General features: G+C 36.1%; 3 protein-coding genes and 2 pseudogenes across 3 annotated transcripts in view; 4 read left to right on the top strand and 1 right to left on the bottom strand.

The window, feature by feature from the left end:
* The window catches only part of LOC110583129, a 1,547-nt pseudogene extending 348 nt beyond the window's left edge, over window positions 1–1,199 (top strand).
* The window catches only part of NMBR (neuromedin B receptor), an 18,608-nt gene extending 9,326 nt beyond the window's left edge, over window positions 1–9,282 (bottom strand). Inside the window, exon 1 of the mRNA XM_021693191.1 lies at window positions 8,861–9,282. Within this exon, the coding sequence (XP_021548866.1) occupies window positions 8,861–9,282 (422 nt within the window). The remainder of the gene's footprint in view (window positions 1–8,860) is intronic.
* Window positions 9,283–14,444: 5,162 nt separating this feature from the next.
* Window positions 14,445–14,860, top strand: LOC110583511 (annotated as a pseudogene).
* Window positions 14,861–38,974: 24,114 nt separating this feature from the next.
* Window positions 38,975–40,820, top strand: GJE1 (gap junction protein epsilon 1). Its single transcript, XM_044917630.1, has 3 exons — window positions 38,975–39,013; window positions 39,705–39,887; window positions 40,425–40,820. Exons 1-3 carry the CDS (start codon window positions 38,975–38,977, stop codon window positions 40,818–40,820), a joined length of 618 nt encoding a protein of 205 aa, XP_044773565.1.
* Window positions 40,821–49,420: 8,600 nt separating this feature from the next.
* Window positions 49,421–113,714, top strand: VTA1 (vesicle trafficking 1). The gene is given in 9 exon segments (XM_021693188.1): window positions 49,421–49,450; window positions 49,452–49,533; window positions 69,865–69,959; window positions 72,934–73,061; window positions 73,893–73,968; window positions 89,998–90,106; window positions 101,571–101,744; window positions 107,255–107,335; window positions 113,143–113,714. Coding segments are annotated over 9 exon segments (921 nt in total). The 3' UTR covers window positions 113,289–113,714.
* The last annotated feature ends 30,465 nt before the right edge of the window (window positions 113,715–144,179 follow it).

Here is a 144,179-nt window from a genome sequence, read left to right as displayed (position 1 = left end):
ATTAAAGGATTAAATGATGTTGAAATGACTGCCAGTATGCAGATGATTGGGGATTCACACAAGACTATCTTGTGACTTCAGTCTATATTTTTTCAGTTTATGGCACATTGCGGAAGATGCAACTGAAAAATTAAATGCTTTATCTGTTCTACTCATTTTTAGACATTCGATCTCCTTGTCCTTTAAAAGTCAGTGGTATTTTTAAATGGAAAGACTTGACGTATGTCTGTAATCACATTTTCTCAATTTAATGATCATTTTTATGGGAGTAACTGAGCCTCAATACTACTAGCAAGTAATATTTCATATTTTTTTAAAGATTTTATTTATTTATTTATTTGACAGAGAGAGAGAGCACAAGCAGGTGGAGCAGCAGAGGGAGAGGGTGAGGGAGAAGCAGACTCCCTACCGAGCAGGGAGCCCAACAATGTGGGGCTCGATCCCAGGACCCTGGGATCATGACCTGAGCCAAAGGCAGACGCTTAACCATCTGAGCCACCCAGGTGCCCCATTTCATATTTTTTAAGTCATCTCTAAAAACTGCATTTTCATCAAATCAATGTAAATACCTACAGTCACCTCCAGGTCATGCTCTCATAATCTAAAACTGGCTTCTCATGAGATGTTTAATGCTTGGTTGTCTCTTAAGATGTGATTCTCTCGATCTCGGACTTGTAGACGCCGAGCTGCTCTGCAAGTCGCCCTGCCGCGTGGAAGCTGGAGCCGCACCTCCCGCATTGCCCCTCCGGCCAGCCGGGCACCTCAGATGAGAGCGGCCCCTAGACCAGCGCCGGCAGCTCAGCCTCCAGCAGCGGCTCCACCAGCTGCTGTCGGCTCACCTGCTGCTGCGCCCCGGCAGCCAGTCTCAATGGCCCAGATGGCAACCACTGCAGCTGGCGTGGCTGTGGGCTCTGCTGTCGGGCACACCATTGGTCATGCCATCACTGGGGGCTTCAGTGGAGGAGGCAATGCTGAGCCTTCAAGGCCTGACATCACTTATCAGGAGCCTCAGGGAACCCGGCCAGCACACCAGCAGCAGCAGCAGTTGGCCCATGCCACTACGAGATGAAACAGTTTCTGGAGTGTGCCCAGAACCAGGGTGACCTGAAGCTTTGTGAAGGTTTCAGCGAGGTGCTGAAACAGTGCAGATTTGCAAATGGATTAGGCTAATCAAGAAGTTCAAATTGAAGATATGGAAAATCATCTCTCATAACCAAGTTAATTTAGCATAAAAATATAATTGAAGGTGAATATATAAGGTGTAAAACCACCAGTTAAGCTTCTCCTTCATCATTAAATACAGCTTTCTTCGGAATTGGAATGAAAAATGTTGTTCTTACTGTATAGAAGTTCATTGAGATGGTTTGAATTTGGGGTTGGGCAGATGTTTGTGTGCCTCCTTAAATCACCTTTTGTGATGTTCTCATTTGTGAATTAATTGGAATAAAGTGATTTTTCTCCCCCCAAAAATGTGATTCTCTCCCCCAAATTAATTTAAATTAAATCACAATTATTAAAATTTTCATTTTCAAAATATTCCCCCCAAACTTCCACAAACAATAAAAGTAAAGAAGGCCTAGACTGAAAGTTGAAAGAATATTCTTTTTTAAAAAAAAAGATTTTATTTATTTATTCATGAGAGAGAGAGAGAGAGGCAGAGGCAGAGGGAGAAGCAGGCTCCCCACAGAGCAGGGAGCCTGATGTGGGACTCGATCCCAGGACCCTGGGATCATGACCTGAGTCGAAGGCAGACGCTTAACCATCTGAGCCACCCAGGTGCCCTGAAAGAATATTCTTAATGAAAATCTGCAGAAGACAAAAATCAAAACCTAATGGCAAATAGAAGAATCAAGGGAAGGGCTAGGGATAAATAAATGGTTAGCATTTATTCTTGTTCCCCTTGAAGTTCCATGAGTAACTGGAAATAGAAAATACTGCCCAGAACCTCAATAAATCAGTGGTGTTCACAAAGACAGGCTATTAACCTAATAACAATGAGTATTTTGTATCAATAATTAAAACAATAAGTTAAGAGACAGCTCATTAAGTTTGAACCTAGCAATATTAAGCTGGTTCATCACTTGGAGCCTGGACTGAAACTGAAAATAACATTGATCATACAAAAACAAATAAGAATACAGGAACAAAAACAATTTAAAAAAAGGAAATGTAATGAAGACATGTATCTTTTTGTATAGAAAATAAACAAATGAACTTTCCAGTTACCAGTTGTCAGTATATTTGGAATGTGGGTGGACTTAAAATAATCTACTGGCTACATAAATATTATCTAAAATCTATACAATGATTCAAAAGTAAACATAATAATGGCAAGTAAATACACAAATATAGCATATAACTATCTTGTACTGAATATTCAATCAATTGCTTCCAGAAGAGAATCATATACACCTCATATCAACATCAACTTTTCCAGAAATACAATAAATAAACAAGTCAGGACTAACTAAAAAACTTTAAGTATGAACTTATTGAATGGAATATTATACAACCACAATAAAGGATGAGATCATGTCATTTGTGACAACATGGATGGACATAGAGGGTATTATGCTAAGAGAAATAAGTCAGATTAAGAAAGACAAATACCATATGATTTCTTTCATGTGTGGATCCTGAAAAACAAAACAAATGAATAAAAAAATCAAAAAGCAGAATCAGATCCACAAATACAGAGAATGAGCTAATAGTTGCCAGAGGGAAGGGAGGTGAGGGGATGAGCAAAATGGGTGAAGGAGAGTGGGAGATATAGGTTTCCAGTTATGCAATGAATGTCACGAGAATCAAAGGAACAGAGAATACTCCCCACTTGCCCTTTTACCAGAGTGAGGACTTTTTTATTGTCAACTTGTCCCAAAAAAATTTAAGGGAGCTTAAAAATAAAGATACAAACAACATACAACGACAAGAGGGAGAGGGTGAGGGAATATAATCAATGTTATTGTAATAAGGTTGCATTGTGACAGACGGTAGCTACACTTGTGGTGAGCAATAGAATAATATATAGAGAAGTTGACTCTACATTACACACCTGAAACTAATATAACATTGTATATCAACTATACTCAAGTTTTAATTTTTTTTAAAAAAAGAACTTGTTGAGAATGAGAAAATAAAAATGCAATTAAAAATTTTAAAAGACCTTGGAGACTGGTCAACCCTCCTGAGGAATCAGCAACTGGAAGAACAAAAGTAAATTGTTATTTTCATTCCTGGAACACACACAGAACTGTACTGCTGGGACAACAATAAGGAAGGTGTTGTTGAACTTCACTGTCTCACCTCCTGGCTCAACCAGAGCAGATGGACCCTATTTAAATGTAGCACCACAGGCAGAAGACTGACAGATACATCTTAGAGTGTCTTTGTTTCCACTAAGAAGTGGGCCAAATAGATCAGCATAAATTATTAACTGAAAGACTTGTCTGAGATGTTGCAACATGGAGTAGAGTGATAGGTAGAGCCCCAGAGACAGAACTCACCATCCAGCTGCCTTACCAATACTAATGTCCCTTCTCCTCTTTTGGTCTTTCTCCATTCAATACCCAGGTAGGGAAATAATAGGATCCTGGCTATAGTCCCTCAGCTCTACAGTTGAAGACATCATTCTTAATTTGCAAATGAAGAAAATAACCACCTTAAGAGCATGTGTTTTGCATTATTTTATCATCTTCTCCAACTAGAACATCTGACCTTAACAAAGGCAGGACTAGCACCCACATTCCTGGTGCATTCCTTCTTATTTATAGTGTGTCCCAAAAGTTTCAGATCAAGGTGAGTGAATAATCTTCAAAAACTATAAAGTTTTCTCAAAAGCTAGAAGCATTTGAGACCAATGAATAAAAGATATCTGACCTATTGGAGTTAAATATAGCAACTTTTGTTTAACAAAAAAAAATACAAATTAAAATTAAAAACTAATAAATTAAGTGCAGGTTATAATTTATCCTGTTTTATGACTATATAAAAGTAACACCAAGCACTTCTTACAGAAAAAAATGCCCTTTTTGCATCTGCAGATAGAATGCTTGCAGACAAACATGTGACTCACATTTTGTGATAGTATAAGTCAACTTATAGTCTTCAACTTTTATTTTTCCTCTACCTGGGTTTCCTCCCTTTTTTATTTCATTGTATGTTGTTTGTATCTTTATTTTTAAGCTCCCTTAAATTCTTTTGGAACAAGTTGACAATAAAAAAGTCCTCACTCTGGTAAAAGGACAAGTGGGGAGTATTCTCTTAGGAGGTACTGCCAGTCTGAACTCTCCAGAAGAGTTGAGAAATACACTCAAAGTGCTAATGTCAGCACAGAGAAGCAAGGGTTTCTCACATACTACCCAGGGCTCCAGACCAAAGAAGAAATCATCTGCAGTCCGGGCCAGCTGGTTAATCAGTATCTGAGCTTCAGTCAGGAGTTTCGGTGAAAACCCAGCAAACAGATTATGGCATGCCCCCCCCCGCCACCGCCCCATTACTGGACTGAGACTGATAAAAACGCTTCTGACAGCCTAGGAAGTATAGATCCAGGGCCTACATTTGATCTATTTCACTATTTTAACAAATAATTATACTGAAGAGAGTATCTGTTTGCATTGGTATAATATCCAAATAATGTTAATGATTCAAGGTTCATACCTGATAGAACTAACTCAGTTATGGAATTAAATCTGATTATCTTAACTAGCAAACAAAAGCTTGAAACCATTCATATTTTAGCACTTCAGTCAGATTTGGTGCAAAATTATTTTTACATTCAATCCAACATTGGCTATTTAATATCAGAAAAACAACTTGGTCTGATACATTAAATTAATATTAATTTCACTTTTATTTTTATGCATTTTTAATATTTAATTTATAATTGCATTTTAGTTAACACATAAAAAAGAATAAGATATCTAGTTTTACATTTGTAAATATATAAAATTATAAAGTTTACAGTTCAGCACTAGGAATCTGAGAAATTTTTCCTATAAAAGAAAAAGAACTCATTCTTAAAAGTTAGTTGCATTCTAATTAGAGGCTTTTAGAGGCCAAAATGTCTTCAAGAATCAAAGAAATTGTATTCTAAACTTGGAAATGAAGCTACTATAATAGATAGTGAAGGAGAGATCTATAATGCCAGCCATAAACAAAGTATGTTTATGGGACCCCACCTACTCAGTATCACAGCATATAGGTGAGTGTGTGAGTGTGTGTGTGTGTGTGTGTATGTGTAGAACTGTTATGTGTTTTAACCACAGAGAATACGCAAGTGCCTGTAATTCGCTATTTAATGTGAGCAAGCAAACAAGTACATTTTCAAAATACAAAAAAATTCATCAAGATAAAAGTAGAAAACAAACTGAGGTCACCATTCCCACCATCTCAGACCATGCTATGTATCCCCCCCACCCCCCGCCCACTCTGGCTGTGATATGTCTCTGAGGCACATCTACAGTGGACACAAATGACCTTTACTAAAGATTCATCAGTTGAAACTTCTCGAAAAAGTTTGGAAAGCCAAGGATCAATAATCCCGAGTACCAAAAGTGTCACCCACCCAACCCTTTGGCCCCATCAACAAGGTGATTTAGGCCCTCGAGGTAGATTCATAAGTATTATATTTCTTATTTCAGTCTCTGCTCTCTATGACATTGAACTCCACATCACATTTGGATATGCTTTCTGAAATAGAATTATCTTCCTGTTCCTTTTTCTGCATCACTGTGATCTCTACTTCTAAATTCTCTATCTTTATTTTCTTAAGCAAAGACATTTAAGCCATCTCATGAAAATAGGGGATTTGGTTTAACAATTTAAAAACTCTAACAACAGGGTTTTGCAGGGTTGTGTGTGTGTGTGTGTTTTGTTTTGTTTTAGTTTTCCTGTTGCTACAACTACTCCTTAATCTTGACTTTGAGATGTTTCTTTTATTTTACAATCACATTTTTATGATGTTCTTTGCTTTTGTTGAATCTAATGAATCAGCTTTTGCAATCATTTTTCCTTTTTTACTCTTGGGTGCTTTGTTTCAAACTGAACTTTTCAGTCTACCATTAGTAGGAAAGATCATTAATAAAATCTTATGATTAGAAAAGCAATAATGTGGCTTAATGTGAAGAGTATGGTCTTTGAACTGAGCTAAAAGGCTAGCTCCATCATTGTAAGATCATGAAAATGCTGCTTAATTTCAAGAGTTAGTTTTCTCCACTTCAAAATGGTAATAATATTAATACCTACTTCATAGAGTTGTGAGGGTAATAAACTCACACACAAATAAGCACAGTGCTAAGGGAGATTAGTCTTCTACTTGTTATCAAATTGACAGGAAATCAAAATATTTGCTTAAATAAAATGTGAGGAGATCAAGTACTTATCAACAGTTGATTACTATGTTCTGGAAGAAAAGTAGACGTGTAGACAATATAGAGCAAAACATTTCCAAAGCATTTTAATTGAATATTGGGATATATTGGGTCATTTCATCACCAGGGATTCCAGTTCCCTAATTTATGTCTCCAAAACATGCACTAATAGGCAAATCTGGACCAAGTAGAAAAGGCAACCCAGCTTTTTTTATCCTTAGTAAGTTATCTGTGCTGCATTTACAGAGTACTTGACCCACATAACAAACCAAAAAGTCAGTAAGTACATGAGGAATAGCATGTTCTCTCAGCTTGGTCAGAGCCAATTTACCTGTGGGTCTCCATGATAATAGGTTGAGAAAAATGGCATGAAATAAACTCAAGCCTTGGATCTTGCTACTCGTGGAATTAAAGCACAACAATAGTAATTTTAACTAGTGTAGTGATAGCTATTCATTAAGTTTTATTCTAATCATTAAGTAGAATTCTTTTAACTTTCTAATTAAAATAGGTCCTATAAGGAAGGGCAGCTAAACTAAATAGTCACATTTTAATTATAGGAGTCAAAGAAAACTTCATAAAAGGTAATAGAAATGGTGTCATATTAGCAAGATGAGGTACATAATTTACCCGAAGTCACCTATTTTTTTAGGAACGTGGTTTTAGAAAGAATATGACACAAACCAAAATGTCAATAATATTTGGTTTAAAAGGACAGAAGCTCTCAACTCCCCAGTTATTACTGTCTTTCCTTCAACGAAGAACAGCTCTTCAATGCCAGAGTGAGGGAAGGGTATTATTGCAAATACCAGGAAATTTAGATGGACTCATTTTCCATTAATAACAACATGTAAATTGAAGAAGAGAGTGACCACCACCTTAATCATCCAAGTCCAATTGTTTGTCTAAATAGCTTACGTCCATACCCCATCCCCAAGGGAATTAGACCAGGGTTCCATGCACAGTTGCCTAATTGGACATTTTGTCCCCAACCCCATTCAGACATCCCTCCTGCTTAAAGGCCTGAAAGCATGATCATAAACAGACTGAGGTAGGGGCACTGGACCAGGAGTCAGCAGGCCTGGATTCTTCTCTCTGCTCTGCCAAGGGAACTTAACATTCCCTGGGCCTCAGTATCTTCACCTGGAGAATGACATAGTTGAACTTAGCTGATCTGCAAGGTAGAACAGTGGACACTTCCCCATGTTTAAAATATGTGAAAAGCAGATTTGATATCAAAAAAATCAGAGGGGGAGATGAACCATGAGAGACTATGGACTCTGAGAAACAAACTGAGGGTTCTAGAGGGGAGGGTGGTGGGGGGATGGGTTAGCCTGGTGATGGGTATTAAAGAGGACACTTACTGAATGGAGCACTGGGTGTTATATGCAAACAATGAATCATGGAACACTACATCAAAAACTAATTTTGTAATGTATGGTGATTAACATAACATAATAATAAAAAAAACAACTAATGATGTAATGTATGGTGATTAACATAACATAATAAAAAAAAAAAAAAGAAGCCTCCATAAAACTCCAAAAGGATGGGGTTTGGAGAGCTTCCAAGCTGGTGAACACATGGAGGTGTTGGCTGAGTGGTGTACCTAGAGAGAGCATGTGCATGGAGGCACTGTGCCCCTTCCCATGTACCTTGCCCTATGTATTCATCATCTGGCTGTTCATCGGTATCCTTTATAATATCCTTTATAATAAACTGGTAAGCATAAGTAAATGTTTCTCTAAAAAAAAAAAGATACTGTTTTAAAGAAAACTAAATATAATCAATATGAATTTGTCTTGATTTACGAAATAAAATGTATTTTAAATGTCAAAAAATGTATTTTTACAGCACCATTTTAAGACACTAAAATTGGGTACCTACCTGTTGGGGGCGTCACTTGACTTGAGGTATTAAAACAAGAATGTATAGTCATCTGTCTGAAGAGCATTTACTATTGTAGTTGTTTGACTCCAAATAGATAACAGAATTTAGTTAATAAGTGTAAACAATGTTTCCCCATATTTGAAAAAACCTCAAAATCAAATATTTCCCTAATATTAAGTCAGACTTTCTTACCTATCAGGTTACTAAGGTACTGAATAAGGAAAGTGCACTTCTAAAATTTGGGCACACGAGAAAAGTTTCTACATGATAGTTGCACCGCTGCCCAATTTTTCTATAACTTTTCTATGAAATAGATAATAAAGATTTCCAATGTGCAGGGGAGGAGGAAGACTGGGATATGCAATTTTAAAACTGCTTTCAAACTAAGGCAATATTAATTATTTTAAAAGTAATAATTTTCTTATATATATTTTCAAGCTTCACATCTCAGTCGTTTTAACTCCTTTTACTCTAATTCCCAGATACATTCTCTCTCCCTCTCTCCTTGCCCATCCCCAGCCTTTCCAAACTACCCCCGCCCCCGCACTCCTACGCCTTTCCACCTCTTTTCCAGACCACACCACCACTTCCTGCGCCCCTACCTGTCGGCGCTGAGGGCTGTGAGAGTGAACACGGAAACCCCCACGGAGGTGAGCTGGATGACCGGGATCAGTTTGCAGCCCACCTTCCCGAACATCCACCCGTCAAAGAAGTAGCGCAAGGCATCCACCGGGACGCAGGTGAGCAGCAGGAGCAAGTCCCCAGCGGCTAGGTTAGAGATGAAGATGTTGGGGACGCTCCTCATGGCGCTGTTGGTGATGAAGATCTTCACCAGCATGATGTTGCCCAGCAAGCCCACCGTGATGATGAGCAGGTAGAGGGACGGGATCACGCAGCGGATCGCGAACTTGGCGCTGGTCCCATCCGAGGCGGGCAGGAAGTCCCTCTCCGACACCCCGGGAACGAAGCCGCTTGGATTCTCGTCAGCGGTCTGGGAGAGGTTGCAAAGAGACTTGGGGGGCATGTTCTCCTTTCCAAAAGAGTCCACTGGAGTTTTCATGCGCCCAGGTGCCCTGAAAAGTGCGACACACACTGGGGCTTAAACCATTTCCCTGTCACAGGCACAAGTTTACTGCCTGGGGCGAGCTAGTCACACTGCCGCGTCCCAAAGAGGGAGTCTGTCCACGCTCCTATGCTTCACTTCTGGAAGGGGCACATTGGCGCCTGCTGGCTCCAAATTTAAAAAAAAAAAAAAAAAAAGGCAGAGCAGTTGCGTCTTTGTTCTAATCCTCAGTGGTTTATTTTCCTTTATAGCTAGCGGAGAACAGTCCTTTTGTGAACAAAGATTTATCCCTCCGGAATTAATAAAAGTACCTGCCCCACAGTTCGCGGGGAGGGGAGGAAGTCATCCTGCCGCTGACCAGCGAACCGCAGGTGAAACCTTGGGCGGGCACTTTGCTCTTTCCACAGCTTTGCTCTTGTTTCTGCAGTTCCTGCTGGCATGTGCGGAATTGGAGGGGATCTGAGTCCTCTCTCTCACTCTGCGCCCCTACACAGTTCCATCCTCACCCGCCTCCGAGCGGGAGGAGCTCCAGACAGTTTTGGAACCTCCGAATTCAGGGGCTGAGCTGGCAAGGCCCTGACACTGGAAAACAATTTAGGAAAGAGAAAGTGACAAGGATGGAGCAAATGAATGGAATTCCCTCCCCATTCTTCTTCCTTGACCCGATTTTTTTCACCCCAAATAGGGAAACTCTTTCCAAAAGCTGGCGTATTAGCTTTAAACATATTTTATTGAACTAGAGTATGCACACGGTACACAATTCTTAAATGTACAGCTTAATCTAACCACCATTCAGAGCCTACAATCTAACCACTATCCCTTGAAGTGACCACTATTTATTCTGCCTTTTATCATCTGAGATTAGTTTGCTGCTTTTGAGCGTCTTATAATTGGAACCATAAAGTATTTAATCTTGTGTCCAGTTTCTTTCACTCAACATTATGTCTGTGAAACCCACTTGTGATTTTGTGTGTACCATTTTTCATTGCCACAGAGTATTCTAGTATAAACATACCACTGTATTTATCAGTTCTAATGTTGACGTTTGGATTCTTTATAGTTTTAGCTAATTTGGACAATGCTTCCATAAATATTCTTTGCCTGTCTTCTGGTGCACATTTGAATCCCAGGTGTAGATTTTTTAGATCACAATGATTGAATATGTTCAACTTTAGTAGAAATGGAGAATTTTCCAAAGTGAATTCCAACTTTTTTTCTTTTGGAAACTTGCTGGACAATATCTACTAAGGCTGAACATATGATTGCCTATGACTGAGCAATGCTACCCCTAAATATACACTCAATACGTATAGAATGCACGATTTTTTTAGTTTCAGCTGTACAAGAGAGTGATTCAGCAATTCCATACATAACTCAGTGCTCATCATAAGTGTACTCTTTAATCCCCATCACCTGATAACACTATTTTAAATAGGATGTTCCCAAAACCAAAACGACTTTCCAAATTAACACCATCTGATTTTAATGTAAACTTCTCAGAAGTGGCACAGTTCTGAAGTTAGCCAAATAACACTCTTCATTAGAAATGACATTAGGCTGGTTCTTGTTTACTAAAGAATAAAATTGTGTGATCAAAAGAAAATTAGTCAAGAACTACTTACAATGATCTAGCCATAAGCTGATGAAATGTGCCAACCCATTTCTAAAACGTAAGCAATTTTTAAATATTTCGGGCCAATAACAGCATTTAAACATCATAGTTTCATTAGACAAGATAAACATTTGCACTGTAGTCAATTTTATGTTTTCTAACTTGATTACAAATCCTTATCATATTCTTCTTGGATCTCATTACTTAATTTGTTATTAGGTTAAGGTTGGCTAAATAAAATAAGTTTGAATATATGTATATAAATCACTTTTATATATCATATATATCAAGGCAATTAATATTACATATAAGTTGAGAATGTCTCTAGGAATTTTATCTTCAAAGTTATTATTTACATTTTATCTTTTAACATCCAATCTTATTATGCAAAATAAATTAACTACCAAAGCAATCTTCTATATTATGAAATCTCTCACTTTCAAACTGCAACTATCCCATTCTAACCTTTTTTATGTGAAAACATATTGTAGTCTAGATTGCTGTATGAATATCTGTATTCTCCTGTGACTATGTCTGATGATGCTAAGCATTTAGATGAGAAAAATGTTTAGTCTAAAAACTGGATTAATAAATATCCAATTGTTGGCATTATAGAAATGAAGCATCTAGATTATTGAATTTTTGCATTTTAAGTGAATCCATATGTATTTACTCGAAGTCTTAGGTTCATGAGATTGGAGAGTGTAATGAATGCTTTAATAATAATAACCTTACTGAGGGCGCCTGGGTGGCTCAGTTGGTTAAGCGACTGCCTTCGGCTCAGGTCATGATCCTGGAGTCCCTGGATTGAGTCCCGCATCGGGCTCCCTGCTCGGCAGGGAGTCTGCTTCTCCCTCTGACCCTTCTCCCTCTCATGCTCTCTGTCTCTCATTCTCTCTCTCTCAAATAAATAAATAAAATCTTAAAAAATAATAATAATAATAACCTTACTGATATTTTATTAAAATATTATAAAATTATTATAATTATGTATGTACCATTTAGATATATCATCATATTACATATAGGTGCATGGGTATTGTCTCATTTGTATAGAATCAGTACACATCAGAATAAACATCTACCAAATGGACAATTTTTTTTTATTATAGTCTATGTTCTATACATCACATTAAGTTCCTTAGAGTCATATCTAACTTAATGTTTGTAAGTGTTCTATGAGATATATATTTGAGTCTTAATTTTGCATATGAGATGATCAAAACTCATAGAGGTAAGGTAACTTCCTTAATTTCCTAAAGACTTTAGTAAAACTGTATTTTGAAGTTTATTATATTTGACTTCAAAGTCCACTGTATCTCATTGTTCCAAGAGAATAAAATTACATGAAAAAATGTGGTTTCTATATAATTGAAGGACACATTTTAATACTGAAGTATTCAATGTTTATAAAATATATATTATACATTTCATTGCCCTAAACTGAACAAAACCTATTCAGAAGTATATATATAAACATTCTTTGTTGTTTAAAATTCATGAAATAAGCTGGAAATCACAACCAAAAAAAAAAAGAAAAAGAAAAAAAGAAAAAAAATCAGTCAATGGAAACTAAACCAATAATTATACACATGACACAATAAATAGATAAAGATATTAAAAATGTAACTAAACCTTATACCATGTGTTTGAGAAGGAAGAAGAAAACATTAGCATTAACATAGAGAAATGGTGAATATAAAAAGACATATTCAATTTCTACAGAGGAAAAAACAATGTCTGTGATGGGAAATAAATTTTATAGGATTAAGAGCAGATCAAACACTGCATAAGAGATCAGTGAATTTGAAATATAGTAATAAAAATTATCCAAATTAAAATACTGAGAGAAAAAAACCTGAAAAAAAAAAAAACAGTGTATCAGTGCACTGTGGGAAGCATTCAGTGACCTAATCTTTCTGTAATTAGGTCCCTGAAGGACAGGAGAGAAAGAAAAAATCAAAATAGTGACCCAGTGTTTTTTCAAATTTGATGAAAGCAAATCCCAGGCAGAAGAAACATGAAGAAAATTCTACCAAGAAGAAAAACCGGAGGCCTTCCCACTAAGATTGGGAACAAAGAAAGGATGATCTCTTTCACCACTTTTATTCCACATTGTACTGGAAGTCTTAGCAATGCAATAGGACAAGAAAAGGAAATGAAAGTTATACTGATTAGGAAGGAGGAAATAAAACTGTCATTGTTCAAAAATGGCATGATTATGTAGACAACCCAAAAAATTCAACAAAAATCTCCTGCAACTAAAGAGCAATTTTAGCAAGGTTGCAGGATACAAGGTTAATATATAAAAGTCAATTGCTTTTTTATATACCAGCAGTGAATAAGTGGAATTTGAAATTAAAAACGCAATACCATTTACACCAGCACCCCCAAAATAAAATACTTGTACCAATCTGAAAAAATATATACAAGATCTATATAAGGAAAGCTATAAAACTCTGATAAAATAAATCACATAAATAAAGGAATGAAATAAATGGAGAGATAATCCATATTCATTGATAGGAAGACTCAATATTTTTAAGATATCACTTTTTCCCAACTTGATCTACAATGCAATATCAATCAAAATCTTAATTTGTGGATATTGACAAAGTGAATCTAAAGTTTATATGGTAAATCAAAAGACCCAGAATATCCAACACAATATTGAAAAAGAACAACATCAGAGAACTTATACTACCTGATTTCAAGATTTACTATAGAGCTACAGTGATCAAGACAGTATGGTATTGGCAAAAGAATAAACAAATCAATGGGACAGAATAAAGAGTGCAGAAATAGATTCACATAAATATAGTAAACTAGTCTCTGACAAAGAAGCAAAGGTAATACTATGGAGCAGAGTGTCTTCCAGCAAATTGTGCTAGAAAAACATATCCACATGCAAAAAAAAAAAAAAAAAAGGAATCAAGATGCAGATCTTACACCCTACACAAAATTAACCATCACACCCCCTTCACAAAATTAACCATCAACCTAAGTGTAAAACATAAAACAATAAAACTCCTAGAAGATAACATAGGAGAAAGCCTAGTGACCTTGGATGGCAATGTTTTTTTAGATACAATATTGAAAGCCCAATGCATAATCGATAAGCTTGACTAAATTAGTGACTTGAAATTATACTTCTGCTCTGCAAAAATACAGTCAAGAAATTGAGAAGACAAGCCACAAACTGGGAAAAAAATATTTCTAAGACACATAGCTGGTAAATGACTGTTATCCAAAAATAAAAATACTTAATACTCAACAATAAAAAAAACAAAAAACTCCAATTAAAAAATAGGCAAAAAATCTGAACAGATAGCTTTTCCACCCACTAACTCCTCCCCCAGCATGCCTTCTGGCAGCATACCATTTACTTCCAGCTCTGGGCTCCTACTAGGCTAGCACTACCAATGACTCTCTCTAGCCATTGTCATGATCATCTATTGGGACCTCATCAGTCCCATGATAAGCTGGGTAGTTCCTGTGGGTGGAGAGGAATATGGCCAGTAAGACAGAGTTAACACTGTTGAGTCGCTTATTGGTGAAAATGTCTTCGTTGAAAGCCCCAAGGGCAAAGGTACCCAAATCACAGTGATCACTGGAGTTGATACTGTCATGAACCATCACTTGCAAGAAACCAGATTCACAAAAGAAACCCACAAGAAGTACATCAAAGATTATATGAAATCAGTCAAAGGAAAACTTAAAGAACAAAGACCAGAAAGAGTGAAACCTTTTATGACCGGGGCTACAGAACAAATCAAGCACATCTTCGCTAATTTCAAAAACAACCAGTTCTTTATTGATAAAACCATGAATCCAGACGACATGGTTGTTATCCTGGACTACCACGAGGATGGTGTGACCCCATATGTGATTTACTTTAAGGCTGGTTTAGATGTGAAAAAATGTTAACACATTTGGCTACACTTTGGATGTTATCATGTGTTATCATAACTGACCGCTATTTTTCATCCACACAACACCAGGACTTAGACAAAGGGACTGTTGTCATCTTGAGCTCTTCATTTATTTTGACCTTGATTTATTTGGAGCAGAGGCATTGTTTTTAAGAAAGAAAGAAAAAAAAAACATGTCATGTAGGTTGTCAAAAAATAAAAAGCACTTAAATTCAAAACAACAATGAGATACAACTACACACCTATTAAAAAAACCAAAAAACTGATAACAGCAAATGCTAATGAGGATGTGAAATAATAGGCACTCTCATTTATTGCTGCTGGAAATGCAAAATGATACAGCCACTTTGGAATAGTTTGGACTTTCTTACAAAACTAAATATGTTCTTATGATAAAATGTATCAGTCATGCTTCTTAGTATTTACTCAGATGAATTGAAAACTTAATGTCCACACAAAATCCTGTGTATGGAAGTTTATAGCAACTTAATTCATAATTGCCAAAACTTGGAAGTAACCAAGATGTCCTTCAGTAGGTGGACATATAAACGATGGTATATACAGACAATGGAATATTATTCAACACTAAAAAATGAGCTATTGGGGTGCCTGGGTGGCTCAGTCAGTTAAGCATCTGCCTTCGGCTAAGGTCATGATCTCAGGGTCCTGCGATCGGCCCCGCATAAAGCCCCCTGCTCAGCAAGGAGTCTGCTTCTCCCTCTGCCCCTCACCCTGCTCATGCTCTCTTGCTCTCTCTCAAATAAATAAATAAATATTTAAAAAGTGCTATCAAGCAAGGAAAAGATACGGAGGAAATTTAAATGCATCTTACAAAGTGAAAGAAACCAACCTGAAGAGGCTACATATTGTATGATTCCAAATGTATGATATTCTGGAATACACAACTATGGAGACAGTAGAAGGATCAGCAGTTGCCAGAATTCACATTATGGAGGAAGCAGAGGAAAAGAGACAGTGCACAGAGACTTTTTAGGACAGTGAAACTACTCTGTATGATATCATAATGGCGGATGCATGCCATCATACATTGGTCAAAAGCCATAGAAAATACAACACCAAGAGTGAACTCTAATGTAAATTATGAACTCGGGGTGATAATGATCTGTCAATATAGGTTTATTAATTATAACAAATATATGAACACATGCAGGATGTTGATAGTGAGGTTGTGTACCTATGAGGGGAGGGGATGTAGAGAAAATCTCTGTAACTTTCCATTTTTTGTGTGAACCTAAAGCCACTTTAAAAATTGCTCTAAAGGGGGCTCCTGTGTGGCTCAGTCAGTTGAGTGACCGGCTGTGGATTTCAGCTCAGGTGGTGATCTCATGGGTCGTTAGATGGAGCCCCACCTGGGGCTCCACACTCAGTGGGAAGTCTGCTTGCGATTCTCTCTCTCCCTCTGCCCATCTTTCCCCACACTCTCACTCTCTCTAAAATAAAGAAAATAAATCTTTTAAAAAATTGTTCTAAAAAATAAAGTCTTTTTTTAAAAAAGATAAATAGAATAAAATCATATTTAGTTATAAGGTGCTGCATTTAACCTAGATATTTGTATCTATAAGAACTCCTTGATAGAATTATCTGTTCTATATTTTAATGTCAAAAGAAGTCTTGTTTGGGATTGTTTTTGTTTTTTTAAATAAACTCAATAAACTCTACCTGTGGCTTAAAAAAATTGTACCAAGGTACATCATAATCAAATCAGCATTCAATGAGAAAGAGATTTTGCACAAGGAAGAGATAAGCTATGAAAGCAGAGAACTCCAAAACTCTCCCTAAGGAAACTTACTGTATCAGGAACAGAGTATGAGCAAGTTCAAGATGAAAGACACTCTGAAAGACAATCAAACAAAGAAAGTGACTCTCACAGTAGTTCAAATCCACATGAAAATCAAAGAATGTGGGTAAATTTAGTTAGAAAGGACAGCATGTGCATATTTCTTCCTTTTTCTTCTTTTAACTTATTTTAAAAAACAATTGTATAAAACAATATGTATAAAATTATATTGCTGGGCCTATAATATATAAAATATAATAGTATTTGACAATTAATGCACAGAGTAGGTGGGTGGGAACAGAATTATATAGGAGTAAGAAAAGACACTAGATGAATCCATAAGAACAAATAAAAAGAATCCACAAGAATAAATGAAAAGAACCAGGAATTGTAAACAGGAAAGTTACTATAACAAACAATAAATACATACTTGGTCTTTCTTCTTCTCCCAGCATCTTTAAAAGGAATAATTATATAAAGTAAAAATTATAACAATGTACTGTTGGGCTTTTACTACACATAAACTAGTATTAATTTAGTATAAATCTGAAGTAGATTCTGATAAGATATATATGATAAGGCCTAGAGCAACCACTAAGAAAATAACACAAAACATACAGTAAAAAAATTATTGAGTAAGGGACAGGTGAGGCTGGGTAGGGAGAGATAGATAGGGGGCTATGTAATCAGGCTCACAGAAATCCCAAAAATGTGGAGGTGTGGGGAAACCAGAGATAAGGGAACAAACCAGAACACCCTGCCCCAGGCATGTGGGATGGCTGTCTTTTTTATAATAATCACCTGCGTCCAACAAAGAATAACCAGACCCTAAAAAGGAAGTAAGGCATTGAAGGTGTTATCACTAGTCCTTGCTCAATGGTGATATCAATAGAGATGTTAAAAGGATTTAAGTTCCCTGGTTAGCTTTCTATAAAAGACCAACCCTAAAGGCCCTCAGTGGCAACCCTGTCAGGACCCCTCTCACTCTCGAGAGCTTTTTCTGTATCTTCACTTAATAAAGTTCTATTTACTCACTCTCCTTTGTCCACAAGATTCATTCTTCGACTCCATGAGACAAGAACCTAGCTCTCCTGCATCATTATTTAAAGAATTAAAATGTTAAACTAGAAAATATTTACTTTATACAAAAGAGAGCAATAAAAGAGGAACAGAACAAAAAAGTATGAGATGCAAAAAAACAAAAAGAAAAATGTCACACAAGATCCAACTACATCAATAATAACATAAAGGGTGAGTGGATTAAACAATCCAAACAAAAAGCAATGGTTGGCAGACTGTGAATCACAGACCTGTACCTCTGAAACAAATAATACATTATATGTTAAAAAAAAAGAGAGAGTAGGAAGGGAAAAATGAAGGGGGAGGAAATCGGAGGGGGAGACGAACCATGAGAGACTATGGACTCTGAGAAACAAAATGAGGGTTCTAGAGGGGAGGGGGGTGGGGGGATGGGTTAGCCTGGTGATGGGTATTAAAGAGGGCACGTTCTGCATGGAGCACTGGGTGTTATACGCAAACAATGAATCATGGAACACTACATCAAAAACTAATGATGTAATGTATGGTGACTAACATAACATAAAAAATAAAATAAAAAATAAAAAAAACAAGATCGGGGGCATCTGAGTGGCTCGGTCAGTTAAGCATCTGTCTCGCTCAGGTCATGAACTCGGGGTCCTGGGATGGAGCCCCACGTCAGGCTCCCTGCTCAGTGGGGAGTCTACTTCTCCTTCTCCTTCTGCCCCTCTCCCTCTCTCGTACTCTTTCTCTCTCTCTCTCTCTCTCAAATAAATAAATGAAATCTTAAAAAAAAATAAAAGACCTAACTCAGCATGAGACAGGCACACTTTAGATTCAAAGATACACATAGGTTTAAAGGAAAAGAATGGAAAAAGGATATGCAAACAGGAGCCATGACAGAGCTGGAGTTCTATACCAGCATCAGACAAAATAGCCTTTGAAACAAAGGGGTTACTAGAGATAAAGAAGGATATTTCATAATGACAAAAGGGTCAGTTCATCAAGGATATTTAAGAATTCTAAACACATTTGTACATAACAACCAAATCTCAAAATACATGAAGCAAATATTGACAGAACTTAAGGGGAAAACTGACAATTCATTAGTAAGAGTTGAAGATATTAATATCTCACTTTCAATAATGCCTAGAACAACTAGACAAAGGGGTAATGAGGAACTGGAAGACTTAACACTATAAACCAACTAGACCTAACACACATCATTAGAACAATCCACTCAGCAACTGAAAAATACATATTCTTCTGAAGTACATATGAAACATTCTCCAGGATAGATCACAGGTTAGGCCAAAGAACAACCTTCAATGGATGTAAAATTATTAAAATCATTAAAAACATTAAAATGTTTTCTGACCACAATGGAATAAAATTCTAAATCAATAATGAATAAATTTAGAAAATTCACAAATATGTGGAAATTAAATAACATATTCCTTAGTATCCAATGTGTCAAATGAGAAATCACAATGGAAATTAGAAAATATTTTAAGATGAAAATAAAGATACAACAAACCAAAATTACAAGAATGCAACCAAATCAGTGTTTAGAAAGAAATTTATAGCTCTAAACACCTATATTAAAAAAGAAGAAAAATCTTGATTTAATATCTTATTCTTTCATCTTAAAGCAATGAAAAGAACAACCTAATCTAATCAAGCAGATGGGAGGAATTACAAAAATTAGAGCAGCATTAGTGGAATAAAGAATAGAAAAATGAGAGCAAACTTCATTCTTTGAAGAGATCAAAAAACTTGATAAAACTTTAGCTAGACCGATCAGAACAAGAGAGAAGACTCAAGTTGTTAAAATCAAGTATGAAAGAAAGGCTTCATTTCTGTGCTTTCCAGAACACCATCAAGAAATGATACACAGAATAGAATTTATAAATCATATATCTATTAAGGGACTTTTATCTAGAATATACAAAGGGCACTTGCAACTCCATGACAAAAAGACAACTCAATATAGAAATGCACAAATGATCTAAATAAATCCAAAGAAGATACATAAATCCAGAGATCTCCAAAGAAGATATATAAATGGCCAATCAGCACATGAAATGAAGCACAATATTATTAGCCAGTGGGAAAATGCAAATCAAAACACAATGAGATACCACTTGGTACCTACTAGGAGAGCAATAATCAAAAAGACTGACAAAAACAAATGTTGGCAAGGATGTGGAGAAATTCAAATGCTTATACATTGTTTGTAGAAATGAAAAATGATACAGTCACTGTGGAAAACAGTCAGGCTGTTCCTCAAAAGGGTACAAAAAGAAGTGCCATATTACCAAGCAATCCACTCCTAAGTATTTACCCAACCAAATCATATATTACACAAAACCTTTATGATCACAGCATTATTCATAATAGCCAAAATATGGAAACAACTTAAATGTCCCTCAACTGATAAATGGATAAATAAAATCTAATCTATCCATACAATAGAATATTGTTTGGTATTAAAAAGGAATCAAGTACTGATACATGCCACAGTATGGATAAACCTTGAAAATATTATGGTAAGTAAAGAAGCCAATCACAAAAGACCACATACCGTATGATTCCATTTATATGAAATGAAATGTATAAAATTTAAATGTAATGTCCAGAATGGACAAATCTATAGGGATAGAAAATACTTTAGTGGTTGCCTAGGACTGAGGAGTTAGAGGGAAGGGGCTGGGAGAAAATGTGGGGAAAGTTTAACGGGCTTGGGGTATGTATGAGGGTGACGAGATATTTTCAAATTGATTGTGGTGATGGTTACCCAACTGTGAATATATTAATAACTTAATTGTACACTGTAAATGGATGAATGATATGGTGAGAATTATATATCAATAAAAGTGTTGAGAAGATGAAGAAAGAAGAGGAGAAAGAAGAGGAGGTGGCTCAGTAGCTTATCATGCTTAATGCTTAACTATGTATAGAAAATCTATGGACCCCCTAAATTATGGAAGTTTCTAACTAGGGCATGTAATTCACATCAGTCTTCTTGACAACAGCTTCCATGGATAGATCAAAATAAGTCATATTCAATTAGGGAACTTGTGGGGACAAGAAATATATTAAATTTTTCTCAGATAATCCTACTAAAAGTTGATTGGCTATCTCAGCAGACTCTTCCCATTGTGAAACCATTTCAACTTGATCCTGTAACATGATCAAAGATCCTGGCTATGCCCACAAAATACTTGAATTCACTGATGCATGGTCTTTGGTTTATATCACTGTTGATTTATATCACAACAAAATCTGGTACCTGAGAAGAGGTCATTTTTGTTGAGAAAGGGCAATGAATACAACAGTCATAATCTCTGATTTGTTGGTAAAAACCAAAGTTAGATACTTTTCTTAATGAGAAGAAAAAAATGCTCTGGTTATATAATAATGTGATTTCTATGAGTTTCCAATCATTAATGTTACTTATAAAAAAATTAACTCAGTTGTCCCTTATGTAACAGTCTCTTAAACCTTAGCCATCTAGAGGAAAGTTTTTTGAAGTAGTTTTATGCATCTCTAGTTCCAAGTAGGATTCACAAAAATGTGAAATTGATCACTTTATTCAAATTAGAACACAGAATTGGGATGGGAATGGTTTTTATTGGAAGGAAATTGAGCTTTGAAAAACTGAGGATACCAGAAATGTCAATGACCACATAATCTGTGTAGAAATGTGACTTCAGAGAACATGCATTAGTATGTTCTTAGTAAACTCTGCTGAATTCCCCATTTAAAACGCAACTCTTTCTTCCTTGGTGAGATACCTCTCAAATAACTTGCTCAGAAGCCACCGAGTCACTTCCTAACACATGAGCAGATGTTATTTGTGAAGCTTAATTGCTAAATTGACAAAATAAGCAAACAGCTCCATCCTTTCTAATTAAATAGCCTTTTCTTATTCTGAAAAATTAATTTTTCATTTAATGCCACAGTATATCTGGTTCCCATTCTGAATGTTTAGTGGAGCTACAAAACAAAAGAACTCTTCCACCTTTGAACACTGGGCCTAAATGTTGATCTGGTAAACAGTCTGCTAGGTATCCCTCAAAGATAAATAGGATTATAATTTCTTGGGAGTTAGTAGCTCCTAAGAATCTCTTTTGAATTCCATATTTTGTGCTTAAAGGAATAACCACAATGTCATTCATTTTCCCCCCTCTTCCAGCATATGAATGGAAGGAAGTTCATACAGGCAAATGACTAGGCTTAGTTTTCAAGTGAAAGAAGATACTCTATTTTTTTTTTTTAAGATTTTATTTATTTATTTGTCTCTCCAGAGACAGCGAGGGAGGGAACACAAATGGGGAGTGGGAGAGGGAGAACCAGGCTTCCCGCTGAGCAGGGAGCCCGATGCGGGGCTCGATTCCAGGACCCTGGCATCATGACCTGAGCCGAAGGCAGACGCTTAACGACTGAGCCACCCAGGCGCCCGAAGATACTCTATTTTTTTTAAATATTATGAAGTAGACAAGAAAGAATATTATCTTCAAACTCAGTATAAAGAAGGGATTGGATAAATCTCTAAAATTATTTGATGTGGCATCACTACTCCTCAAATGAGAAACAATGCAATCAGGCGGTTCTTATCCTCCAACATCCTTATTAACTACCAAATCTCCGGCCTTAGGAGTTGACGACTCAATATTTTGTGTCTCATTAGCGCCACCTGCTGAGTGCTGCTCACACTTCGTAAATCTCAGTTATGAATCAACTGCTTGTAAACACATAAAGAACAAAATCAAAATAACAAAAGAATGACAAGAGAATTATTATATCTCCAGCAGTTTCTTTTCATCTGTGCTGTTTGAGTATAGGTGCAATAACCAGAGCCGTGACTGTCAGGTCAGAAAAAGAATTAGCTTTGAATTTTATTTATATAACTATGATACTTAATTTGATTAATAGGAGTTTTGCCTTGGCAAAAGCAAATATTATTAAGCTAAAGATGCCTTACCCATGTCATGAATTTATAAGTTATATAAAATAATGCATGCAAAAAATCTTGGCAAACCACAAGATATTAACAATGTAAAACATTCTATACAATTTAACCCATAATGGAATGGCATTTTCAGTTTTATTTTAATTTTTTTCAAAAATTTTTAAAATGCCATAGCTGAATTTATGATCCAAGCTAGGCTACTACTTTAGGTTCAGTTGATTTAAGCATTTGGAAAAGCTGAAATATTTCATTTCGCTGAAAAGAGATTTCCTACATTTGATGGTTTGGAAGCCATTTCTTCTATCTTGTCACTTCTAAAAACAAAAGTAAAGGGGTTAGTCTTATAGCCTAAAGTCGTATTTATTTTTCAGTTCTGAAAATGCATTGAATCTCTGAGATTCTGTATGCATAAGAAGACTTCATTAAAAATGCATAAGAAGACTTCATTATTGGGGCGCCTGGGTGGCTCAGTCGTTAAGCGTCTGCCTTCAGCTCAGGTCATGATCCCAGGGTCCTGGGATCGAGCCCCACGTCGGGCTCCCTGCTCAGCGGGAAGCCTGCTTCTCCCTCTCCCACTCCCTCTGCTTGTGTTCCTTCTTTCGCTGTGTCTCTCTCTGTCAAATAAATAAAATCTTAAAAAAAAAAAAGAAGACTTCATTATCAAAAATGGAGTTGGTAATTCAAACTTCCGATTTTGCTGCAACTACTGAGTCATGAAGCACATGAAGAACTTACTGAGTTCATTGACTTTTGACTGTTGGTGAGTTTTATGAAACAGAATGATTTCTTGCAAGAAAAGTTCCTCTCACAAACTTTAGTTGTTTTACAATCTACCTGTGGATCATGTCTGAAGTAATAAAATAATAATAAAAAACAAAACAATATAAAATAGTAATTAATAAAATAAAAATGAAATAATCCCATATATTTTATTAAATGCATTCATTACACTCATTTTTTTCAACTATATACATAGTACAGGTAGAACACCAGGACTGAGGAATCAAACAATGCTAATGTTGCTTATTTTCTTATCCAGAGTATCCAATTATATAACAAGCAGCCAACAGAATCTGGAAGCATCTAAATATCTCTAAACATTCAAATATTTGTCATTTTTGCCTGAATTGTCAATTTTTACTTGAATGTTTCCTTTTCACATGGAGGTTTTCATATTTCATAAATATAAACATAGCCCAAATATTGAAGTCACTTACACTCTCCAAATGCAAATATATGAATGCTTAACAGATACCTTCCTTTGGCCCGATTCCCTCCAACATTCACATCTTCCTGGCTGTCCCTCTGGATCCCCCAGAGGTTTCTCAGCATGAAGAGCCCAATTACGAAGTAGGAAAGTTTCACTCAAAGCCAATACACGCAGTTACAAAGAGCTCTGGAGAGGTTAAAAGACTGATATGAATTTGGTCCACCGAATATAACCTGCAGCAATATTGCCAGAGAAGACAAGAATTTGAATGAGCCTAGGTTAGAAAAATAAATTACTTTGTCGCCTTGAAGGCAATCTCCATGGGTCAAGGTTAAGGTCTTTTTCTTTGGTGTTGTATGGAGAATCATCTCTATTGCTGTTTTTTCCAGATAACTGGGTGGTTTTGACATTTTTGTGGTCAGTAATCTGATATTTTTTCACAAATTGACTTTCAGAAAATGGAAAGTGTTCTCATTAGTTGAGTGGGAATGTTTGATCATACTAACAAATGTCTTTCTCAAAATTTATCATAACTTTAAATCGAGGTCAGGGTATTAATAAGACTACTACCTTCCTCATATATATTTTCTGTGTCTGGTCTTGTATTTCTGTATGTATTGAGCTAATGTCAGCAGCAGGAGAAAATAACATCTTGGTTCAAGAAATGTAGTCTTGTTAATATTTATTTAGGAAGTACTGATCTGATAAAGATCATCAGTAAACATTCCAGTCAAAAAAACAAAAATGCATTTGTGTCTACAAATATATTTAATTTCCATACCTGAAACTTGAATTCAAGGAGAAAAACAGACTAGCCCTGAAACTAAGGATGGTAGCATAAAACATAATAGTTATAAAGGTCATTACAATTTACTGATTAGGGTTTATATGCCAAATATCCAGCTAGACAATCTACGTTCATTATCTCACATATTAGTCTTAGCAATGGTATGAATTTCATATTATTATCTCCATTTTCCAGGGAAGAAAACTAAATCTAGAGAGGTAAAATACTATACCCGAGGTCAGCCAGCTAGACAGTGACAGAAAAGATAACTGAAGTCTGGTGAATCTGTTCATTAAGCCCCGCATTTTGGCAAAGAGCTCCATCTGCATGGATTAAGAGGTACTTTTCCCTACTTCACTTAGAGTCATAGTCTGCTCACCCGTTTTTCTAATTTGTTCAAAGATGTTAAGTGGCCTAGTATTAGCCCTGTGCATTGCCAAATGTTTTGAAAATTCAGAGAGAAAATTTGCTGTTAGTTCAGTTGATCAGGGATGGAATCATTGACATAAGAAATGTAAATTTAGCCCCCTAAATGGGTAGGACTTTAGTGGGGAAAATAAACAGTATGGTGGGAAGATAAAATAGGGCGTTTTGGAAAATGCAAAGGATCTACATATGGAAAAGAAATAAGGCACATTTGAGGTGTAGGAGATAGTCTGAAGTGGCTGAAGCATAGATTTTTCTAGAAGAATGGGAGGACAGAGTGAAAAAGGCCAACTTATGGAATACTCAAAATGCTAAATTAAGGTGTGTAGTCTATGGTCCTTAAAATTTGGGAAGCAAAGATGATTTTGGAGGGAAACAACAAAACCATATATAGAACAATTACTCCAGCTTTGGGTGTAGAAGCGTTTGAGCAGGTAATAGAGCAAGAAGAAGACAGTCTCTAACTATTAATACCAGACCTGAACTGCACTAGTAGAAGTAGAGGAACAGGAGGGGAGAGATATTCAATCACTAGAAAGGCATTATTGTTCTTTCTTTCTATGAATGCTTTTTTTTTTTAAGTTCTTAGTTCTAATATTTGGCATCAAATTAAAACACTGAGCTCTTTTGGAATTTGACATATGGGTAATGGTTGTGAAAAATTATCCAAAGACCTTGAATTATGATTTCACAGAAATGTTAAATCAAAGAAAGAATTTCAATACCCATTGCTCTCTGCAGTATCTTAATCTCACAAAAAAAATACACTTATCTAAGCACATATGCCCACATCTACACAAAAATTTATCTTCAGCCTAAAATTATTATAAGAAGCTGTACATAGAATATTTGGCTCCAAGGGGGTATGAAGAACTATTAAAATCTTTTTGGATACCAAGAAATTCAAGGATTTCTATACTTAGAGCCTTTTATAAAGGACTCAAGGATAAATTACTGGAACCATACATTCACTAACAGTCTTGAAACGCTCATAGGTTGTTGATGCTTCTGCTTCTGACAAATCAGCAATCAATGGAAGGTCTCTATAGCACATCTGTGATACCATTCAATTCCAAATTGCTCTGTCTACTGACTCCAGGGAATACACCCCAGCAAGGTCCTGCTTTTTCACAAGATCTTTTGTGTCATTTGATAACTGATGAACAATTTTCCGCTGGGTACTATTGAGACATTCTTTTATTTTCTTATCCATTTAAGTCTCTATTCATAATTCAGTGTTACATATTTTTAACAGATCTGTTGGCACAAAATCATCTTTCAGCTTATTGTTACTGTAAATTTTAACTGTTGTTAGCCAAATAACCCCATAATTATTTTCTTTGTCCTTAATACCTTAATATAATTGCTTTTAATAAATTAACTTCTAACATTATCATGATTAATATAATTAGAAACCTGCTACCTCACCCAAAATAAGAAGTCCCATATTAATTTTACAGATAAAAAGTGCTATTAGAAATTTGCAGCACACAACTCATCTTAAGCTATTTGTATCTCAATAACAAACAATAAAAAATGGGATTGGTTTCCATTCACTGGAGTGCCTAAAAATGCTTGTGATGACAAGTTCATTAGATACTCACAGGGCCTTTTAATACCTTGAAAAGTTTATACCCCTAACATATAAAGCTGGAAAAATCACTCCTTCTGAAACCATCAGAGAATATGCGATGGTTTTAGTTCATATGACTCATAAAACTGAAATAATTATAGTTAGTAGCATATTAATAATGTCATCTCACATATGGTTTCATATTTTACTAGCTCCAGTACATTTCCATCCCAAGATCTATATTAACATTTTAAAGATAAATTAGCACATTCCAATACTTAATAAGTAGGAATTCATAGAAAAATAGCCATTAAATTTTCTTTACAAAAAGAAGCAAAGGTGGTTTATATATTAGGTGTTCAAAACAGAGAAAGGCATTAATCAGCTTTCAAAAGCTAAATTTGTCTCAAGCTCATTATTATTCAAAGCAATGAATTTTCCCTGGTAACATGTCACAAAGGGAATAAGGAATGGAAATTCTAATGATAGCCCAGCAATTTAGCACAGGGTTTTAATTCAGTAATCTGGAATTTGTGCACATAAGACTGAATATATGCGTTGAAGTTTGATTCTATAAGCGTTTCATAAATTAAAGGAATGCTATGTATTTCAAAAATACAAAATATGATTCAACATATACTAAAGTTAAGCAGCAATTACAGTACACCTTACCAAACATAGAATCATTAATTTTTCCCACACTAAAGTTTATGACGAAAGTACTGACAATTTCTCAGTATGTCCAACGTTGAAAAATTACAACAAATTGATGACTTATGGAACTTACGTTGATGAAAATTGGAGTGAAATCAGGGACAAGCTTCAACAAAGAGTAGCACTAAGCATGAGTTTTTTGAGTTTGACTCTATAGCAAATGACTTTACAAAAACCATTTGATGTCAGGCATGTACCTCCCTACAGATACCTGGTTCACAAAAAACAAAAAAATAAAATTTGGCATGTACAAATTTAATAATTCCATATTTTTTCAGAAAGATGAAAATAACCCTCCAACTAATAAATCTAGAGCATCCAGCTACAGTGCCGTAATGCTCACTAACTCTTTTACCATTTAAATAATTTGAAATCACATGAAAACTTGAACATGTTGAAAGGCTATGCTAATACACCCATATCTGTAGTCATCACTAAGTTACTACTAAGAATATTAATCATGCGCACATAGGGGGCGCCTGGGTGGCTCAGTTGGTTAAGCGACTGCCTTCAGCTCAGGTCATGATCCTGGAGTCCCGGGATCAAGTCCCGCATCGGGCTCCCTGCTCAGCAGGGGGTCTGCTTCTCCCTCTGACCCTCTTCCCTCTCGTGCTCTCTGTCTCTCATTCTCTCTCTCTCAAATAAATAAATAAAATCTTAAAAAAAAAAAAAATCATGCGCACATAGCCAATCCTGATGCCAAAGTTTTTCATTTGTCAATGGCAATTTGTGGTAACTTCAAGATAAGAGCCCTCCAAAATCACGTTTATAAGATGCAGGTTATTTCATAATGAAGAAGCTATTCATTGAGAAATTACCATAATATCCCTTAAGGTTTATCTAGGAATCACTCTTAGGAGAAATGCCTATGTTCTAAAGATCTTTTGGGATATAATGACTATTTTAAAAGTGTCAGGGGGCCTAGAAGTCTTTGGGAAGTTAATGCGAATCTGACAGCCAAAAAATATTCCATCTTCTGGCACAGCTGAGGGACAAACACCTAGGCTGCCTCCAGGGCTTTTTTTTTTTTTTTTTTATGTCAGGGGACTAATTGGTCTAACTACTGCCCCCTCTTCTACATTTCCTCCATATATTTCCTTCCTTTTTAAGGTCAGGTGCATTAGGCTTGAGATGTATTCAGGAACACATGCTTGGTTTAAAAAGATAAACATTTCCATGTTCATTTGGGTGGCAGAATGTTGTAGTTAAGACTCACAGGGAAGGGAGGCATAGGAAACCATCTGAGCAGTTATACAGTAACGCTTGCTGTCAATACACCCAATTCAGACGCCTATGTCCGGTCTCAGAGAGCACCAGAGCAATGGGTTTTTCTGCACTGAGAATACAACATCCTCTCATTTGTGTGTGTTTCACACTCATGTTCCCCAAGCATCTTAGGAACAAATTATGAGAAGACAATGTGTATGCAGGAGGTTTATTGAAGAATGCTTTTAAGAATTGACCCCAGAAAGAAATGAGGAAGGCAGGACTGAGCAGATGAAGAAACTCCTGCAAAGCAGTTGCACCTGAAGGTTCCATCATCCCAAAAGCTGGGATGCCCTTCAGAGTTGTTCTGAAATAGAATGGGAGCAGGCTTTTTAGCTCTTCATCAGCCAGTTTCTAGCTACGTGTCACCCTCTGGGAAGGAATACTTGCTCAGGTGAGACATTTCCCTGCAGCAGAGGGCTATGCTCAGCGAAGGTTGTAACTGGGCCCCGTCAGCAGCCAATATTCCTAGCAGTGGCGGATGGTATGTAGGAAAAGCACCATAGCCTTTATCACACCAGAAAAGGAGATGTGACTCATCTAAATAAGAAGACCTCATCAGGCTTAGCCTTCTGAATCAAGCCAATTCATGGATAGCTTTGGCTGGTGCCCTAAGAGCTGCTCCAGTCAGTTGCAACCAAGTTAATTGGTCTGCTTTCATCCAAATGGTAAAGCGCCAAGAATTTCCAAGGACTCTAGCATGGGTGGGTCCTTAAAGGCCTGCAGACTCATCTTCAGTACAACAAATGAACAACTTCTCAAAAAGAATCATATCAACAACAACACAATAATGTTTTATGTTAATTTGGTACTTACAGTGCTAGATACTATGTTAAATACATAATCTATCACCCTATGAGGTGGGTATTATTATTTTTTGTTATAGATGGAAAAATTGAAACCCAGGGAAAAAGCAGAAATGTATCCAATATAACACAACCAATCAGTCACAGAGATTGTAATGAAGCATTTCAGACTCCCTCATGCTAAGCAACTGTACTAAATTATCAACACAGCCTGACTTACTGCTGACCCTAAACTACTTGACCCTTGGATAGAATTCTGTTGACTTCTTAATTTTAAGTGTAAAGTAAGATCTACTGTATTACAAATACTGCAAAATTGAAATTATATTTGCTCAGAGATCCCATGATCTTTACCCTTCAGAACATTATTGAGAATGATGAAACTAGTTTTAAAGGCTTTTGTGTTATAGCAGAAATAGAATAATACAAATTGGATGGGAAAACTAGAAAACTGGACCAAAAAAAGTAGCAATCATTGTAAAATTTGGGGCAGCCATTGGAAAACAAGCAGCACAGTACTGAAGTCACTGAGAAGAGAGAAATAAACCAGGCAAGCTCAGACTGCATGAGCTTATTCCCTAGGGGCAGCTCAGCACCCCTCCCCCCAGTTCAGGAAGTGGAAACCCTAACATTGCTCAGTGGCCTCACTGAATCGAGGAATCAGAAGTCAGTGTTTGAAGAGACAAAATGGCTAGAATTTAGAGGGCAGAGTATTACAGAGCCAGGAGCTAAACAGAGAACTCTAGAGATCAGAGGGGTCCATTTGAGGCTTTGACTGAGTACAGATCTGCTCATGAATAGAAGAAACTTCTCAAGGTCAGAGAAAACCACCCATAAAGAGTTGAAGTGCAAACTGGGTTGAGAATAGTTTGTGTTTCCTCAGCCAGCGTGGAAAGACTTTGTAATGCAATGTGTACCCTATAGAATACACAGGATACATACACACTTCTTTAGTTATGAGCCTAGATTTGCCTGACTACAAGCTAATCTAAACCCATCTTAACACGCTGAAATCAAGCCTAAAGGTATCCAACTGACTCGAGTAGTCTACCTGGGTACCAGGACAAATTCTAATACCAGTGAAAGGAAATCAACAAAATACAGCAACCAACAAAATGTCAGCAATTCAGTTAAAAATTACTAGGCATACAAAAAACAGGAACATATCATTCATAATGAGGAAAAAATTGATCATTAGAATAGACAAAAAAGAAAACAAAACAATTATTAAAATATACCCCATCTACCTTTAAAATGGTAGAGAAAAATATTACATGATGATTGAGAAATGGAAGATTAAAAAAAAAAATCCACATTCAACTTGTAGAGCAGGATTGGCCCTAGAAAAGTCGGCAAACTTTTTTTCTTAAACGGCCAGATGGTAAATATTTTAGGTTTATGGGCCGTATGACCTCCGTTGCAACTACTCTGACCTTGTAGCACAGACAATACATAAATGAATGGGCATGGCTATGTTGCAGTAAAACCTTATTTTACAAAAGGGGTGGCTGATCCATGGGCTACAGTTCACTGACTTTTGTCCTAGAGATAAATATACAATATCACAGATGAAAAATGCCCTGAGTAGGACTAACTTCAGATGAGACCCTGCAGAAGAAAATATCAGTGACATTAACATAAGAACTATTCACAATGAGAAGAAACATTTAGAGAGAGGATCAGGTACCATATAAAGCACTCTAGCACCTATGTAATTGGAGTTTCAGAATAAAAGGGGAAAAGGACAGAAAGATATTTGAAGAAATAATGGCTGATTTTTCCCCCAAATTTGTTGAAAACAAATCCACAGACCCAGAGAGCTCAACAAATCCCAGCAGTTGTGGAAAATGAGCCTTTGTGTTGTTAGCTAATTTTCCTGAGGTATTTTCATCACAAGCTGTGATTCAAATCTATGTTTGCTGATTCAAGAACCCACATTTTGACCTATTTGGTGTACTTCCTCTCAAGTTTGATACAATGAGTCTAGTCTCCGTAATAAGAGCAAAAGTAGTATTTATTGAGAAATCAACTAACTAGTGTCAGGCATTGTGCTAGATATTACCTCATATATTCTCTCATTTAATTACAGCAGCTACTGGGTAAGAGTTATTTTCCCCACTTTACAATTAGAAAAACTAAAACTTGCAGAGTTAACACAGAATGTTTAAATAACAACCCTAATGGTAGAAAAAGACACAAATTCAGGTCTTCTCGATTTATAGACTGTATTCCCCATGGGGCTTGATTGTATGGATGAAACATCTGAAAAAGAAATAAGGCATATGTGTTATATAACTAGAAACCATGCAATATAGGCATATTGGAAATAGGAAATGCACAAACTCATTGATGAAGATGAAAAATGAGGCCTTCAATTTAACCATTAGGTCAAGCAATTATGGTAACATACAAATTACTCACAGTAAATCTCACAGCAAGTATAATAGCTCCAACTATGATTATAAGACTTAGAATCATAAAACCATAGAATTGTGAAATTATTGATTGCGGAATCCAGCCTATTCCTTTTGGAGAAATGGAAATGCAACCCAGGAAGTTAAATCATTTGCCTAAAATAACATGATTGGTTATTGACCCTTTCTGCTAAGGCATCCCCAGTTCCATTCCAGAGAATATAAATTATTCATGCAGAAAGACAAGCCCAATTTTGGCAGGTCAGAGATTTCAGTGAGATGCGAATTGGTTAAGGATTGTGATTTATGAATTGAGGCACCTGTCCAGATTGCCTTATCTCAGCTGTCCTTCTGCGAAATCTACTACTGGGAGTACCTAAATTGATCTCTATTTCATCCCACTCAACAGTCATTGGATATCTCATGAGGAGGAGAGTAAATTACTGTAACACAATACAAAACTCTGAGAATCAAAGGAGGAAACTTATAAAGATTATTTCTCCTTGTTTGCCAGATGTAAAATAAGCCAAGATAGTTTGTGACCATACTCTGAAGGATTAACTATAAATCATGCTTTATTTCAAACAAATTATCAGCATGATAAATGTCACATATATTTATACATTCATACACACATGCTCTGCTATAAACCCAGTGAAGGCAGGAGCTATATTATTCTCACACATTTCCAACAATGTACATAGCAGCTAATATTTTAGGTACTCAATATTCACTGGGTGAATGAAAAAAATGAAGGTGAATAAGCACAAACATGTAAAAAAACATAGCTCTAAAACAATACCTATGACTAGGTTTAAAGTATTAATTTAGAACAGATTGCAAATAGTAATAATGAAAAAATATTTATGGGTTGATATGTGTTAGCCATCCTGACTAGTGCTTTTCTACACTGTTATTTCATTTGATCCTATCTTGAGTTCTGTGCAAAATTAGAGGTTTATCCCCTTTCCGGGCTAGACCACACAGGTCTTAAATGTTTTTAATCTCAGAAATTTTAGGACTCCAAGAATATCTGGCAAAAGATTATACATGACTCCCGTAGTTTATTTTTTTTTATTTTATTATTATTATTTTTTTAAGATTTTATTTATTTATTTGAGACAGAGAGAATGAGATACAGAGAGCATGAGAGGGAGGAGGGTCAGAGGGAGAAGCAGACTCCCTGCCGAGCAGGGAGCCCGATGTGGGACTCGATCCAGGGACTCCAGGATCATGACCTGAGCCGAAGGCAGTCGCTTAACCAACTGAGCCACCCAGGCGCCCCATGACTCCCGTAGTTTAGAGCAGGACCGGAAAATAGTAGTAATCAATAAATGTCAGCAATTTGTGTATGCGTTTGTGTGCGTGTGTGTGTGTGTGAAAGCAGTAGTAGTAATAGTAGTAACAGTAGTAGTAGAAAAAGATCTGAACCTGTTTTTACTCCTCTGCTGAAGTTAAAAGCTTTAAGCAAGTTTGAGCAAGCGAGCCTCAAATTTTGGGCCATTTACTCAGGAAATTGATGGAGGTGACTGGGTCATTTTAAAATCTTTGGAGCTGGGACAGCAGAGTTATGTTTTAGTGATTAAATTTACTCAAAGCTTCCCTGGGCTTCAATCCCACTAGTCTTGGCATCTTAGTAGACTTTAAAGGAAGAGAAACTCCTTCCCAGAAAAGATTAAACAGAGACAGAGGAGAAACATTGAAAATAGACATGCATATTTCAAAGTTACTGAAAGAATAAATCTTAAAAGTTCTTATCACAAGAAAAAAATTTTTGTAACTATGGATGGCAACAAATGTTAACTAGATTTACCATGGTGATCATATTGCAATATAGACAAATATCAAATCATTACATTGTACACCTGAAACCAACATAATGTTATATGTCAATTAAACATCAACAAATTTTTTTTTTAAAAAGTGGGATTTCCATGTTATTCATTCTTCCCAAAAATGTTCTTCATGGCCAATACAAATGTTCTTTATGTTGAAGAAAGCAGTGACTCTTACTTGCTTAAAGTGGATTATTAATTGAATATTCTGTAGTCTGCATAACTAAGAAAAATTAATAGAAAATAACAGATGATTTGGGGTCTCATTAAGCACAGGAAGAATGTTTTCCCAAATACTTTAATAATCCTCATACAACAACTCTGTGAGGTAAATACTGCCATCATCCCCAGTTGGAGAAACTGAGATTCGGAGATGGTAAATAATTTTCCCGAGATCTCAGATCTAACCAAGTGGTAAAACTGGTGTTCAAACATAGGTTTTTTGATTCCACAGCCCATATGGTCTGCCCTCCTCACATGGATACCAAATGAGAAAGAAATTTAGCTGACTTCATTTCTGTGGAGTCCTTCACATTTCTCAAGTACTCCCCTGGCACGTATTATACTGGGTTAGTTCTCTGCTTGGTTTTTCCTCTTCACATTGAGATCAGGCCAGGAGCATGGAAAAATGGCCAGCCTCCACAGCACCAATAACCTCTGAGCTTTTTGCAGGAGAAAATAAGAAAGTCTGGACTTACTCTCCCCTAATTCCTCATGTTTCAGGGTCCTAACAATCAGCCTAATAATATTCTCATGTGCCTACAGCTCACCAGTTAACAACAAGCAATTCATTCACTATCTTTCACTACCTGGTTTTGCCATCTACGAACTGTAACTTAAATTCTCTAGGCTTTGTCTGTAAAATAGACCTATAAGAGAACATATATTACAGAGTTGTAAGAATTCAGGGAGATAATTTGTTTAAAATACTTAATAGCAAATAGAAACCATTCCATAGGCTAATATATTATTATTGGATTTTTATTATAGGAGAGTTTTTTCCCATTTGCTCTCGTTCTTCTCACATCCTTTTCATATCAGGAAAGAAAGGCTCAGTGGACAGCATACAAGCAGGCCCCAAACTTTAGTTTTAATTAACTGATTCTCTAGGAAGAATGCACATATCCTTGATCTCCAAATTGCATTATGAAGCAAGCAAGATTCTTGAATATTAGATTTCCTCACTTAATTACCCCAGTCATGGGGTTGATTGTAAAATCACTACACATTCTTCACATTTCCACGTCCCTGCCATTGGAATGTAACTTCAGATCTTCCTACCAAGAGCTGGAATCCACCCAAGGTTGCCATGAGACTTGCTTTGGCTAGTTGGACCTTAGCAACTCTGAAGCAAGCAGAGGCTTGAAAAGCTCTTGCACTTTTGGCTTTTTCAACTCTCTGTTTTGGAAATTCTGTAATTCCCACCACAAGCAGAAGTTGGGGCCAGTCTCCAGAATGACAAGAGACATGTGCCTTAGTCACCCCGATCACTCTGGCCCAAGTCTGCCAACCTCCAGACATGTGAGTTAAGTCATCCTGGATAATCCACCTGGCAGCTGACCTGTTGACTAACCACATATGCACTCAAGAACCCAACAGAGATCACTAAGCCAGTCCAGACAAGGAGAAATAACCTCCTAAACCATGAGCAAAATAAATGCTTTCTACTTTGGCCATTAAATTTGAGAGTGGCTTGCTATGAAAAAATTCTTAACTGATACAGATGTTGGTACCAAGGATCAGGCACTACTAGAACAAAACCCTAAAAATGTGGCATCATCTTTGGAACAAGGCAGTAGGCAGAAGGTGAAAAGGTAACAAAGAAACTATTACCAAAGGCAGGAAAAGCAATGTGAAACTATTAGTGGAAGCTGGAAAAGCATTGAGAAAACAACTGTAGCAGGTTGGAAATATGGTGACTCATATGATATAATACGAAGACAATCAGCACAATAGTCACCTGAAATAACATGAAAGATAAAAAACATACTAATGAAAATTTGACTCTGGCTAAGAAGCAATTCAGAAAGAACTCTAGAAGTTAACAGCTTGGTACTCCTAGCCACATTTGATAAGGTATAAGAAGAGAGTGATGACCTAGTGAAGGGACCTAGAGATGAGATTGCAGGCAAAATTTGGGGAAAATACAGAGGAATCAGGACTTGCAACATGGGAATTCTTTTTGGCTTGTTTGTTTGTTTTTCATTTCTAGTGTCCCTGGCATGTAAAAATTCCTAAAGCAAATCAATAGTATGACTATAACATCCTTCGATAAAACTCAAAATATTTAAGACATGACTAATGACCATCCCAATTAGACCAAAGCTATTAAAAATCTTTAAAAGCATGGTCTCAGAGAAGCTTAATCCTTTCTTTAAAACAATTGTGGGTATAACTTTTTTCAAACTAAGTGCATTAAAACTGATATATTGGAAACTAAAAAAGTGATTAAGAGAGTTGTACCAGCAAACAAAACAAACAAAAGCAAAACAACTACTAGTTCGAATCAAATGGATATTAGTCAAACTAAAAAAAAGACTTCTGGCCCTCCAAATTTCTGCAGGGAGCAGTCTGAGGAAAATATTCAGCTTCAAATGCAACCATTTTTTGATGAAAGTGGTCATATATTTTCAGCAAAGAACACAGAGGATGGAGCCACAGACTATTGACAACAATGCACCAAGAAACCACTTCGATTAAGAAGTACAGTACAGTAGACTGGGAAGCATCTTTCAAGGAGTAGCACTATGCCTTAATCATGGGATATTCTCTGCCTTCAGAATAGGGAGAACTGGCATCACGTCCTATGCAAAATTTCAGAATTGCTATGGGCCAGTGACAGCAGCGTGCCTCCTGCTCTTCCACTTTGGAAGTGGAGGTGTCTGTTAGAGTCATCCTATCCCTGTATCACTACTGTGCATTAACGTTGTGTGGAAGATAACTTTTCCTTTTGTTTCATTAGATTCTAGATCACAAGGAGCCACATATCAACCACATCCAGATTTGCACATGAAGCAAATCACAAAACCTTGAACTTCAACCCTAATTAGAGCATTTGATAAGACTTTCACCATTCTGGAATGAGGGTGAAAACATGTGCAAGAGATATGAATATATGTGATCAGAGGGCATATTGTGATAGAATATAAAATTAGTCACAAATTTTTCCTATTTCTGTACCTATACCTCTGCAATGTGACTGCAGATCAGTCAAGAGGTAGTAGCTATTTCTCGAATCTGGGTTGGCGGTATAACTTACTTTGTCTAATGTAACATTAGCAAACACGAAGCAAGCAGAGGATTAAATAATGCTTGCATATTGGGGATTGTCCTCTTTTGCTGCTTCTGGTACCCTCAGCTGTTAGCATGTAAAGAAAGTCAGGTTGTCATCCTAATTAACAGCTCTACCAATTGCTAAACATGTGAGGCCCGAGTCACTATAGCCACTGTCTTAGCTGGTGACTTTACCTTACGTTTGGAAGGCAAAACTGGGCATTCATCATTTACTTCTTAGCATTTTCCCCTTGGAAGCCAGTTGTCCACAGAGATCAGCAGGTCTACTCTGCTCTTCTCATGCAAAAATCTTAAAGAGGCAGGGAGGCACTCCATGTGGGAAAGGCAGCCGTGATACAGCATTGACGAGGCCTGCAGCTGTGTCTGCCTAAGAATCACACTTTCCCAAAGAGATAAACCACATCCCTCTTCCAACATAATCTTTAGGGTAATAAGAGTATAATAAGGGTGATATTTTGGCCTCCATGTGCTTTATCCTTTTGTCTTATGACTTGATTGGATCATAACCTATAAAGGGAAGAGCAGTATTATTTATCTGGTCCCTTATAGATCCCAACAATGAAAATGATACTGTGTTTCTCCCATCTACACATGCAATTAAGGTTCAAGCTAATTTTGTTCATCTCTGAAAAAACACAGGAAGACTTTGATGATTTTTACATGTCTCACCATAGTATATAATGGTCTAAACAAACACATTCATTTTTGCACATGGTAGAAGTCAAAGCAAGATTCCTGCCATGCAAAAGATAGTTTGGCTTTTGGATACCCCTTCATAGAAACTGATACATAGCAAACCTGGAATTCTGTTTCTGAGAAGATGAGAATATACAGCAATTTCTCTCATCCAACAGCTCTGAGAGAACATTACATTGTTTATTTTCCCTATCCAGTACAACACTCTTATTCAACAAGGCCACTGCCCCATGCCCATTGGCTATAATTGCATGTGTTATACAATCACTTCTCTGCTTGCTAAGCAGTGAAGTTGTCAAGAGTTACAACTTTCCCAGATCACAAACAAAACTAAGATGAGGAAAGCAGGTGAAGAAGCAGATTTGATCCACCATTGGCTGTATGGAAGTATAGTGGGTAGAAGATATTATACAGATGTATCATTTGGAAGGCATCTCCTTGTCTGTTCTGGTCCCTGCTGATCCCAGCACTCATAACAATGTCTAGCACTTGATGTATTTATTGAAGGACAAAAGAAAGGGAAGGCAGGATTGTTCACATGATTTGTGCTGATCCTGGTCTCATCTTGGTTGGCAGGACACTATCTTTTCACTCAGAATAGAGATCTAACTGCAGATTTTTCCACGTCCACAGTAAGCATTCAGCAAAAAGACAAATATAGCAACATATCCATAATATTCGATGCTGTAATAGCTGTCATAACCTGTGTTACAGTTTCTTAAATGTCCCAGAAATTAGTCCTATTCCATAAAAGTAAACAAGAAAGAGTCAGGAATATTTCCCATGTAATTATCTTTTCAGACATACCTAAATGGTGGGGGGCGGGGGGGGAAGATCACTGGAAATTTTGGAGAAAACTCTAAGCTTAAGAATCCACTGATTTACATATAGGCAATTCTCAGGTAGTTGAGAGGCACTGAGTGCTCAGAGCCCTTGTTGGACTGGCCTCTTGCTTTGCTGGCACTCCTGTCTGTCTGGCTGGCTCTGCTGACGGTGTAAGTAAAGGGATTATTACATTGACCACATGCCCTCTGCTTTTCTTTGTTTTTGTTTTGTTTTGTTTTGGGACAGAGATAGGAAAGTTGACTGGGGCCCCAGAGATCTATGAAAAAAAAAAAAAAAAAAAAGAAAAGGAGGAGGGGAGAGAAATTTGCAGGGATAAGTGTTTTCTGCTGTAAGAGTCATGAGAGAATATGAGTTTTATTCTGGCAGAAGCGAAGTGGCAATGTGGGTCAAGAATTAACCCGCAGGGATGCCAGGATAACAGCTCCTGAGACATGTCTCTAAATTACATCAAAAACGTCTATGAAGGATGTGTAAGTATTATACAAACAAACAAACAAAAAACAATTGTTTGAGTCTTGTCTTGTATTTTAACCTGATTTCATAAGTGTTGATGAATAAGAACCTCTACATATATGGAGAATAATATAAATATCAACCGTATACTTCAGAATATTCTGAATTTAAAACTATAACTAGAATAATTCAGGAAGTACTTTTAGCTGTTAGTGTTTTAAAGTAGCTCACTCTCTTGTCAATCTGATAATTAAGAAGTGGAAAATAAGCTGTAATGACAATTAAATAAACATCATTTGGTTGTTAAGATACTGTGCATACCAATGAATTTAATATTAGATTTGTTATCTAATTTTCTAAAAGAGGTCCTAGATATTTTAAGATTTTCTTGATTTTATTGCAAAAGGATTACGGGGGTAGGAAGGATAGTCATTGAATTCAGAGCTTTTTAAATATTTCCAAGATTATACATTTGATTAGCAACATGTCCCTATTTGACTGTTGCATTTCATATTTTCGGAGTGCAAAGTGGTGAGCAATCTCATGATGCAGAATTTGCATTGGGCTTAATGAGGTCTAAAGTTCTATCTTGCTTCAAAAATTCATGAATCTTAAATATTTGAAAATGTGAAAATGAAAACATCCTTTAAAATGTACTTCTTTAATGTTTGTTTTCAAAACACCTTTTTCTCCTAAAACCATTAACAGGTGAAGCCTCCAACCGTGATCGGTCAATTCCACACCCTTTTCTTTGGATCAGTAAGAATGTTCTTCCTTGGGGTGTTAGGTTTTGCAGTCTATGGGAATGAGGCTTTGCACTTCAGTTGTGATCCAGACAAAAGAGAAATAAATCTCTTCTGTTACAATCAGTTTAGGCCAATCACTCCACAAGTAAGTTTTTCTGTGTGCACGTAAACCTTCCCCTATGCCAGATAAAAATTGTTTTCTTTTTAAATGTAAAATAATGTCATAATAAGATGAAGAATACCCTAACAGGTATTATTTCTAGAATTATTACTTGTTCTCTAACTGGCTATATATTTCACGTAAATTAATTTTAGTTGGTCAAGAGTTTCTTCCATCTCCACAATTCTGTTATCTATTAATGTTAGTATTATACTCTAGGCCTGTAATTAGAAAATGGAAATTGGGTAGCTACTAAAATAAAATACTTCATTATTATTCATAATTGGTAAGTGAGGACAGCAAAATAGGAATACATTTTTACAGTTACTAAAATTTAAAATTTTAAACATCTCAGTAATTAAATATGCTCAACATTACTATCTTCATTATATTATTTTTATTGCTCATAAGACTTACGGAACTTAGAATTGTTAAGTTTGCCTCTGTTGAGAGTCAGTCTCTTTCATGTGTTTTTGGTAATATGTTGGCTGATTTGACTAAGATATTTCTGACATGCTTTAGGTGTTCTGGGCCTTACAACTAGTGATTGTCCTGGTTCCTGGAGCTATTTTCCATCTTTATGCTGCATGTAAAAGCATCAATCAAGAATGCATTCTTCAAAAGCCTATCTACACTGTGATTTATATCCTCTCTGTTTTATTAAGAATTAGTCTAGAGGTGATAGCATTTTGGCTTCAGATTCACCTCTTTGGTTTCCAAGTTAAACCCCTCTACCTGTGTGATGCTGGATCTCTCGGGAAAAAATTTACTGTTATAAAATGCATGGTGCCAGAACACTTTGAGAAGACCATTTTTCTCATTGCGATGTATACATTTACTGTGATTACAGTAATATTATGTGTTGCTGAAGTTTTTGAGATCATATTTAGAAGATTTTGCTTTCTAATCAGGCAATGACCAAAAGGGTAATTACCTACTGTCATGCCACAATTCTTTATCAATCATTTTTTTTAGTTTCATCTTATTCAGTGAGTATCTCAATTTCAAACATAAATATCTGTTCTTTAAACTTACTTCAGTGTGTCTGAACTTCATGTCTAATATAAAATATTATACTAAGTTCTAAGGCAGGTATTCTCGAACAAACATCACATTCTATTTTAATTTTGTCATGTAGTAGAAAATATATACAGAACTAATGTTAACTCTTTTTTAAATAGTACTTTTACAGAGTTCTCTCACACAAAACATCTTAAATAATCACAGTATTTTGTGGCCAGAGAAACTTTTATTATCTCTTTTACACAGAGTGGAAAATTGAGTCTCAGGGAGGTTAATATATATGCCCAAAGTCATATAACCACATTAGAATTCAGATCTCCTAAATGTAAAGGCTGAACCCTTTTGGCTACACTTTGAGGGTGTAATTATACTTGCATTCATATAAAATGTAACTTAAGCACAAAAGTTGTAAATTAATTATTAAGAGTCATTCTATAGTTTGATCACTAACTTAAAGAAATGAAATAATTACATTTTTAGCATTATACTGTTTTCTTGACATTTTTAACATTAAATGATATGGTAATATAGCCACCAAATAAATTTAAAATGCTATGGCAAATATTGTGAATGGTTTCCTTGTTTCTTGTTGAAAAAAAAAAAAAAACACCTCTCACAGATATCCTAACAACTATAGCTTTTATGTTCAAGATTATTGAACTGAAAAACTATATATTAAATTATACTTCCTGAAGAGCTATGAAATTATTTCAGAAAAACTTTTATCAGTTCAGTGTATTCTTTTTATCTGCCTGTCTCACCAATAATCACCTTTATTTGGTATCATTTAAAATCTTTATGACTGCCTTGTACCGATGCCTTATTAGTAGAGTATAGTCAGTCAAATACTGAGATTTTCAATTTTTTCTTAAGCATTATTCAGCCTATGTTTAATATTATGAATTTCTAGATTTAGGATTTTAAATCATTGAGGCTTTCTCCACATAGAAAGCACAGGAAAAGGGCCAACTTATTTTCGTTCAACAAAGAGCTGTTAAGTATCTGTTATTGAATATACACTGTACTAAGAGTTCATAGACAAAGATAACTAAGATTTAGTACCTTTATGAGATATTGAGTGAGTAGTCCAGTGGCAACTTAAAGAGTGGAGGCTGTGGGGATAGCCCACCCTGAAAGGAAGGAGTATTTATTCAGTCCTTGTTTAGAATCACTGGCCCTATGTGCTAAGAAACAGCAACAATGTTTAGTCCACTTTATTATTATTTTTAAATTCTCTATAGATAGCCCACCTTTTATTGCCTGCACCCAGGGTGGATTGCTTTCATCAATCCTCGCACAAACACAAGCATGTTTATCTTGGATCTATTCTCCTGCACCTTCGGAAGTAATTTTTTTTTTTTTTAAAGATTTTATTTATTTATTTGAGACAGAGAGAATGAGAGACAGAGAGCACGAGAGGGAAGAGGGCAGAGGGAGAAGCAGACCCCCCCGCCGAGCAGGGAGCCCGATGCGGGACTCGATCCCGGGACTCCAGGATCATGACCCGAGCCGAAGGCAGTCGCTTAACCGACTGAGCCACCCAGGCGCCCCGGAAGTAAATTTTTTATTCGATGCCAGACATTGTGTGTTTTACCTTGTTGGATGAGGGATATTTTTTTCTTCTCATGAATATTCTTAAACTTTATTCTGGGGCACAGTTAAGTTACTTGGAAATGGTTGATCCTCTGTGCTTCCTTTTAAGTTTTGTTAAATGGAACCAGTGTAGTTCTTACTGAAGGATTAATTTTGCCACCTTACCAAGGCAAATCCTTTCTGAGGACTCTATCAGATAATCCTTTGGTATTTTGGAAATGTTATCTTTCCACCACTCTCAAAATTCTACCCACAAGCTGGTTGACTCCTCTCAGGCCATTTGGAGTGTTATAACAAGGTACCATAGGGCGCCTGGGTGGCTCAGTCGTTGAGCGTCTGCCTTCGGCTCCGGTCATGATCCCAGGGTTCTGGGATCGAGCCCCGCATCGGGCTCCCTGCTCTGCGGGAAGCCTGCTTCTCCCTCTCCCGCTCCCCCTGCTTGTGTTCCCTTTCTCGCTATGTCTCTCTCTGTCAAATAAATAAATAAAATCTTAAAAAAAAAAAAAAAAACAAGGTACCATAGATTGGGTGGCTTATAAACAACAGAAATTTATTTCTCACCATTCTAGAGGCTGGAAGTCTGAGACCAGGGTGCCAGTACAGTCAAGTTCTGAGATCCCTCTTTGAGCTACAGACTTGTCCTGGATCCTCTCATGGTAGAAAGAAAGTGAGGGAACTCTCTGGAGTTCATTTTATCAGGGCACTAATCCCATTCATGAGGGCTCTACCCACATGACCTAATCACTTCCCAAAGGTCTGACCTCCTAATACCATCACATTAGGTGTTGGGATTCTAAAACATGAATTTGGGACGCCTGGGAGGCTCAGTTGTTAAGCGTCCGTCTTCGGCTCAGGTCAGGATCCCGGGGTCCTGGGATCCAGCCCCGCATTGGGCTCCCTGCTCAGCGGGTAGCCTGCTTCTCCCTCTCCCACTCTCCCTGCTTGTGTTCCCTCTCTTGCTGTGTCTCTCTCTGTCAAATAAATAAAATCTTTAAAAAAATAAAAATAAAAAAATAAAATATGAATTTGAGGGGGGACACAAATACTCAGTTTATTGCGCTCATGGTTGCTACATAAATTGTTGTAGCTACAGGAAATAGGTCTCTATTTTCCAAAGAAAGAAGGGAAATAGGTCTCTATTTCCCAAAGAAAGAAGGGAGAAGTAGCACAGACATTGTCTTGGTTTGTCTCTTAGGATTTTTCTCAGGGAAGACCTTTTTTTCTCCCTGCCCCCCCAAAAAAACCCAACAGGCTTCCTCTTAATATCATTGCCCACTCACAGATGAGCACTGATTTATTCTTATTCTGATTTATCCTCTAGTACATTGTCAAAGTATGACTCTTTGTAGAGAGATTTTTTACCTTGGCTGTTGGGAAAAGCAACTAGTCTCAATCTTGTCTGAATTTTGGATAATGTTTCTTTCAATCTTTTCCTTGAAAGATATTTAAAGATGTTACACTGAGCAGAACTCAGTTGGAGACACTTTACAGGTCTCTGAAGCTCTCTTGTTTGCAATTCTCCCCTCCAAGGTATTCTGCCCTCCAAAATCTAGCCTCCTTGGCCCCCCCGGACTCTATCTCCTTGCTGGACAGGCGATGGCATTTCTAAGCCACCATAGAAACCCTGCTTACCCCTGTAAACAGTACCGGTTGTTATGTATAAGGATACAGATCCAGTGAGAGAGTTGGTTTGGATAATCTTTTTAATTCCTTACTGATCTACTACTTTATGAATTCATTTTGTTGGTAACTATATCAGGATTGTAAGCACACAGTTATATACACCTGAATAATAAATGATATATATAAATATGACATTTATACAGTGTAAATATAAAATATTTATAAAAACTGACTGTTCTAACCAAAATGCAAATGTAGTAAAAATTAATAAGACTATCAATATTTCATAAAAAGCCCATGGATCAAACAAGGTATTTAAACTAGTTTTTCTGTATTTATAAATGAATAGCAGTCAGAATACTACTTATTAAAACCCATGGGATAGGGCCAAGTCTGTAGTACACAGAAAATTGAGAGCTGAAAATACATTTATTATTAAAAAGAAATAGTAAATGTAATTTAAAAAGTAAAAATAAGAACTTCAAAATAAAACTAAAAAATACTAAAATAATCTAATAAGGATAAAGGCAGAGAATACAGTAATAAATTAGAAAACAAACATAAAAAAACAACAAAATATAAATACAAAATGGTAAAGGAAAATAATAAAATAGACAAATTTGGTGAATCAAATTAAGTATGCAAATATACTATTATAAGATTCTTATATGTGAAGTTTTATATTATCACCTGAAGTATACTGTGATAATTTAAAGATGTATACCGTAACATATAAGATAACTGGTAAAGCAAAACAACAAAATTTGGGCTAAAAAGCTAATGAAGTTAAATAAAATCATAAAATTAGTTAATTAACATTCAATTAATCCAGAAGATGGCAAAAAAGAGAAAAAGGAAACAAAAAATGATGGGGCAAATTGAAAGCAATGACAAGGCAGTAGACCTAAATCTAAAAATACCAATAGTAACAATAAATATAAAATGTCTTAGCACCCTAAACAAAAGCAAAGATTGTCCAGATGTGTTTTTTTTTTTTAGAAGCTAGACCAAACCATTAACAAGAACACCACCTTAAATATTTTTGAATATTTAAAGATTTAGTATTTAAACCATTCAAATATTTTTACAACTAGATAATGAGAAAAAAAATGGAAAAAAATAGATCATGCAAAAGCATAAGAGAGCTGAAGTGGCTATAATATGAGAAAACTCAAGTAGGTTTCAGGGCAAGGGAGATGACAGGGATAAAAGAGACATTTAATAATGATTAAAGGATAATTTCATCAGGAAGCATAACAGTTCTAAATGTGTATGTTTCCAGTTACAGAGTAGCAAAATATATGAAGCAAAACCTAACAAAATTCAAAAGAGAAATAAATTCAGTTACAATTAGAGATTTCAACACCCCTCTCTCACTAATCAATTGACAAAGTAGAAAGAACATCAGAAAAGAGATGGAGTACTTACACGTTACTAATAACTGACTTGCACTGATTGATATTTAGAGAACCCTTCACCTAACCAGCAGATTATACATTTTTTTTTCATGTACATGTGGAACATTCACCAAGAGGGACTCTTTGCTAGGTCATAAGAAAGTCTGAATAATGAAATCATATGGTGTATGTTAACTGGTCACAATGGAATTAAACTAGAAGTTAATAAAAATAAGATATCAGGAATATGCCCAAGTATTTGAAAAACTAGCAATAGCATCTATTAACCTATAGATAAAGGAAGAAATTGTGTGGAAAATTGAAAACTACTATAAACAAATACTAATGCACACAGTTTCTCAAAATTTGTGGAAAGCAGCTAGAAGAGTAATCGACAGAATATTAGAAGTTATAAATATTCTGTTAGAAAAATTAAGTTATAAAGTGATTTAAACCTCTCACCTTAGGAAATTATAAAAAGAACAGTTTAAATATAAATTAAATAGGAGAGAGATAAAAAACACAAAACCTTGAAGTAGAAAACTGAAAGACAATAGAAAAAAATCAATGAAACAAAAAGTGGTTCTTTGCAAAGATTAGCAAAACTGTTTTCTCACTAGACAGGTGGGGATAATAAAAGAGAAAATGAAAATGACCCAGATCATAAATGGAAAAAACAGGGATATCACAACAGAATATTTAAATGATCATAAGGAAACATCATGCATGAACAATGTTATGTCAATAAGTTTGATACTTACATAAAATGAATACATTCCTTGAAAGGCACATATTACTAAAAACTTAACAATTAAACAGAAAATATGAATATCTTTATACTTATTAAAGAAATAACATTTAAAATAAAAAGCTTTCCCACGAAGAAAATGCCAGGCCCAGGTAGCTTCACTGGTAAATTCCATCTATGTCCTCCCCTAACTTGCCAAGATTTAAGCCCCAACCTGGAGGGTGATGTGAGATCCTTCAGCAACTGTTCAGAGCTGGATGGAGGAGAGTTTAGGTCTTTCTTCATAGTAAGTTCTTCATTATAAAACATCAACAAGAAGAAACAACCTCATGTTATTAATATTTATTTTCTTTCACACCATAATTTTAATGTGCTGTTATGCTAACAGTCTCTGTTACTTTTCTTCCTCATATCAATACTCCTCTCATGATGGGAGTACAGTACTTGGAAAGAAGAGAACATGTGTTGGCAGATGGCATAAAATCCATTTCACTTACCTGCTTATTTTGCCCCTTTCCTCCTTTAGAACACATGCAAATGAGAAAGGGACCTGAGCAACCTCCGGTCTCAAAGGGAGAGATCAGGAGAATAACAGGAAGGTACAGCTTTCACTAGGAATAGAACACATGATTTTTCAGACACAGGATCATTCAATAGGAAAAACTTAAAGTACAAGGATATATTGGTATAGAGAGACATTAAAGTCAATAGTGGTTAGATTCACAGGCTCTGAAACCAAAGGACATGGATTGTAATATCAAACACTCATATTTACTGGCTTTGATCTGCTGCAAGTTACATAATTTCTAAGTGCCTCACTTATCTATAAAATAATGAAAATGATAATACCTTCTTCATAGGGTGTGGTAAGGATTAAATGAATTGATGTTAAGTCCCTAGAAACATACATGATTCATAATAGATGCTCAGCAAATGCTAGCTCGTTATTACTACTCTGTCGTGCCAGAGGAGAGGTAAAACAATTCATATCTCATGACCTTAATCTCAATAGCAGGAATTGCAGCTTCTGATCAAGGCAATCAGGGCAGAGAGTCTAGCTTAAAGAGACTGGAGAAACATCAGCTACATATTGATGATTCATTGGGGCATTGGTCCTGAACCCTGGGTATACCATTAAAATTTCCTGAAGCCCTTTTAAAAACGCTGATATTTAGGCTCCAACCCAGAACTATTACATTGGGGTGGCTTGGGGGTGAGACCTAGATAGGTCTTTGGAAAAAACAAAAAAAACAAAAAAACAACTTCTTAGGTGAACTTTAAGAACAACCAGAGTTGACAATCAAGAATAGGAAAAGAATAAATGAGAATTCATAAGGACAGAGAGATGACATTTATGGTTATCACACTTTGCTTTAGTTCCTCTACCAATCCAACTATGCTGACTGGAAGATCCAGGTTCCAGTATGGTCAGGTTCTAGTGAGCCCGCTCTTCTAGGCTGCAGAATGTTGCTTTCTTATTGTATCCTCACATGGGGGAAGGGCCAGCTAGCTCTCTGGGGTCTCTTTTATAAAGGCATTAATCCCATTTATAAAGGCTCTGCCCTCATCACCTCTCAAGGACTCCACCTCCTAATACCATCACATTGGGCATTAAGTTTCAACATATGAATGTTAAGAAGACCCAAATATTCAGTCTGTAGCATATACATTATCAAGTGGTAGTGAATGTTACTGAGATTGGGGAGAATACAGGTCTCAATTTCTCCTCGGGTAAAAAAAAAGGCAGACCCAGAGTAAGGTAATGTATTCTGCAAGCAGAAATAGACAAAGGATGTGGAGTAGGGGTAATCACAAGGACACAGAGCAGTTTCTGCGGGGGGGTGGGGGGGGGTAGATGTTTTGGTGATTAGAGAAGAGCAGGCAGGACAAATTTCAGAGGTTGAGATCTTTTTCCTTGGAGATAGTGTGATTTCAATGAAAACTAGTTTTTGTTTTGTTTTGTTTTTTTAAAGATTTTATTTATTTATTTGACAGAGAGAGACACAGCGAGAGAGGGAACACAAGCAGGGGGAGTGTGAGAGGGAGAAGCAGGCCTCCTGCGGAGCAGGGAGCCTGATGCGGGGCTCGATCCGAGGACCCTGGGATCACGACCTGAGCCCAAGGCAAACGCTTAACCGACTGAGCCACCCAGGCGCCCCAATGAAAACTAGTTTTAAGATGAACCCTCAAAACTGGGAACTGAGAAAATAAAGCAGTACAGATGGTTATTGGAGGAGGCAAATAAAGTGTAAAGTCCTGGAAAATGACAGAATGGCATGGAAAAGAGAGAAAAAGAAGTCACTAATGGTGGAAGGAAAAGCTGATGCCTACAATGGTATGAGTCAAAATACTTGACAAATTATTGATCATTCTCCAGAAATAAATGATCTTCAGATTCTTCATGCACCAGTTCGGAACAAAAATTCAATTTTCTTTAAGCTTAATGTGCTTAGTATTTAAGTTGAAAAGAGTCTGGTTATTTTATCCAATATGTCAATACAGAAGAATTCAATATAAAAAAAATCAATATAAAAAATTAAACACATCATCTCTCATCTTCCACAATAAGCGAATTTAAAGTTTCCAAAATCAGAAAAGGACGCTATTAAGATAATCTGAGAAACTGGAAGTGATAATTTCTGAATGATATTAAAGGCAATTCACGCCTTTACCCTTTCTCGCAATCAACAAACATTATTCTCTTCTTGCTTTTCCCTTTCTACCTTCCGTTTTGCGGAAAGAAACAGGAAGGAAGGAAGGAGGGAAGAGAGGGAGGGAGGGAGGAAGGAAGGAAGGGAGGAAGGAAGGGAGGGAGGGAGGGAGGAAAAAAGGCATGGGGGACACAAGAAGGTAAAACAAAACAAAAACTCTTTTCCCTCCCACCCGCAGCCAGCAGAGAGCGCTGGTGCCACAAGCGGCACAACCGCGGAGCCGCTTAGCCTTCTCTGGGTTCTAACTGCCAAGAGCGAGGTACATTGAGGCTGTCCCTGTTGGGAGCCCGTAGTTGACTTGCTGTCGCTGAGCAACAGGAGAGTGGGCGGGATTTGCCATTCGCGTTCGTGCGCGCGACCTACCAGACGGAAGCGGATGTGTCGGTGGCGCGCGAGTAGGAAGTGGTGATTCCTGGAATAGAGATGGCCGAGCTTGCTCCGCTGCCCCCACTACCCCCCCCAGTTTAAGAGCATACAGCATCATCTGAGGACGGCTCAGGAACATGACAAGCGGGACCCTGTGGTGGCTTATTACTGTGAGTCTTTCCGAGTCGCCGTGCCCCTCTTTACCCTCCAGGGCCCACACACCACCCCTTGGTTTTTAAGGCAGGCCCCGCCCCTTCAGCTTTAGACCTGAGCTTTGACCTCTGGCCTGCCCTGGGAACCCAGTGGAGCCCCGCCCTTTTCAGGGTTTACCCCACCTCACCAGCTCTCCGCCCCCTCGCAGGCCCGAGAGAGGCAAAACGTAAAAAGCACGGTTGGTGTTCGCCGCCTCTCTGGTCTTGTGCTTAAATATTCTTAAACTGGCTACATGGGTTCATGAGCTAACACGCTGTCTTGAGGTTTTCTGTGTGTACTCAAGAGAGTTTCCTGTCTCGAAAATAACCTGGATGGTTAAGTAATTGTGCTGAGGCTAAAACGAATCTGAGTGTCCCAAAGACAGTAATGATGTGTACAGAAGGAAGGTAGACTAACTGAAAACATAGTAATAAGTGCAGGTTAAGTAGGACAACATGCAAGCTCATTAAAAAACTCATAAATGGTGAAATGGAGAGTAGTTGCTACAAAACTAGCACTTGAATTTGACCATTTTCCCACCAATGAGAATTTTTTGTCTTGACTTCTTTGAATAATACTTGGGTTTGAGACATTTGGTAGTAATACTATGACTTTGGTTGGTTATGAAAAATACAGTCTACAGTTGGAGAACAGATTAGGTTGTTCAAACTTTTTCCTTTGCAGTAAGTCTAGTAGTTTTATGTAAACTTTAAACTGACTGCAAATAAAACAAGTGACCAAGCAACTGTAATCTTCTGTAAAGGGTTTTTAGCATTGAAAAGCTCAATATAATGTGTCCTCTGCTGTGAACATTGTAAGGTTTGCTAAAATCTGGTCTATTGTCTTCCCTATCATACTCCCAGTACCCCATTTTCATTTCTCAAGTGTACAAGGCCCTTTTAAACCTCCATGTTCTTCAATACCTTGGAATGTCTGTCTGTTTTTTTTTTTTCCTTCACTTGGCAAACTCCTCATGATTCAAGATTTAACTCAAACGTAATCTCTTCTGTAGGCAGTAAGTTGATTATTCCCTAGGCTCTACTTCATTTTGTTCAAATCATGCAGTATTAGTTCCATTATATTTGTTCTTCCAGTTCCTCAAGTAGGGACTGGTAATCATTTATTCACCTTTTATTTATTGAGTTTTCTTCCTGTGTATCAAACATTACCAGGCACTGTGGCTATGGTTCCTGCATTCATGGAGCTGGTACACAAGTGGGGGAAAGGGGATTAAACAATAAAATGAAAATATTATATGGAATATTAGAAGATTTTGAAGAAAAATAAAGCAGGGAAAAAGAATAGGGAGTACTAGGATTAGGGTGGTAGGGGGTGAGAAGCGGATTTCACTTTAAAGGTACTCGTGGAATGCTTCATTGAGTTCACATCTGAGCAAAGACTTGAAAGGAGTGAAAGGCAGGCTTTGCATCATTGGAAAAGAGTATTCTCAATAGAGGGAATAACATATGCAAAAGTCATGAGGCAGAGGCTTGCTTGAAGGAGGATCAAGGAGCCCATTGTAACTGAAGTGGATGGAGGGAGGAGAAAAGTGATAAATGTCAGAGAGGTAATTGTAACAATGAAGTAGGAACCCTTATTCCTGTCTAAAACTAACTGCTATTCATGAGCTCTGTATTATATACCTTTGTGATAGCCAGGGGCTTTTATTTTCTGTGTCATCATCTTCTCCCTTTTGCTATATCTTTCTAAATTTGCCCCAGTTTCCTTTATTTAAAAAATAAAATAAAATTTTAAAAACCTCTCACTGTGACATTCTCCTAAAGTTACAGTTCTGTCTGCCTAACCTCAAAGTTAAGCTTAAAATAGTTGTCTGTGTGGGCGCCTGGGTGGCTCAGTTGGTTAAGCGACTGCCTTCAGCTCAGGTCATGATCCTGGAGTCCCGGGATCGAGTCCCGCATCGGGCTCCCTGCTCAGCAGGGAGTCTGCTTCTCCCTCTGACCCTCCCCCCTCTCATGCTCTCTCTATCTCATTCTCTCTCTCAAATAAATAAATAAAATCTTTAAAAAAAAATTTAAAAAAAAAAAAAAAAATAGTTGTCTGTGTTGTCTTTACTTTCCTATCTCATAGAGCCTTTCAGCTCATTGCAGCCTACTTTTCATGCCTTTTATTTCACTGAAACTGCTCTCCGCAGGGCCATAGACAAACATTTTCATTGCCAAATCCAAGTGGTACTTACAAAATATTTTTTGTTATAAAACATGCATATTAAAGAACACATACAATGTGTATACAGTTTAAGGAATAATAAAATGAACACCAAGGTACCCACTGTATTTGAAGTTATTAGACTTTTTAATTTTTGTCAATCTGGTGAGCATGAAATTCAAGCTAAATTTGCAATTCACTGAGTCTTAATGAGGTTGAGCATCTTTTCATATGTTAATTACCCTTTGTGATTCCCCTTTGAAATACCTATTTATTGCTTTTGTCCTTTTTTTTATTTCAGTGTTTGTCCTTTCTTAAATGTAGATATTACTCTTTTGTTACATGCATTGCAAATGTCTTCTCCAAGTTCATAGTTTGATTTTTCACTCTATTTATGAAGTCCTTTGATGTTCAAAAGTTCTTAATTTTAAAGTATAGCTAATTTATCACTCTCTTATAACTTATATTCTGATTTTCTAGGACTTGATTTCTTTTCGTCTACCTTCTTTGGGACTTTGGCTTCCTGGATTTACAGATGGGTATCATAAATTCTGGAGAATTCTCTGCTATTATCTGTTCAAGTATTCTCTACTGAAATTTTGATTAGACATGTGTTGCACTTTTCTCCTTTATTGGTCTCTTAATATTTTCATAGTTTGCATCCCTTTGTCTCTCTGTGCTACGTTCTATGTAATTTCTTTAGGTCTGTGTTCACCTCCATATATCCTATTGTATCACCCATTTATTGAGTGTCTATTTTCATTTTTTATTTCTGGATGTTCTCTTTTTTGTTGTTTTTAAATCAACCTAGCCATTTCTGATAGTCTTTTGTTACTATATTTTTAAAACACTTGTATTTCTTTAAATGCTTTAAAAATACTTGTTTATATTTGCAGTCTCGTAATTCCTGTAGCTGCCATATATATGGGTCTGATTTCTGTTGTGTAACAGAAGACTGCTTTTGGTGACTTATTGTGATTTGTGCTCTACACATACCAACCAGTGTTCTTCAAACTTCAGTATGCAAGAAATTCACAGGAATCATCTCCCCAATTCTCAGCTTGTTGCTTCTCTGACAAAGCTCCTTTGATCAGGGTAGCAAAGTAGTATGCTGCTTCTCTTTTCCCACATCCTGTTCAAATTGCTCTTCTCCTACTTTAAAGAAGAAAGGCAAGCTCTCATGTATCATGAGTATTTTTATGGTGTGTTGCCCTGGGAAGGAAGGTGGAAAACCTTCCACGGTGTCTAGAAAAAAGGGACAATTCAAATTACTGGTGTAGTGAAGTCTCTGTTAATTAAGGTATTAAGGAGAGCATCCTGTCTTTCCTGTTTTATATGGAAGAAGATCAGAGTAAAGAATAAGTATTTATTTGAAAATGCAGGGCATGAGAAAGGATGTCAAAAGCAACATTTTAATTTGGGGAATGAAGACAGAACATTTTATAAGGGGGAAGAGGAGGAATTATCCTTAGATATTAGTAGCCATTGTTTGATCATTTGGGATTTTATCTGGAAGGGCGGAGAGGAACAGTTTGGGACCAGAGTCATGTATGAGAGAGTGTGAAAAGATTTAGCTGTGGGGACGAGGACAAGGAAGGACCACAGTGGAAAAGTCTCTTTCATATGTTGCTTACATTTATAAGTATATCTGTTAAGGGTAAAGCCTCATGTTAAAACCAGGCCTGTGTTGCAGTGTTCTGAATTCCCAAAATGTAAGAGTTTTCATGAAATGACCTAACCTTTTCATTTTCTATTCATTATTTTAAAGAATATCATTCCTGATACAAGAGCCAAACAACAAAAGAGAAATGCTGAAGTGGGTAGTGCCTTGTTTCATCCAAGTGACTTAAAGATCTGTGGCTTACTGAAATTTTGGAATTAGAATTCAGATGAGATGAGGCGAATGCAGACGTGGCTTAACATATTTATTCGAATTGAAAAATTATGTCATATTTTTCTGAGAAAGTAAGCCTCCACTGGCTGGCTGGTTTGGCATTAACAACAGGTTTTACTCTTAATGTTATATGGCAGACATTCTCAAACTAAATGAGCCTAATCCTCAGCTCTGAGGTTTTTGGGTTTTTTTTTTTCAGAAATACATTAAAAACAAGTGATAAGAGAAAAACATTTAAATTGGTTTTGAGTTTTGTTTTGTTTTGTTTTGTTTTGTTTTCTTTGCCAAAGGATGTTGAACAGTATTTCAGTTTTCCCAATCCTGTTGGTGTCTTAGAATAATCCTGTCTCAGTGTCATGAAAGAAAATGATAAATCTTTGTAAGATTTTTTTGTATGCTTCACAGAATTGAGAAAGTGAATAACTCTAATGATGGGGTGACAAATCCTTTTCTAGTTTTAAAACAAATTTTGAAGCTGACCTATATGAAATGTCAGCTAAGAGATTATTAAAAATAGTATTTGATGAGAGGTGATTATATGCTTTTTAGCCTATAACCCAGAAGGAAAGGAATTAAAAGAATTCAGTGATTTTGCTGTGATAAAACTTCCATTCTTATCTGCTGCTTTATATGAATGAATTTTCTCTCATGTTAAATTTGTAAAAATGTAAGTGGGAACAGAACCAATTCTGGTTCTGTATGACAATAAATCATACTGATTCCTAGATACACAGTTTAGCTGTGTATAAGATGCATTTCCAATAAATTTTACCCTTTTTTAATGATTGAAATGTGTAGCATTGATACTGTTTTGATCAATTATGCATTACAATAATCACATAATTTTAACACTCAGGAAATCCAGAGGAAAAATTTTAACACTTAGCATCTTATCTCACAGGAAATTTTGATAAGTTTAAACTTCAATTTTTATACATTTTTTGTTGCAGAGAATTATGATAATCAAGTTAGGACTTTTGAGCATACAAATACATTCTTTTAATAAATTCTATAGGATAAGTAAATGGGAGTATAGGTTAAAAAGTTACAAAATGTATTATTTCTGATGTTTAAAGAAGGAGCTTTGTATGTTTTAAAATTATATCAAGTTGTTATGATACAGTTGAAAGAATGCTATAATTTTTAGATGTATATATCTGATGTACAGAAATTACATCTTTTATACTTAAACATCTGATGAAAAGTGGTAGGTACCAATTTAAAAATGTGTGAAGGGATGTATTTCTATAATCTTAGTGCAAACAATTTTCTAAATTTCTAGAGCAAAGAATTTTTGGTGAGAAAAAAATCAAGATTATTACACTGAAATACTTGCTGACTGGTAAAGCTCCATACTCTCTTTTACATGCTGCTCCTTACCTGGAATCACTGACTTCCCCTTAACCTGGCTAGCTTATTCTTACTGACTCAGTACAAATTACACTTTTTGAATCGCTTTCATTACCTCATAAGGATGGTCTGGAAGTTGTTCCAGTGTGCCTCTCATCTTACTTACATTGTATCATATACACTGATTTACCTTTTAATCTTCTGGATTCTCCTGGAGGACAGGGATTAATATCTTGTTTTCTCTTACCACCTGGCACATAACTGACATTCGTAAATATTTAATAAATGCCATCTCTCTGAATGTTATTAATATTTCACTAGAGTGTAAGCTCTATGAGAGTAAGAAGTATGTCTTATGTTGGTGATCTTTGAATCTCTAACTCCTAATAGAGTACCTAAGACACTGTGGATGTGTGTAAATTTTGTCGATTGAATAAATGAACTGTATAGTAACTATATTAATTTATGGCTTTTAACATGTTCTAATTACAGTGAGAAAATGCAATGGAAAGAATTCCAGTGCTCTGTATTTTATAACTTACTCTACTATATTTATAATGAGTTTTAGATTAAGTTATAGGTATGTTCTCAGGATGTACCCATTGTGCCTCCTCCATTTCAGTATTAAATGATTTCCAAAAATGATTTATCTCTGGCCTTAGTGTGAATACTCTAATGTTTTATCATTTTTTAATTGTTACCTTAATATTTCTATATTTCTTTGTTGTTTGGTCTTTTGTTTTCTTTTTAAATCAGGAATGTATATTAAAGTGCTGTGTATCAAATTACTTTTTTTACTATTTGTGCAAGTGCAGATATGCTTATACTTCTTTGAACTTATCAATGGAGTATGTAATAAAAAAAAATAGTAAATGTCCTTCTATTTGAAACACCCCTCCATCCCTGGAAAGAATTCCATTAGTTTTTTTTTTTTTAATTAAACTTTTTATTTTGAGGTAATTATAAATCCACATGCATTTGTCAGAAATAAGACAAAAAGATCCTATGCCCTTTACCCTGTGTCTTCCAGTGGTAATAACTTGCAAAACTATACCATAATATTATGACCAGAATATTGACATTGATAAAATCCACCAATCTTATTCATACCTCCCCAGTTTTATGTTTATTCCTCTGTGTGTATGTGTGTGTGTGTGTGTTGTTTAGTTCTAAACAGTTTGTCAGGAATAGGTTCCTCTATCACCATGGTCAAGATAGAGAACAGTTCCCTAAGAATCCCTCGTTACTCTTTTGTAGCTACACTCATCTTTGTAGCCACACCCATCCCTTCTCAACCCATTGCTGCCCGGTCCCTTAGCAGCCACTAACCTATTCTCCATTTCTAAAATTTTATCATTTAAAAAATATTATATAAATGGAGTCGGACGTTACATACCCTTGTGGAGTTGACTTTTTGTCCACTCAGCAAGTAGTAATTGCCTGGAAACTCATCTCAGTTCTTGCATGTACCAATACTTTGTTTCTTTTTTTAATGCTCAGTAGTATTCCATGGTATGTATGTACCAGAATTTAGCAGTTTAACCATTGAAGGACATTTGGGTTGTGCTGTGGTCTGAATGTTTGCCTCCCCTCTCCCCAATTCACGTTGAAATCCTAACGCCCCAAAATGATGGTATTAGTAAGTGAGGCCTTTGGGAGATGATTAAGTCATGGAGCCCTCATGAATGGGATTAGTACTATTAGGAAAGAGAGCCCACAGAGTTCCCTGCCTTCCTAGTGTTTTATTTTATAAGAAACCGGCAAGTTGTTTTCAAAAAGATTGACTGCACCATTGTACATTCCACTCAGCAACATGAGTGGTGAGTGAACCAGTTTCTCCACATTATCGCTGGCATTTTGTGTGTCACTATTTTTTATTTTAGTCGCTCTGATAGATATGTTGATATCATGGCTTTAATTTTTATTTACCTGATAGCTACTGAAATTAACATCTTTTCTTGTGCTTATTTACTATCTATATCACCTTCAGTAAAATGTCTGTTTTTGCCCCTCCCGCTTTTTAACTTTACTTGGTTTTTAGAGTTCTTAATATATTGTAGTTACAAGTCCTTGTTTTGCAAATATTTTCTCCCAGTCTGTAGCTTCTCTTTTGTCTTTATAACAGGGTGTCACAAAGTTTTGATTTTGGTAGTACCCAGTTTTATCAGTTTTTCTTATATCATGCTATTGGTGTCAACTCTGTGTTTTATCATGTATATTTCTTAATGTCCTAGTCTATTTTTTGTTTTTCTCCTGCAAGAAGAGTTCCTAAGTAATACTGATTGAGTCTTTTTTTTTTTTAAGTGTTGCCATTGTCAGATTTTTAGTAAAGATGTCATGCTAGCTTCCTAAATATTGTTAAGAAGGTTCTCATATCTGACCTGGATTAAAACACAGATTTCTCTTTTTTTAGATTAAAGAAAAGTAATTGATAAAGCAGAACTTTGTGCTTTTGCGGGGGGAATTAGTTTACATATTTATCAATTTCTTCAATTTGAAATATTTTTGGCCCAGTATTGATAAATTAAATAAAGTTTTCTGGAATATCTCCCATTTCTGTCAGATTTGAAAATTTATTAGCTAGAAATTACAAATTTTTTGAGATTCATTAGAGAGCACGAGCTGGGGGAGTGAGTGGCAGGGGGGGGAGAGAGAAGCAGACTCCCCACAACCCTGAGATCAGGACGTGAGCCAAAATCAAGAGTTGGATACATAACCGTCTGAGCCACCCGGGTGCCCCAAATTACAAATTTTGCCTTTTCTCGCTTCCCTCATATCTCTCACAATCAGTCAGTCATTAAATTTTTAAACTTTTACTTATCTCCTCAGTTTCTTTGGTATATCATGCCCTCATCTTACACCTAAACTACTGACAGGGCTTCCTAGGTTCTACTTCAAACAAGTAATCCCTTTAGCCACCAGAAAGATCTGCTTTAAGTGCTTAGTTTAAAAAGAAAAAAAAAGTAAAAGAATGATAGAGTTGACTGGAAACACTTAGAAATTCTGTATGACCCAAACAGTACAATTAATATGAAAAACATTGCAAAGGAAAAATATTTCCAGTAGATGAGACAGAGGCCCGGTATCCCGGATATATAAAATACTCATACAAAACTATTTTATAAAAACTAAGATCCCCATAGATAAATGGACAAAGAGCACGTATGTGTAACTACTAAAGGAGGGAATGCTAATTATTTACATTCAGTTTAATTAGTAATGTAAATTAAAATGTTAATTAGTAATGTAAATTAAAATTAAAATAAAATACAAAGAGCATGTATGTGTAACTACCAAAGGAGGGAATGCTAATTATTAACATTCAGTTTAATTAGTAATGTAAATTAAAATTTTTTTGGCTGTAAAATTGTAACTCAGTGCAAATGAATATATGGTGAAATCGCCATTGACAAGGTTGTGTGAATTGGTACAAAGTTTTGGAAACCATTTTGGCAAAATGAATGGAATTGTAAAAATATCTCTAATTCAGTAATTCTAGTTTTGGAAAGTTTGTGCTTAGGAAATAATCACAAATATACTGAGAGCATTATGTGGAGTCTTCTGGATGATTATTTATACATTTGTGAAAAAATGCAGAACAACCAAAATATATGTCAATGTGGAAATGGTTAATTAAGTTATCTTAATCTACTGGGTGGAAAGTAATATAATCAGTTAAGAATTACAAAGCATCTTTTGTAACATGGGAAGAAGTTTATATGAAAATGCAGGATATAAAATTATATAATATGAATTGAACTTTTTAATGTGTATATACTTGGAGAAAAAAATTGTGGCTTTTAGGTTCATGGATACTGTTTCTTTTGATTGTCTTTTTTGTTTATTTTCTGTTCTATAAGTGAACATGTTCCATTCCATAAAAAATTTAAAAACAAAAGCTTTATTAAGGACAGATTTCATTTTTAAAAGCCACCTATAATAGCTCCATATAAGTGCCCTTAGTGATTTGAACTCTGAATCATCTTTAGCAGTTCTGATCAAGCTGAATTTTACTCTGTTTCTGGAACCTCTCTCATTTTCTCTTGTCTTCAAGCCTTCCAACATTGTATTCCCTCTGCCTTGACAACTCTTTCCTTCTCCACCACCCCCACTCCACCTTATCCTTAGGCACCAGCTTGAATGTCACTTTTTCAGGGAGGCCTTCTCCTAAACTTCCAAAGGTGCTTCTTTTCTGTGTCCTCATTGTGTCTTGTAAGGCTACCTTAATTGCTTTTCATTCATCTATTATCTCTTCCAGAGTTTAAACTTCAGGCTTTTACCCTTCTGGGTGCTTTTTATTTATTTACTATGCCATGTAGTGCTAGGCCACTAGAGATATTTACATAATAAAGAAAAGGTGCTCAAAAAAAAGTTTGTTAAATTGATCTGTATTTTAAGGCAACAGTGGTCCCTAGAGGGAACTATGGCCACATAGTTGTCACTGAATAAAGAAACCAGACAACTAACATTCATGTAGTTCTTGGCATTTGTAACAACACTTTCTTTCAGGATATCTGATTTGAACCCCACAATCATCCTGGTTCTTCTCTTAGGAAGTGATGGAACCAGGAACTGAATGGTAAATGCTAGATGAGAAATAACTTATGGAAAATTGTTGATGGTAGGTAGTAATTAGAAAACCAATTGTGGAGTGAGTGAGGGTAAAGGGCCTAGTCAAACTGATGAAAAATGAAAGGGGGGCAGAAAGGCAGTGCAGTAATCTGGGAGATTTCTAATAAATGAAGAGTAGAAATGGAGGACAAGCTTGATGTTATTAACATAACTCTGAGCAGCACGTGTCTCTTTTTTTTCCTTTAATGAAGCCAGAAAATTTTTGAGTCTCTACTAAATGTGGACACTGTATGATACATATTTTGATTCTATCAGGTTTGGTGTTGTAGATAAAGCTAAACCCATAAAGATTCTGTCCTTTGAAATTTGGTTAAGTAACTAAACATAGTTTCAAGTGTGATTTTTCAAAGTTTCCTCTAGGGGGTGACAGTGTATAATTAACAGACTTTGAATGAAAGTGTGTAAGTGCTCTTTGAGAGTCATTTGTTTATATGATCACTGGAAAATTAAATACAGTCGTTCAGGAAGTTGCAAATAGGTATGGCCATTTCAATTCTGAGATGTTACAGGACCTACAGTGTAAAATTTTTAAATTTAATTTAAAGGCTAAATAATACTGGATTTTTTTAATTGCTGTGTTAAGTCAGATGGATTTTAGGATTAATAATCAGTTGCTTATTATTTTTTCTGTTGTTAATGACACTGAAATTGGATCTTTTAAAGGCAGTGAGACAAACTTAACTAAACCTATAAAAGATAAGCAGTTTTTCCCTGTTTTTACTGATTCCTGAATCTCTGTGATTAATTGAAGCCCATATTCCTGCTGTCTAAGTACTTATTTTTTATTATAGGCTGACTCAGGATACTTTACTATAGCAATGACAAGTTAATAATGAAAACACAAAGAGTTGGACACCTGATTTATCCATTAACATTCCATTTATTTACCTTATGTTTGTTTTTGCAGACGTGCTGCAAACATGAGTTTTACTTTGTAAAAAATGGTCATTTTAATAGTTACTCCTTTTTTTGAGTAAAGTAAATCAGTTTTTAGACTCTCAGCCTATCCCTAAGGTTGAAGGGACAGGGTCAGTGGTGTCAAGTAATTCGTCCTTCACTGTTACTGTCTTTCTTTGGCACCCATGCAAGTTTAAAGCATCTTTGGTAAGGTTCATTTTTTATGACAATTATGTTTGATGTTCAAAGTGAAAACTGACTTTTTAGCAGCACGTTATTATATAAGAGGTTTCATTGCTTAAGTTCCTGCTTTCATTCAATCCGTCATTTATTTTTCTGTAGCTTGTCAAGGTTTTTTGGTGGTTAGATATTTTTTAACCTTAGTTACTGCTTCTCTTTGGGAGCACTTTGGATTCTTTTGTGCCTCCACTATGGGCTTATTAGATACTCCTCTTTGTTTTTTTTTTTAGTAGTTGCTTTAGCATTCATGTTAATTTAGTCTATTACCATATAATATACCCCCTCACATTCAAGGTAAAAACTTTACTTTCTTTTCCCTTCCCCTGTCCTTTGGCTATTGTTGTCATACATTTTACTTATAAATCTGTCATAAGCCCTAACCTACATTTTAATTTCTTTAGTTGTCATTTTTTTGAAGAAATTTATAAAACAAGGAAATGAAATTTTGAAATACTTTCCCACATAATTACCATTCTCAGCACTCATTACTCCTTTCCCTATATCCAACTTTTAAATCTGGTATTATTTTCTTTCCTGTTGAAGAGCTTTACCATTTCTTACACAGGCTTGCTGCCAGTGAATTCTGTCAGTTTCTATTGTGTGAAACAAGCTTTTATTTCATATTTATTTTTGATAGTTTTGCTGGGTAAGGAATTTTAATTTTTCTGTTTATATTTTTCTTCAGCACTTTTTTCTTTTTCTTCTTCTTTTTCTTTTTTTTTGGCCACACCTGTCCACCTGTCCTCTTTGGGGAATCCAGTTACACATATTTTAGAACACTTGGTATTTTTTCCTAACTCACTGAGACTCTGATTTTCTATTTCTTTTTCTTTTCGATCCTTTTTCCCTGCTTTGAGTAGTTTCTGTTGCTACGTTCTGAAGTTCACTTAATCTTTCTTTTGTGGTGTCTAAACTGCTATTAATACTGTCCAGTAAATTTTTCATTTCAGATGTTTTTCATCTCCAGACATTCCATTTGTGTTCCTTTGTGCATGTTTTGTTTCTCTCCTCATTTTATTCATGGTTTCCATTAAATACTTCATCATGATTTCCCAGTAATTTAATGTCACTGCTGTTTCTGGTATTTTGTTATTGTTCAGTCTTAATTGGGCTATTCACATTCTCCTGCTTATTGCCATCTGTAGTAATTTTTGATTGGTGGCAGGACATAGTGAAGTTTAAGTTCTTGAATGTCTGGATATTATGGCCTTTGAACAGATTTGATCTGGCCAACAATTAAGTTAGTTGCAGTTAAGTGTGATATGTTTGTGTCTTATTTTGTTTGTTTTTTGTTTGGGGGCAAGTCTAAAGTAGCTCTAAGGACAGGATAATCCTACTAAAGCATACCATACCACTTGGGGTCTCCACTAAATATCTTGGGTAAGCATTTAGGACTCTTCACCCTGGTCGGACCTTGAATGCATCTCAGCTTTGGGGATGGTCCGGCTCACAGCTTCCACTCACTCTTCGTCTGACTTTGTGGAGTTCTCATCTACATGTGCATCTTGTAGTATTCAGTTTAGCCTCAAGTTTATCCCAGTACAGATTTCTGGGATTCTTTCCTGCGTGCTTCTCTTCTACAGAACTCTGTGCCCCTCCACTTATAGCTGCTTCAGGAGTCCTGAGCTTTAGTCTGTTTTCTCAACTCTACTAGAGTGTATTCTGCTTGAGGCTCCTCCTCCCCGTTCCTTAGTTTAGAATGTGCCTCCAGGAAGAATGCTGGACTGATCATTGGTGGAGTCATCTCATTTGTTTCCTTTCTCCAGGTGTCATGGTTTTCCCATCTATTTCTATTTGTGAAAAAGTGGTTCATATATTTTGTCTAGTTTTTTGTTGTTTATCGTTGAATGTCAAGTCTAGTTACTGCATCGTGGCCATCTGGTCTCATTTTAGTAATCAAGTAGTCACTTAGCTTTTGCTCTGTACCAGCACAATCTTTTAGTAAGAACTCAAGAGTAGCTCACTTTTTCTTAAAGCTACTATATTATGACAGGAGCTCCAAAAATCTTTGTTTAATGAAGGAATGAGCAAAGTAAATACCCTTTATTGAGTAGACCCTCATTCATACTGTCCTTTTTATCTTTGACTCAGTCCCTTCACAAAAGCTAATACTAACCATATAGCAGGTATTTACAATATATTTATGAATAGAGTAGTATATTCAGTTCTGTTTATTGGAATAAAATCTTTTAAACATCAGTATAAATCATAATGATTCCTATTTGAGTGCCATGTTTATTTAACCTGTCAAAGCATCACTCTTCATAATTGCTTTTATATATCTTTTTTTGTGTGTTTATATCATGCATTTCATAGTTTTATATTTCTTATGTATAAGCAAGGATGTGTTAGAATGTTAATGTTTAGATTTTATGGAACTTTGAATTACACATACCTTCAGGGTTAGTAAATGTTTATCTCTTAAATGCCTCACATTAAATTAAAGTTAGGTTGGAAAGTGTTTAATCCTTTTGCAAATGTGCCTCATTACTCATCTTCAAATAATATTTATTCATAAAAATAAACACATTTCTTTGATGAAATAAATCAAATATATTTTCTTATAGATGATTTTAGCTACATATTTATTCTGTTTTAGTAGGTAATTTTCCATGTTAGACATTAATTTTTCATCATCCTGCTGCTGCTACAATGAATTACTTGTCTTGAGCTCTATATGAAAGTGATTCCTTTTTCCATCCTTTATGGCAAAAAGATCTTCTGGTGTACTTATTAATTTTCACAAGTAGATTTAAGGTCTTTTTGCTTTTATTAATATTAAAAAATGTATCACAAGATAATTTTCTGCATTTAAGAAGTAAAGTGCATGAGATATTCAAAAATGTTAAAGCCAGGCCAGTTTTATCGTAAATATTTCCAATTCTGAGGTGATTCTTCCCAGTTCTTCAATTAAAGGTGTTATTATGTAATAATGTCCTTGTAATTGCAAAGACTTAAATATGCATGTAAACCAAGAAAGAAAGTGCATGCCTGTGAAACCAATTAACTATATCATCATTACATTGTATTTCAGATAACAACCATCTGTGTTAAGGTTAACCTTTAAAGGATAGGAGCTGATACTTGTTTTTATTTGTGTTGTGAGGGAGGATGATAATGGCTGTGGTGATATGAATTGGGAATAATTTGATTTTTTTTTGTAAACAACAGAAGTAGTTAAAAATAATAACAAACTAGAAACTGAGAATTGTACTTTTTACATATGAATAAATCACTTAAATCACTTTCTCATGGTAACAAGAGAACTGCCCAATTAATTTCTGCACGTTTGCTTAATGGTTAAGTCCTAGGTAGATGGCTGCCACTAAAGCCAATGTGAACCTAAAAATCAGCCTCATTTTTTCAACCTATCTATGCTGAATAGCCATTTATCCCCAAAGTTGGTTCACCAACTACACTCTACAACCTACACTTCATGGATTGTAGGATTCGTACAGTATTCACTACTCTGTTAGGAAGATAGGAGAAAGACCTCCTAGGAACATGAAACTGTACTGTATTTCCTCACATTATCATGATATCCTGTTGGCCAATAGTATATATATAGGTAGTGAATAATTAATTTTAACGTCTGTTAAGTTTTCTGTGCATGTTTTTGGGTGAGGTGGTTATTAAAATAGATTGACATGTGTTTGAAATAGTCATTTGGGAGGTTGGGAAGGCAAGTATTAAGCTCATTTGAGGTTGATATATTTATATTTATTTATATTTATACTGGTGCTCATCTGCCAGTGGTCGCTATTGCTCATAATATAGGCATAGAGAAAGAGGATAGTTGGGTTTAAATATGAGTGTCCTTTTGCCATAAGACTATAGTAAAAAAATTAAGGGGTGAAGGAGCTAGCGCAGTAAAGTTTTAGAAAAATACAAAATCAAAGCTGGTTGCAGACAGAAGTTAAAGGAGAAAAGACTGTAATTAAGAAATAGACACCAGTGAACTGGCCACCTGTTTTAACAGGCATAGTTTCAAGTTGGAAGAAATGGAAATTGTGTTTAGAGTTGGTGCTTAATATATTGATTTTGGAAGTATAGCAGTTTGAGATTGTAATTTAATTATGGAGTGAGTGGCTTGTATGGGAGAGTGCATATAATTATTAGAGTCAATAAGAATTGAGAACATAGTTCTGTGTATTAGGATTAGATTTGCTTTCTTATTGCTGAAAATCTAAAATAACAATAGCTAAGTTAGATAAGGACTCATTCCCTCATTTACAACAAAGTCTGATGTTGTCAGTACCCAACGTGTGTCAATTCCATGAAGTTAGCAGGGACCCAAACACTTTCCAATTTCACATCTACAAGCCAACACATGATTACCATTTCCAAGGTTGCCTTGTGGTCTAAGATGTCTACTAGTGTTTCAGTCATACCATTTCTGTTTTAGACAGCAGGAAGAAGAGGGAAAGGGTCAGTAAGATCTTTCCCCTCCTGTCATTTCCCCTTTAAGATTACTTCCAGAATTCTCTCCCAACAACTTCTGACAACATAGCATCAGTCTTAGTTGAATGTCCATATGTGGCTTTGAAGAATACTGGGAAATGTACTATTTGACTAGGTACATTACAACCCCCCCCCCTTAATAATGTAGGGGTCTCATTAGCAAAGAAGGTAGGAAGAAAGAATGTGGGCGGGCAGTTAGTAGTCTGCCACAAGTATTGATTATCCATGTGAACAGCCAAATTTTCAAGATGATGGAAGGACAAGGAAGGACCTTGAGGTCCTTGGTCAATTACAAGAATTAACAAGATCAAGTGGAAGAAAGGGGCTTGAGCTTTAGGTCAGACATTGAGAGAATACTGTAAGTAGCAGTGGGATGCAAAGAGAAAAACCAATCATACTTGCCAATCCTGACATAGGAAGAATTATGTAAGAGAATTTCTTCAAGTGACATCTAGGGTTTAGTTAAGACAAAGAGTGAGAGGAATCTGAGGAGATACAGGGGATATTGCTGATTATAAAGCAGTAATTTCATGTAATATGGTAAAAGAATGGGGCCCTGAGGAAGAGGTATGGGGTAGGTTGGGGTAAGAAAATATAGTTTATAGTTGAGGGGAGTAAGGATGTAATGAGTAATGATTCTTAACCTTATGATCTCCTATCCATATGAATTAAATTAATCTCTAATATATCATATAAATTATATATTATATATATTGATGCACAGATACTATATTCTAAAAATACTGCATGTATTTTGTTTTAAAGATTTTATTTGTTTGAGAGAGAGAGAATGAGAGAGAGAGAGAGCACATGAGAAGGGGGGAGGGTCAGAGGGAGAAGCAGACTCCCCGCTGAGCAGGGAGCCCGATGCAGGACTTGATCCAGGGACTCCAGGATCATGACCTGAGTCAAAGGCAGTCGCTTAACCAACTGAGCCACCCAGGCACCCAAAATACTGCATGTATTATTAAAGATACAGAAACATAGACATTTTTAAAGAATGATTAAAAATTATCAGTAGAAATGCTAAGATTTTCTTTCCTACACTCTAGCCAGTCCCTGGGATCATGTAGGTCCCAAGGGCGCAGTTTCAATATAGCATAGGGTAGGGACTCTGTTAGGGGAAATATGAGTAACCTGGCATGGAATTGATCCCTACTCTCAAGCAGAAGCCTTCCTCTTAAAAATAAGATCAAGAACGCATAAAATTCTTGGTAAAATTTTGGTAATACAGTAAGACATAGCAAGATTAAATTTGGAGGACGTTAAAGCATATTATCAGTGGAGATACTGTCATGTGCTAGAGATGGCATTTGATCTGTGATCTGAGCAAATCAAACAGCCAGGAAACATACGCAGGGGCACTGGGTGGCTCAGATGGTTAAGCATCGGACTCTTGATTTCAGCTCAGGTCATGATCTCAGGGTCTTGGGATGGAGCCCCGCATTGGGTTCCGCGCTCAGTGCATAGTTCGCTTGTCCCCCCCCCCCCGCTTCTTTCCCCACTTGCACGCGCGCATTCCCTCTTTTTCTCTCAAATAGTCTTTTTAAAAAGTAAAAATATATTAAAGAGGGAACCACAAAATCATTAGAGAAAGGAAGGATCATTTATTAAGTGTATTTGAGATAGGTGCCCGTAACTTGTGGAGGAGAGGAAATGCGAGTTAAAGAGTTAAATTTGAAAATTTAAAACCATAGGAAAAACTAGAAAAATCATGTAATTGAATATCTGGTCCCTTGGAGAAAGAACTTTCCCAAGCTTAGAATTTACGGGGGGGGGGGGGGGGGGAAGGAAATAATAACTTTGAGTACATAAATATTTCAAGTCTGTGTTTTAAAACAGATTCAGAAATTGAAAGATGGCATATTTGCAGCCAATGTTTGTTTTCCAAAGAGTTCATGTGATGCACTATAGAAGAAGAAATGCAACAAAAACCCTGGGAGAAGAAACCTGAACAGCTCACAAAGAGGAAGTGTTGGGGAGTTCAGTCACAGATCTAAGAAGAAAAGGACCTAAGACAGGCACAGATCTTGAACAGCTCAAAAGAGATGTGACTGGGTAAAAGGAGAGGGTGTTCAACCATGCTTTAAGAGGTGTGGGGGATGGGGAGGTGGGGAGAGATCATTAAAACCTTATAGACAAATGGGTAAAGGACCTAACCATGTTGCTAAAAAAAAAATATGACTGGTTAAAAAAAGAAAGAAAAAAAATTTGGTCACATTTGTTATCAAAGCAGGAGACATTTAAAATGAGCGGGTTTTTCTGTTTTTCAAATTAGAATTTGGTCTTGGGTCAAAGTGATACCTTGTGCTGGCTGGTATGCAGAGAAAAAAAAAGCACTATGCTTTTTATACTGTGTGGCAATGTAAATCTGTACAGTACTTTTGGAACTCCCATTTTTCTTCTCTTGTTAATGACTAGATGGATCAAACCCTGAAATTTGATATGTGAAAATAAATACATTAATAAATTAAACATCAAACTCTGTAATATGAGATAGTCCTAAAAGCCTGAGTATTAAAAAGTAGTATCTTCAGATAAAGCTTTTAAAATTAAAAACACAATAAATAACTGTGTATCATGTATATCTTAATACATTTTTAAAGAAGATATCATTGAGTAGGCATAATTGAATTGGAAATCTTGAGAGTAACTAGCAGATACCAAGCTATGTTATAAAGCTCTACTAAATAAAGCAGTGATAGGCCAGTAGACTAATGAAGCAGGATAGACAATATGCAGAATTGGGCCCTTTTATCCCGTGGAAGCTTAATATATGATAATGAATGATAAAAGTGGCATTTAAATCAGTGGGGCAGAATGAGCTATTCTTTCATCCATGTATTTATCTATTCAGAAAATGTTTATCGAAGGCCAAACACTATCCTACATGCCAAGGGTACATCAGCAAACCAAATAGACTAAAATCGCCATCATCACAGAATTTAAATTCAAGTTGGAGTAGAGATGGTGGATAAATAAGTAGAAGATGATTACTTGCTGAGAGAAAAGTAAAGCAGGGAAGGGGGATAGTGTTCACAAGATCTCATTTGAGGGGAAAAACATTATATCCCTCCTTTATACTGTGTAAAGAACTACCACAAGGCAGTTTGTTGAAAAGCAGACAACCCAATAGAAAATTTGGCAGATGGGACACCTGGGTGGCTCAGTCCTTAAGCATCTGCCTTTGGCTCAGGTCATGATTCCCAGAGTCCTGGGATCGAGCCCCGCATAGGGCTCCCTGCTCGGCGGGAAGCCTGCTTCTCCCTCTCCCATTCCCCCTGCTTGTGTTCCCTCTCTCACTGTGTCTCTCTCTGTCAAATACATAAATAAAATCTTTAAAAAAAAAAATTTTTAGCAGTTTTTTTTCTTTTATTTTCATAGCTACTCCTAATTCGTTAAGATGGATATAGAGCTATCCAGTAAATATGCAATACATTTTTAGTAGTGAAAATGAAGTACCATGTAAAATCTTGACACTGGTAAGTTTAATAATACCAGTTGTTTTTTTGTTTGTTTTGTGGGTTTGGAGAAATGGTGCTTGCATATGTTGGAGATGTAACTGCATATTGGTAATCTGTTTTGGAGGACAGTTTAAGAGTAGCTCTCAAAAGTGAAAAAGATACACATACTATGACCCGGGTATTACATTTCTTTCTTGGTATTTGCCTCCGGGAACTCTTGAATGTGTGCACAAGAAGGTATGGTAACACAACAAGATTTGTAGTAATGAACATCTGGGAACTACCTAAATGTGCTTTCATTAGAATGATGTGTCCATAGCGCTGTCACAGATTTCCAGGACATATTTGGAGAATGTAAGAGTAAATTACAGTGGTATGAACACACCAATGGTAACAATTACCACCAAACCTTTCACAGTTCCTATCACTGGAAAAGCTATTAGGATCATGGTGTCACAGAGGTTTTTTTAGGTTTAGCCTTCTCTCTAATGTTTTTTTTTTTTTTTATAAGTTTTTTTTTTTTAATTTTATTTATTTATCTGACAGATAGACAGCGAGAGAGGAAACACAAGCAGGAGGAGTGGGAGAGGGAGAAGCAGGCTTTTCCGCTGAGCATGGAGCCCGATGTGGGGCTCGATCCCATGACCCTGGGATCATGACCTGAGCCGAAGGCAGACGCTTAACGACTGAGCCACCCAGGCGCCCCTCTAATGTTTTTATTAACTTTTTTAAAAGGGTATATATATATATTTTGTATATATAAAAATAACTAAAATAGTTCTCCCTGTTAGCCTCAGCTCAAATTATGTTTCCCAGTCTTCTAGCTCATATTACATATTTTATCAGTATCACTTTCAGGCACTGGTAAGTGCTCTTGTACTTGTCATTTTTCTGATTGCCTTAACTTGCCAATTACAGGTCTTTTTGACAGCTTAGGTTCTGGTCTTTTCTTTTCTTTTCTTTCTGCCAAAAGAGAAGGCCTTACTTCTTGATTTTAAAAAAAAAAAAATTGCTATTATCATGAGTCTGTTTCATTCTTTGGATAATATCTGTGTGTTCTTTATTTTTGTAAATAAGATCCATAGTAAATCAAAGTTTTATTTTTAAATTCACTTAAATTTTAAGTTATGTATTAGAACATGTATTTTAAACATTCAGTAATGGAAATTGTTCAAGTCATCTCATTTTTCTTTTTTTTTTTTTAGGTCGTTTATATGCAATGCAAACTGGAATGAAGATTGATAGTAAAACTCCTGACTGTCGTAAATTTTTATCAAAGCTAATGGATCAATTAGAAGCTGTAAGTTAAACACTGATCATTTATTTTCTGATTAATGTTTTAAGTGGCACTTTATTATATTTGTGTATGTGTATTTTGCCATTTTAGTTTTTCCTCTTGGCAGCCATCAAGCCATGTCATTACAGCTGAGGAAAAACTAGACACAATTTTTTTCTAAGGATTTTATTCAGTTACTTGGCACAGAGAGAGAGAGAGCACAAGCAGGGGGAGTAGCAGGCAGAGAGAGAGGGAGAAGCAGGCACCCTGCCGAGCAGGGAGCCCGATGCGGGGCTCTCTGCCAGGGCCCTGGGATCATGACCTGAGCCGAAGGCAGATGCTCAACTGACTGAGCCACCCAGGTGCCCTGACACAATTTTTTCATTTACATCTTACTGCTAAGGGAGTTGTAAGAATAAGTTAAAGTAGATTTCAGTGTCTTTGCATATACCACTATATCTTGTTATCGTAGATGTTATTATAGATGACCTTTGAGTCATTCTTTCATAAGTGACAGACGCTTTCTAGTCTACTTCATACAGTCACATGGATGATTGATTTGGGAATTCTTAAATAGCTCTTACAATAATGAAATGGGCTACTTATTTAGTGAAAGGGACAACAAAGGAAATGGTATCAGTTGCCTATAGTCTCTTTGTCTCACTCTTGGTACCAGGACAAGATAATTTTATGGTCCAGGCATTCTTCCCTGCTAGCAGAAATGTGGTAGGTGATTAAAGTATGAGTCACCTTCTTGAACCATGATATAATTTCACAGGTTATATAGAGGCAGCAATCCAGAGAAAATTGAATGGGTTGGACTGGGTGTTAGTGCAGGCAGGCATGGGTAGCCATAGTAATACAACTTAATAATCAGGACTCCACCCTGTCCTCCCCTGCCCAGCTGTCCTGGTTTTTCTTTTAACAATGTCAGGGTCTACTCCTCATTAATGTATTTCTTTAGAGGCTGTTATATTAATAGCTGCAGCTTTTTATTTATTTAATTAGTATGTGACCTGCTCAAGAGAATTAGAAACCTAAATATTTGACTAGTTGAATAATTTTGTGTGGAGAGACAGAAGTTTAGATATATTAAAAATCAAAACATAATAGTCAGCCCAGAGGTTTTATAAATGTTGAAAATTACTCAGATCAAAACCTAGTTACATTAAACAGCCATGGGCAGTAGGGTTCTAACTTGGTATGGGTGTCTGGCCTTCTGACCCAGAGTCCCTGTCACTGCTACTATTAACCGTCCATTGGACCTAGTGGCACCGCTGATGGGAATCCAGCTCCCTTGAAGCCTGTCTGTCCTTCCACTTCTAACATGGTTTCTGTAGGTACAGGAAAAATTTGAGTATTCTTTTTTGGAAGGTGAGGTTAGGGGGTAAGACGAGGAATGTGTCTCACACATAGCAGTACATTTATAAAATCATGTTGCTAACAGACTTTGTATAGAATATATCTCTTTATTAATTTCACAATATAGCAGTAATAACTAAAATACCTTATGGATAAGACAGAACTCAGAATAGTTCTTTATAAAAAGCAAAGTGTAAAATCACATTTGTAAAGGGACTCAGCAGGAGTTTATTATTATCTAAATTAAATAACAGGTAAAATAAATCTATTCCATGGTGAGTCTATCCCATCTGCCTGTGCTTTAATATTTAGATTACAGTTGGAAAACTGAGTGTATTATGTTTTTGCTGCCAGATATTTCATGTTGAAGATGAAATGAGGTGACATATTTCCACTTTTTTCTAGAATTAAATCCACTTCTAGAATTAAATCTAGAATTAAAACATTTTATAGTGTGGAAATAGTAAACTAGTGTTACATGTGGAGTTTTTTCCTGCTTTTGTTCAGGATAAGTATAGCTAAAACATCCTTAAATTCCAACATTAAATCTCTTCTGGAACTTACATTATTCTGTTGTAATTATGAAAATATTTACTTTGCTGATTTTCTGAGGAATCCTGAAGCTTTTTTTAAATTTAATTTTTTAGTTTATAACGTTTTTGAGAAAAGCCATCTTTAAGCAGTAGTGTGGTACTCCGATCTAATATTCCAGAAAGCCCTTTCATTGTAGAACAACAGTCTGAGTAAGATGTAGGAACTTTGTTGTGTTTAAAATATTTTTTTTTTTTTAAAGATTTTATTTATTTATTTGACAGAGAGAGACACAGCGAGAGAGGGAACACAAGCAGGGGGAGTGGGAGAGGGAGAAGCAGGCCTCCCGCTGGGCAGGGAGCCCGATGCGGGGCTCGATCCCAGGACCCTGGGACCACGACCTGAGCTGAAGACAGACGCTTAACGACTGAGCCACCCAGGCGCCCGTGTTTAAAATATTTTGAATTATTATATGTGTAGGAAAAGGATATACTGACTGAAAATTTACAGTTGTGAATTGTGTTAACGAGGTATATATTTGTCTAAATTTTAAAAACTTCTGTAATCCTTTTCTGAGTTTGTGATCTCATACTGTAGAATTATATTTGTTTTTTTACACAGTATGCTCTGGGCGATACTCTTTTAGGATATAATGATTTCCATAATCATATTTTTTTATATTTGATAGAAGAAATTGAAATGAGAATAAATTAAAATTTTAAATTATGATTAGAGAATTTCCTGATTCCATTTTTAGGATACCTCATAGTATATTGGCTATTACTTTGAAATATTTGTCTGATGCTTTACATAGATTGTTGGATGTGTTATCTTTTTATTCTTGGTTATTTTGATTTTTAGAGTTAAATTATCCTTTCAGGTTATCATGGGTGTGTTTCTTCATAATTTTGTAAACATTGGTTTTTATTCTAAAAAACCTTGGACTGAGGCAGAGCAGTTTTTGTGAGATTTCATTCATACCTCTTTTACTGAAATGAATATAAAATAATTTTTAAAGTTTAAAATGATTCTTAGGATTATTTGTACTTAAGCATACATTTCTGTGAGTCCAAAGTCTTAAGCTTTGTATCTGATTTAATTTTAGCTTAAGAAACACTTGAGTGATAATGAAGCTATTACTCAAGAAATAGTTGGTTGTGCCCATTTGGAGAATTATGCTTTGAAAATGTTTTTGTATGCAGATAATGAAGACCGTGCTGGACGATTTCACAAGTAAGTAAAGCAAGAGAAAAATTAAAATTGTACGTTTTATTACTGTGTAACTGGAATTACCCGGTTTTCCATTGGACACTTTCAGACTTCTTAATTAATGATTTAGATTTTTTTTAATTGTAGAATGTCAAAATGATTTTGGGTACAAGAACAAGCCTGTCTTTTTAGGCTGACAGAAGAATAGCCAGGGCAGATTTATTTTTTCAGTAATTATACCTCAAGTAACAATTCTTTAACATTTAGTAAAATCTAAGAGTTGATTTTAGCCAGTGACAGCCTGGTGCAATGATACTGATTTTTTAAATTATCACAACCTGCTAATTCAAATGATTTGTCATTACTTAAATGCAAAGAAACGCACATGGCTTGATACAGGTTCAGATAATACTGTAATTGCTTTTTTTTTTTCCTCAGAGCGTGTGCATGTGTCGGTGGGGGTTGGGGGGCAGAGGGAGAGAGAGAATCTTAAGCAGACTCCATGCCCAGAGCAGGGCTCAATCTCACAACCCTGAGATCATGACCTGAGCCAAAATCAAGAGTCAGACAATGAACTGAGCCACCCAGCCACCCCTATAATTGCATTTTTTAATAAAAAGTATACTATAAAACCTTGCTATAGTATATTTATTTGTAATATGAATGTTGTTACTTTCTCCTAATAACAGATTACAGAAGGAGTTTCATTGTGTTCTTCAAATCTGATTTTATTTAAAACATTAATTTCAGAGTACTTTTGTAAACACTGGAATTTTTTTTTTCTTATAGTTACATGACTAATTCTGCAGCTTAATGTTTTTCATTTAACTAAACCAGCTTTCTCTTCTCTTTTAGAAACATGATCAAGTCCTTCTATACTGCAAGTCTTTTAATAGATGTCATAACAGTGTTTGGAGAACTCACTGATGAAGTGAGTGTACATTTTTTATTGTTTTGTTAGCCTAAGCTCAGTATTGTTGCTCTTTATGAGTTTTGTAATCGCATTGCTTCCTTAGAGCAGCATGCCTGTCAGAAATGTAGTAGAAGCAAAAAATGTTATTTTAAATTTTCTACTGGCCACACTTGTAAAGTAAGAAGATGAAATAATTCTTAATAATATTTTATTTTTTGTAGTAAGTTCTTTGAATCTAGCGTGAATTTTACAGCTTAGCAGATGCACAGCTATTGTGTTAGGCAGCACAAGTTTAGGGTTTGATTTTATTAAGTGCTTAAATATTACTAATCCTGTATGCTGTTAAATTACTGCACTGTTATCTGGTAAGTAGACTGGAGGCAGAGGCTTTTAGGACTTTTTTTTCTTAATTTCATTTTTAATCAGAAATATAATTATGATTTGTTTCATTGTAAAGTACAAACAGAACTTGATATTTTCTGAGATACTTCATATCCATTTTAGCATTTTGTTTTTCATAACCTCTAAAGTAAGTAGAGCATATATTCATTTTATACATGAGCAAATTGAGGCTAAGTGACAAACTGAGTTTATTGCTGTGAGTTCAGTGTTGTTTTCACCGTAGCACGCTTTACCATTGGCATGGAAAATGTGTTTTTTGAGAGAGATATTAATATAGAAATAGAGAAAAAGCTACAAATGAAACTGATAAAGGCATGTTATATTAATGATTTGATATTTATGAAGAGTATTGCTTTCTGTGACATGATTTTTTTCCCAAATGATGAGCAGCTCATAGTAAAGTTCCAAATAAAACAAAGTATAATCTATCTATGAGATGTTTACATTTTCATAAAACAATATAGCAAAACTATGCAAAAAAATTATTTATATTTAAAACAAAGTTAAGCTCTGGGCTTGATAATATAAGCTAGGTTTTTGCATTACTGCAAAAGAGATGTGCAGGACATTTCAAGGTTGTGCCCAATGAAGAACGATTTTTTATTATGTGAGACTGTCCCTTTTGTTTCAAAACATCAAGCATCCCCGGCCTTGCCTACACAGCATTTCCCAATCATTCCGCTAACCAGAAACCACCCCCAGATATTTCCAAAACACCCTCTAGGGTATGGGGCAATGCCCGTCGAAAAGTCATGTTTTCTAGTTGCCTTGAGACAGAGCAGTAAAAGAGAAAACTGAGACGTGCAGCATGAAACCTAAAATGCTTCCTAGTGGTTATACCTTTTTTGTATTCTGAAGGCTCTATGGATCCACTCTGTTTAGCTCCCTCTCTACTCCCGTCTTGTGTTATGGCTGATCTGGAGTTCTTTTTCCTCTGTTTTTCTGGTGTGCAGCACTATACTAGCTACTTGAGGATACAGAAGGGTTTAAACATGATGATGGGGTAGTCCTCTTTAAAGTTTTAGATAGTTAAGTATGGTTTTAGAAAGTACCAGGTAGGGTGAAGGAGAATAGAGTTCAGATTAAAAAATAAGTCATAAGACAGATCAGACAGACTATAAAAGGCCTGGAATCTTCAGTTGGTGGGTTTTTTGAATAAAGAACTATACTCTGGTGTGCTTTGTATGATAGGAATCTGTGGAATGAACTAGGCTGAGGAAGAACTACAAGTCATTTGACAAAAGAACTAGTTAATGATTATTGTGGAACTTTGTACAGGGTGGGTTTTTTATTTGAGGAAAAATAATATGGGCAGACAGATTATAAAATCTGAGGTGTAGATATGGCATCCAAGAATAAGTCAGCACAAGTCTCTTGGAAATAAGAGGACAAGAAATCTGCAAAGCAGAGATGGCAATTCAAGTTAGATTAGACACACCCTCATGTAAGAGGATAGTTTTGAAAGAGAAGATGGTCATGTAAACATCCTGGTAAACACTTAACATTGAAAATGCAAGAGGAAGACGTGCATACAGAAATAAAGAAGTGGAGACACTCAAGATATCAGAGAAGATCATGATACCGCAGAGCGGCAGAGTAGCAGATCCATTTGCCCAGTACTTCCAAGAGGGCTCTCCTTGCATCACCCACCTGCTCTTACTTAAGGAAAGTGCTCCCCCTATCTCAGAAGAAAGACCACGGTCCTTTGAACTTATAGATGCCAACCATGAGGACCCCAGATAATAGGTAAAGTAATAGATACAGGAAAAACAAAATATCTAGAAGTCTTAAGTGAGTAATGCAGGGTTTGCTTTAAAAAAAAAAAAAACTTAAAAGATACATACATAACATGCATGCATAATTAGTGTGAGGTTCATCTGCATTTCAGAAAAAAATCTAGGTTTATATTTAGGTATCCTTAACAAAGAACAATTTCGTTAGTTATTTGAACATAGTAACTAGGACAGGGACTCTGAATGGGGCAAATGATAGGGCTTCAAAAGGTGTGGGGGAGATTGTTTAGGGACTGAGGATGCTAAAGGATATATGTAGCAACAGAGTAAAGGGCCATGTTCCCAGAATGTTGGCACTCTTTTCTTTCCCTGTCTCACCACGCAACCTGCTACCCGAGCTCTTTTACCTTGCACTGGTACTAGACTAAAGTAGGAAATAGCATCTGTGTTGGTTAAAGGAGCCAGCTAGCTGGAAGGGTCTGAAATGGTACAGAGAAAAGAAGTTAGGCATTCTAAGGCCAGCCTGAAAGGGAAGTTCTTGTTGTTATTTGATTGGGGTGAGGTTATTCCTTGGGCCTTCATCATGTAAGATGCCATGTAAGTCGTACATACTTAAATCAAGAAATGTGTGTATGCACAATTAGTGTGTAATTATATGTAGGTGCTTTCCACGAACTTTTTTTGTTCCATTATTTTCCATGTCTGGAAATGGCATCTTCATTGTCATTACTGAGATTTCGGTTTTTCAGAATGATGGTGTGAAATGTCAAATAATTGTAAATAAAGTTCCACTGAGTGGAATAGGGAGAAATCCACTCTAGCTGTGGCTTTACCAGCTTGTCATCAGTATAGATGAGCAGGATGGTGATTGGCATCAACCGTTTCCCCTAAGTCATCATTGTCGTCTTAAGAAAATCTAGGGCTTGGGGCGCCTGGGTGGCTCAGTCGTTAAGCGTCTGCCTTCAGTTCAGGTCATGATCCCAGGGACCTGGGATCGAGCCCCGCATTGGGCTCCCTGCTCCGCGGGAAGCCTGCTTCTCCCTCTCCCATTCCCCCTGCTTGTATTCCCTCTCTTGCTGTGTCTCTCTCTGTCAGATAAATAAATAAAATCTTTAAAAAAAAAAAAAAGAAAGAAAATCTAGGGCTTGTACTTATTTACTTGTGATTTAAGCCCAATATGCCTAAAACAAGGCACAAGCTCTTACAACATTTCTTATCTGAAACTAACTATTAAAAAGATGAGCTGTTTTAAAAATTATGGGTATAAACTGGTTACTCAAAGCATTTAGCAGTTTTAACTCATTCCCTGCTTTCCACTTCCACTGTAGTTACAGCCTGTACTTGGAAAACACTAGCAGAGACACAGACAGGAAACAAAGGTGGGAAAAGAATGAGTTTAAGGATTTCAGGTAGGCAAGGTTTTGTTTTTTTTTTTTAATATATCCTCCTATAGGTATAGTTCAGGACTCTAACTTATTTGTTCATTTATAAGGTAAGTACAGTGCTGCATTTAACTAGAGAATATGCCATAGTTTTTAACAAAGCTAAAACTTTCCTCAAAAATAGTTGTTTTCCTTGCCTCTCAAAGAACGCTGTTTTGAGAAACACTAACATTTGTAACAACAGAAAATGGGGAGGGGAAAGGCATAATTGTCGCATAATTTTTATTTGTGTATTTTTAAATTCTTTTAATTTTATCATCTTAATATAAACAAGGGAATGGTGGTTTTTAAATTAATGTTTTCTAAAGTTTTTAATTACTACATTTTTTCACTATCAGCTCTGATAATTTATTTTAAAAGAAATAGTGGTTGTGAGAGGCAAGCCCCACTGAACTCAAAACCAAGAAGTCATTTTACTTCTTCGGACTTGGTTTTTCTTCTGTAAAATGGGAAGCCTGGATGAGCAGGTCTCTGCGGTCCTCTGCAGTTCCACCAGTCTCTAGGAGTATATGTTCCACATGTGGAAGAGGTGATGGGAAAGGAACAAAAAACAAAGACGAACAAGCAAAAAGAAAAAGAAAAGGGGAGAGGCAAAAACAGTTTTAGATTAGAAGCTACAAAAGGAGGGGTGAAAACTCTATAGGAGGTTATATAAATGAAAGTAAAAAGTAGACCCACTGAAAATATGATAACACAAAACAAATTTCTAGTAGGAGGGAGAAGAAAGCCTAGCATTGCAGCACGGGGAGTGGGCAAGCTAAACACCTGGGCCCTTCTGTATGACATTTGTATGTGAAGATTTTGAGTCTTCTAATTAAATTGTTTTTAGCTCATGTTTCAGTCATTTTTTTAGAAGTCCACTGGTTCACAAGCTACATGACTGCGATTTACCTAATTTATCTTCCTATTTGGGGTTCTTTTTCTCTACAACATATTTCCTCTGTTACTGTTTTATTGAAGGACCTAACAGGGACTGTTCACTTCCTGGCATTGCAAGTCCAGGCTCCGACCTGTGGTACTTCTTCCCAGTCCTCTTTTATGTTCGTCAGACCAGTCTCCTCACTGCCTGCTCGGTTTCTACCACTGATAACTGTTGTGTGTTTTGCCTGCTTGCGTACGCCTTACCTTCTCTTTGAGTCAGCTACATTACTCTCGCCCTTACATGAATTTCCCCATTCTGTCAACTTCCACCTTCAGAGTCTTAACTGAATGAATATTGCACTATACTGTATTGCTTTAAGTTTTATAGATTATATTTTGGAATAAATTATACTGCAAGTCCTTACAAGAGGGGACTTTGTCTCATTCTATTCTTACATCTTCTTTGGCATTAAGTGTAAATTTTCTCCCTGAGTAAAATCTCAGAATAAAAAACAGTGGCTGATAGTTGATATTTCGGATGTTACTCCAGTTCAGCTTTTCATTTTTCTGTCTGTAGATGGAGATAATGTTCAGACTTGTTTACACAGAACTTCTTTCCTAAGTCTTCTAAAATGGAATAGATCTCTTTTACTCACAGCATTTTTCTTGGTTATTTCCTAATATTTTTTCACATCATTATTCATAGATGCACAAAAATAAAGTCTACATTTTCTTTAGTCTACAACTGTTTTTTTAAAATATTTTATCTGCCACTATTCTGTTTTTTAATTCTCCTATCTCTGTTTTAGTTATACCTATTTAACTCTTTTAACTGTGCTTTGTATAAGTCCATCTCATTTAAATATGTTGTATAACTTCTAGCATTTCTATAGCTATATAGAAATCAGTGTCCCAGTTTAGGGATAGAATCACCAGAATATATATTAAAATTTTGTATTTTAAAGCAAGGGATTTTCAAAACATAAATATTTTGTTTTCCTCCTATACCATCTTGTGTAGTCTGTTCATGGCCAATGCTATTGATAGACTTTTATTGTATTTTAGATTTGTTTCACTTCTAGCATGTTGGGGAGCAGACAGCATTTTGCCTTTTTTCCTTCATAAGTCTTTTGTTTAGGTTTAATAGTGCTAATTTAGGAAGAATATAAAAATCTCAGATAAAAGATAATAATACTGTTCTTGTCTATTGAGTTTCTGCTAATTTGGGGGGAATCAAATGAATATGGTATGCTTTCCTGCCTTCACAGAACTTGTGTTCAAACGTGGGAAGAGAAGCAAAATAACTAATTATGAGGACCTATGGTATAGTGATGATAGAGTACAAGGAAGACATTTCACTCCTGCCATTTGCCTGGCACAGTGCCTAGACAGTTTAGATATACCTTATTTCACCTTTTACAACTCTGAACTACAGTAAGAAAACCAAGAGTCAGGAAAATATAAGTACCTTGTCCCCAGATGCTATGACCCAGAACAGTATTCTCAAACTCTGTGTGATGAACTTCCAGCTTTTTTTTCTTTGTAATTTCCATTCTGTTGCAGACTGATAGTTTTGTAAAATACAATTATTGAATTATTAGAAAAGTGAAATTTAAAAAAAGACCTATAAAACCCAAGCCTAATTTGTTTTAAGTTTCCTAAATACTCTCAGTGTCTGTACTGTCTTGTCACAAACTTGTAAACAGTTCGCACAGTGGGACTGGGACCACATTTTGATTGGCACTGATCTAGAGCCTTCTCTGGAAGCCCCCAGGGAATCCTGTTTTTATACCAGTCTGACTATCCCTGCTCAGAAAACAGTGGTTGCAACATCTCTGCAGTGATTATGTATAGGAATAGCAGGTTGGGAAGGAGGTAATCTGTTTAAAGTATCCATTTGCACTGAAAGGTTCTGAATTAAGCAGCATCTTATTGGTAACCTAGAAAGCCATGGTAGACCAGGAGAAATTCATCTGCTTACAAAAGCATGTGTTCAGGACATACACCATACCTTAGGTTTTCATGCTTTTATTGTATGTACATTGAAGGTCTCATTCTTAGCAGTTACAGTAACAGAAAAATATGAAGGTAGTATCTCTCTTACTAGAGTAGGAATTCCACATACTTTGAATTCATTTCTGTGTAATAATTGCCAAAAACAGTGTCTTGCACCTAATGCTTAATCGTGAATGAATGGTGTATGTTTGCATGCAGTGTTAGGATAATGTGACTAAGAATACTACAGGCATTGGCCTCAGAAGTCCATACACCACTTCATAACTGTGTGACTTTGGTAAGTTATTGGAATTATGTAAGCCTGTTCCATGTCTATAAGGTGAAGAAAATTGTAATATCAATTTTATCAAGTACTCCTAGACTTCAAATGAGAAATGTATGTAAAGCCTTTAGTAAATACCAAATGCTTAAAAAACATGAGTTCTTGCTTTTACTACTAGATGAATAATGTTCTAGTGTGCTATATTTACAAAGGGCATCAGCGAATGCATGAAAACTATAATGGAAACTATCCTAAACTGCTCAATTTTATGTACTTATGAATCTATTCAAAAATAGGCATTATATATTATTACTACTATATTTGGAGGTCCAACATGTGCAATTGGAGTCCAAAGAAAGAAGTAGAAAGAAAATGTAGAAGAAAAGGTATTTGAGGAAATAATGACCATAGATATTCTAAATTGGATCCAGCAAGTTCAGTGAACCCTAAGTAAAAGAAACCATACCTGAGAACATTATAGGCAAACCAGTGAAGTTGGCTGATGGAAGAGAAAATCTTGAACGAGCAGTCTTGGCAAACAATACATTATACACAAGGTAACAGTGCTTTGAAGGATGGTTGACATCTCATTTTTTTAAAAAGTGGTGGCAAAAAGATAATGAAATTGACATGTTTAAAGTACTGAAAGAAAAAAAATAAGCAAAAAACCCTGTGAATTCAGAATTCTATATAGAACAAAGCTATCCTTCAAAATATGAAGGTAAAATAAAAGACATTTTCAAACAAATTAATTCACTGCTAGCAAATCTGCTCTAAAGAACTAAAGAACAGCAGAAACAAAGTTTTTTAGGCTGAAGGAAATGATACCAGATGGCAACTTAGATTTATAGGGGGGAGTGAAGTACACTGGACATAGTATGTAGGTAGAAATATTTTTTAAAAAGCTATATATTTTCTCTTTTACTTAATTTCTTTAAAAGATAGATGCCTATTTAAGTAAAAATTATTATAACTATACATATTTGGTAAACCCAAAAGAAGGCAGAAAAAGAGAAGAGAGGGTAACAAAAACAGATGGGACTCATATAAAACGATCAGCAATTTTAGGCCTGAATACAGTTATATCAATACATACTATAAATGTAAATGGACTAACACTCTAAAAAAGAGACCTTCAGACTAGATTAAAAAGCAAGCTATAACTCTATATTGTTTACAAGAGATAACTTTTAAGTACGGAAACACAGATATTTTGAAAATGAAAGGGTAGAAAATATTCAGTGCAAATACTAAGTAAACAAAATTTCAAGTGAACACATTAATATTAGACAAAGTAAACTTTAAGAAGATGTGTTAGTAGAGGTAAAATGGGACATTTAATAGCAATAAAGGGTTCAGTTCATCAACAGGATATTACAATTATAGATGTGCACATAACAGTTTTAAGTTATATGAAACAAAAATTGATAGAAATAAAAATACAGAAAAATTCATAGTCATAGTTGAGATGTTAACACTTCCTCAGTCATCGTTAGAATAAGTAGTTTAAAAACAGTAAAGTTAATAAAGACTGGCCAAGTATTGGCTAGAATGTGGAAAAACAGGAGCTTTCATACATTGCTTGGTGAAAATGATAAATGTTATAACCACTTTGGGAAAAGATTTGGCAGATTTTTATGAAGTTAAATATACACCTACCCTTTTACCTAGCAATTCCTCCTTGGTGTTTATCTAAGAGAAATGAAACCTATGTCCAGAAAAAGACTTGTTCAGGAGAGCTCATAGGAACTTTATTCATAATAACCCAAAGCTGGAAACATCCCAGATACCTACCAGCAGAAGACTTGATAAATGAATTGCTCTGTACTGTGATCTAAAAAGGTGGTACTGATACCCTTACAACATGGATGAATCTTAAAGGGATTATGCTGAGCCAAAGAAGACTCACATAATACAAACGGATTCCCTTCATACAAAGTACTCCAATATACATATTTATTCTAGTGAAAAAGTTAGGATTTATATGGGGGGGCAAATTGATCTGAAAAGGAATATAAAGGAATCTTCTGGGGAACTAGAAGTATTGTATTTTGATAGGAATTTATTTTATACAGGTATATCTATTTGTCAGAACTACTTAAATTATACATAAGATTTATGCACCTCAAGGTATATCAGTATTACTGCAAAAAGTTAAATATTGATCTGTTGTTTGTAGGTTTGATTTTTCTTAATGCTATTGGGTTGGCAATTCTAAAACTGCTTACTCTGTATTCTAGGATTGAGCAAATGAGTAAGTATATTGAGAGAGCTAGGTTTCTCACTTCTGGGGAAAGAAGTTACAATAGGATGAGAAAAGACTAGATTGTATTATGGTGTTGGATTAGAATTGGAGGTGTCCATATTATTCATGCTTTTAAATATATTTGATAAATAGAGCAAAGTAGAAACACGTGGTAGTAGTAATCGTGTAGTATAGGTAGTATATATGTACACTATAACTGTGTATATTACAGTATGTATGTTTGTATATACACGTAAAGCCTACATACAGATGTGTATATACATGCACATGAAATTTAGTTCTTCTATCTCTGTATTGAAGGGACCTAGAAGCAATGATGGACCAATAGCAGTGAAAGTGTCTGATTTGGGGTTCTAAATAACATTCATCTCTAAAGGAACCAGGACTTTTACAGAAAAGGCTGAATTTAGGACTGGGTCAGGGAAGGTACTAGATGAATTGGACCTTCGTCTTGTGCCAGAAAGTAAAATCTTCATATGACCTTGGGGACATGTCAAAAGGATCCAGAAGCCAGCTGGAAAAGGTTTCCACTGTCCATGTCAGGGACAATTTGAGCATCAAAATAAGAATGATATTAGTGGATGAAAACTCATCGAATAAAATAAGCAGCAGTGGATCTATACTGAAACATACAGAGAAATATGTGAATGAATGAATGAATGAGTGAATGAATGAATAATGGAAAAACAGAGAAAGCCCTTTATAATAGGATTCTAACAAATACAGAAATAATGATGAAGGTAGAAATCATTAATGGGTTTTAAAACTAATAGGTGTGAAGTTTGATGAAGAGCAAGATATTTACTTTAGTCTCTAATGTCTTCCCTCAAATTGCTTATTAATTTTAAAGGGGGAAATAGTAAGTCTCTAATGGAGAAACCTGACACCACTTTACCAAATGTTAACACAAACGTTAATCAAACGTAACACAACCAAATAACTTCAGTATTTGAGTCATCATGGTAAATAAATTTGTTGAATATGTACTTTTCAATCATTTCTCATTGTATTTTGTCCGTTGTTCTGGGAGTTTAATAGAGCCCTTGTTGTTTGTATACTATATTTGGGAGAATTGAGGAACTAAGAATATAAAAGTATTATCTTTGATGTTACCACCACGTTGGAGATAATTCCTTTCTTTTGTATCATTAACTGCTTTGAAATGTTATGAAAACTATGGATTCTCTCCCGTGCATATATGTATTGCATTTTTCCATACAATTCAGGGGGTTTCACAGACACCCTCAACCCTAGCCACTGACCTTTCTTTTCTTTGTAAGCCTAAGTCAAACTGTGTACTCAAGTGTAATATTCACACTTATTGATTAGCAAAAATGTTTTACTCCAGGTTTGTGTTTTTCAAAGTGTGGTTCCAAGACAACCACCTTCAGAATCATTTGAGGTATTTGATTTAAAAAAAACATGGATTCCAGATCTGCTATCCTTTCCTTCATCATCAAATATTTATTAAGCTCTACTATACATCAAGCATGGTTCTAAGCACAAGTAATGCAGCAATGAATAAAATCCCTGCCCTCATGGGAATCCCATTCCTCTGGTGAAGACAGTGAACAAATTAATAAATTAATAAATAAAATGTATGTCAGATGGTAAGTGCCATGGAGAAAGTCAAGGTAGGGATAGGAAGGTTCATTTCACTAGGTGGTTGGGGATGCTTCACTGAGAAGCAACATTTTTAGCAACGTCTTGAAGAAGATAAGGAAATGAAATATAAAGATGTTCAGGAAGAGGCAAGACAAAGTGCAAACCTTTTGAGATTGTAAAGAGGGTCTGTCCAAATTTAAGAAGTATCAGTGAAGATAGTGTAGTTGAATCTGGAGTGAGAGGAAATAGGAGGTGAGGGTGAGGAGGAGTTCAACCAGAATTGATGGGATTTAAGTGCTGTTTTTTAAAGTATTTCATAAATAATTTATTAAAATAAAATAGAATATTTCTTTCTAATGGTCAAGAATGGAAGTAGGGAGACCCATTAGTTCATTTTTAAATAATCAAAGTGAGAAGTAATACTGGCTGAGACCAGAATTTGCAGTAGATGAGGTGGTGAGAAGTAGTTGTACACTGAATATATTTTGAATGGAGAGCTGACAGACTTTAAAGATTTGTTGGTAGATTTTAAGAGAAATAGAGGACTAAAAATGACTCCAGTGGTTTGGGCTTGAACAACGGCAAGAAAGGAGTTGCCATTTACTGACATGGAAGAACAAAATTAGTGGGAGAAGATCAGAAGTTGGTGTTGAACTTTGAATGCTTTGAACTATCAGGCGTACAAGTAAAATGTTGAGGTGAATTGAAAGTTCACAAGAGAAAACTGAGCAGAAGATATGAATTTGGGAGTTGGCAGCATAAGGTGATATTTAAAACCATTACACGGGGCTCCTGGGTGGCTCAGTCATTAAACGTCTGCCTTCTGCTTGGGTCATGATCCCGGGGTCCTGGGATCGAGCCCCACATCAGGCTCCCTGCTCGGCAGGAAGCCTGATCCTCCCTCCCCTGCTCCCCCTGCTTGTGTTCCCTCTCTCGCTATGTCTCTCTCTGTCAAATAAATAAAATCTTTAAAAAAAAATAAAACCATTACATTGGATGAGATTGCCCAGGTAAAGTGTTAGAAGAGGGGAAGTCCAAGAACTGAAGCTTGTGGCATGTTCCCCACCCTGTAGATAAAAAGAATCAGGAGCACCCAGCAAGGCAGAGAAAACTGGAAGACCCTGATAACCAGGAAACCCAGTGAAAGGACATTGCAAGGAGGACGAAGTGCTCACCTTTTCATGCTGATAGAGTCAAGTAGGGTGATCTCTAAGCTTTGGATTTTGCAAGAGAGAAGTAATCTGTAACCTTGACAAAAGCAATTGTAGTGGGATAGAAACTTGACTAGGTGGGTTCAAGACAGAAATCCAAGAGGAAGAATGGGAGCATTCTCTTTCATGGTGGCTTTTTGGCATTATAATAGAAAATGATTTTCATCAGATTTTCCATAGTTTGGGCTAAGAATTTATTTTTTTATTATATCCTCATGTGATCCTTGTATGTACCAGGTTTGAGAACCTCTGCTGTAGCCTGTGGTTGGCATTTGCTAACCAGTCATTCTTGCGTGTAGCAAGTGCACATGATTTAAAAATAAAATGAAAATCCTTACCACTGCTGACTCTCATGGCCAAAATTTGCGGTTGTCAGTGACTCTCATCAATCCAGTTACAAAACAGGAACTTAGAGGCCAGGGACAAAAGTAAAAGTTCTTTTTGTAATTCCTGTTTCCCAGAAAGGATGTCTAATCAGCCAAAAGGAGTTAAAAGATCTCAAAAATATTGACATCTTGAAATTTTCCTCTTCAAATATTCTTTGATATCTAGCATCCTTTATTTTAAAGAAAACAAAATTAAAAAACAAATTAATTTTGAGTTACAACTGCCAAAATCTTCTGTGAAGTAGTATAAGCTCCAGTTTGCAGGGTTGTCTTGAAATAATTGCGGAGTAAAAAATAAACGGTTGTATTGATTTATCTGCTCTGGGGAAATTTTGTAAAATGTATTTACTAAAATGAAACCATCTCAGGTTAGAGTAACGTTTTTAAACTTCACATACTAATGAAGGAACCCAACGTGGTTTAAACATCTTTTTTTTTTTTTTTTTTTTTTTGGAGAGAGAGAGAATGAGAGACAGAGAGCATGAGTGGGAGGAGGGTCAGAGGGAGAAGCAGACTCCCTACCGAGCAGGGAGCCCGATGCGGGACTCGATCCAGGGACTCCAGGATCATGACCTGAGCCGAAGGCAATGGCTTAACCAACTGAGCCACCCAGGCGCCCCTGGTTTAAACATCTTTACACTATTTTTTACTATGAAATTAGGAATGAAGGAACCTCCTAAAGTTATCACAATACAACTTAATCCAACTTAGTCTTTAGATGGTGTTAAATTATTTTGAGCGAAGAATAGTCTGTCCTATTTTAAAGATCCCAAAAGAAGGCAAATTAAACTTTCCTAAGCAATTTATACATTTTCTTTCAAAAGGGTCCTCTTAATATATACCAAGTTATAGCCTATGTTAATATGCATTAAGTAGCTGACGTTTTAAAGCCAGTTTTACCTTATTTCATATATTCTCATCTGAGTTGCAAATTGTAGTATGCTTATCAAGGTAGCCCTGAATTGAGTGGATTGCTTCACTGCAAAATAGTGTGACCTTGGGTAAGTCATTTACTTTTGTACTGCCATTTCCTCATATTTATAATAATGGGATTGCAGAATCCTAAGAAAAAAAGGTGAAGAAAATATCGTAGATTTCAGGTAATACAGATGCCACATTTAGTGATGGAAATTACTGCCTAGCTTTCACTTTAGATTCTGAAGTTCAGACCTACCTTGTTCATCCTGTTATCCCCAGCACTTACCATCTGTAACTGACTTGAATAAATGATTACTTCACTTGCTGGTAGTCAGGGAGGTTGATAAGAGAGTAAACATTTGAAAGTCTACGGAGACTTTTATCAGAAGAGGAAGCCATGTTAGATAGGAAGACTAGCATGAGAAAAGATTGCAGGTGAGACAGAATCTCATCTGGATTGAGGGGAGATACTAGGAAGTAGAGCAGACTGAAACAGTATCCACAATGTGGAAGGCCTTGAATGCCAGGTTAAACTGTATTTACATTGACCCAGTCTTTTAATGTCTCAGAGCCTTGGAGTAAAATGTGACCTGCCTAAATTTCAAGTTTATTGTGAGGACTGATTAAGAGAAAAATGTGTAAGTGCTTCAAAACCTATAGGGTACTATAAAGATGTTGGTCCACAGCTTTACTCTTGTCTTGGATTTTTCTTACTTATCCAACTAGTCCATAGTATGTATCTTCCACCAATGGCAAATTTACTTTTTTACCATCATTCTCTAAACACTTCATTTAATTCTGCCTTTCTGCCTTTGCTTATTCTTTTACTTCTCCCCAGGATAGTCTTACTGCTACTTTCCATCATACCCATCCTGTAAGACCAAGCTAAAAGTACCATTTATTTTATCATTTGTCCATTATTATGGACGTATTAAAGAAACAAGTTCAATACTTTCTACCTACTAAATTTTTATAGTAATATTCTTTTGTATTTTAGATCTATATCCATAATAAGATGATCAGCAGAAGTCACTGTATTGGCTTGTTTTATGTCTCCCATATTACCTATCTGAAGGCCTTAACTAATAGCAATTATTAAAGAAGCCTAAAAAATGTTGAGGTTATCTGTAGCTTAGGTTTTCCCAAAAATAGGGAAATTTTAAATCACTGGAAATTTGTAGTAATTCCCTTCATTAGTAAGTGACTTTCCTAGTACTTAAGTATGTAGAAACATAATTCATATTTAAAATTATATATGAATCCATTGATTGAGCCCACCCATTTACAGTATCTGCTAGGACAGGGTGTGTAAATTTATTTGGAGATGAGACAGAGGATTAGTACCCAAAGATAGGAGGGAAAGCAGGAGAACAAGAGTGTCACAAAAACCTGTAATAGAGAATGTTTCAGAGTTTGGAATGGTTCGATGTTTTGTATGCTGATGAAAGGTTTGGTAAGGTGATGCTTACAAGTGTCTGTTGGATTTGCCAGCGTGGAGAGGGCTGTTGGTGACACTGAGCAGATTCCTTAAGTGAACTAACAACTTAAGTGAGGTGGGGGCTGGCACACGTGGGCTCACTGCCATTAAAAGGCATGGCGCATTCAAATTCTCTGACCTTTTATGTGATGAAAATAAGAACCAAACGAAAGAAACTCTTTTCTCTCTAGAGTGAATTAGCTGGTGAGGAAGTGAAAATGTTAAATGTGGATGCTTCTTTTGAAAAGCTTCTTTGTGAAGTAGAATAAATTATAATCATACCTGGAAGAAAATGGAAATCAATGTAGAAAAGTTGTTTTTAGTGGAATATAGAAGAGGATTGTTTGATTAAAAAAAGGGAAATTAAATATGATACAAATTCAGTAATTTGGGCGTTACTTCTTTTAGGTTTCTATATACTTATCTGTAGTAGTATCTAGATAATTTTGCATAAAATGCTCAACTAAGTATCTGTGCTGTATGCTATGTTTGTACTTATCCCTGATGTAGTGGTTCTTTGCAAAAGGCACATTACAGTTGTTTTCAACATAATGAAAAGTGTCTTATCTCAACTCTAATGTGCATACAGATCACCTGGGGATCTTGTTATAGTGCAGATTCTGAGTTAGGTCTGGAATGTGTTTAAAGATTATGCCTTTCTAATAAGCTGCCAGTTGATACCAGTACCACTGGTCCATGAATGTCATAAAGGTCAATTGAAATATAAAGTAAAAATTAACCCATCCAAAATTCTAACAGATTATACTTTTTTTATATTTTTAAAGCAAATTTTTGTCTTAATTTTATAGTGTGTAGCATGAATTTTAAGGCAGAAAAGAAAAGGCAACTAGCAGGTTCTTTACTGATATTTTCAGTTCTTACAACAACCCCATGAGGTATTATTTTCCCCTTTTTGGAATTGAGGTAACTGAGATTCAGAGCTGGTAAGTAGCGTGCTATGGGTTAAAAGGTCAAGTTTGCTTAGCTGTCTGTCTAGTGTTTGTTTGTTTTAACCCCTGCATCATCTTAGTTTTCCTTTTGTTTTCACAAATGTGTTTTCACAGATTTGTACAGATCAATTTTTTCCTCTTTGGTGGAAATAGCTCAATCTACTGTTACTATCTTTTATATTTAATTTTAGAATTCCATTTAACCTAGTCCTCCCAGGTGCGTAAGAGTTACAAGTTTTGCTGAAGGACACTCCCATATTTCCATTGCAGACCTTTTCTGAAATACAGAATCATAAGAGAGGACTAGGCATGTGTTTTCAGGAAGATAGCTTTTTGTGGTCTGTTGAACCCTAGACAGTTGGTAGAATCCAGTGGTAGGGTGGGGAGGTTGCCAGATTGTTTCAGAGATATAACATGCAAAAATGGGTTTTATCTCAGAAATACCATATAGGTTATCATAAATACATATTTTTACTTCTTACTGAAATTTAATATTGATATAAAAATATTCCTTCTAGAATGTGAAACACAGGAAGTATGCAAGGTGGAAGGCAACATATATCCATAATTGTTTAAAGAATGGAGAGACTCCTCAAGCAGGGCCTGTTGGAATTGAAGAAGATAATGGTATGTATTTATTTATTTAAGTAAAATGATTTAGTAGAATCATAATCGTTCAGAATATTATCTAAGGTTTTGGGAAGAAACTATACATTTTCATTTGTCCCGTCAGGTCCAAAATCCATGAAAATTGTGTAAAATAAATTTAGGGACAGTGAGAGATTAAAGCCAGACTGCTCTAATATCTGTCTTTGTCAACAAAGATGGCCTGGCCATCTCCTACCTTAATCAGATTTCATTCTTACATAGAACAGGTAATCCATTTATAATTTATAAAATATTTCCAAACCACAAGGAACACTATTATTTTTTACATATCTATTTGAGGTGAGTTTTTTTTTGTCAGAGGAGTAGGTAGTACATTCACATGGCTCAAAATTTATAGAGGATATAAAAATATGAAATGAATTTCTCATTTCTACCACATCCCTCATTGGCCAGATTCTACCAAAACCCAAATAAGTAAATACGATTTTTTTTTTTTTGTTGTTTTTTGTGTCTCTTTACGGATGATTTTTTTTATGAATTTACAAATAAATAGGAATACACATCCTCCTTTTTTTAATACAGTTGGTATTAATAGACACTTCTGTACCTGAGTTTTGTTTTGTTTTGACTTAATAAATGCATGAAAGTTTCACCATTATGTAATAAGTAGTTTTATAAAATTAAATCATGAAAAAATAAGGGTCTTATTTCACTTCACCTTTCAGTTAATGTGTAATTGAAAAAAAAGGAAAGACATTTTTTACTTGTTTTTATTGATTAGACATACAGGAAATTGACTGTTAGGAGAACAATCACTGTACTCTGAATTAAAATTCTAGGTGATCCTTGCATTTTGTTATACAGATTTTAGGCATCTATAAAAATGATCATTGAATGCATGAGTTGGTGAACTTTTTCTTAAACGGTCAGTAAATATTTTAGGCTTCTAGGTCATAAGGTCTTTGTGGCAACATCTCAACTGCTCTTGTAGTGCAAAAGTAGCCATAGGCAATATGTAATCAAATGAGCAGGTCCCTGTTCCAATAAAACTTTACTTACAAAACAGGCAGCCAACCTATTGGCCAGAGTTGGCTGACACCAGCCTAGTCCATCTCCTTAGATGTTATTACACCGAATTCTATTAAAAGATTGCCTAATACTGAACCAGCTTTACATTGTGTAATAAACCTCACTTGGCTCTGTTTTTTGTTTTTTGTTTTATTATACTGATGGATTCAGTTCACTGCTACTGTATCATTTAGGATTTTTGCATTGACATTCATAAGTAAGATTGGTCTACAGTTTTACTTTTTGGTGTCAATATTCTGCTTATGTCATAAGTATAATCTGAAGATTTCTAGTTTTTTTTATGCTTTGTAATCACTTTAGAATTTCCTTTCCTTTAAATGTTTTCTAGAATTTTTTTCATGAAACCAGCTGGTCCAGGTTCTGGGATGGCTCTTCTATGGAAATTAATCCTCTTAAATTTTTTTTTTTAATTTTCTCAATGCCCAGTGAATGAATGTACATTGATGAAATGAATATTTTAGTTCTTGTAGGCCATTGTAGTTCTGCATATATGTGCTGTCCTCGCAGTTTTTCAGATGACAGTTAGATTGCAGTTCTGCATAGTGGTGTATTTATAAGTACATGCTGTATATGTATCCATAACAAAATATAACAGCTATGTTGAGTATTTCCATATATCAATTTAGAACAAATGGGTAGCAAATAAGCACATGAAAAGATGCTGAAATCTTTAGTCATTAGGGAAAAACAAATTAAGACTATAGTGAGATACATCATACCTACTAGAATCTAGGGCTAAAATTGAACAAACTGATAGTCCCAAGTGCTGACGAGAATGCCAGGTAGCCGGAACTCTCATACATTACTCATTGGAAAAGAAAAGGAAAACGGTCTGGCAGTTTTGTATAAAATTAAAAATATACTTGACACAATGTCTAGCAGCCCCACTTCTAGGTATTTTTTTACCCAAGAGAAATGCAAACATATGTCCATACAAAGGCCTGTTAACTGTTACTGCAGCTTTATTTGTAATTGCCCAAAACTAGAAATAATTCAGATGCCATAATCTGTTGATATTTGCAACAGTATGGTATGGACTAATTTCAGAAGCATTTTGCTAAGTGAAAGAAGCCAAACACAGAAGACTATATATACACTATATGATTGTATTTATATAACTTTCTAGAGAAGGCAGTGCTCTAGGGACACAAATCAGGTAAGTGAGTACCTGGGGTGAGGGAGGGATTTACTACAAAGGAACATGGGAAAGGTTTGGAGATTACCAGAAGTAGTGGTTATACATTATATAAGCTTTATGTCAAAACTGTATACCCAAGAGGTATGAATTTTACTGTATGTAAATTATACCTCAATAAACCTGCCTTTAAAAGAGCAAAGGAGATGGGAGGAGAGAACAAGTGGGGAAGACAAGAAAACCTTTTTGTTCTATTTATTTATTATACAAAGGACTACTTAGAATGTTATAATGCCATTTGGTGAAAAAGGTACACTGCAGTTTTATATATGAATACTCTGTAAATTATTTTGCAGTTTATCTTCTAGAGATGCAAGCTTTCATACAGCATTTCAAGTTAACTTTTTGCTATCTGTTCCTGAAGCACACTTCATATGTCCTTATCTAATGTTTTAACAGTCTTTTTCACATAGAATTCTTCTTACAGTCATTTTCTGTAATAAATACCTTGCATTCATATAGTGCCTTAAAGCTTACAAATCATTTTCACTTATCTCATACCCATAGAAATCCCTTGGGAATAGCTTATGTTATTACTCTTGTACACAGGAGGAGGTTGAGGTTCCACATGGAACCTGCCTAAGGACATAGAATCACAAAGAACTAGAACTTGAGTCCTGGCTCTCTTACTCTTGAGTCCTATGGGTGTTTGGGTTTTTTTGTTTGTTTTTTTATACCCAGTGCCTGTGTTTTTTACATACTTCCTTTCCTACTTTAATACTGACCATTATCAGGAATGTTTTATGTCTGTCCTACTGTTAACAAGTGTCCACAAGAAAATACCCAAGATCCTCAGGCTACCAAGCAAGAATCACCACAATGTGGCATCAACCTACTTTACCGGTTTTATTTTCTGTTCCTGTCTTGTATTTTCTTGAGTGGGTCAGGCTGCCATAACAAAACACCATGGACTGGGGTGGCATTTATTTTCTCAGGGGCCTAGAGGCTGGAAAGTCCAATATCAAAGTGGAGCAGGGTTCAGTTGCTGGTGAGTGCCCACTTCCTGGCTTTCAGACATCAGCCTTCTCTTTGTTCTCATATGAGAGAGAGAGAAACAGATTTTTCCTTCTTCTTCTAAGGCCACAGTTCTATTAGAATAGGACTCAACTCTTATGACTCATTTAACCTTAGTTACCTTCTGAAGAGCCTATCTCCAAATATAGTCACATTGATGAGTAGGGCTTGAGCATATGAATTTGGGCGGGGGCGGAGGGCACAGTTTATTTCATAGCACCTGTATATTATAGTCATAGATGTTAATAGCCAGAAAGTACCTTTGTCTCTTTAATTATAAAACCATTTCTGCCCCCTAAATTGCTCATCTTTTTTTACCTATCTGAATGCTGCATATCTGTGATGTTTTCTCCTTCATCTGAATTTCTGCAGAGCTATTTTATGTATGTATATAAAGTCTTATAAAATGTATAGCACTTAATAAAGTATCTTCATAATTTATGTTAATATTTATTATTTATGGAGCACTTGGTATTATTGGGCATTGTGCTAGATATTTTACATGTATTAGCTAATCTAGTTCTCATAGCTTCTGAAGGTAGCTGGGCATCCCTGTTCAAGCTCTAATAACTAGTTAATGAAACTCAAGATTTGAACCCAAATCTTCTAATTCTAAAGTCTGTGCTTTTATTCTACATTTAAGCAGATGCATTTTTTTCCTTCAACCAGTTTGATATTCGATATTAATACCTATGTCTTTCCCATTGAGTTTTATAAGAAAATTTCTCAGCCAGGAAACATAACTATTAATTTCACATTCTCTTGAGAACATAGTACCAATATTATGAGGAACATTTCTGTGCTTTAGACATGAGGTAGAGCCCTAAATTTGGAATGAACTCCCACTTCCCAGGACATATCCTTGTTCTTATATTTTTAAAATATAATTGTTTTTCATTCATTTTTAAAGAAACTTACTTTTTAATGTCATTTTGTCAGCGTTAGCTGGATACCGGGGATGAATAAAAGACATGATCCTTTACTTACAAGAGCTTACATCCTCATGGGGTACAACAGTTTTAATAAGCAGTTGTAATACATGGTAGTAAGAGACTGTGCCTGAGCTGAGTCTCAAAAGAGAAGTTGAATTAAGTCAGGTAAACAAAAAGGAAGGATGCCACAACTTTAAAAACAAAACAAAAACACTTCAAAAGCAGCAGGGAGGCAGGTTGAGAACTGGCTAAGACTGTAAGATCAGTGTGTGGGGGGCTGATTTTTGAGAGTGAATTGGAGAAAGATAATTCTGCAGATTGTGAGATGAATTCAGGGGCTATTAGTGACCTAAATTACAAATAACAAAAGCCTGGGTGAGATATAGACCATGGGGATAAAGAGAAGGAAATGTAATCAGTAGAACATAGAACACAGAACACTTTAATGAGGGAGGAAATGGAAGATGATCCCTAAGTTTCCAGCCTTTCAAAGAAATGACTAATACAAGATGAGCAGGTTTGGTGGGAAAAATTAAGAAAAGATACTGAGATGCTCATGTGATTACTACTTGCAGAACTCCCAACTGGCAATTAGATACTCTTCCAAAGATTGCAGGAGAAAATTCTGGGCTAAAAATAGAACTTTGGAGTTGTCAGCCTAAAAGCAAGAGATGAAGCCAAAGTAAAATGTTTCTTCACCCAGGGAGGATGGATAGTTTAAGAACTAAGGCCAAAGATGGAACCTTTCTTCACATTTAGTAATTAAATTGGAAACTGAAGCTGAACCACTTTTATTACCTGATTATATTTAAGGTACCTTTTACACGCACATATTTGTAGTAAATGTAATCATGTTGTATTTATCATTACCTTCAAACATGTGATTTGAAAGATACTTTATGTCTTGTATATGGTTATACATATATTAAATATACCATGAAAATACATTTTTTTGTTTTAAACATATTTTACTTTTCAGTAGCATTTCAGATGTGTCATTTTAGGTACATTGATATGCCTAATAAATAATCAGTGTTTTTTTTTTTTTTCCCTAGATATTCTTTCAGTATCAGTGACTTCATTTTGATTATTATCATGATCTCTTTTGTTGTGAAATGGTGGTTTTAGGCTCTTTATAATACTAACTTAGTAGATGATTAGATATATGTAATTTTTGTTATGTTTTCCAAAAATTAGCTTAAGTAGAGCTTGTAATTTCTATTCATTATTTTTATTCAGTTTTTATAGAGCCTCTAGGTAGTAGAAAATTGGGAGTTAAAGAATACCAATAATCCTTTAAAATATAAAGGAGAATATTTTCACTGTATGCTTTTTCAAAATAACTTAAAATGTAACCTGGTAACTTAATCAAGTGTTAATGTCATAATATCTAACAATATCTGCTCAGAAGTGGTTTATGGCTCTAAGAAGATGTTCTCAAATCTGAATATGTAAGAGAAAAGCCTTCTTTAAAACCTTGATTTTTCTTTTCTCAGTATACCATTATATTCTCTTATGTTCTTAAATTAATAAAAGGTATTATGTTTAACAAAAGTCTAATTCTCTGTTATTCTGGAATTGAATTTCTAGTAAAACCATTAAAAAATAATAGATATTACACCTTAGAGTAAGAAAAAAGAGAAAGATACTTACTTCTGAAAATACTGCTATGTGGAATTAAGTCATATTGTCAAAAAGTACATAAGGAAACCATATGATTAGTAAAAAAAAATAAAAAAAAAAAGTGTTCCAGGAAAAAAATAAGGCTCAACTGAAGGGAAGGAATTCTGTTAACATTCACACTCTAGGTTTCATGTCCGTTTCAATTCAGTATCTTCAAATTGGTATTATTTTTAAGTGGTCGTAATTAACCAATTATATTCAGTAAAAACTAAAGAAGGTAATTTCTTATATTTCTACTAATTTAAAATTTTCCTCTTTTGGGAAACCCTAAGATACAGTTAACTTCAACATTTTTTAGTCTCAATAAGTATTTCCTGCTAATTAAGACCTGTAGTTGGAGAACATAGGAGATATAAAGTAAGTCAATACATTGTTCATCTAAAATGTAATCTTAAAGTGCCCTAATCTAGTGTTAATGTCATAACTTTTAACAGTATCTCCTCAGAAATGGGTTATGGCTTTACAAAAGGATATAATTTTACATATATACATTTTTTGAAGTATTTGAAAATGAATTGGAGTTGCACTCTTTTGCTTCTAAGTACTTCATTCGAGTTTGATACAATTGATTCAGTAATCTCCTTTGTGGCTTTTTGTCCCTCGTCCAAGATACAGTCCAGGATCAACCACTGCATCTAACTTTCATGTCTCCTTAGTTCCTTTCATGTGGAATGGTTCTTCAGCCTTTCTAGGTGTTTCTTGGCCCAGTGTTTTTGAAGAATACAGGCTAGTTATAGACTGTCCCTCAATTTGGGTTTGCCTGATGTTGCCTCATAATTAGATTACAGTTATGCATGTTTAGCAGAAATCTGCCAGAATGAGATTGTGTCCCCTACCTTGCATTGGAAGTGTCTAATATTGGTGAAATATTGGTGATATTAACTGCTGCTCAGATAATGTGGTATTCTCTGAGTTATTACACTTTAAAATGATTTTCCTTTGTTATTAATAAGCTGTTTGTGTTAATAAGTTATTGTGGAATAAGTCCCTTTGAGACCATGTAAATACCCTATTTTTAATGAAACATTACCCCATTATCTTTAGCATCTACAGATACAAATTAAAGTTTATTGTTTGCTTAGTAGTATAATTCAGTGACTCAGTGACTTTTGACACACACACCCTCTAAATAAAGAACATTTCCATTATCCCCCAAAATTACCTCATACTCTTTCCCAGCCCATTCCCACCTTGAGAAACAACTGATTTAGTTGTTTGTTTAATCAAAAATTAGTTTTGTCTGATTTAGAACATTGTGTAAATGGAGTCCCACGATGTTGTTCTGCACCTAGCTTCTTTCAGCACGTCTGTGAGATTCATCTGTTTCTTGTGTCTTGTGTATCAGTAGTCCACTCTTTTTTACTGCTGAGTAGTATTTCATAGTGTGGATACCATAATTTGTTTATCAGTTCATCTGCTAATGAACATTATGGCTGTTTCTAGTTTGAGGTTATGATGAATTAAGCTTCTTGACATTTAAATACATATGGTTTTTAGACATACTTCACATTATATGTGAACAGGTGGATGTGTTTCATTGCTGTGGGTCAATAGCTAGAATAGAATTGTTGGGTTATATATAAAACTCCCAAAGCATTTTCTAAAGTCCTTGTACCATTTACAGTTTCATAAGCCATGTATTAGAGTTTCTGTCTCTCTCTATCCTTGCTAGCCCTTAGTAATTGTCAGTATTTTTAAATTTAGCCATTCTGATCCTTATATAGTGGTTCTTCATGTGTGGTTTAATTAGCCTTTTTTCCCCAATGGCTAAGCGATATTGAACTCTCTTCTATGTGTTTACTGGCTTTTCATATATCTTTATTTGTGAAGTGTCTGTTTAAATCTTTTGCCCATTCTTTTTTGTTGGGGTAAATTATACATAACAAAGTTTACCATTTTAATCATAACAAAGTTTACCATTTTAATCATTTAAATGTACGGCTCAGTGGCATTAAGCAGATTTGTATTATTCAGCCTGTCACCACCATCTATCTCCAGAACATTTTTCGTCTTCTCAAATTGAAACTCTGTACCCATTAAACTGTAAGTCCCCGTTACCCTATCCATTCCTAGCCCCTGGTCACTGACCACTGTTCTGTTTTCTGTCTTTGTGAATTTGACTATTCTAGGTACCTCATATACATGGAATCCTACAGTATCTGTCCTTTTGTGACTGGCTTATTTCATTTATTATAATGTCTTCAAGGTTCATCCATGTTACAGGATGTTTTAGAATTTCATTCCAAAGGCTGAATAATATTCCATTGTATGTCCCTACACATTGTATTTCTTCATCCATTGATGAACATTTTGGTTGTTTCTACCTTTTGGTTGTTGTGAATACTACTGTGGACATTAATATACCTGCCCATTTTTCATGGGTTGTCTGTTGTTTTATTATTGAATTATTTATAAATTATGACTAGAAGTCCTTTGTCAGATACCTGTTTTACAAATATTTACTCCCGGTCTGTTGTTTCCCTACTTGTTTTCTTAACTGTCTTTTAATTACCAAAAATCATTAATCCTGGTGAAGTCTAATTTATAATTTTAAAATTTTTAGGGCTACTTCTTATGCCCCATGAAATGTTTATCTACCTCTACCTTAAAAATTCTTTTATATTTTTAATCCTGAAGATTTATCATTTGAGCTGTTACTTTTAGGTTTGTGAAAGACCTTAAATCTTTTCATGCGTATAGTGGGAGGTAGGCTAGATTCAGGATTATTTCCCCCCTAAGGATAGCCTATTATTCCAGCACCATTTGTTATGCATTTTCCTTTCCTTGTTGAATTTCTTTGGTTCCTCTGTCAAAAATTCAATTAACCATGTAAGTGTGATTCTATTTCTGGATTCTGTTCAATTACATTGGTCTATTTTTCTGGTCTGTACCAACAGCACACTGCCTTCCACCTTTTTACAGTAAACCTTGGAGTCAGATGGCATAAGTTGTCCAACTCTTCTCTTCTTTCTCAAGATGTTCTTAGTTATTCTATGGCCTTTGAGTTTCACCATAAATTTGGAAGTAGGTTTTTCAGTGTCTATTAAAATAAAAAACAGCTGGCTGGAATTAGGATTGATATTGCATTGAATTGATAGATAAATTTAGGGAGAATTGATACCTTAACAAAACTGAGTCTTTCATTACATGAATATGGTGTATCTTTGCATTTATTAAGCCTTCATTAATTTCTATCGGCAATATTTTGTATTTTTCAGAATAGAGATTTTGTGCCTCTTTTGTTAAATTTATTTCCGAGTATTTGGTTTTTTTCATTCCCTTGTTACTTCTAATGTATGAAATACAATTGATTTTTGTATAATGATGTTATATTGCACAACCTTGCTAAATTTACCTATTCTGGTGGTTGCTTTATAGATTCCTTGGGAGTTTCTGTGTAGATAATCCTATTATCTGCAAAGAGAGGCAGTTTTGCTTCTTTCTTTCCAATCTTTATATCTTTTCTTTTTCTTGTCTGTTGCACCCGCAATATTCCTTGAAATGAATTCTGTTGTGCCTGTTACTGGATTTAGCTACTTCAGCTTTTGTCTGCCTGGTATTTACATAATTTATCTATGTTCATCCTTTTACTATAAATATATCTGAGTCTTAAAGCATATAGGTGTTTTTTGGTTTGGGTTTTGTTCATTTGTTTGTTTAGTCTGTCAACATCAGCCTTCAAAATTGTGTTTGGTCCACTTAATTTAATGTAATTATTGCTGTAGCTAGATTTAAGTCTATCGTTTTTATCATTTGTTTTCTGTTAGTCCCATCTGTTTTTGTCTCCTCTTAGTTTCTTTTCTCTGGTGAGTTTTTCCTCTTTCATTCATTATGACTACATTTGTCTCTATGGCGTTGAACATATTTATAGTACCTGCTTTAATGTTATTTATTTATTTATTTTTCACTAATTTTTTGCTAATATCTGGGTCATTTGGGTCTTCTTCTATAGACTCTCTTTTTCTCCTAACTCGGGTCACATTTTCTTCCTCCCACCCCCCTTTATTTCTGTTAATTTTCATTGTTGATAACGTCTTGTAGCTCCTCTGCATTTTCTCATCTTCTCTGCAAGTTCTTGATTCTTGTTCTAGCAGGCAGTTAACATGCCTGAACTCAAACACTGACTGTCCTTCTTTCAGCTTTAAGGCTATTGCTCTCACCAGGACACTCTAGAATCTTCCCAGAGTGTGCATGCATAGTTCAGGGTCATACAGTGTTTAGTTGGGGTTTATACACACATTTCAAGGCTCACTTCTCCGCAGCTCTTTCTTTTGCACAGACTGTTGAGTGCCTGCGGGTGAAAAGCCACATGAAAGCAAACCTTACCTGGTGAGATTTCCTCTCCAAAGGGCCACCTTCACTCTAGTTTCTGCCAGCTTTTAGTCACTTTCTAGTGCCTTTAAAAATTGGAGGGAGGGGCTCCTTCCCAGGATGTATAAATGTTATAGTTCTCAATAGAGAGAATTATTTTAGTGTATATAAAGTATGAATACATCTACAGGGTTACTTAGTAAAATGTGTATCTCAGAGTAGGTAGGATTTTTTTTTTTGGTTGTTTAAAATTATCCACATTGAATATGTAATATGGTTATGATCAAACAAAAAAAGTTATTTAAAAATGTGATAGGAAATAAATTGATTTCAGAAATCTCTTGCTCTCGCTTACATTTTAAATTATGAAGATTCCCAAAAGTGGCTAATTGTCATTTTAAATAGATTATCAATATTTAATTTTCCCAGAGTAGCTTTCAGATTCGGCTAATAATATAGTATATTTTAAGTCTGTATTTCAGAACTTACCAACACAGAGTCTCCACACTTGATCGTAGCCAAAAGACCGAGAAGCGATTCAACACAAAGTCTCTTACTACTACTTTCTGTGCAGGTAGCTCTGTGAAATTTCATTCCTTTGTTTTTGTTGATTAACCTACAACAAACACACAGGTAATCATTTAATAGCTAGTGTGAACAATGAATACTGATTAAAAGGCAGCTGTCAGAAAAATAAAGTCTAGGGGCGCCTGAGTGGCTCAGTCGTTAAACGTCTGCCTTGGGCTCAGGTCATGATCCTAGCTCCTGGGATCGAGCCCCACATCGGGCTCCCTGCTCGGCGGGAAGCCTGCCTCTCCCTCTCCCACTCCCCCTGCTTGTGTTCCCTCTCTCTCTGTCTCTCTCTGTCGAATAAATAAATAAAATCTTAAAAAAAAAGAAAAAGTCTATGGATAGCATAAATGTGACATGTCTTGCCAAAAATACCCTGTTCATCTTAAGTTTAAAGAGTGAGTTTAAAGAAAATTTATTTTTAAGAAAAACATACTATATGCAAAGATTTTAATAGAATTGTAAAGTATTAACTTGAAGTGACAGTCATATTGCCAGGCATAATTAAGTGATTTAAGAAAAGAAAACAATTAAAACTATTATTTTAAGAGCTAGAGCCTACTTATCAATTGCATTAAATAGAATTGCATCAGAAGGTCTGTTCATCATGTCTGTATAGCAAAATAAGAATGTTTGGCATTTTTCTTCCAAATACCTAGTTTAACTTTACATGTAAATTATATAATAGATGTTGAAGAAAATGAAGATGCTGGAGCAACATCCCTGCCAACTCAGCCGCCTCAGCCGTCATCTTCGACTTACGACCCAGGCAGCATGCCATCCAGCAGCTTCTCTGGCATACAGATTCCTCCCGGCGCGCATGCTCCAGCTAACACACCAGCGGAAGTGCCTCACAGCACAGGTAGGAAATTGAAGCTTAACGAGTTTTGAACTCTCCTTTCATAAATAAGGACTGCACTTTTTTTTTTTTTTAAGATTTTATTTATTTATTTGACAGAGAGAGACATAGTGAGAGAGAGAGCACAAGCAGGGGGAGTGGGAGAGGGAGAAGCAGGCTTCCCGCCGAGCAAGGAGCCCGATGTGGGACTCGATCCCAGGACCCTGGGATCAGGACCTGAGCCGAAGGCAGACGCTCAACGACTGAGCCACCCAGGCGCCCGGGACTGCACTTTTTATTGTGTTTATGCCTGATCTTGATGGTCATGAAGCATAATAAGATCTTTAAATTCTATTTGAACCTACAAAAAATGTTCAGTCCTTTTTGTTTAAGTTTTATTGTTGTTTGTCCTTTAGGTTTTTGAGAAGTGACCAAACATTTACATATGTTACTATTAACTTTATATTTTATTACTAAGAATAGCTTCTGTGCTTTTCGTGTGTGGTACTGTTTTCTCTTTCTTCCCCTCCCTTTCTTTGCCCTTCACTGTCCAAGATTAGCACTGAGTTGTGCGGATCTATCATAGTATGTGTTGGTCAGCGTCCCACTGTGTCAGCAAGATTTGATTTTTCTTGCCTTATTTCCTTAGGACCCGACCTCTGCCCTCAACGTAGATATTATTGATGAAGGGAGCAGGCATTGAGGCAGAAAATCTCAATAGCAGTGGAATCACAACCAAAAAGAGGGGGTGTGGGTTATTTCTTTTAATATTATAAACAGTTGACTGAAGAAAAGAAAGGGAAGTGATAGCTACTGTCTTTGAATAAATCAATACTGTATGTCTGTGTTTTCATGGAAAAGATCTAACAACACTAGTCTCTAGTAATGAGTCAGTGTCAGTAAATGAAAGATAATTTTTAAAATTGCAGACAGATACTCTTCCATTTACTTGTATTGTTGACAAAGTGTCATCCTTACCTTGAGATAGAAGGGCATTTAAAGCCATAATTTACATGTTGAAGTTTTTCCAAAAATTGTTCTTAAAATATTTCTTTTATCTCAGCATAAATGTAATCTATGGTAGTAAACCATACAAACATTTCAAAATATTTAATTCATAGGATGAAAGTCATTCTTTGAGCCCTCATTTCTGCGGTTTCTGTTAAGTACCACACCATTACTTCACTGACTTTTTTAAAGATTTTCAGCCTCAGTTTACCCAAACCATTTTAGCTTATTTTGCATGAGTTGAATAACATTTAAAAGTTTTCTATTTGACTATTATAGCACCAATTATTATTAATTTCTTTCTTCCTATTTTAAAACTTTTAACTTTATATTATCTACAAATATTGCTGTTATTTTTGTCTTGAAGAATATTGATGAATATGATTATTTTAACACTGATCTCTTTTGTGTCAGCATTCTGTATATTTTACTCTGACTTTGCTTTGCTTTATGGTCTGTATGATGAGTTTAATAGACCAATTTGAGTTTGTTTTGTAAGTAAAATTTCACAGAACACTGTTATATTTTATTTTCTTACAGAAATATTCACTATTTCCAGTGTAGAATAATATAAGCAATACCAGCTACTTAGATGTATTTGCCTTAGATAAATACTACTCTATTCTATTGAATTTAAACACTAACCAGGAGCTCCTGACACACTATTTTTATAGAAGGGCAAAGTGTGAATAAAATGTATTTTGAAGTCAAATAGTATTGGTTATTAGTTCCTGCCCCTTGCTAAGCCACAAACTCAGATGTTATTCAGCTTCTCAGTCTAGGTTTTGCCTCTTTCTAAAATGAAATTAACCATACTTCTCATAGTGATTTTAATTATTAAAGGAGAAAAAATTTGAAAATTCACTACTACTGTGCCTAATCACAAAATCAGTGTTCAGCAAATTAGCTTCCTTTTCCTTTTTTTTTTTTTTTTCTCTCTTCCTTCCTATCTCTGTGCCAAAGACAGGGTATTTAAGAGCAAGCTAATGAACACTTAAAATCATTTTGTGAATCAAGGGAAGTGTCACCTCTGGGGGTAGGATATTGACCTTAAAAAAAAGTTGCCTAAAGGGTACCATGTTAGACAATTTATCTTAGGGCAGAATTCTGATACAGGCACCTATATACATATATTTTATATATAGTCATACAGTGTGTATATAGAAGAGAGAAAGCTTACTTCTGGGAGGGCTGTATTCGGTTGAACCATATGAAATTGCTGCTTTTATATAACATAAGTGATAAAATCTTAGTAGTTTCATATGTTCAAACTAATAGACCATTATCTCCTGCTTAGAATATCTTTGACATACATAAACAGATATTGAGGAGGTAGTCTTCTATTAGAAAGTTTTCTGGCATGAACAGTTCATCTTTCTCCAATTAACTCTGGCATGAGCCTTATTTTTTTTTCTTTTTTGTTCCTCAGAGTGAGCACATAAAACTAAAAACCTTGAAACTTTTTTAGGGTGAGGTCCTATCTTGTTGCTTTATATACACTCTTATAGACTTAGCATTTACAAAATTATCATAGCTATTTTATGAATTAATTCTTACAGCAACTATATTAACTATATTAGATATTGCTGTCCCTAGTTTACACACTGTAAAGAAATTAAACAATTATCCCATGAAAATAAACATACAAACATAGCTATTAGTGACAGAGTTTGAACCCACGTCTTTCTGATTTCATGTTTTTGCCACCTCCTTTCTGTGTCTCTTCCTCCAAGGAACTAAAACCCTGTTAAATCAAAATCTACTTTTCTCACAATATTTTGCCCCTTAAAATTGGTTTGCGATATTGGAATCTCCTTTTAGCTGGCAGATCTTTTTTCTATTATGTTTAAAACAGTAAAACATTTTGGCTAATAGCAAATGAAATAACATTTTTAGTTTATAAGTATAGCAGATGTTTCCCCTCTTACTCACTTTAAGATTGATTTACTTTCCCTCATATAAAGATCCAGGATGTACTTTTATCAAAGGGAAATCCTCAAGATAGCTGAAAAGAATAGTATGTACTAATATATGGTTTTTAGTTCTTCCACCAAAAAGCACAGGGGTGCGAGGAGTGCAGTGAGCGATTGTTTAAGCAGGCAGAGTGCCTCTGGGCTCTAACCACTGTGGACGGTCAGATGGAGGTGATAGAGCGGATGATTTGTCCTTTCTTTTGAAACACATGCTTTATACAGCCTATACGTATTGAGGACGAAGGTCTCAGTAATTAGATCAAATATTAGAATTATGTTACAATGAATGCTAGCCTTTTGATTATAAATGCGGCTCCTTATACGTAGATCAAAAACTTAGCTCTTTTATTGTTGTTCTTTTATGTATGAGAAGTACTGCATTTGAGTTTTCCTACACAGCTTTCACAGTTGTTAATATTTTGTCCTGACCACTTCTGTCAATGCTATTTTCCATGATTACACTGAGGTATAATTGGGTTACTCAACCTAATCCTCCTATTTTCTCAACTTTGCTTATAGTGTCCCTTGTATCTAGCGTGTCTTTCTTCCTTTTTCTCTGCCTCTCCAAATGCTACTCCCCTAAGGGGTCTGTTTAATTATAATGCTGGATACTCTTCTCTAGTTTTCTAACCAACACCCATTTCTCCCTTTTCAGAATCCCCAGACTGTGTAGACAATAGAACAATTTAAATTCAGTACTTAATTAGAAATCTTGTAATGTTTAATTCTTGAATGTGTATTAATCCCACTTAAAAGGCTACATAACCATCTACTTAAAAGTTAGCCAGAACTTATTTGTTGACTCTTCTTTTTTGTTAAATAATAGAAAGGAAGAAATTTCCAACATAGTTCTGCTTTCCCCCATGAATGTTTTTATGGTCACATCACTCCCAACATATTCCCAGCATACTGCAGTCTTTGGGGTTGCAGTCCATTTGTGAATTGACATATGAGACCTTTCCAGATCCAGAAAGAAAGAAAAACAGATTTGGGCATCTCAAAAATAAATAAATAAATAACATAAACTAAAAGCCACTTTTACTAATTTAACAAGTATTTATGAGCTTATGTTGGACCTATACACTAGGCCCCCATGGAAACGTGTCATGACGGCTGCTGAAAGGACAGGCCTTGGCTCATGTGCATCAAGACAAATGGAAGCAGCATCTTCTTACTGCTCGCTTGAGGTGTGTTGAGCACCCTCTGCTGTCAGTTCAAGCTTTAGTTGAATGACTGTAACCAGAAGTTCTTAATAAAATGCAGACTACATATTTTTTTAATATCACTCAAATAAAATTTTGCTACATAACTAAATTTTCTCCCTGTAAATTCTGTTTTGTTCTTGTTAATTAATATTGCCTACTTAATTAATCATATGAAGATGTACTAATAAGCATTTAAAAGTTAATAATACAAGATGCTGATCAGTAAAAATACTCCTTTTCCATAGAGAAACGGATTTGTTTGGAAAATTTTTTTTTTTAAAGATTTTATTTATTTTTATTTTGAGAGAGAGAGAGAGAGCACAAGAGGGGGGAGCGGGAGAGGGAGAAGCAGACTTCCCGCCAAGCAGGGAGCCCAATGCGGGACTCGATCCCGGGACTCCAGGATCATGACCTGAGCCGAAGGCAGTCGCTTAACCAACTGAGCCACCCAGGCGCCCCATGGAAAATTTTATTTTAGACAAAAACACAAATTACCTAACAAGGAATGGCTTGATACCTAGATTGATCTGTGAGTGGGTTGTAGACTTAACCTTTTTTTTTTTTAACGTTATATGAAAAATTTATAATCATCTACCTATGCTTTAGGTACAGCGGCTTCAAAGCACTAGGCTTGACTAGGTAGTCTCTGAAGATCCCTCTCAAATCTTGCATTCCTTTTTTTTAATGTAATTATGTGTCTTTAAAAGCAAGTTTTGTGGGGACATTTATGTTGGATGGTGATACTTTAATATATTTGGTTAGCACTTACCAAAATCAAGCAAAAGATACTCATTGAATTGGTCAATTTAAAACTTGTATGTCCCCTGACTTTGCAGTTACACTTCTTTAAATTTTTTTCCCATAAATGAATTCATATATATATGTGTGTATATGTACACAGTGTGTCAGATTATTCACTGTAGTATTATCTATAGTAGCAAAAGATTGGAAACAACCTAAATGCCCATCAGTAAAGGACTGCTTTGTAAATTGTGGTTCATACCTGGAATGGAACACTGTGTAGCCATGTCAAATAACAAGGTAGATATATATATATATATCTAGAATTATTGCTAAAACATACTAAGTAAAAAATGCATGAAATAGTATAGTATGCAGACATAACGACCATCTGCATTAGACATGTGTGTATGTAAACACTCAGAATATATTTCCTGCATATTTTCTATACCAGCCTCCAGCATCAAATAAGTATGTCAAATTACAATTCATTAAGATTTCAAAAAAGTAATTAAGAAATGGAATTCCTTCATGATCCTTTAAATATTTTCCTAGTATATAATTAAGAGGTATAACTTTTATACCCATTTGTGGTTTTCTGATGCAGGTGTAGCAAGTAATACTATTGAACCTACTCCACAGACTATTCCAGCTATTGATCCTGCACTTTTCAGTACAGTCTCCCAGGGTAAGTCAGTTGACTATTTTTTTTTTTTTTTAAGATTTTATTTATTTATTTGAGACAGAGAGAATGAGAGAGACAGAGAGCACATGAGAGGGGGGAGGGTCAGAGGGAGAAGCAGGCTCCCCGCCGAGCAGGGAGCCTGATGCGGGACTCGATCCCGGGACTCCAGGATCATGACCTGAGCCGAAGGCAGTCGCTTAACCAACTGAGCCACCCAGGCGCCCCTATTTTTTGAGATATATTGTATCTCTTGTTTTGGGTGTTGTTTTCTAATTGTAACTTAAGAGTATTATATATTGGAATGTTTACACATTTCTTTGAATGTCTGTATTCACTGGATTCTCCAGTGAACCAAGATTCTTTCATATTATCAAAAATATCTAAATTTGAAGGCATTCCCCCCTTTTTTTATAGTTCCTTTTTTTTGGTATACAGTGGATATAGTGGCAGAAATAGCCAAAGCTATCACGAAAGCTGATACTAGATTACTTTAGTTCAAAAATTACCATGTATTATGATTATGATCTTCCTTATCTATACTAAATTATTAGATTATCCAAAAAGAGGAACTGACCATAGTTGAAAACAAAAACAAAAAGGGACCTGTAATAAATTGGCAAGTTACCCAAGAACATAGTGGAAAATATTTATCTGTTAGTAGACAGACCAGATAACCTGCCCAATGAATACTATATTCCTCTGTTAAACTTGGTTTCCAAACTCCCCTCTGGAGTCCCACCCAATTTTAAAAGCCCCACCTAAAATCTGATGTGAAAATACCTGAAATAGATAGATCAGTGAAACAGAATAGGGACTCTGGAAATTAGACCACACGTTATAGGAATTAAATTAATGATGAATGTGGCATTTGATCAGTGTGGCAAGAGTATATATTCAAAAGTGGTGTTTGAACAATTGGTTATTCAGGGGGCACCTGGGTGGCTCAGTCAGTTAAGTGTCTGACTTCAGCTGGGGCTGTGATCTTGAGGTCCTGGGATGGAGCCCCGCATTGGGCTCCCTGCTCAGTGGGGAGTCTGCTTCTCCCTGTACCTCTCTCCCCACTCGTTCTTTCTCTCTTTCTCTCTCAAATAGGATCTCAAAAAAAAAAAAAAGAACAGTTGGTTATGAGAAAGAAATATATATTAGATACTGTCTCTCAATACTTGTATGTGATTTAGTTGTGGTCTTAACAGGTTTGACAAATGAAAAATGAAAAATTCATACCACAGAAGACTCCTTCTTCCCCATTACATTGTTAGAATGCAACTAATAGACCAGGAAGAAATTGAAATTTAAAAATAAAGAAGTAATGTCCAGAGCATATATAAAGAGCTCCTACAAATGAATAACTGAAACTTAATTCGATAGAAAAAAAATGGGCAGAGAATATGATAGGGAATGCAGATACTCAGTGAACACATGAAAGCTTTCCCAGCCATATTCATAATCAGGGAAATTGAGAATTAGAATGAGTTTGGTTTGGTTTATGTCAATAGATAAAAAAATATTTTAAAGGATCAATAATCTGTAGTGTCATTGAAGACCTAAGAAATGACTCTCACATGCTGTTGGTGGGAAATGTACATTCGTAAAGTTTTTGCAGCAGCACTGTTGTCACTATCAGAATTGCAAATGTAATTTTTTTGAACCTGCTGTATTCTACTATCTTGAAAAAATACTCAGACATGGACACAAAATTTACAAGGATATTTTATTTCAACATCATCGCAATAGTAGAAAATCTTTTAAGTGCTAATTAATGGGATATTATGGTTCATTTGTCATATGGAATACTGAGCAGATATTAAATATGTATGTATGGTAACTTTGATGTGAAAAGATCTCCTAAGCATATTAAGTAAAAAAAAACAGGTTGCAGAACATTATATATAGTATGACCCTATTTAGGAAAAAAATATTAAAACTATCTTCCTGCATGTATGTATGTGTTTAAGAACATAGAAAAATTCTAGATAATACTCAGACCAAAACTAGTAGTTTCATAACCATCACTGTCTTCACCACCACCTCTAATAAATACTCGCTGAACCCCTTTCCTGCTACATTTTTCTCTTTAGTGCTTAGTACTTACCACCTTTAATACACATAGTGTATGTGCGTTAGTATTAATACATTAAACATTTCTGTAGTGAATTTGTGGCTGACTGTGGAAAGGCTGACAATGGAATTGGAAAGGTGGTAGATAGTTGAAGCAGAACATTTCCTTTTTTAACTTACATCTCTCTCTCTAGTATTAGAGCGTGAATAACCGCTTACCTCATGAATTTTTTTGAGAATTAAATGGAATATCTGAAACAAATTTATTAGCACAGTGCCTGACCTAATCAAATTCTACCTCTAATCATTCTAGTGTTGCCATTTCTAAGAAACATATCTTGGCAATGCCTGGATATAAGGGTTCAGTACTGAGCTTTATCTTTACTCCCAAGATTTACTGCATATCACATGGTTCCCCTATGATTCTGCCCATGCTTTCCATTCAAGTCAGAGGATAATAGAGTACATTAGGATCAGATTATCCAAGGCCCCTGACATGAATTTCTAAAATTACCTAGCTAAGTAAGAAAGAGTCTCTAAAGACCCATTTGGGTAATCTTTACAATATTCTGTGGTCTATCATAACATTAGATAAATTAGCCTTAGAAATGGATGCTTATGTCAACTGAGTGTGCAGGGATTTCTCTTCACACCAAAAATGTTATCTTTGATCCAGTGCTGACCCAGGCTCTTCCCACTGTGATAGGGAACTTGAGTAATAGCTCTAGCTGTCTTCTGCCTTCTTGTTCTGCCCCGTGCAGGAGAAAAGCAGCCCTGTGATGAGGACGGTCTTCTCTGAAGCCATCGGCAACATATTAAACATAGAGTTCGGAAAAGAGACACTCTCTTAGACAACCTCTTTACTCCTTCAGACACCTTTTACATCCACAGTGTGCTCTCTCTCTGGTCTGATTATGGCCTCTAGTAAATTTTAATAATAGAAAAAACAGCTTTTATTTGGGTGCTCTAAGCAGTATTTACTATTTTGTATGTAACATCAGATACTGAAATTGAACAGTTGTTCTCTTCTCCTTTTATATATTTTCCACTTTATCTAGTTTTCAAATGCTAAGTTAAAAGAATCATAATTAGGCAGATTTTCTTTTTATTTAATTTAAAATTTTAATCACATTTCATTATTAATGACTCTTAGATGATATTTGTTAAATGAAGGGAAGCCTGAAGTGTTATAAAATAGCAAAAGTAACTATTTGACATGGCTTTTTAAGTTCTTTATATTTTTAATTAATAAGTCTTGCATCTCTATTTAAATCTATAAGTTACATTTTATATCTGAGTCTTTAAGTTGGTTATTATCTAGTTATATTTTATATGATAGCTACATAATTTCATACATGTTTATAAGCTATATATATTACATACATGTAATGATATTTTTCTATTAAAATATTTTCATTCACATTTTCTGAATATTGAAATTGTTATTTCATGAAAAGTACAGTATTTGTGTTTTAAAATAGTTTTATCATTGGTGGATAAGTTTAGCTTATAAAAACTAAAATAGTAATGGAGTTCTTACCACTACATACATCTCATTAATAAATAAGTGATATATCAGCAAAACACTGCTAAGGCTAAGGCTGTAAAAATAAGAGTAGTTCTGATCATTGGGGCTTTCTTCCAGCAGGTCCGATAAATTCTGAATGGTTTCCCTACATACTTAAAGATTGCCCTGAGATAAGAGGACGGGCTATTCAAGCACGAAATGAGTAGTGGGGTAAACTCCATTTTCAAAGGCGTCTCCCTCACCTAGATAGGATGTATAGCTTTAGATGACTAGAACCTCTTAATATATTTGGAAAAACCATTGAAGAACCTAAAGTGTCCTGACTAAATTGTCAACAGAACAACTGCAGGATAATTGTTTTTTAGGTTTAATGGGTAACAAATGCGAAGGCACTAAAATACTAAAAGATTTGTGGAAAAATGTTTATACATATTTATATATATATATATAATAAATACAAATAATATAAAAATAATAAACATAAATATAAATAAATATAATAAAAATATAAATAAATATAAATATATATGATAATTGTATTTTACTAGTGTATTGATTTGTATTTCTTGCTTTTTAAGCAAGACTGAAATTCAAGAAAATTGAAACAAGATCTGTCAAAAGTGGAATATATAATCTCTTATTCACAACAGTAAAGACCAACCACTGTGATCTTTAATAATCAAAAAATTTTTAAAGACTTTATATGTCACACACTGGGCTAATTACTACATGTAGATCTATGTGTATTATATTAAAATCTGAAATTTCATTAATGTTTAATTCTGTATGAACTTTATTTTAAAATGTAGGAAATAATGTACACACAGCATTTTTATATTCATTCATTAAAGTTATTCAGTACTTATGGGTGCCTGGCTTTGGCCTAGAAACTTTAGGATACATTGTTTCAGAACTCTTGAAAATTTTAGAAAATAATGATTTGGATCAGAACTTAGTATCTGGATACCTGGAGTCATTACCTACTTTGTAATATCAGAGTTTTCATTATATGCCATGTATGTATGTATGTGTGTGTATGTATGTATGTATGTATACATACATATAGCAAAATTAAAAGCAACTAAATAAAGATAGTCTGTTTATAAGTACATGCTTATAAACAGAATAGAAATATATTAACTTCATTTATAAACAGAATTTGAAATATATTATTTGTTTGTTATATTCTGTGCCCCAGCCTTCTTTCTGATCTGTTCTTAATATCCTTATAAAGAATTCTAAAGAAAATGGTATTTCAGAAGTCAAGGCATAAAGTCAGTTTTTAATTTCATCTTTAGAAATACATATTCAAACCTTAGATTGATTAAGTGAAGTTTTTTTGTTTGTTTTCTTAAAGATTTTTTTTTATTTATTTGGAACAGAGAGAGACACAGCAAGACAGGGAACACAAGCAGGGGGAGTGGGAGAGGGAGAAGCAGGCTTCCCGCCAAGCAGGGAGCCTGATGTGGGGCTCGATCCCAGGACCCTTGGGATCATGACCTGAGCCAAAGGCAGATGCTTAACGACTGAGCCACCCAGGCGCCCCAAGTGAAGTTGTTTTTTTGGTTTTACCCAGATTATTTAGTCGGGTTCTACCCTTATTAATCATATGTGTAACTGGAAAACTTGGTGAGAATAAATTTTGGACATAATTTGTAAAGGTTGTTTATATGTTTAGTTTTATAATTTAATGATAATTAAACTAGAGGTTTTTATATGGATGGCACACAAACAAAATATTTACATGCTAAAAAAGTTAAATGACTTATGTAATTTTTTAAATAATTTTATTTATTTTTTTCATTGAGAATTATATTTATATTCTAGCTCAAGTGAGGGTTGAATGGTTTAGTCTGTGTGTATTGTTCCATGAAAAGAGAGGCTCAGCAATTCTAGTATGAAAACCAAAGCTACTATTCTTTTTTTACACAGAATATAATTTTTTTGCAGTTAATTTATCAAAATATAAAGGCTTCTAGTTTATTACCTCTGGAAGAAAAATCTTTTCATATAAGTTATTAGTATTGGCACGTGTATGGTTTATGTTAGTAAGAAAAAAAGTGAAAAGCATGAAAATACTTAGTTAAATATTTACACCTGGGGTTGAAAAAAAAACCTTCATGTTTTTATATAACCTACAATCTTAAATGTAAGCATTTACCTAACCTAATAGAATACTTTTTAGATTCCTACAGATATCTTAATCACTCTGTTTTTCTTCTAGGGGATATCCGTCTAACACCCGAGGACTTTGCTAGAGCCCAGAAATACTGCAAATATGCTGGCAGTGCTTTGCAATATGAAGATGTCAGCACTGCTGTGCAGAATCTACAGAAGGCCCTCAAGTTACTAACTACAGGCAGAGAATGAAGCCTTTGTACAGTAGATCCATGCATTTTTGGCTTAAAGAACTAACAGTCCATTACTCTATCTTCAGCCTATCAGGAGCACAGTTTTAAGGAAGACTTCAGTTGCATTGACTATAACAATGAAATCTGTGTCTGTGTATCAGATTCCTGTTGAAGCATTCAGCAGCAGCCTCAACCAGTTTTCATTGTCCATTTAGTGGATCCAGTAATCTCCGGGTATACAGGGCTGATGTGAGCAAAATCCTAAAAATGCCCATTGAATCCTGCTTCAGGAAATGAAAACACACTTCTATAAAATGTATTGGGGTTCGCATTGTATCTTAATATACATAAATTAGGGATTTTTTAATCATAATTTGGAGACACAGACTATATTATTTTGCTATAAAATTCTAAATTTAACTTTTAATAAAAGTTGCCAGAATATGCTAGATTAGAGATCATGTTTTTGTTTTCCTCTGGATTTATAAAACAAATATGAACATCCTAAACTGTTCGATAAATCCGAAAGGGATTATGTTCAAAATTAAATTTATGTTCATGTTTAATATCACTACATTAAAAGTTAAAATCTTTATGGAAGAAAATACAAGGTAAAGAGGTGGAATCACTCTTAGATTTAAGAATAATGTTGGTTTCCCAACTGCTTTCCCTTCTCCATTGAAGCTTAAAGTGAATTGGTATTTATTCATAAGCAGTTTGACTGCATGTACTAGGGAATGAAAAAAAGACATTTGTAGTAATGCCTGGAAATTTGGTGCTTAAAGTTAAGGTTCTCCTCTGCTGCTATGGAATGGATTCCATACAGTGTATAGCTAGGAGCGATGCAGAAGATTATAAGAATTTAGACTCTCAGTTGTTAAATTTATAAGTTTTGTGGGAGATTATGGACTTACTGTGTGTCACCTGCATTTGTGCTGTGTAAAAAATAAATACAAGGATTCTTTTAACTTGTTCAGCTTATTACAGAGCCAGATGTGTTTTAATTTGCATGCTAGAGTTTGTCATTATTGAAGTCATTATGTTTATATAAGAATATGGATATTTCTATAGTAAAAAAACAGTTTTTAAAAGGAAAGAGGTAAATTTGCCAAATTTACCTGAAATTTATCTGGTCCATTTCGTTCATCCCATTGAGATTGGAGTCATTTAACATAGGGGTCCACAAACTATGTATAGTCAGTGGGCAGACCACCTGTTGTGTAAATAAAGTTTTATTGAAAAAAACCCATACCCATCATTTATGTTTAATCTGTGTTTGCTTTCCCTGACTGCAGAATTAGATGGCCTGCAAGTCTAAAATATTTACTATTTGGCCCTGTAAGAAGAAGTTTGCTGACCCCTGTTCTAACAGTCTCTTTGAAAGAAAATGAATCATTAACTCATAATCATTTCTCTTTTAATTTTTCTTTGCCTAAGTATAATTCTATTGCATAGGGTTTGATAGAATGAACATTCAGACAGAATAAACTATTCTAAGGTATTGAAAATACAAGCCCCACAAACCATGCCTTCTGAAAAATGTGTTCATATCTTTCACAACTAAATTCTTATAACCTCTGTAGAGTTCAACATTTGCATCTAAAACTCTGGTGCTCTGATGCATTCCTCTAGACCTTTATTGTAGTAGAAGAGAGTCTAGGATTATCTTCCGTGTGTTACAAGAGGTAAATAAATCCAGCAAATTTTAATTCAGATCTTAACATGTCTGGACACTAGAAAGAAAACTATCAACTCCTATTTTACATCCTACTTTGTTGCTCCCAGTTGGGAGAGCACATTGAGGGGAGAAGATAATGTGGAAACCCTGGAGTTCACTGATAAGTGGGCTGTGGTGTGACAGCACTTATTTAAAATGGAAGCAACATCACTAGCTTCCTCAGAATTTGTTACGAGATACTTTACATGAAGTGCTCAGCAGTTGGTAGCAGACCACAAATGTTTATTGTTATTAACCTTAATAATGTCAATTATCAACAATTTATTTCCCATATATCAGGAAATCCCAGTTGTCTCTGTGTCTTACTGCTTTAAAATGCTTTCTTGCCTGAGAGGATTAAACTATAAGTACTTTTAGCTTTGTATTTCCTCATATGGAATCTGGCAAGATAAAGTTAGAAATTTTTTGATATAACACTAGGATAAGCGATTTTTATTTAGTCATTCAACATGTATTTATTGAGCAGCTACTATGTACCTGGTATTGTCCTTTTCATGAGAAAACAGCGGAAAATAAGAAAAAAATTCCTGCCTCATAGAGTTTATATTCTTATGGAGAGGAAACAGAGAAACAAGGAAACCAGTGGTTTTCAAAGGGTAATTGTTAGAAATGCAAATCTCAGGCTCTTGCCCCAGTCCTACCCAATCAGAAAAAAACTGTAAGGGTGGGGCCTGGCATTCTGAGTTAAGAGACACTTGGGTAGTCTGGAGGTCCCTGAAGTTTAAGTAATTTAGCCCTACCCAAATCACAAAGAATGAGAATCTGGGAGGAGAGATTCTCCTGAAGCAGTGGTTCGCAAAGTGTGGTTCCTGGACCCCCAGCATCAGCATTACCTGGGAACTTGCCAGGAAGTTCGGAGTTTCTGTATTAGTGCTAAAATGAGTATAGGATAGGAGATGCTTAGGTGTGTGGAGACATGCATATTTAAGTAGTAGGATAGTCAGGATGGGCCTCACTGAGGTGACTGCATGAAGAAGGAAGAAGGAGGAAGAGCATTCCAGGCTCCTCCAGGGAGGTAGAGAAGAGGTCAGAAGGTAGAAGTGAGGAAGGCTGGTGAAGGGAGCCACAGGCTTAGGACCATAGATTGGCTTTTTTTTTTAAAGATTTTATTTATTTATTTGTCGGAGAGAGAGAGAGCACAAGCAGGGGGAGCAGCAGGCAGAGCAGGCAGAGGGAGAAGCAGGCTTCCCTCTGAGCAGGGAGCCCGATGCGGGACTTGATCCCAGGACCCGGGGATCATGACCTGAGCTGAAGGCAGACGCTTAACAACTGAGCCACCCAGGCATCGCTATAGATAGGCTTTTTGTAAGAGATCCGACTTTTACTCTGAACAAGACGGGGATCTTTTGAGAGGTTTTGAACAGAAGAGTGGCCTGATTGTGACTTAACTTTTAAAAGGATCATACTGTGTGTGGAGACTAGGCCATAAGGCGGGTGAGAGTGGAAGCTGGGAGACCAGTTACAAGAGTATTGCAATAATGAAGGTGAAATATGATGGCTTAGACCAGGGGTAGTTGTGGAGGTAATAGGATGTCATTGGTTTCTGGCTATTTTTAAAGCAGAGATGCAGTATTTCCGATAAACTGGTATGAGGTATGAGTATAGGAGGAGTGAAGATTGACTCCCAAGTCTTTAACCTGAACACCTGAAAAGAAGGAGTGGTTGTTAATTGCAGTAGGGATATTTCGTTGCCGAATTCTGCTAACGTTTAGGCTGAAGTACCATGTTCCCAGGTTCTTGTGACCATCCCGAGTAAAACTATTTGATAACATTGTTTTGCCAGTGCAGACAGAGGGGGAAGAAAAAATACGATAAAGTTCTATCTACACTGATTGTCACAGACATCTCACCAAATCACTGTTGAACTGGAGCTAGAAGCCAAGAACAGTTCCCATGGTTAGCATGGCCAAGGAAGTATGCAGGCTTCAAGATTACACCAAGAAAAAGACCCCAGTTACAGGTCTTGAAAGTTAACAGCCTAGGGTGTTCATATGAATTGATCTCTCTCTCTTTCTCTCTCTGTATATACATGTCTATCTATCTATCTATCTATCTGTATATATATCATAACTTCTAGAAATTTGAGGTTACTGTGTATGTGTTAAAATTAGGTTATATGCTATTCTTTCTAAAGAAACTTACACCCTAATAGCAGTGTTGTTATAAATATCTTCAACTCTGAAAGAACAATGACTAGGGGTTGAAGAGTTTTGGTTATCTGTGCAGCTTCCCCTGCCCGTCCCCATTTTATTTTTTAACTTTACTCATGTTATGTATCAGAGCAATTGGATCAGATCATCTACTTTGGACCATAAGTAAACCTCCACCAGTAGAAAAGTTCTGTTCTTAAAAGATCACAAAATTTTAAGACCTCCCTCATATGGAGGTATGCTTACCTGGTTGGTTATAATCTCTCATGTCTGTATGGAATTCTGAGACCGAAAGCTCATTCACTGGACTGTATTTAAATAGGACTAATTCCGAGTGAGCAGTACTTTAATAATAGTAAAGATAATAGCTAACATTTAGGTGCTCGCTAAGGACCAGGCACTATTCTAAGTATTTTACATGTATTAATTCATTTAATCCTGCCAGTGATCCTAAGAGGTGGGTCCTATTGTTGTCCCTGTTTTATAGGTGAGGAAACAGCCACCAGATAATAGATGTGCCTGAAGCTATGCAGCTAATACTGAAAGTTTCTAAGCTCAGGCTACCCATTTCAGACAATGTGTATCGTCCATGTAGGTAAATCACCAGTTAAATTATTGTGAGTATAGTGAGATGTTCTAAGTGAACTCCACATTATCAAGGTCATGGGTCACAATCAAGGTCATGATCCCTATTATTAGTGGGAGGTGTATCAGCCAGATTTTTCTGTTATCTAGGCAATGTGTCCCAATTAACTAGGTGCAAGGCAGTGAATAAAGAACGTGAACACACAGCCTGGAGCCAATGGCCTGGTAGTAAATGGATTGAGTCCAGGGAGAAAATGAGCAGGATTTGAATGCAATGGATTAATATATCGTCTTGGAGAGGGTGTCCCACATTGCTAGGGAGACCCGAGTTTCCCATTCTTTCCTTTATATTTTAAATAACATTACTGTTTTTATTTCAAATTTACAATGTTAAGTATTTTTATTTAAAAATACATTAGACCTTACCTTCAGGAAATCAGATCGGGATATGAACATCAATATAAAATTAATCTTTATAATTAGTTATTTCCTCACACTTCTATCTGAAAATCTGAGGCAAGAGCGCCTGTCCTTCCAGAAATCCCTTGAGGGCGCCTGGGTGGCTCAGTTGGTTGAGCAACTGCCTTCAGCTCAGGTCATGATCCTGGAGTCCCGGAATCGAGTCCCACATCAGGCTCCCTGCTCAGCAGGGAGTCTGCTTCTCCCTCTGACTCTCCCCCCTCTCATGTGCTCTCTCTCTCCTCTCATCCTCTCTCTCAAATAAATAAATAAAATATTTAAAAAAAAAAAAGAAATCCCTTGAAATTTGGAGGGGGAAAGAGATGACTGTATAACAATAACTCATGATATAACTTCCTGGAGAACTAGCTTCGTAGTTCAGCAATATTAGGAGATCTTGTAAAAATATTAGCATCATTCATATGTTCAAAAATAATATGTATTGAGCATCCACGGTCAATTAAAACTTAACATGATAATGCTATATTATTGGAGGTTATATACAAGACACAGTAATTCTTCCTGGGAAAAGTCAGGGAAGGCCTTGAAGAAGAGTTTGAAAGGTAGGTTTGCCAGGCAGACGAGCAGGGAGAAGTGAGCAAAAATAAAGCATGCACAACAGCATGAGGGGGAAAAAAATGCAAGAAATATGGGGAATTTGAAGAATTTGGTGTTGCTATGGCAGAAAGCCTATGAAGAACAGGAGTTGTAAATGTGAGATCACACAGGCAGAGAGGTGTTAAGACACTGAATTGCGTCCCGCCAAACTTCCTATGTTAAAGCCCTCCCCCTCCCAATGTGACAGTATTTGGAGATGGGGCCTTTCAGGAGGTAAGTTAGATGGAGTGAGCAGTGGGGCCTGAATCCCATAGCTCTGGTCTCCTTGTGAGAAGAGGAAGAGACACTAAAGATATCTCTCTCTCTTTGCTCTGCTTACTCTCTCTCTCTCTCCAAGCACACAAAGAGGTCATGTGAGGACACAGCAAGAAGGCAGCCATCTACAAGCCAGAAAATAGAGGCCTCGCCAGAACCCAGCCCTGGCGGCACCTTGATCTCAGATGTCTAGCCTCCAGAACTGTGAGAAAATAAATTTCCCTCGCCAAAGCCATCTGTGGTATTTTGTGATGGCAGCCCAAGCTGACTAAGACAGGAGGCAAGAGGATGAAAGCATTGATAGTCCTGCCAAAGAATTGACATTTTCATTTTGAAAGTGATGGAAAGTATGATTTCAATTCTCAATTTCCTCCAAAATCTGTGGCTCAATTTGTACTTTAAAAAATGATCTTTATCTATGTATCTCTATGAAGGCTTTGATCCCCTCAAATACGCCCTTGACAATATTGCTTGCTTGCTTCATTGGTAACCCATAGAACTGTTTTTGTCTTCTTGGCCCCTCGGTTCTAATACTTGGGTTGTGCTGTGGGGGAGAGTCAGAACCCCTTAAGAAGGAAGAAGGACGTTTGGATGTGTCTGTTTTACCATGCTTCTGTACTTTCTGTCTTAAAACTAATGAAGCTCCTCTAACTGTAACTTGGCATAATTTACTATTTTCTTCACTTTATATATCATGTAAATTAAGCTTTACTTATACAAATCTCCCTTCATTGAGATGCTAAACTCCTTAATGGTGAGAGCTATTTAAATTTGTAAATCCCTAGTACTGTGTGTGATGCCTGATGCAGACTTAGTATCTCTAACCAGTAAAATCAACAGATGACTTGGTGAGGACTGAAGAAATTATACTGAAATCATCAAATAAAGGTTAATTATGTTCAGAAAACTGTTCTCTAATATTATAGTGTGAGATAAAATTGCCTCGAAAAATTCTGAAATTATTTGTTGATCATTGTTATCTTAAAAAAAAAAAAAAACCTCATTATTGGTTAGAGTCCATCCACGCCACCCAGAAAGTCTTGATTCGTCATTGAAATGTATGGTTCTTTATCTGTTGAAATCGTGAAGGTAACAGTGGATCAGATGTGCTCAGAACATGCCTATATTATAGACTAATAACATCCTAGTGACAACATACATGTTCTCTGCAGGTATATATGTTCTTGGTCTATCCATACTCTTAGAGAGATTAATATGTTCAAGCCATTGCAATTATTTAACAACAACAACAACAAAAACCTTGTATATGTTAAAAACAGGAAAAAATATCCAGATTATGTTGAAGTTAAAAATAATTATTATGTCTAAGGAAATTGTAATGGAAAGATTATTTTTATAGGTGAATGGACAAATAAATGGAAGTTTAAAATTACAGAAGTGCCACTGAGACCTGAACACTTTTGGGGAAGTCGGAACTCATTTGAATTTTTTTTTTTTCTCAATGTATATACTCTTTTCTTCTGTCTATTGCTCCAAAAAGGTGTGAAGATTATAAAGCCATGGCATAGGGTGACATAATGTAAAGAGTGTTCTTTTCTGAGTCAGGAAACAGGGTTTCTGGTCCCCTTGTTGCCATAGTCTGTTCTATCAACTAAGAAAAGTTGCCCTTCCTGACCCTCCTCTGAGCATTAGTTTTCCCACAAATAGCAGGAGCGGGCAGGGCTGGATATCTAACATCCTTTGAAGATCTCAGATTCTTCAAGTCTCTGAATAATCCTTAGACTTCTACAGACACAATTTGAGGTCTGTAGTCCTTGAATCACTTCTTATTTGAACTAGATGCATCGTTAGATTATGTTTTCAAAACTCAAATCCTGACATCCATCCTATTTAATAAACAAACATCCCCTGAACATCTTATGTTAATATGTCAAGAAGTCAGTAAATACATCGCTTTGAATAAAGTTGAAACCAAGGACCTGGATGGCAAAATAATTACTGTTCCTCTAGGTAGGGAATTTTCTTCTGCCAATGTGGAAATTACCAGTGAGCAAAAATCTGACAAAGAAGATTTCAGAGCAAAGAATATTCCCAGGGATAAAGAATCATTTCAAAACGATAAAGTGGTCAATTAATCAACAGAACATCACAATCCTGAGGGTTTATGTGCCTAACAAGAGAACTTCAAAATACATGAAGCAAAAACTAATATAATTGCAAGGACAAGTCTATAATTATAATCAGAGATTTTAACACCCATCTCAATAATTGACAGAACAGTAAGAAAATATGACTGGTATACTGAACTCTTAAAATTTGTCCTTATGACCCTGAATAAAACCAATCCATCTTTTTTTTTTTTTTTTTTTTGTAGTGAGTTCCTTTTTCTTTTCTTTTTTTAAAGTGACTTCTATATAGGATGATATGAGAATGATCTGCTGACTCCGTTTTCCTCATGATTGGAGATTTTATTTCTACATGTGTGAAGACTGCAAACATGTCTGCCTTTTTTGATGATGAATTAAAGTAAGTGTCTTTAGTTATTTATAAATGAGTATGTATATTTACTGAGTATATACTTATTGATTCTTTTTTTAACACTGTCTTGAGATACTGCTTATAAACATCTCCTGATAGTCTAAGTTTTTTCAAAATGAATTAGTCTGAGAGCTTTTGCTATAGCGACTGCAGCTTGGGGAAAAATTTATTCCAAGTCCCCCATAGCAAAAACTGTCAGATTAATTTATTATTTATTGGTATCATTTTCTAGAAAAATCCCAATACTGCAGGTAGAATAACATAAAGAATCCTGTTAAATATGTGTTTGTGTATAAAATATTATATATATATATCTCATATATACATATATATTTATGTATCTGTATCAGATAATTGTATTTATCTATATATATCAGATAATAGTAATCCTTTTAAAAATGCTCTTTAGAATTATGTGGAGCAAAAAAGCAAAGAAAATTATAAAATAACTTATTTTCTATTATTGTAACCTGAGGGCACGAAGTTTTATTAGAAGTCTCAGCTGCTCAGGAGCTTAAAATCTATGTAGGACGCAGATGTGCACAAGTCAACGTAACTGGAAGCATAGTTTTAAGTGCCATAATGAAAACATTCATGAATTGCTATTGAAACTTAACAATTTTTTTTTCCCAAACTGGGGAAGCTGGGGGAACAGGACATTTCCCTGGGATGGTGACATTTGAGTTGTACCTTATTCCAATAAAATGAAGTGGGTAATTAAGGTAATGGGGAAGCATAAAAGGAAAAACACAGTAGTGGAAAAGTGCATGATAACTTTTTTCCAATTATAGCAAACTAGCCATAAGGAGAAACCAGCTAAACAGTATAGTCACATTGAGTGAGTATAGTCACATTGAGCCAATGAGATAGACAGTGATCTCTTAAAGATGGAAGAGATTCCATCTAAATCCTTTCCTTCTATATAAAACCTAAGTAAATTCTAAATCCTTCTGAATAAAGTATTTTTATTCTTTCTGAAGGTGAAAGTGATTCTACTTGTAGATCCCAACTTGGTGTAAGCCCCAGTCCTCTTCCTGATCTTCATCCACCCTGCTCTAATCCTTCCATCCCTCAGAGACCTACGATCACAGTGAAGGGTCGGTTCATGGTAAAGAGGAGAGTGACGAGAAGTAGACAGGACAGAACAGGGCTGGGGGAGAGTGAGGTGGGCAGGGAAATTGGAAGCAGGTCAAGGGGTGGATATTTTAAGATCTTTAGAAGACAAAAGTAAGGGGTTAACTCAGTCTCAACAATTCACAGGAAATGTCACTGAAATCCAGCTCAGAGAATCGCTGGTGGTTGTTGGGGCCATCACTGTCTGTTCCGCAAGCGCTTATGGGAAGTTATCAGGATGCTTAAGTTTTTGTAAGAAAGTTGTGGAAAAATTCACAGCATGCTCTCATAAAAAGGTTTCTGAAGACCTTGCCAACTAATCCCTCTTTCATCTGCGTATGAAAGAGTCTGAGTAGGATTGGAGATATAGCATGTCACGTCAAATGAGTCTTTTGACAAGGAGGAATAAATCTTATTAGGATTGTGTTTGATAGAGTCTCAATTTACCTTTTCAGGAAAGTCTCAGTCCTTAGACATTTAAATTCTTCAACTGCCTGGGGAAACTGAATAATCCTGGAAACTTGAATTCAGTCCTAATGAAGTGTTAAAAACTTTAGTAATGTGACATAAACTCTTTGATTCACAAACTCTTCAAGATGGAAGGGCCCTTAGAAATGATCTAATCCAACCTTTCTGTTTTACAAAGGTTGGACTTGAGGCCCAGGAGAGATGCAGTTACTTGCTCAGGATCACAAAACTGGTTCATTAGCGGAACAGAAAACAAAAAACAAAAAAAACCCTCCATTTCTCAGACCGAGGATCTTTTTGTATAATGTATCTTGTTCTGAGGGCTAGTTCAAAAAGATTCTCTGCTAATTCTTGATATTTGCACATTTTCACCACAATATACATGTAAGTTCAGTGAGGATTATTAATTGGATAGTTGGTCAATCACATCGTAAATATTCACTCACTATTACCCTAGGAAGCCCTCATTGCTGCCCAAAAGAAGGAAGATGTGTATCACTTTTCCTTACAGATATTCAGAGTGATGGAAAACATACACGTGCCAAGCCATCTAGCATCCCAAGGCAAATGCATAACAAGATGCCAAACAGAAGAGAGAGGCAAGAACGAGGTGTGGGCTGGGGCTGTATCTGGAAACAATGGAAATGTGCTAGGGAGAACCGAGTTGAGAGAGCGACCAAGAGCAGCTCGAAGTGTCCATGAAGGCTTTGTGGAGAAAGCAGAGCTAGAAGATGATAGGATTTTTCTGGCGTTATTGAAACTCCCACTTACCTGCCGTCTTCTTTCAGGCTCACTGTCCAGAATAATTTCAGTGGCCGTGGGAGGGGCTGTGCTCTTCCTGCCAAGGTCAGAGCAACATCAGGGTGATCATCGTTTCTTGCCATCTCTTTAGCACAGAGCTTTTCACCCTGAAAAAAGGATCTGGGGTTGTGGAGGAGAGAAAAAAATACATCTTTACTTTTTAAATCTCTAGCTGACATGTAACCTTTCCTACAATTAGAATATAAACAACAAACCATGGTAGGATTAGCGCTTCTTGTGACTCTGTCACCAATAAAAATGACAGATGTTTTCCTTCCTCATTACAGCCTTCATGGTTGTTACTGATAGATTGAAAAGTCGTTGATGGTTACCGTTATTTTCAATGTATGGACATTTATTTGATCTGCTCTAGATATTATTGTGTTAATAAAAACAAACATATATTATTATATTGCAAATTTGAATTTTAATATAATTTTATTATTTATTTCCACATGATTATTTCATCCCTAACCCTAATTAGGTAAAATAATGGCCTTCAAGGATGCCCACACCCAAACCCCAGAATCTGTAAGTATGTTACCTTACGGGGCAAAAGGGACTTTGCAGATGTAATTAAGGTTAAGGACTTTGAGATGGGGAGATTATCCTGGATTTTCCAGGTGAGCTCAATCTAAGCACAAGCATTCTTTTTTTTTTTTTTTTAAAGATTTTATTTATTTATTTGACAGAGACACAGGGAGAGAGGGAACGCAAGCAGGGGGAGCAGGGGAGGGAGAAGCATGCTTCCCACTGAGCAGGGAGCCCGATGCGGGGCTCCATCCCAGGACCCTGGGATCATGACCTGAGCCAAAGGCAGATGCTTAATGACTAAGCCACCCAGGCGCCCCTAAGCACAAGCATTCTTTTTTTTTTTTTAATATTTTATTTATTTGAGAGAGAGAGAATGAGAGAGACAGAGAGCACATGAGAGGGGGGAGGGTCAGAGGGAGAAGCAGACTCCCTGCTGAGCAGGGAGCCTGATGCGGGACTCGATCCAGGGACTCCAGGATCATGACCTGAGCCGAAGGCAGTCGCTTAACCAACTGAGCCACCCAGGCACCCAGCACAAGCATTCTTAAATGCAGAGAATCCTTCCCAACGTGGTCAGAGAGGAGAATGTACAAAGGACTTGATTAGCCTTCGCAGATTTTGAAGATGGAAAAGGAAACCAGCAGCCAAGGCATGTGGGTGGCCTTTAGAAACTGCATAAGACAAGGAACACAGATCCTTCAAAAAGAAGTGCAGTCCTGCCAACACCTTAATTTTAGCCCCCAGAGACCTCTATCAGACTTCTGATCTTCAGAACGTTAAGATAATATATTAGTGCTGTGAAAGCCAACTAAGTTTGTGGATATTTGTTCTGGCAGCAATAGCAAACTAGTCCACTATTTATTTTATACATTCAAAAATAACATTCTGAGAAACTTCTCCAAAGGCATTCATGCACAAAAATAAGTTGAAAACTCCTGCCTAGCACTGTCTGTTGCTACAGTTCAAAGGAAAACCTTAGGTAGTTCGACAATGACACCAATCAGTATGTGGTGGAGCCCCAGAGGTAAATCGTATATTTTTTTGACAATTGCCCAAATATTCCAGTAACAAAATTTGTAGCAAAATCATAATTATAGTCCTTATTCAAGCTTTACTTTTTCTCTCACCTTCTTTCGTAAGGGTTCTTATTTTTCCTGGCTTCCACCATTTCCAAATCTGGATTGCATTCATATATGCAACTCATTCATGCAGAAATGAGAGCCAAGGGAGGAGTGATTTTAATCCTTTTAATCGTCATTATTACTTTATGAGCTTTATGAGCTAAAATATCAGGCTAGGGAATTGTTGTAGGAAAATGAAAACCCAACAAAGAAGTCCTATGCCAAAGGAGATGTATTTTCCATTCCCAGTGGTGATAGAGTCTCTGATGATTCTTTATTGAAATTCTTGGGATCGATTCCTAATTTGTTCTAACACATTAATGCAAAAATGATTTGCAAAGGAGTTTCCATTATCCTACTTGTTAAAAGTAAATGGCACCCTTTGAAGTATCTGGTTAATTAAAATTGGTTATGATATTTGAGTTCTGTAAAGTTCTAGGGAAGTACCTGATATAATTCTACCAATGCATTCTTATCTATTATTTTGTAGTCTATCAGAAAAAAAAAAAAGATCTTTCTATGTAATTCCAGAAGAGGTGTTTCTTCCCTCATAGAAAACCACAGTCATGAGGTAACTAAGATGAGTTCGTCAACAGCAGCATGATCTGCCTGGTGTTGGGCATACCTTGCCACACACTTCTCAGCATGTCCACATTCTCTTACTACAAGCAGTCTTTCTAAATGTGTGCATTTGGATCTTAAGAAAATAAAAAAAAATTAAAACTGCCAATGCAAACATTATAAAATTCTAAATTATTGATCAATTTGCTTTTGAAAATATGCATAAAACAATCTAATCCTTCTTTCCTAGGACTGGCTCCTTTGAGTAATTAAAGACAGACATGCTAGTTTTGCTGAGGTCAAGTACATACAGTATATAATAAAATATGATATCTGGACCTTGGACAAAATGGAATGCCAAAACTAGAATGTTGCCAACTTTCCACTGTGCAAGGTCTAATTTAGTTGATACATCTGCTTTCCGTACTTCATGAACCCTAATGCATTCTCAGGAATTCAAAGTAGTATTTCTCATTACTAAAGATGCATGGTCATTCTGGCCTCAGGAACATAAAGTTGTGTTAAATAACATAGATTTTTACATAGAAGATTTTTAGAATGCCTTTCTGAGAGTTTTCTAAAATGTAAAAAAGTAAAATGATGCTAACATTTAGCTTAAAAATCCATAAATATTTAACTTGTGTTTCATAGCAAGTTTTTTCATTAAAGCACTTACATACTTTCACACCTGAAAAACATCTTATATCTCTAATAGCAATCCTCAATTAAGACTAGCATTTTATTGGTATTTTCATATAACTACACACTTCCTAAATGCTTGTGTACTGTATGGTAAATAGTGACAAAAGACAGAAAATACATATTGGTGATGCAAACAGTTTGCACTTAGCAGCTCTGATTTTTTAAAATTAAATTTTTATCTCACAGAAAATAGCATACTACCAAAACCAGACAAAGATGTCATCATAAGAAAAGAAAATTCCAGGCCATTATCTCTGATAAACACAGATGCAAAAATCCTTAGCAAAAATAATTAGCAAACCTAATTCACCGGTACACTAAAAGGATCATACACCATGATCAAGTAGGATAGGGTCCTGTAACTGAAACTTACAAAAATAGTTACTACAACAGATTTTTTATTCCAATTTTTTATTATTTAAACTTAGTTGGATCCCAACAACAGAATAAAATAAGAGACCTAAGGGCTCACTCTTCATAGCTTTACCAATGAATGTCCGTGAAAGGAGAGATTAAAGCTAGTAACTAGTTTATTAAATTAGACCTGGGGGACAATATCAGGTCTCAGTTTAGTGTGTGTTAACATAGAGTCCGATATCCAGTTTAATTGCATTGATCAAGTACTTAGTTATGAAATAAAATACAGTTTTTGTATTATTCTCATGCCACTTTTATTTAAACATGAACCTAGAGTCCATATTTTATTATATATTTAAAACACAAGTATATTTGGATCTATTCTGAAAAGTCAAATCATGCACACCCTTTAACTTATATTTATATTCTCAGGTTGATCATTTTCCCTGTGGATTCCTTTAACTATGAGATGCAATTACAACCAAACTCAAGAAATAAGCAAACATGGGTGCCTGGGTGGCTCAGTTGGTTAAGCGTCTGCCTTCGACTCAGGTCATGATCCCAGGGTCCTGGAATTGAGCCCCGCATTGGGCTCCCTGCTTAGTGGGGAGTCTGCTTCTCCCTCTCCCTCTGCCTCTTTCCCCAACTCAGGCTCTCTCTCTCTCTCTCATTCTCTCTCCATCTCAAATGAATAAATGAAATCTTTAAAAAAATAAGCAAACATTTAAATAAATATGTATTTGAAAGAAAACTTGTTTTGATAAGAGTATGCAAAATAGTATAAATGTGCTAATTTACTTTATTCTAGTTATGCTAATGTACTTTAAATTAATGACTAAAATAATTCAAAGAATTGTAGGGATCCTTCCTTCTCTGAAAACACTAAATCAATGTATCACCTTGTCACAAAATGCTGTGATGTAAAAAGAGCACTGATCTAGGAGTCAGAAGACCTGCCTTTCATACTCCAGGCTCTGCCCCCATTTAGCCTATGACAGAAGCTCCCTGTGTCTGTTTCCTCCGGATGCACAAGACTCAGTGAGATCTCTGACTTTTCTAAAACGTTATAACTTATTCGTGAAATAAATCTCTCTCCCTCTTTTCAGGGCTCAGCACAAGATATTGTGGATCAGAAGACTGCAGGAAATCAATGTCTATTTCTGTCATATGAATTGCATATTAAGTGCTTACTCTGTGGCAGGCCCTCAGCAAAGTGCAAGCTGTGTAATCTTACCCTAACTCTGGAAGGTGTGTGCTGGTTCCTGTTTACATCAGAGGACACTGAAACCAAAGAGATTGAGTAAATTGACAAGTTTATGTAGCTAATAAGGACGTAAGGTGGTATTTATATCATATCCCTGTGACTTCAAAGTCTAAACGCCACCATTATGCACCCCACGCTCTTGTCACTTGCCGTCATTGATATTTCCTGGGTAATGGGGGCACTGCTTGGTCATAAATCTCAGGAAAAATTTTTGTTCTTCTAAGATATGAGATTGGAATTTCTCTGAAAAGCTGCTGCAGCTTAACCGTTTTGTTCTTTTAGATAGTGATAAGCTTTGGGTGAATTTTTTTTTTTTTTAAAGATTTTATTTATTTATTTGAGAGAGAGAGAATGAGAGACAGAGAGCACGAGAGGGAGGAGGGTCAGAGGGAGAAGCAGGCTCCCTGCCAAGCAGGGAGCCCGATGCGGGACTCGATCCAGGGACTCCAGGATCATGACCTGAGCCGAAGGCAGTCGCTTAACCAACTGAGCCACCCAGGCGCCCTGGGTGAATTTTTTTAATAACAGGCTTTTTCTGAAGAAAATGTAGAAAAATATATAAACAATAAAGATCATCCATAATCCCACCATGCTGAGAAATTCCCCCCAGTAACGTCAGTGTCTGGCCCTTCTCAGACATTGAGGAGGAAATGTAGCTGGACCTGCTCAGCTGACAGGCTGCCCAAGGCCAACCAGACTGCAGTCCTTGGAGGGACAGTAGGAGACCCACCCTGGGGACACAGCTCACAGCTTTGCCAGGGCATGTAGTGAAGAGTTTGAAAAAGAAAAGCCCTGCTCCCCAGGAAACACTGACAGTTCTCCGCTCACCTCACCCAGGCACATCTTTCAGCATCTCTGTGTGTAAGAAGGGATCCCACTGTCTGTTGTATTTTTAAGCTCTATCTGTGTAGAAACAACATGTCAAAACCTCCTGGGCTGGCCCGCTTTTCATGGTGAAATTCCTTTTGTCTGTGCTATCTGTCTTCCTCTCTCTCTGGCCTCCTAACGCTGTGGATGGGTAAGAATCATGAAAACCATAACCCCTGTGCACTGATATCTCAACTCTTCCCCACGAGGCCACCTGCCACTCTCATCCACCCAGGGCACTGAACTTGGAGGATGACACTGTCAGTTATGTCTGATGGCTACTTCCTGCAACGTTTGGGGAACTGGGCTCTCTGACGGATACACAAGAAGAAAAACCAACAGGAGGAGGAGGAGGGGAGCACTCTGGTGACCTCAAGAAGCAATACTTGCTGAGCAGAGGGAGAGAGGTCTACTTTTCTAGTTAGCTGGGACTTTTGTTCACCATTTATAGTCAGATGCTTTATCACTCCATGAAGGCAAAGACTGTGTTTCCTTCACTGCTGTATCCCCAGGCCCTAAACTGGTGCCTAATACACTGTAAGCACTCAGTACATACTTGGTAAACTATTAAGATTGTCTGAAAGAAAATCAGGAACCCTCAATAGGATCCTCCTCTCCCAGCCATTAAAAGTGGGGTCCTCACACCACTGCTCTGGGCTCTTCTACCTCTCTCCTTACTCTGTCTCATCTGCCTGCCAACCTTCAGTTAACCATGTACTTGCTGATGATTTCTAATTGTATTACTCAGACTTGGTTCTTTCTTCTGTATTCCAGACTTCACTTGACATTTCTATTGGGATGACTCTAAAGGTACATAAGTTAAACATACCCCAAACTAAACATTCTCTCACCCCCTCCACCATCCGACTCCTCACCAATGTCTCAAGGAATGCCTACACTTTCTACTCAGCTTATTCAATTGTATAATCTAGAAGTCATATTTGACTTCTACTTTCCCTTATTCCCCACAACCAGTCCATTAAATGCTGTGAATTTGAACTCCTAATATCCAGTTTGTGAACAGCATCTTCTTTGATCCCTACTACCACGACTCTAATCTGAGCTACCAGTCTCTCTTACCTGGACTAATCACCTGGATTCACCTGGAGAATTCAATAATTCTCCCTGCATGTTCTCCCTTCCTCCCTCTTCAGTCCATTTTTTGCCACAATCAGAGTCACTTTTTAAAACCTTAGGTCTGATTCTTATGTACCACTGTTTAAATACCCTCAGTATGACCTCACTGCCCTTTGGATAAAGACCAGAATCCTTCACAGTGCTTTTTAGGTGTCTGTCGTCTGATCCACACTTGCCTCTCCAGTTGGCCTCATATCACTCTCTGCCTTGCTCTTTGTGTTAAGCCACCCGAGGCTTCTCATGGGTCCCCCAAAGTCATTGCTTTCTCCTGCCCCTTGACGTTCACATACGCTGATGCTCTATCTTGAAATACTCTCTCCCTCAACCTCATTTCATACTTAACCTCATTCAGTCTCACTCATTTTTTGACATCAAACAGATTACATACAGAAACAATTGTGTTTTATCACACTTTTGTAAGAAGAGATCCTTAAGTTCTAGATGTTATGGTTATTTGCAAAATTAGTAATGAACATATATCTTATTAGTAGCTTAAGTGTTTCTCATACTTCATTATGTATGCAAGTATAGTTGACATTTCATTATAAGAATTAAGAACACTGAGTATATTTGCCTGGAGAAGATGCCTCCCTTCACTGGAGAAAACTGGCACTGATTCTATCAGTTATTAAGCAATGTTACCCATAGGAAGAAGCCTCAGGATTTTATATCATAGAACAGAGGTCAGCAAAGTATGACCTATGGGCCACATCTGGCCCAGCAGCAGTTTTTATCAATAAAGTTTTATTAGAACACAGCCATTTATTTATGTATTCGTTTATGCATTGTCTGTGGCTGCTTTCATGACACAATACAAGTAGTTGACTAGTCATGACCAAAATTGTATAGCCCAAAAAGCCTAAATTATTTCCTTTTTGGCCCTTTAGAGATAGTTTCCTGACTCCTCTCATAAAATATAATGACAAGGATTTTAATCAAAAGAGTTCAATGTCAGGAACTACCGGTAATCCTAAAAGACATTAAGTATGAATTTTTTAGAAAACCTAGTATAAATTATACTCTATTCTGATGGACCTGACAAGAAGAGTTGTCCTCAAAATGTACCAAAATAACAGAATCAATTGATTTGTCTAAAGAGTGACTAGGAACTGTCTAATTGAATGTTAGAAATTTATGCCAAAATTCGTGTTTATGTATTTATGTGTGTGTGTGTGTGTGTGTGTGTGTGTGTAGAAGTTAATGTTATGATGTTGAGCTGTTCTTTGAGGGAGTAACTAGTCATCAGACCCTACTTTTAAGGATGTCTTGGTTTATGATAGGGAAAAGCCATCATCATTGAAGAAGAGGTTTTTTTTAATTATTATATTAACAAACTGGTTGGCATTAGTCCAACTCATCTAAAGACCAAATCATTTAGAAATGTTAGCAAGAGGTAAGCATGGCTTTCACCAACCTCTTTTCTGTCACTTAGCATTGTTCTGATCTGCGAAGAGAATATTTCTTTAATCTCCAACTAAACTGTAATATTTCAATACTCCCTTTGAAACACTTGTAAAAAGTATGTCTTTCACTCTCTCAACCTCAGTAGAATCAGTAAGTGCATGCTTATATGCATAAACTAATCGGTAATTTTATATTTCTGGGTGTATGATAAATATTAATAATTATCTCCTCATGGGGAAAAATAAACAAATAATAAAAATACAGGCCTTGAGATCCAGTCACCAGAATAAATTCAGGTTCAGCCACTTACTGTCCATGTTGCCATGGACAAGTTACTTAAAACGACAAAACTTTTATTTCCTTTTTTATGAAATGGTGGAGATATTAGTACTTACCACATAAGGTTTGCTTGAATAAAAACAGACTATTTTTGAAGCACTATGTGATGTCTTGTGTAAATTGTAAATGGAAGTGTTTCAGCCCATGCTTATGACGAGTCATGGAGGTGGGCCTATCAACTTTTCCCACCTCTGGACATTAAAGCTGATGATAAATCGGCACATGATGCAGAGTCCTGATCAGTGATGGTGAAAAAAGTACTACATCTTCTGAATCTGTTCTCAGTGAGAAGAAAAAGCACAGCAATGAGCAATAGTGGAAAAGCTATACCTAAAATCCACTTCTTCCCTATTCAAGATATAAAATTAACATGTTCAAAACTCTAGTATCTCAAGAAAAAAAAAGTTAAAATATGAAGAAATGTCTAAAAAAACTGGGAGGCACACTTCATAAAAGACAGGGAATTACTTTTTTGAAAATAGAGTAAATCAGTGCTTCTCAAGTGTTCCTCTCCAGAAGACAGAGAATGAATAGATACCTGCTAAGTGTTCTGGAGATGAGCAGAAGAACAGTGACATAGCTCTGAAGTCATGAGCTATAACTTATGATCCACAGAAATGTTATATTCTACATCTTATTTTTTATATTTTAAAATTTCCTTAAAGTCTCAATGAAAAGGTGCATCTTATGCATTTGAGGACTTCCCGGCACACTGCTCCTTATCCAGTAAGAAGCACAAGTTGAACAGGGGTTCATCTCAGGTATATACACCTGCTGAGGGAATTCTCTTTAAGGAATAAGTTAATTTAGGAAGGGGAAAAAAAACTATCACCTTGAACAACATCTAAACAGTTAGTTATAATAATTTTTCCCTTAAGCCCTATGAAGTTAAAGTGATATTGGAGAGGGCGCCTGGGTGGCTCAGTTGGTTAAGCAACTGCCTTCGGCTCAGGTCATGATCCCGGAGTCCCGGGATTGAGTCCCACATCGGGCTCCCGGCTCAGCGGGGAGCCTGCCTCTCCCTCTGATCCTCTCCCCTCTCATGCTGTTTCTCTGTCTCTCTCTCTTTCTCTCAAATAAATAAATAAAATCTTTAAAAAAAAGTGATATTGGAGAGTCACTATTTAAACAATCTTTTGGGGAAATTATTAGATTTGTATTCAAGGGAACCTAAGGCAATCTTGATCTTAGGAAACTAGTTGTGTAATGGAAAAAAATGAGAATTTTGCGGTCAATGTTATTACAAACCTGGGTCTGCCACTTACTACTTGGAGGAAAGTTATTTAACTTCTCTGAGCCTCAATTCCTTCAGCTGCAAAGGGAAATAACAATGAAGAGTTGTCTAAACAACCAGAAAGGATGGGTATAAAATGCCTGGCTTGATGACTACATGGAGTGGTTGCTCAGCATAATAGAAGCTCAGTGTAATTCTTTATGAGGTTTTATTCATTCATTCATTCATATATTCATTTATTTATTTTGGTAGAACAGTGTGTCACTGAGACAAGGCAAAAAGTAATGGTCTGAATACTATTCTTGACAAACATTCTATTGATATCTACACGCAGGGGCTTCTCCAGGTATGAGTAGAGATCACAGTGTGCATGGCTGCTAAATAGCCCACAGCAGTTTGAACAACTTGTCTATGTGCAAAGCAATGAGGTCACAGTTCCATTAGGGTGAGTTTGCATATAGGTTCACCTAAAAAATAGTGACTGAGCTCTCACTAGGCAAAAAGCATCATAGTAGCCATAAAATGCAAAGGACTGGCATAAAATGGAAGTATAAATTATAAAGGGAGAAAAAATTGCTATTCCTCACTTCTAAAGAGCTCATTTCTAAAGGAGGATATAAGGATGAACACGCAATAAGCCCAGTGTATTTGTTTTTGGAAAAACACAGTGAATCTAGGCTCGAGAAAATATACTCTCAAAGCTTATGAATAAAATTTTCACATAAATGGAATACTTGCTAGAGGCAGGAAGCACTCAAATAAAACTCATCACGGTCAGCTCCAAAATTGCTAGGTAGTTGGGGCCTAGAGGCCATCTAGTTGCAAGGAGAACCAGACAGATCTGCTGTGAAGCTTGGTTAACCTGCACTCTGATTTTATTTAGGGCGCCTTTGGTGGTGGTGAAGAAGATTCTGAAGAATGTTTAACCACGATCACTACCCACCACTCCCACTCAGTGACCCCTTAGCACCATCTCAGAAATTCGGGTTTTAGACCTGGTTTTGTCCGTACATTTGGAACCTAGAGATAACGCCTGTCTTTGAATATATATATTATATATATTATTATTTTTAAATTATTATATTATATTATATTATATTATATTATATTATATTATACATATATTATAGGTAGTCTACCAAGTGCCGGGCAAAGACACAATCTGTTTTCCCAATGGGCTCAGGTTCTAGTTCAAGGGACAGAGACCCCAAAAATAGTAAGTACAGCACTGTGATAAGCATTCATCTGGACTTCATTCTTTCCAAGGTGATATAAATGGGGTGGAAATCAGGCTTCCATCCATAATAGGCGGGGCTGTCTTTCCAGAATTGGGGTTGTTGGACATAAATCCAACAAGATCCAGGAACTCTTTCTCCGCAGCCCAATTTCTAAAAAATAATATGTTTATTTTCAAAACTCATGTTTCCTATGGATATTCTCTCCATTGCTAAATTTTAAAAATGGCTCAAAATACAAAAGATTTACACATAACTCCTGCTGAGGAAGCCAAAGATTGAAAAAAAAAAAATTCACTAGCACCTTAATGTTGCATTGAGAGAAAAAGAAAGGTACTTTGGCTGCTAATGTAGTTAATTAGCACCCAGTGAAAGTTAAGCCTTGTTTTATAAAATGTTTATTATATGGAGCTACTCTCATGAGCCAGAGATGGTGATGGGTGATTAACATATATTATCTCTGTCAGAATTCCTCAGGATAGTCTTCTTCTCTTTTTTTCTCAGAATAGTCTTCTTAGGCAAATTTATATTCTAAAGCCCTGAATTACTCTTCCCAACAATATTTTGATTTCTAGGAACATCCTTCCCTTCATCTACCAAATACCACTTCAAGGGTAGAGGCTGAAAAGCAAGGCCCTACAAGGCTTAATTTCCTTTTGATTTTGGTCTATGTGGGATCACAAATACTTGGTTTAGAATTGACCATTTCTAATATATGCCTTAAGCGAGCCAAATTCCAATGTGGCTCTGAGTGAAATATTTGCCAAAGTCTTGAGGCTGTCAGGATAGTATTGACTCTATAAAGAAGTGGATTTCACCTAAGTGTATTTATTTTATTTTTTTTAAAGATTTTATTTATTTGACAGAGACAGCACAAGCAGAGGGAGAGAGAGGGAGAAGCAGGCTCCCTGCTGAGCAGGGAGCCCAATGTGGGACTCGATCCCAGGACCCTGGGATCGTGACCTGGGCCAAAGGTAGCCGCTTAACTGACTGAGCCACCCAGGCGTCCCTCGCCTAAGTATATTTAAATGTGCTCTTCTCCTTTGCCTAAAAGTAGTTTAGGATGAAGATGTTTACTATTATATTAAATAAAATATTTCTTTATATCTCGAGTTTATTCAATACCAAATCATGTACACTTCAGATCACATAATGCAATGACTAGACAGATAGGGTGCAGCTAGCCCAGGCTGCTCACTTCGTGGAGGAGGAAGCCAACTCCAAAGATGAGGAGTCTCCCTTGATGTCATGTAGCTTGAAGAGAAATGCAGGTCGGGATAAAATGCTCCTCTCCTCACTCCGTTTCCCTGCCTCTCCCACTGCACCTCCGCATCTCTTATTGCTGGCGTATGTGGTGTTTGTGTGCAGAGTTCCCAAGGAGTGCTCTCCCAATGTATCATTTTGGTACATTAGTTTTCTACTCAACCATTATTTTTCTTAAGTACCTCTGAACTTAAAAGAAGGTTACTTCAGAAAATAGTCTTTCATAAGACAATACCCAATTGTAATATAAAAGCATCGTGACAGTCTGCTAGGTCAGGAATCCCCCTCTTCCATCGGATGCTGTGGAATGCAAATTGGTAATAACAGTAACAATTCATTGGTAAACCAAGATAACACATGACCAGAGTTTAGTGGAGAGGCAGGTATGTAAACTGTGGGAGTGGCTAAGAGGTGACAATGACATTAACTCAAAAGAATATGTTCAGTTTCTGTTAATTAATAGGGGCGCAAAATTTCTTGTCTTTCTTGCAGCATTTAAAATCTTCTCTCCTTTTGAAACTGTTCTCTATTGGCTTCCAGTACATTGTTCTATATCAGTTCTCCTTCTCTCCCTCCATTTCTCTCTCATTTTTTTTTAAGATTTTATTTCTTTATTAGAGAGAGAGAGAGAGTGGGGGGAGGGTCAGAGGGAGAAGCAGACTCCCCACTGAGCAGGGAGCCTGACATGGGGCTCTATCCCAGGACCCTGAGATCATGACCTGAGTCAAAGGCAGATGTTTAACCAACTGAGCCACGCAGGCACCCCTCTTTCTCATTTTCTATATACCTGCTTAATATCATCCTTCTATGACACTGATGTCTTTTTCTCTCTCTTTCTCACCATTATTTTTCTATGGAGCTACAATTTTGCATTTTCAACCCTCCCAGAGAGTTTCCACAATTTATTTCTAAGGCATCTCGAACTCTGTGTGTCAAAATGAATTCATTTTATCAACGGAGTGGAGCATATTTCTCCATTCCTTTAAGTGTGAGCTTTGCAGAGTAACTTTCTTCCAAAGAGTATAGTATGAAGAGGAAGGGAAAAGGATTATTTCACAGTAGAGAAGCTGGGAAAACACTACCTCAGGCAGATAATCAACATCAACTACCATACTGATAGTACATACCCTTAATATGATATGATAAAAATGGTACTTTTTCTCCGTGGTCTTCCTCCCCAAATTCACAACCCTAGTGCGATCATAAGAAAAACATCAGACAAATAATAATTGAGGAACATTCTACAAAATATTTGACCAGTATTCCTCAAAACTGAGAAGATCATCAAAAATAAGAAAAGTCTGAGAAACCATCACAGTCAAGAGGAGCCGAAGGAGACATAACAACTAAATGCAATGTAGTAATCTGGAAGGGATCCTGGAAGAGAAAAAGGACATTAGATGAAAACTAAGAAAATCTGAATAAAGTATGGACTTTAGTTAACAATAATGTGTAAATATGTGATTATTAATGGTGACAAATATACCACACTCAGATAAGAGGTTAAGAATAGGGAAACTGAGTGTGAGTAGATGAGAAATCTCTGTGCAATTGTTATAATTTTTCTGTGAATCTAAAACTATTCTAAAATAAAAATGTTAAAATAACAAATTCATAATTTTCCCTCCCAAGTCTTTTTTTTTTTTTTCTTATGTTCCCTATTTTTGTCAGTATAATTATGGTGGGACAACCAGAACTTTGCCCCGGCTATCCACATTTATAAGGCACACAGCTTTTAGTGAATGTTTTATTAATTTTGAAACTTAATATCTGAGTTTAGCACCTACATATTGAGGAAAAAAAATAGCTAAAATAGAAAGCTGCCAGATAACCTCTGTTTATTAATGACACAAATCTGGGCACCACACCATATAGTACAAAGTTGATTTGAGGCCATCTATAATGGAGAAGTCAAAATGGACCCACTTGACTCAGATTCAGAAAACTTTAAATTAATTTTTCTATAAATTATCTAAACTGCCTCATATGAAGATAACCCTACATGACCTTCTGCCTTTTCTGCTTACCAATTTAATTTTGTTAACATCTTTCCAGTTTAAATCCTAGAATAAATTTTGCATATTCATCCCTCAACTGTTTCTCCACCTTCCCCTTTCTGCTTGTCTGACCAGAGATGATTTAATGTCTCACACAGCCTATGTGCCCTGTTGCATGATGAGGGAAGGAGCACCAAGTCTGCCACCATCCCCTGCCCTAGTGGCCTCTTCTATGCTCTAGGTTGACCCCGTTGGTCACTAACGTGGTCCATGGGCTACCATCCACACCAGGTGGCATAGCTGGGCCCATCCTGTTCTTTCAGATTCCATTCTTCTCCCATGTTACTTCTCAGCAATGGCCTCTAGTGATGCTGTTCCCTCACTCTTTAGTCTCTGCTTCTTGACCTCTGGCTTCTTTCGGTTCTATTACCACTTCTCCATTCCTTTCCAAGACCTATAGAAAGTTCTGGATAACTTGCAATCCACATAGAGGCCCTGGGAACCAGGAATGACACTAGAGATATCTATCCACCGAAACCCCTTCTTTGTCATTGATAATTACTGTTTTTGTTCACTGCTATATTCTTGGGATGTCATGCTGCTCTGGGATTATGCTGGATGCAAGCCTTTTCAAAGGGGCCATGCCATAGGAAAGAAGGAACAAGTCCTCTTCTCTGGGATTTTCCCAAACCTACTTGGGTTTTTCCACCACAGTACCTCGCAGGTCCTCTCCTCCTTCACCTTGGCAAGGTGGCAATGGAGCATGGACTAGATCCCCCAGTTGGCTCATCTCTTGCTCTTCTCTTCATGCTTCATTGTGTTCATGTGCTCTCTCTCTTTCTGCTACCCTCTCTCACCCCGCCACACCCCAGCTCCTCTCCTTAGATGTGGAAAGAATTTTTATTTCCTTTTCCTCCCTAACAGGAACTGCCTTTACTCACAGCCACATCCTTCTTTGTTCTATAATTTATATTAAAACTTTATGCTACAGTTCTCTGTTTATGACTCTTAATATTCAAAGCCTAGCTTTGGAAAGTCTAAGAAAAGTTTCTCTCCAATAAAGAAAAGCTCTTACAAATCAAAAGATTTCTTTTCAAACTATCATCTTGCCGTGGACTTCAAAAATCTTTCTTTGAAATTCAAAGCAGAATGATGATTATTGTTTAAAAATGTCTTTGTCTGGGCCTGTCCTTTGCTACCTTTGGGCAATAAGATCAGGTTTAGGTCTTAGACTTCTTGGCAGAAGGACTGCCAGGAACAAATCTCAGTCATTCAGAGAAAAAAAAATGCAACAGGCTATATTTAAGCTATTATCTCAAAGTAAATGTTTTTGCTCTGCTTGGCTTCAATCCCAACCAGGCCATGGCTCTCATGGAACCTTCATTTACCCTTGTCAACCAGGACTGGTAACCAAGACATTTCTTGCTCTTTCTTGTACCTTCACAGTCGATCAATTGTCGATGTTGTCAATTATGTCATGGTACTATTTCTACTAGTTTCCCCTTTTCCCCGATTGCCACTAATTCACCCTTTACTTCTCACCTAGATTATTTTTGTCAACTTCTAACTTCACTGCTTGAAGGATCTCCTTCAGTTTTTTTCAGATATTCTTCCCTCAGGTTGCAAATCTGAACCGTGGAATGATGTACACCTGAGGTCCAGTTCTACTTGGACATGGGAGAATTTGAGCAAGCTTTGAAGCATCTGTCTCCTCAACCTTGGAAGGAGGCAATGAGATGATATACACAGAGCATTTAGCATCGTGACTGGCTGATGCAAAGCAGGCACAAAAGGTTGCAATTATAACATAATATTAATATTAATGATTATAATTCTCAAAGGTCTAAAATGTTTTCAGAGGTTCACGGATGAGAGACACTGAAGGCGGAGTAGGCTTCAGGGCAATGCAGCGGTGGGGAAAGGTGGCGAGCGCAGGTGTGAGGGCAGAAGGTGCAGAACAGGAAGTAGCGGCAAGATGGAAGCAGAGCATGGCAGGAAGCCAGGGAGAAAAAGGTTGGAGAGGCAAATTACAGAAAAATTAGGGATGACCATAATTTCTAAGGTTAAGAATTTGTATTTTATTTCATAGGCACTAAAGAAGTTTTTTCTTTATCCTAACACTGAAGTCATGTGTGTGGAGTGTGAGCACAGGGGTTCATCTATGAATTCTGCAAGTGAAAATCCGAATGTTCAAACGATAGTGAAAACTAATGGATCTGCCTGTTGAAATAAACATGCTCACGTTCTCTGAACAGTAACTTCAGAGTTTTTTAAAGAGAGGAATTCTTACAAATGAAGTTTAAGTATCATAAGCTTTCACTCCCATCTATTAGCCAAATACATCATCGAGTTTATATATAGTGTCTGTTAAATATTCTAATATTTTTTAGCCTTAGTTTTAGTTTGGCAGTAAGGTTTTGCCTTCGGAAAGGGAGAAGAGAGAGAGAGAGAGATGTGGAGGGAGAGATGAGAAATGGGAGACAGGGAGAGAGGAATGTGGCAAGACCAGGGATAAAGAGAGAAGGAAATTAGCAGTGTAAGATTTGGAAAAACCCAGGGACAAAATCTTAAAGGTAAGAGGCTCATGGAAAGCAAACTTGATGAAGTGAAATGTCAATAAATGAACTCATATATCTAGAATAAGTATTCAGTAACTGCTCCCCCCCAACAAATAACCCAAATAAAGGAATAAGAGATACCAATAGGCAGGTAAGAAACTGAATCTATTTTATCCTCAGAAGCAAAAGGCTCCACGTGAACCCGAAGCTGTGCTGACAGTCAAGTTGGGAAGAATTCAGGATTCAGTTCTTCAGGTGATCAATTGCCAAGCTCTTAGCGGGAAGAAACCATGCCTTGTGTATTGTATCAGCTCCTGTCACTAACACATAACTGGCCTTCAGTAAGTTTATTGAACTGAACTAAACTGAATACCTGAGCATTGGAGAATATGAATTCTGGCCATTGGTTTGGGCTGACGCTTCCCAACCTTCACAAGGACCTCTGTACTGTGCTCCGTTGGCTACCTGATACCTGGCCTGTAGAACTTGCTGAGTCAAGTCTTACTTAATTTTACGTTCTTCCCGAGGACTGTTTATTGGCCCTTCAGTTTTTAGGAGCATTTTCATATCATGATTTCAATTACACTCAAGGGTCCAATTGTTTCCTTCTACCTAGGTTCTCAGGAGCTGCACAGAATGGATCAATTCACTGTGTTTCCCCAGAAGGATGGTAATTTAAATACGATCCTGATTCACTCCATTTTGCTTCCTATCAGGTCCTTCCTAAAAGGGACTTCAGAATTACTAATGATAACTGAGGAAAAGAAGAGAGGTTAGAATGCTAGGATTGGTGGATTAATAAATAAGTAAAAACTTGAAATAATGTTCTGTTTCCTTTACCCCATGTCGTTCATGCTTTTAATTAACCTCTTCGATGGACAAAAAAATAGGGCCTTAACTCTGGGTGGGTCAATGTTCCTTGAACCTTTATGGTGCACTTCAATTACAGCTATTAATAGTGAGATCATGGAAGAATGAGTAAGACATTCCTACTCATTAAAGAGCTCCCAAATGATACATTCAAAACTTTAAGTTCCTTAAGTGGCTGTAACTTTCCATTAATGATGAAGAAAGATTCCTTATTTTAAAATGTCTAGAAATTAGAGCCTTGAAATACATCTACCACAAAAAAGGTCAATTCATTTGTTGTAAAATATACTTTTCTCTTCTCTTTCTTATTATTGAGAAGTAGTGAGGGAGGGAGTCATATCCTTTATTCCTAGGCCTCTCCAGGAAGTTAGAGGTGGATCAGTGAAGATTATGTTAAAGATTCAAAGAGTCTAAAGGTGTAAAAAAAAATGCAGATACTATTATTATTGACACTTTGTCTTTGCTATCACTCTGCTAACTTCCATTTCACCTGTTAACCTCCTATTCCCAGTCAGTGGTTTTATTCTGTTCAAAAAGTCTTAATTTTTAATTAATGTTCCCCTTTAAATATCAGTTAAATCCCAAAATACTTTCCCCTTGAACTTAGATGGAAACAAAACTAAAACAGTTTTTTTAAAAGGGAGGGGGAGGAAAGTCTGCTCCTTGGAGAGTTATCAAACACGTTTTGGGGACATCTGTGTCCCAGAACAGCTCTGGTTGTCTGGATATTTCACAAACCAAGTCTTAGTTTGAAAAGCAGTTGCAAAAAAAAAAAAAAGCAATTGCATATTTTTTTTATTACTATTCAGTTTGAAAATCTGCAAGAGTCTTCTCAAAAGGATGAAATTGTGTTTGTGTGTTTAAGACAAAGAAAATCCACAATTAAAAAAAATCCTAATCTGCTCAGTCCTGAAAAGAGCCACAATTCAATTTCCTTTTCCCCACACAGTTGAGGTGCTTCAAAGTTGCAATGCGAGTAAAATTGAAATGAACCAAGGATGATGTTGATCCTAAGGGAGAACTCTCCAGTTTTACTTTTATTCAATTTCCTGATGGATGAGGCTGTACCAGGACCCAGCAGGGGAGGAGGTGAGGTTGGCCACTGGGTAGGCTGGAACACTTCGGCAGGGGCATAAAGTAAAAATCACAGACCGAGCCAAATCCACGTTTCTGCTGGACACTATTTCCCAGGAGGGTCACAAATCTAAAACAGGTGAAGAAAGTAATCAAGTAGCTATAAATTCCATCATAAAAGTTTCCTACTGGGAATAGGCAATAAGTCCATTAAAAATAAACCACAACAGGGATTCTTGATGGTAGAAAACATTACAAATAACTCACACGCTGGCAAAAAATTACAACCAATAAGAGTGTTCTAAAAATAGTGGACCAGAGGAGGGAAACTACCTACAATAAATGATTTCCAAAGGAAATGCCAATTATTAGAAAAAGGCCAACAGAAATGGCCAGAATGGCCCGGGCTCCAACCTAGAGGCCTCTCTCTCTGCTGGCTGCAGTTAAAAGGAAGAACTTTTTTTTTTTTTTTTTTAATTTCCCCATTATGAGTAGTTCCCATGCTTTAATTGAGGCAGAAGATTCACATGTTTTTTTCCCACAATGTAAAAGGCGGCCTTGTTCTTAAAGAATAGGAATTGCAAGCAACTCTGACCATTCCTGTGTCTAGAGAGGTTCCTATTTCTCTATCTCGAGGAACCATCTGCAGAGTTTACAAATGAAGCCGGATGGTGGCCTTAAGTACTAGTCCTTTAAGAAATGGAGGCATAGAAAGCGCACACTTGTGTTGAGTGCTCACCAAGAGGCACTGGGGATTTGGACTCAGACAAGACCTTGGCCTTTCCCTCAACAGTGAGGCTCGAATGGAGGAGATGGACACATATGAAGGTCACAATATAATGTGTGAACCAAGAAAGGTATATAAAGAAGCCCCAGCCAATGAGAGACGTCAAACACACTGGGAGGCGATTTGCTTACACGCCGGCTGGGACCTGGATTTTCTCCCCTGAAAAGTGGGAACAAAAAATAGATAGTAAAAGAGTATTAAAAGGTGGATCAGTGATTAATTCATAAAATATCTTTTCTGCATTGCCAAGTTTGTGGTGTCTGGTTTTTGGAAATTATAGTTAATTTCTTTTTAAAATTTTAATAAATATTTATTTTCCCCACCTGATGCATTCTTTATGAGTCCCACAAATTGTATAATACTGAAGACCCACAAAACTTAGATTTCTTTTCCCCGTTCCCAGCCCATTCTTTTAAAAAAGTCATTCTGACGGTTAAATATTGCTTTGTTATATGGATTTCAAGTTGCTCGATTTTGCCTTAAAGGAATGCTTATTTGAAAAGAGACAGCAGCATATACTGGAGACAGAGCTGTGACCGGGGTGAGCAGAGCCGAGTGAGCGCCTGGTTCTACCTCTAGCCAGCGGTGCGTCCAGGATCTTCCGCATCTCAGCATCTCTTCCCACTGATGCTACCTTCGACGAACTGTCTCCAACGGTCCTTCTATGGTTCTGCATCCTGGGGATCTCTGAGAACTGTATGAAAAATATTCTCTCTCTCCATTTAATTCTAGTTTGGCTAATAGGAAATGAACAGGAGAAACCGAATAACCAATAACTCCCTGTCTTACTGTGGAAATTGGCTTCTAGCCCTATTATCGGCATGACTGAAACTTCTTTACCAATATTAAGTGCATAGGTCAGATAGGCTGAAATTCTAACAAGAACAATTGCTGTGAAGTGCAGAAAGATAAGCAGGTCG

This window comes from Neomonachus schauinslandi, chromosome 8, assembly GCF_002201575.2.
Source record: "Neomonachus schauinslandi chromosome 8, ASM220157v2, whole genome shotgun sequence".
Taxonomy (NCBI): Eukaryota; Metazoa; Chordata; class Mammalia; order Carnivora; family Phocidae; genus Neomonachus; species Neomonachus schauinslandi.
The sequence above is the reverse complement of the archived record's forward strand: the minus strand, read 5'-3'. Positions and strand labels throughout refer to the sequence as shown.

Coding starts and splice junctions, on each gene's coding strand:
- GJE1 (XM_044917630.1), top strand. CDS start 38,975: ATGTCTCTAAATTACATCAAAAACGTCTATGAAGGATGT. Junction 39,014..39,704: donor AAAACGTCTATGAAGGATGT/GTAAGTATTATA, acceptor AACCATTAACAG/GTGAAGCCTCCAACCGTGAT. Junction 39,888..40,424: donor TTAGGCCAATCACTCCACAA/GTAAGTTTTTCT, acceptor GACATGCTTTAG/GTGTTCTGGGCCTTACAACT.